General features: G+C 40.1%; 1 protein-coding gene across 2 annotated transcripts; it reads left to right on the top strand.

The window, feature by feature from the left end:
- The first annotated feature begins 76,100 nt into the window (after positions 1 to 76,100).
- Positions 76,101 to 141,517, top strand: EEA1 (early endosome antigen 1). 2 transcript variants are annotated; one of them, XM_065742679.1, is made up of 30 exons: positions 76,101 to 76,190; positions 81,668 to 81,760; positions 84,620 to 84,742; positions 94,262 to 94,389; positions 98,388 to 98,442; positions 98,560 to 98,625; positions 99,487 to 99,526; positions 100,345 to 100,452; positions 100,535 to 100,656; positions 102,198 to 102,353; positions 107,283 to 107,399; positions 111,451 to 111,789; positions 117,091 to 117,240; positions 118,196 to 118,315; positions 119,318 to 119,521; positions 120,079 to 120,279; positions 121,510 to 121,623; positions 122,626 to 122,781; positions 124,519 to 124,658; positions 125,247 to 125,577; positions 126,713 to 126,814; positions 128,044 to 128,238; positions 129,033 to 129,215; positions 134,280 to 134,465; positions 134,890 to 135,021; positions 136,772 to 136,957; positions 137,246 to 137,484; positions 139,355 to 139,475; positions 139,778 to 139,876; positions 140,932 to 141,517. In XM_065742679.1, the coding sequence occupies exons 1-30, from the start codon at positions 76,167 to 76,169 to the stop codon at positions 141,052 to 141,054; spliced, it is 4,353 nt and encodes a 1,450-aa protein (XP_065598751.1). In that variant the 5' UTR covers positions 76,101 to 76,166; the 3' UTR covers positions 141,055 to 141,517. The 2 variants fall into 2 exon arrangements, with proteins under 2 accessions (XP_065598751.1, XP_065598752.1); XM_065742680.1 differs by lacking the exon at positions 84,620 to 84,742 and having other exon boundaries at positions 76,102 to 76,190.
- Positions 141,518 to 144,179: the final 2,662 nt, after the last annotated feature.

Genomic DNA, 144,179 nt, shown 5'->3' with positions numbered 1-144,179 from the left:
TAAAGGTCTTCATTACACTGACAGCTGAGACTTTGTTACTTGCTTCTGGGCCATCTTTTCACATCTGCTGATGAACTGTTAAGAAAAAAAAAAAAAGGTCAGGAAGGGAAGAATTCAATTCTGCCTGCAGAAGTCACATCTCAATTTTTTTTTTTTTTTCATCATATGGAAAAGGTCAGAGGACTACAAGTGGTGGTGTTTTGTTTTTGTTTTTTTTTTCTTTCAATGGAGCTAGGAGGCATTTCTGAAAATAGGAAATGTAATACAAATCGTAAATGTAAATCAGATGAAGATCCTGATCTTGTTTATCTTGCGGATGGAACCAGAAATTTACAAACCTTTATACACTGTTGAAAATGGGTTTAAGACAACCTGTTGTCTGCCTATGATTTGAACAGCTGTTTGTAGGAAAGTTTTCCACATAGGTCACCGCAGGAAAAAAAAGTAAGGTGTTGACAGCCTGACAGATGAGTTTGGCTGGCATCACACCCATCTGGTCGCACGACTAACACTTTCATGTACAGTAAATATTGTGCCTGTTCAGACTGCCTGTAATAAAGTAGTACATCTTCTAAAGTTATAAACTAAAACCAAGGATCACCTGAGATCTGGAAGAGCCCGCCATTCTTACCCTACATCTCTACTGATAGGAAGCGTAGTGAAAGTTCAAATGAAATTTCTAAAAAGTTCTCCATGTGAAGGGTTGCAGCTGTTAATGCATGGAAAGAATCATGCTGCTGTATGCACGGAACTAAGAGATAAGCAGATGTCCCATTGTTGTGCAGAATTTCCCTGTAATATGTAAGTTGCACTTTGCTAAGATGTCACTCAGATAAGGTCACACAATTTAATGTTTCAATCAGTTGACATTAGCTGGTGTCTAAAATGCCAGGAAATCTCACCCTTTTGCTTTTTGCATGAAAGTTAACATTACTGAAATATAAATTTAAAAAACAAACAAACTTCAAGCCATACTTCATGTGAAGGAAAAGGCTGTTTTTTTCTCTCTAGATATCTCCCAGATGATATAGACCTATCTGTTTCTACTTAACCTTTCCTTGATAGTTCCTTTGAAATGAGAAATGGGTTACCATCCCAGTCCAGGTGATGCTTCATCTGCTGGCCAATCTCAGTTTGTTAGTGTATGGAACTGAAAATATGTGTTTTAAACCATGCTGCTACACTGCTCAGTGGCCACGTGCAAGTCATTTAACTTCCCACAGGCACCTATGCATACTATGGTTTGTGCTGCCAGCTTGCTGGTTTAACCTTAGACTGGAAGGGAATTTGGAAAAGCTTTACTCTGATCTTTCCTGACAATAACTTACGGAATAAACACAACTGAGTTTGTTAACTTTTCCATTCTCTTGTTGTCATATTTATGAAGTGACTGCTATATTCAGCATTAACGTACTGTTACAAAGTACTGTGGGGTGTCTGCAAGGAGGATATGCTGCTGCACAGTGCTTTCTCACTGTGGGCTGGGTAACTCAAGCATGACCGACATCGTTCTGGCAGATACAAAAGCAGTACAAGAGCACTTCTTCCTCTTCTGTTCCTTTAATATATAGGATAGAAGTCTTCATTATCCTGAATCTTTTTAAATGATGAATTATCTATCTTTATTTATACGTGAAATATATGCAACAAGTCTTTGGGAGTCATGTTTCTTTTGATATCTGTATTTTAAATAAGAAATTGACAGGAATTATAGGAACTTCTGTAATAGAAATTTTGTCATGCTTTAATTATGTGGCTTTGGCAAGCCTAATTTTATTTTTCTTCTTCCTTGCTTAACTTTCTCCTTTTGAGGTTTTTCTGGGAATCCCTTCTGAACTCTTGCTCAGTGGATCCTGCAGTATTTTTTACTTCTTTTGGATACTGAAAAGATCTGTACTGTGCTGTCGATCTCACCATCAGCTGCCTGGCTACTGTGTTAGCTACTTAACTAGTTAATAAGGAGTGTTGTGGTAGGGGACACAGTAAGGAGAGCGTATTTGCCTACTGGAGTTTCTAAGCTATTCGTACAGTCATTAAAGTTTTATTCTGGTCACAGCTGCATGAAAAGGAGCAGGAGAGATGTTAACACTATGTGTGTAACAATGCTTTGTTTCAGTGCCCTACTTATAGACCTACACAATTTGCAAATAACAGCAGAAGTCCAACATTTCTGCACAAACTGTCTTGAAAATGATGATGTAGAAAGTGTGCCATTAAGTACAGATCTTTAATTACGAACCCTTCTTTCTGCAGTATGCTGTGTCTCAGTGAATGGGATAGACACAAAACCCTGGCTTTGCTTTAGCTTTTGGTGATTAACAACTAGAATTGCTTAAATATGACTAAGTCATTCTTGAGTCATCTGTGCCCCACCGGATTTTTTTCTGACCTGACAAACTGCTCAAATGAAGCTGATGCTGTTTGCTGCGTACAGACAAAGCCCAAGGTTCAACCCAAGGTTGCTAAGTCTTGCATGCAGTGGAACTAAGTGTAAACTTCAGTCAACAAGGAATGTGATGGGCTTCAAGCAAATGAGGCATGTTGCTGTACTTGCCTTAATAATGTGCGTCCCTCTAAACTTCACAAAAGCCTGTCAAATGTGAATTGAGAGTGGCTCATCAGGGCAGCTGATGTTTTCACTGTCCTCTAATTCGCAATAAACTGCACTTGTAGGCTCCTCACCTTGCCTCCCTGCTTGATACATATGTTTTATCCCTCATGGTGTGGTTTTAAGTAGTATCCAAAGTTCTCTTCCTTGGTGACTCTGACTGTGGCTCATAGGTTTAATCTTCCCAGTTGTACTGAAGGAACAGTTCAGCAAGGGTGATGGTCAGGGCAACAACCTTAGTAAAAGAGCAGACACATAGAGCCAAAATTCAGTGGATATTGTCTTAATTATTTATTGCAACTTTTTTTTTATTTTAAATCAAATCTTCCTTTTACTGAGAGAAGAAAATGTGATATAGGAAAGAGTACTCTCTATATAGGAAAGAATACTCTCTATAGAGTGATATGCATTAGACATATAGGATGTTCAGGGAGTAGGAGACACCTTAGAGTCTTCTGTCTACCAAAGACCTGCAGTACTATTGTAACTTAAGTTGAATCTACTTTTGAATTAATTTCCAAATGAAAAAACTGCAGTGGAAGTGTTGGTATGCTATAAACCAGGAGGATAGGAGTATAATATAAACTTGATGTAGAGCTAAAGATATGGGTAAAGTTCCATGAATACATGTCCTGTAATAGAGGTCAGCTATTTTATGCATACTGAGTAATACTAACCGATCCTAAAACATGAGGAAACATCCAATTTAGACAATTTATCCCCTAAGATGTCGTCACTTGTCAGGTCAGATCCATTTGATAAAGTTACAAGAACAGATCTATTTTTACCCAGCTCTGTTCAAATATCATTCACTAGGTCTGCTAGTACTTTGGTCCAAAGCCTGAATGAACAGGTGTAAGAACATTAGCTCACCAAATATGAACTCATATATTTTATATATTATACATGCTCACGCTTTTATTTATAAAATGAAATCACTGTCCTTGGCATTTTACTTGCACAGTTTCTATTTTGTCTCTTGAAATCTGAAATAAGAGTATTTTTTGCCTAACAAACGTACACAGAGATTAAAGAAAGCTGTTATATTCTCTGCAGTGTACCTTTTCAAGAGAAAGTAGAGCAAAAGCTGAATTAATTTTTGTGTTTTTAAGGACACTGTAGGATTTCATGTGCTTATTTACTTTTTGACAAAGTTTTGGGAGAGAAATGTTTAAAACATTATCGCCGTGCAGTCTGTAAAGATCTCTTCACTCCATTTATAGGCTTTGTTTAATGAAAGTCTGTGAATACTTGGAGTTTCATGTACAAGTCTGTATGTGTATCTTATTTTTTCCTCATGGTTTGGGGTTCCTGGGGCCAATTAACTGGAAGTTCCTGGTAAGATACAAAGAAATAACTTGCAGACAAAACCAAAAAGAAAACGTGATATTGGAAACGTCAGACTATGTAACTTCCAGGTGTACTAAATTCAAATACATGTCTTTAAATGTCTCCTTTTAAACTTTTTTTTTTTAATGGTTTGATTGCATAGTGTTAGTACAACTTTGGAAGAAGTAATAAGCCTGTTGCTGTCTAGTTTTCCTGAGGCAGTGAAACATTTGTGGTCTAAAACTTGGTACGCTTTCTCTGCTTGTGTTTGGAGGTGGCTCTTAGCTACTGTAAAGGTAGAAGTGGAAATTTTAGCAAACGTTCTTAGCAAACTCTGTGTTCTTCAAGCTAATTGTTTCCTTTATTTAACCAGGCCAATATTTTTTTGCTGAAGCAAAGTCAAAATTATTGGAGGTAATGGGTATTTACTCAAGCCAATCCTACAAATGAAAGTACTATACCTGTATATAAATAAGATTCCATGGGAGGTGGATAGTGCTGCGTGTTAAGGCTTCACAGCATTTTTTCCATGATATTCCTGTAACATCATGAGCCTTTAGTACCTTCTCTTTATTTTCTGTAATAATTTAGGACTGGAGTTGATATTTCAAAGTACTCTAGGTTCAGTATTGCAGATACTCGAAGTAAAGCTCCCACATAAATCAAATGGAAGATGATGCTTCAGCTCTGCTACGAATTAGAACTGATAAACTCAAGCACTGCTTTGGGATATGTGAAATGTATAGGTCAGAACAGCTTTTCATTGTAACAACGAGTAAACGTAGAGACAAAGCTGCTTCAGTAAAGCAGTAGCAAATACAGAATTAGCTGTTATCATGCACTGATGACCCTGCAGTATGCACTGGAAGGAATTTGATCATTTATCTAGAAGGTACTTCCTCAGCAGTTGTTTTCCAGTCACTGAACTTTTGGGTGTGGATTTACCCTATTGATGTGTTTTTATAGGAGATGTTGCATTACGTTTGTAAATGATGAACACCTGTATCCTTAGCAGGGCTGGGTGCTGCTTTACAGCCCTTCCCATCCTGATCTGTGATCATTGCTGTTCTTGCTGGTTCGTGTGGGTTGAGAACGACCTCTCCCCTGAAAAAGACTATTAATGAATATCACACTTTAGATAAGTTAACAGGTAAACCTGTGTTCAGTGGAGGACAATGATATTTCTTTAGCTATTATTTTACTTATTTGCATTTTCATTAGCAGTTTTACTCCATCGTTGTTTTATCAGCAGATTGTAGGAATGAATGGAGACTTAGGATGTCTTAGAGTCCTTCTGCCTGGTTGCAAAGAATGTCTGCTATCAGTGCGGTGGTGGAAAATAATAGGAAACCTTGTACCAAACTTCAATAATGTGTAATAAAATGGACTAGCTCATTATATTGGAGATACAGACCACTCTACCCCGTAACAGAGAACAACTGCAGAACAGGTGAGGAAAGAAATGGCGTGACTGCAGGAGCAGCAGAGTATCTGTCATAACCACATTGCTTTGAGGCAGCAGTGCTGTGCTTCCAGACAGCGCAGCCAGAGCTGTATGATAAGGGAAGGCGTGGGCCTTCCCTGGCCCGGTAAGTGGCCAAGTCTATGTCATGTTCTCAAAACCTACCTGCCGCACCTCCAGGTACATGTGAAATGAGTCACGTCACTGCAGGCTACATGTCCTGTTTCACTGCTGATCCCTTAGTCACAGCATGGCGTGTCCTGTGGCCAGAGGCTGTGCATCTGCACCAGTGTATGTGTGGTGGGAGGGCCTGCTTCAGGCTGGAGGGATGAACATTGCAAGGCAGTAGAAGAGCTGTGAGGTCCTACAAAGAAAAGCCTGCCCTCTGGAAGGTGCTGCAATGAGGCTGTGGGCTGGCTGGAGTGCAGGGCCTGCTGTGTTCAGCTCATGAGCTCACCCCTGAGCTGCAAAGCTGACTCACTGCTAGGATTTCATCCATTAGTGTAATTAAAAAGTAAAAAGAAATGAAGCAAAACTAATGAACCTTCTTTAATAATCTCAGCATGTGTCCCTAGAACAGAAACAGCGGGATCATTTCATTTTGTAATAATTAGACTTTAATTCATTGAAGTTTCAGATGTAACTAGGTTTGAGAATCCAAGTCTGATCAAATTCCAAATTCCAAGGCAGAGGTCACAGCCTGTTATCAAACACGCAGAGTCTCAACATTTTTTTTCTCATGTTAGGAGTGCAAACAGATGTTGTGAGGGAGTAACAAGTATGAGATATTTTGTAAGCAGGAGCCTGGAAGGGCAATACCTGTGTTTGTGCCTTCTGAGGAAGGAGGGCAGGACAGAAGCCCGGGTTATCCTGAAATGGGGACTGTGAGCAGGAAAAGTATATATGTTTCTTCCCTTGATTCTTTCTCTCCTACTATTCTTTCCTCAGTCCTGTGGTTGGATATTTAAACAGCCTGATTTTCACTAAACTAATCCTGAAATCTGACTTCGTTGTAATGCAACATATAGAAATACCTGAAAAGCATTGGGGATTTGTGCTGGTGTGTAGGTGCTTGGCTCTCTCAGTTTTATTGTTTTGGGAAAGAATATATAGGGATCTAGGAAAAGCACAGTTATTATGGTGTAGTATGAAAGCTCACCATAAGACAAGTTCAGTCTATAGACTATCACCCAGAGTCAGGCATGAGATAGGAACGAGTGCCTGCCCAGTGTCCCTGGAATGGGATTTCTGAGAGGGGGGGTCTGTGACATGCAGCTGCTCTGTTGTTTTTTTCCCTCCTGCTCCTGGCTGTATGGTGCCACTTCTTCCCTCGTGGATTCTGGTGTTTAGTTGGCTCTATGCTGATTCAACTCACTTGAAAGTAGATCAGTTTTCTGCCATTGCTGTGAGATGAATTGGTTCACTGAGGGCAGAACAAGGTGGGAAGCAGAGCACGTGCCTGAGAGTGGTGTGAAAAAGAGCTGGGACAACATTTTTGGTTGCCATAAGATTTTAGATACACTTAGATTGCCTTGCTTTGGGAATTTCCCTAAAAACATGGTTCTTTGAGAACTACCCGAATTAGTGCAAATCTTTTAAATTCCATTTATATGGGTGAAGAACGGGATGTGAGTTGAACAGGGTTATTTTGCCTGACCTGTGTACAGCTGAGCAGGCAGGTGGGAATGGGAACCTCAGCCGGAATTTGCAGAGGTGAAGGCAGGAACCTTTTAACCAGCGCGTGGATTTTGATCAGAGCCCAAACTTTTGTAGACAAAGGTGATGTAATATTCCCAAGAGCTGGAAATTACCTCACCTTAAATAGTCCTCTGAGTTTGACTCACAGAGAAAATGACTTGAGGTGAAATATATTTTGAAAACTTCAGGAGGAAGGTTTATACTTTTTATTTAAGAATCATAAATGTAAAACTTACTTTTGGCACTCCACAAAATCAATTGACTTCCATAATGTTGTAGTGGTGGTGTAGAAGATTGCCTCTGGACAGTTGTTCAGTAGAAGTAAGCACAAGCAATAGAGACAGAAGATTACAGATTCCTTTCCTAAAAGGCCCTTTTAATAAGAACTTGATAGGCGTTGCTTTGTGATGGTTTCGAGGTTCTGCTGTTGTAAAAGGTGAGGGATCCTTGTGTCAACTGAACCTGGGGACAGAGAGCTGCCCAGTAGGCTGGCTGTTCAGAGCTTGCTCTTGGTACAGTGCACGGTGGTAGCTTGTCCTGGCAGGTAGGTTGTGTCCGGTAAGGGTGCTGCTCCCTAACTCTTCTGGAAGACAGCCATCAGTGACTAATGCTGGCCATGAAGTGGCAAAACAGTCTGCCATTCATCTCAAGATGGGGGATGATAAGTGATTTCTGTCCATTTAAAGTAGCAAGTAAGCATGGTAAACAGTGAAGTAGATGAACATTATCAGTAATCCTCTCTCGCGCTGGTATATTTCTTCATCCTTTTCTGCCAGTGTGGAAAGCAGGGCTGATGAACGCAGTCAGTGCTAAGACGATAGCCTCTGCCATGGAACATTTTAAAGGAAAGCAATGGAGCTGGCTGCAGCACTGACAAATTCACTTGGCAGAAATTTCTTTCACTCTGGACATAATCACTAACCTCCCTCTGCGTCTTTGGGATGGGAAGAAGTACCCAGAACAAAGGGATTAGAAACAGGTGGAACAACTGTTATGTTAGGAATTGGAAATCCTGTTTTTAAAGCGGTTTAGGAAGAGGAATCCAACTTTTTTCAAGTTCATTGCACATGCAAGGTTGCAATGTTATGTACAGCTGATGCACATAAGCCTTTCCCAAATACTACAGACATTAACAACAGCTCTCCAATAACTGTAAGATGATACAAGTTTAGCAAGAATGTCAAGCATTTGTGGGAGTAGATAGTTTGAAAACACAGCAGCTTTGCCTGGCCAGGTGGCTAAGTTTGCTTGATTGTGTTGACAGGAGGATAAAGCAGTTCATACAATGCACTGCATAGTTTCTTCCAGTTACCAGACGAGACTGGTTGGTACTGGCTCAACCAGCTAGGCTGTTATTGCAGCTTTCCTCTTGCTACCTTTTATCTTAATGCATCCCATTTTTCCTTTCTTTACAAATTTCCAGGAATGGCTCTGTTAAAGAGCACCTTTCTATCTCTTGCTGTGCTCTGAAATACTGTGGTCTTGCAACAAGAAGCTACTGCATTATGGTGCAAACTCTAGCATCCATCACTAAAATCATAACAGTGGAACAGCAAGAACCTAGGAGCAGGAACAGAACATGTTGGTGAAGCATAGAAGAGTTGTCGGGCAGGATGTGGATGCTCAAGGGAGCTCAAAGGCAAAGAGAGGGGCTGCTTGACAAGGAAGATTCCTGTCTGTACCTCCTTTAAGGCTCAGCTGTTGCGCACACAGAAATCTGCTCAGTTTGTTCCCTTATTGAAGGTGTCTAGGAAAGCAGTAGAGGTGCTGAGCCACTATCTGAAGTGCTCGCTGATGTGATCACGTTATGCACTTTAATTGCTTTTGGAGGGCAAAACCTCCAAAATATTGCCAATTGGCAGAGAGATTGAGTGGTGAGATGAGCTGGAGCAATGATGACCAGTGTACCAAAATGTGGAGCAAGTTACCTGTGGAAGCTGAAGGTAGAAGTATTCACCCTGCCACAAATGAACTGGAAAAGATAGAGGTTTACAGCAGAAAAAAATATGAGGAATCCAAGGGGTAGTGGCTGCTGAAGTGAGTCCTGAGTTCCAAATAGGTCACTTTTTTCTGGACCGTGTCTTCTACACTGTGGTGACCAAGTTTAGTGGGCAATAAAGTATTGAAACTACAACTTCTTTTTGACCTCTGATAATCTCAGTATTTTCTCTGTATCAGAAGGATTTGTGTGAAGTGTCTAGCAGTGTGTTTGATAACCAGTATCTTCCTTCATCTGCTCTAGATTCTTAATGATGAAGGTGATGATCCTTTGGTGATGTGTCAGCTTTCCTTGGCACATTGCTGATTGATGCCACTGATCCGGGCTTTCTGCTCTAGTGAGTTGATTGGGCTGGACTCCTGTCTCTTGGATTTTTGGTGGTGTTTTGGTTTTTTTTTTTTAATTGGTTTTGAAATCAGTTCAGTTAAAGAGCTGCAGAAAGTGTCTGCAGATCAGTCCTTATGGAGTCTGGGTTTTTAGAGTACAGTGGGCAGCTCCTGAGCCCACGTAGTGATGTTCGGAGAGGAATCAAGCTTGTTCTTCTGTCCTGGGATGATGAAGAAGGGGAACATGTTTGAGTGGAGGGGGCTGTGAGAGGAAAGGGGACAAAATAACAGTTTAGGTAGTATCTGTTGACTTCAAATTGTTGGAAACAACTTGTGCATGTGGCGCAGGCATATGATCTGGTCTGTGACTGCAAAGGCAGTGACTACTTGTGCATATCAACTCGGTGTGATCTTCTGTGGAGTTAATAGCAGTAAATGATCAACTTTGATTTTCCAGCTTGTCTGGAGGTTAAATTTCTTTAAATCCCTTCAGTGGAGGGAAGGCAAGCGTACAGTTGGGCTGCGTGCTGTGACCTGTAACAGGATCTCACTGGAATATGCTAGCAGTGGTGGCCTTCAGGAAGGAAGGCAGATATTTATTGGTATGAGAGGAGTGCAAGGTGGAGTAAAGGGAAGTTTAAAAATTAACAGAAATAAGACCTTTCAGCTATGACTGTTGGTAAAAAAATGAAAAAAGCAGACACGCCATAAACCAGATAAAAAGCACATGGAGAGTAGTGAGACTGGAGCATCCTGAAGTCTGAACAAATAAGTTTGCATACATTTGCATATATTGCAATACCTTTGTACTAATAAGAAAAATGAGGGATGTGTAACACAGCAGTTGCTCAGCCTGGTGGGTGCATGGAGGGAGCTCTCACATGGAAATCTCTGAGTGTGGCCGGGCAGGTGAGGCAGCAGTTGAATACAGAGAAAAAGCTATTTCCTGGCAGCATCATCGGATAGGATTCCAGTGGGGTTATGCTGCAGCTTAGGTGGGAGTGCAGTTGTGACTAACACAAATAGTCCGACCCCCAACAAAACAACATGAGACATAAAATGAGTGTAGGCTGGCATGCAGTGGCTGTAAGAATAGTTTCCTAGGGCATCTGTCCCAGAGTGTAGCATCTAGGTCTTGAAAGAGTGTATAGCTGTGTTAGGGCCTTGTTCTTACCTCTTCTGTTCCCTCCTCCATCATTTTCAAGAATCATGGTCTGTCAAGTGTTTTTTTTTTTAAACAATGAAACAGAAAACTGAAGGAGTGATTTGTCATAGAGAGGAACAAGGCATGCTGCAGGCATTGCTTTGATAAAGCTGACCTTTCAAATTTCCAGTTCAGTGTGTTACTCCCAGAGGTCTAGAGACGCAGGAAGAGCCTGATCTGTGTGGCCTGTGAATATAGGTTATTGGTGCCCTGCCTGTGGGTCCCTCAGTTCTGGGGCACAACTTGGCTTGTCAATGCGATGAGAGGCCAGAAAACCCTACACGTTGTAGTGCTGTTTTCCAAACCCTTTGTTCTTGGCAGTGCTGGATCATTTTTGTTAATTGAAGAACTAAGGACGTGTCCTACTACTTCTTATGTATGGGGACAAGAGTGAAAAAAACTCCAGGAATACTAGGAATACAGTATACAAGTAGCACAGATTTCCTACAACAGGGTAGCCAAATATAGCTAGGATCCAACCAGCCCTCTCAGATTATTCAGTCTTGATGGGAAATCATCAGATCTTCCTTAATCAGGGCTGATAGGAGCCAGTGGAGTGGAGTCAGAGGGCTGTCAATATTAGATCACCGTTAGGAAAATCAGGTTATAATCAGAAGCAGATACAAAAGGCAGCAAGGCTTGGGGGCTCTTGCAGATAGTGTTGATAGTTTGTGAGACAAGGACTAGCTATACACTGTTGTTGCTAAACTGATGAAAAAGGTTGGCTGCGTCAGACTTTCAGTCAGTGCAGCTCCCGATTTTCAGCCAGGCTGGCCTGACACAGCTGCTGTATTGCATTTGCTGTGCAGGGAAGCTCTTAGACCATATGTCTCAAAAATCTCATGCTGTCCTGCATGCAGCTATACTCCTGCAGCAACTTTCTGGGCTCCTGATCTGGAGGTTTACTCCAAAGAGAAGTCGGCAACACAGTTTCTCTGTGCAGCTGAGCGCATGTCTTTAGGTTCTCTTGAGTTTCTTTCTTGGTGTGAGGCCCAGCTTTTGTACTGAAAATGGATTCTGATAAATGGGGAGTAAGATCAATACTTAAGAATCTGGCGATGTGGGTAGGGTGGCACCCAGCAGTGCCAGCTTCCTCCTGCTCCTTGGCCCCATGCAAGATGTCCATGTGAGCGTTACCTGCTTGCTAACTGTGTTAGCCATGTGGGAGCAGCAGATGGAAAAGCCCATGAAATGTGTGCCTCACAGCCAAGGATGGGTGTGCTCCTTGTTCAGTAAGCACTCCTATCCTATAAGGCAATCCCTGATGCAGCTGGTCATCTTTTCTCCTATGATGTCAGTGCCTTGTGTTCCCTCCTCTGCACCAGCAGTCTCCTCTGCTCCTCCAGCAGCCATGCTGTGTGTTTTCCATTGTCTTCTCTCTGTACATTTTCCCTTCTGTTCTCCCAGCCTGCAGTGCAGCTAGGCTGGCTCTTCAAGGATGAGCAAAGCTTGCAAAGCTGAGCTAGTGAGACAGGGTGAGACAGAGATGGAATTAGGGATGGAAGGTGTTAATGACTCCTTTGAAACATACTGGGCACTCATAGAATATAGAAGTGTACGGGAAAAAAAACCCACAAAAGCTCAGGCCCATAGATGTAGCCTCAGTTTTCTTGCTTTCTTTTCAAATTTTCATCCAGTTAGGGTGATACGTTCCTCAGAAATGTGAAGATTAATCAGAAATGATGTCCAAAAACTACTGCTTCTTATTCATACAGAGAACTGCTGTTGAGTGGAGTACTAGGTCATGCTTTCCTTGGCAAAGGAAGTTTTGCATTTTTCTCTGTGGCTGGCAGATGCTCTTTACTTGCATTCTGATCTTAAAGTAAAGCTGTCTTCTTTCCATCTTGCACAAAACTGCTATTATTAAAAGCTTGGAAGCAGAGTGGATCTGATACAATATGAAAAGCTGTGTGAAAACTTGTTTTTCTGGATAGGGAAGCTCAGGTGCAGACAAGCTCAGTTCTAAAGGTTACTGTGAATTTACGATTTTGAGTCTTCTGCTTTGCCTTTCAGCTCCTACTACTGTTTTGCAATGTCAGTAACACTGGCGTGATGTGTTTGATTGTTTAGAGCAAGGTATTTCCATTTCAAACAGAAATATTTACCAAAGTTGAGTTGTTTGGACTGTTCATACCTCCTGCACAGGTTGATGTAATATTAGTATGATTACTACTTTATAGGGAGTTTGTGTTCTAATACACAGACTTTTTCAGGGTGCTTTTTAGTCCTGGCTACAGCTTTTTTTTCAGGACCTCTTAAATAAAGAGGTTTTATGCAGCTAAGTACACCAGAAGGAATCAGTGTTTTCAATGAAAAAGAGACATTATCCAAACTAATGATATCAGAAGCTAGGAGAAATAAGGTTGAGGTATCTATGTAAAAGAATTTGTCATGTAAATCAGAACTACTTAATATATATACACAGATTGGATCCATAGATAGAACATGTATTTCAGTCGACCTAAATGCTGACAAAAATAGTCATCTGGATGAAGTTTCTTGTGCAGTATGCATGCTTAATTTCAAATAGTTTTAATCTATTTAATTTTATTTCTGGAAGAGAACTTTCATATAGTGCTTGCACTACTGCTTCCAGTAGCATCTGGTAGGTATGAAAGATGTCTTCAAGTTCACATAAATTAGAGATAAGAAGGAACAGTTAATTATTTCTGACAAAAGTGTGTCCTATAATATGTTTTCTAGTACTCCAGGACAGAATTTCTACGGTTGGTAATACTATGTATTTAGCAAAAGCTCCTTGTGGATTAATTTCTTCTCAAAATTTGGTTTTCTTGTTATTTTAAATCATAGGATCATAGAATGGTTTGGGTTGGAAGGGGCGTATAAGATCACCAAGTTCCAACCCCCCTGCTATAGGCAGGGACACCTCCCTCCAGACCAGACTGCTCAAAGCCCTATCCAGCCTGGCTTTGAATGCTTCCAGGGAGGGGTTTGATTGTCATATGTAATATTTGGATTCTCAGAACTGTCTCACAGGGACTAGATGAGTTTTCAGTTCTCCAAGTATACAATGGTAGTGTGATGTCTGGGCTCTGGCACCACTGCAACAGAGGAACATTATTCAGAATTATTCAGAATATGTTTGGAGTATATTTAGGCCAGCTTGGGTGTCAATTCATGCTGTAATTTAAATTCTACAAAAGGGTTATTTTGCAGGGTATGGAAGCCAGATGTCTAAATTCCATTGAGTTTCAGAAAAAGTTGTGAACATAACTTCCCTTTGTGTTTTTTGACAAAAGCAAGTGTGGAGTTCATGTAGTTTTGCTTTCTTCCCCCCTTGCTCATACAGTCTCTTTCTGGTGTTAATCAGAACTATTGTTCTCATCTGGGCTGGTCCCATGGAGTGGCAAGTTGTTAATCAAACACTGCATGCCATCTGCTTGAAACCATGTACAGTATGCTAGGGTAACCAAGGATAAGGGCTCTGAAGTCTGCCCCGGTTTCCTGTTATCCTCTCTATTTTGTGAAATTACAGCTTCCCAAGCTTGTTTAAATAAACAGAATTCAAAAAGAAAGATACTTGTTTTGATGGCTAGGTGTTGGGGTGTATGTACCAGCACTTGTTTTCCTCTCCCTGGGCATGATGAAACAGTACTTCATAGCCACCTTATTTTGCTTGGCCATGCTCTTTAGTTTCCCATTTTCCCTTACATGGATAAAAAACAATATAAAAGAATATAAGCCAGATAGTATTTGGGAGCTCCTCATTTAAAACAGGACTGCACTGGCACACAGATTTGCCCCATACAGTTGAAAATAGGAATTACAACTACTGGAGCTATTTTGACATAATGTACTACAGGAAATAATTCTTGGGCTGAATTTTCCTTGAGGTGCCACAACTCTTTTGAGATTCCTTTTCTTTCCAACGTTTGTTTTATTCCTGTTGCTTATGCTGAACCAGTCTTCAGTTCAACTCAAGAGACAGTGATATCAGCATGTGTGAGGAACAAGTGAACAGCCGTAGGAGGAACAGGGCCTTCCTCAGGTGGCTTAATGACGGCTTGATGTGTAGTATGGCTGTGAGGTCAAGGCTGCAGTACCCATATCGGTGTGGCACTGTCAGGCTTTCTTACTGATTTGGTACTTCAGCTGTTCCTCTGTGTGTTCCATTAGCATCACTGCCAACTGCTCCCACTCCCCATTCTTGTTGTTGCACTGCTCTTTCCATTGTGCTGTCAGGCCCACTGGGGCAACTGTATGCCTAAACTGGGAATGGATCCATTTGTAAATAAGCATTTATTTTGCCTGGTTGTTTTACAAGCCAGGTTGAATCAGCTGAGGTGGATCACCTCTCTGATCAGACTAATGGCATGGCTGTTCAAGCAGCTTGGTTGGCAGAGCAGAGAGAGAGGTAAGATGGAGTTGTTCAAACCAGCTGGAACAGCACTGCTGCCAGAGCTGAAACCCATCTGTTATTGCTCAGCCATGAAGTGCTTGGACCAACAACTTCCCTTGCTGCCCTTTTGCCTAAATCATTCAGTCTTCCATAACACCGAATGAGGAAAAGACCCTTATTTATGTTAGTAAGAGTACCATCATTTCATCTACTCCTCCAAAGATCCTTGAGGACTTTTTACAGTCCCCTTCAATGAACAGTCAAGTCATGCCTAAGAGATTCAAGCCAAATTCCTGAATTTGCTGTTAACAAGAGAATCCAGTCACAGGGATGGAGCAGGGTTGTAGGCAGAGGAGCTATTAGATGACAAGGATGATTCTATGTGGATACAGGATCTGGATTTTGTGGCAAGTGATAACATGCTGAATGTTCATATCCCCTGTTATTCTTTTTCTCGTTTTCACAGTAGGCAGAACTGAAGTCACTTCAATAATAGGTTTTTGACACTGGAGAATATTTAAAGTTGCAGTCTTGCTTTCTCTCTGACTCATAGTCATCATTTGAATTGAAGAAGGTGTCAGATTGAGATTATATTCCAACAGAAGAAATCTGTTTAATCATGCAGCTCTGTGGTAAGATGTTTAGAGATGTGATCTTTATTCAAAACTTAAGAAATTGAATTATACTAAGAGGAAATAATAAAGGATGCATTTCAATAGTTTACAATAAATAAAATATTACAAAATGATCATACAATGTACTTGACATAAAAAATCCTGTTTTTTTTTTTGTACATGTACATTTTTAGACAAATTTGTTTGATTGACTAAGAAAAAATATCTCTACTTAGATCTTTCTTCAGTTTGTATTTGTGTGTTGAATTATCCCCCTGTGTAGCACTTTGAACTTATAATTACTGAATTAGGCATTACCTATCTTGTTTTGCAAGGACATTTTGTGTTTTGTTTGTTTCTAGTTTGAGGCTTGCAGCTTGTTTTCATTAGAAAGGTATCTCCACTACCTTGTCAGCCAAGACAGGAATGAAAATACAGGATAAGACCAATACATCTAAGTCTAACACAAGGCTATCTAATGCACTCTTATAGTGCTGTAAGGAAGCTTTGAAAATGATTATTTGAATACATTTTTTAACTTATTTTGCACCCATTGTATGAAATCTGTAACTAGATTTTCCCACATTTTATCATGGGAACGTTGTGTGAGACAGTATCAAAAGTCTTGAAAAAGAAAGCGACAGCTGTATCATCTCTGTTGTATTTCCTATAGTTGCAAGGTAGTTTTCCTTCTAGCCATCCAAAAAAATGGACACTCTGTGCTTGTTCTTCAGTCCAGTGGCTATTTATTGAAAATAGAAGTATTGACATAAGCAGGTTTTGCTAGAATGAACAAAATGTAAGTATTTGTTCAAAGGCATGTCCTTATTTGCTTAAAATTTTAGGAACAGGCCAATTTGTTCAGTAAATAAAATTCACTTGTGACCTTCTGTACAACCTCGCCATGCCCTCAGAGCTGGTGGTGCTGCAAAATATAGATCTCTCGTGCAATTAAATACTTAGAGGTTTCTGAGAAGATAATATTGGTTATTTCTTGCCAAACTGGAAGGAAGTAGCATCTTTAATGAATGTGTCTGGATTATAGGATGTAACCAGACACGTCTAAGTAATTACAAATTCCCTGTTTTGGAGGCATCTTGGAAGAGCTCCGGATAAAGATTTTGTTTTCAGCAGCTACCAGAATTGCATTTTTCCTGTTGCTTTGTTTTTGAATTTTAGTTTGTGGAAGTAGTTAGTTGGTGTTTCTAACTGTCACGTAGCTATGTGAGGAGTTTTCTGTATATGCAACTTTAAATCAAATTTGCAGCCCTGTTGTGTGAACTCATTATATTCTGCAATACAGATCAAGCCATACAAAATCAATAATATTTTATTCAGTAATGTGAGATGTGTCTGTGGCTTCCCTATGAGTAAGCTGATCTTTTTTTTAGCTTAGTGGAAGCAGTAAATGACATGGTGGAAAACCATCCACTAGAAACATGCAAAGTCCCTTCACAGTGACCGGCTGTGTCAGTTCCTACCTCAGCACAGATAGTCTGACTTGGCCACCTTATTTCCTTCTATTTTATTTTTCCAAACACTTCAGACCCTTATAGTAGGAAGTTCATAGTTGGTTCTTCTTAACTTCACATCTTTGTGGTCTGAGAGACATTTAAAACATTTTCATTTGTATGTTTAAGACATTAGACTCACATATCTCTCTTCCAGTAAAAGCTCTTTGCTGGCAAGCCCTGACTTGGTACTGCAGCAGTACAGCATTGTGGAATTGCTGTTACAAAGCCCAGGAAGCTCTGTTTCACTGGACAGTTTTGATTTCTACAAAGCTTGTTTGGCAGTAAAATTAGAGGTTGTTTCAGGCTTTTGCTGTGTTGGTAAAGCACACTGATATATCTGCAGCAACATTTCCTTAGACCAAGGTTATTTTTCAGAAATATGGTCAACTTGAATGATCAAGTTGATCAAAAAATAATCCGAAAAAATGGTAAAAGTCTCAAAAGCACAGTCTGTGATGAAAGACTGAGAAGACTGGATTTGTTCAGTTTGAAGAAGCTGAAGGGAGGTATGATAACAGTCTTCAAATACATGAAAGGTCACTGCAAATAGGAAGGGGTGAAGCCTTTGCTTGTATCGTACTTCTTGGCTTTTGAACCCAGCTCAGCAACATTACCAGATCTAAGGTTTGTGTTATTATTAGTACAAGTCATGAAGCTGTGAAGTCATTGGTATTGTTGTCAGTCCCCAAGCCTGCGGAGCAGTTGTTTTTTGCTGGTTGAAACTGAAATCTCATCTGCAAGCCATTGCTTCTAAGTGAGTGGCTTCAGGAACTGGTAGGTGCTACCTGGTAGGTCTCTGAAGGCAGGTTCTACTCTTGCCCTCTATCTTTTCCTCTCACCACTCTCCACTTGCTCTGTCTTGGGAAACAGCTAGCATTGGTTGCATTTGAGGTTTTTAATTTCCTGGTTAGTTGTCCACTAGAATTTGGGCTGTTTTGTCACAAAAAATGGGTTAACTTTTAATGAAAACAGAGGCGAAAGCAGTGTAGGAAAGTACTGTGGCAGTGCCTGAAAGGAATAGGTGTATGGTAGCTGACAGCTACCAGTTTGTGCTAGAACTCAGTTGATGTCTTTCTGCCTGGAGAGATTGCAAAACTTCCAATGCTTTAAACAGCTAATCAGTAGTAATCTTTTCTTTATTGCTAAAATAGTGACACAACAGAGGGGGACTGATAACCTCTACTCTTGTGCACAAATGGAGAAAATCTCCCTCTTGGGTGGCGCACACTCGTATTTATTTTTTTCCCCAGGTTCCTGGAGGCAGAGGTGCTGCCTCTCCTGAGGCCTTTTGGTCCTCATTCACCATGCCCCGGCAGTTCTTGTTCTGGTGAAAAATTTTGGGAGAGCGGGCTAACTGTAGAGTCCCATAGGACTTATGTGCTAGCTCCCTGTTTGCTGTTGTAACTTTTCACTAACTCTGAGGTCTCCCAAAGCTCAGTAGCAATAATATGGTCAGAGCTAGCAGAACTGATATATTTTTTTTTAACCTCAATATTTTGAAAACAATGTTTTGAGCCCTGAGAGAGCTTGAGCAAATTTTGTTATTCTTCCCAGTGTTATTTTCCAAAGAACACCATCAGCTTGCTCATATATTTCACTCAGTTGGACTGCAGATTGATCAGTCATTTGGTAGGTGTCTGGAAGTATCCTCTGGTTTTGGATCAGCAGGGTTTAGGACAGGAGAAACATACCATTATTAGATATAATTACAGAAACAAGCAGCATGCTTTTATTTAAATTCCAGATCATCCATTACAGTGGAAGAATAAGTTGCAGTTATACTGTATATTGTATATACTATATACTATACTATATATTATATACTATACTATATATTATACTATATATTGTAAATACAATTGGCTATTTTTGATGTTTGGACATCCATTGTAGGATCAGGTATGCTTTCACAGTGAGCTTAAGACCATGTTGCTGTTGAAAATAGTGGTCATGCCATGAAGGTATATGGATGAGCCTTCCTTTGGATCATCCAGTTGTTACAAATGAGCCCCGGTCACACAAGAAGGATGTCTGATGTGAGGACAGAGCAGGGAGGGAGGGCAGGGCTGTGTGAGGCACAGTGAGGCATGGTGAGGTTGCTGGCTGTGAAACCTCAGACTCACAGCCTGGCTTAAGTCAGGCAGCAGGCTCAATACCAGCACTGAGTGCTTTGCCCACTTCCCTGGTCTGAAATGGCAGTGCTGTTGTCTCATTTGCCCAACACATTGAGATCTGTTTCTTTCATAAGATCACGAGAACTTGTCCCCCTCATAATTTAAAATTCCCATTACCTAGGCTAGATCAGCGAATGGCTTTTCTGTCCCCTCTTTTCTTTTGGACTGACTTCTCTGTCAGCCATGAAGAATGACACTGTTTTTCAGCATTGCTTCCACTTTGCTTTTGCTAATTCTCTGTGCTTTGAGATGCCAGGTTGATAGAAGAGCTCTCCTGAATAGTCTTTTCTATCAGCATACTAGGAAAATTTCTATCAGCTTTTCTATCAGCATACTAGGAAAATTTTCCCTCTTTCTGAATTATATATAGAGAGATTGTAGCATCTAATAAAGGCAAGAGTAGTGGATCATCCTCTCTGGCTTCATGCCAATTCTGTCTCCTTATAGACATTTTTATAGCTGACTTGTCTCGATTAGCTGATCATCTTTGCTGACAGGAGTCAAATAAATTACAAATGACTCTGAGAGATAAGAGTCCATACATGTCTATTGTCAGAGTGGAAGATCACATTAAGAAATCACCAAATTAACTGGAGTAAATGTGAAAGGTGTTTTATTTATTTGTGGGTTGCTACTTCTATCCATTGTGTTCTTGCTGTGTACACAGCTACAGCAAACTGGTGGCTGTATGGCGATTGCTACGAAGGACAGCTTTAGGACTCACAGGACTTTAATTCAGTGGCCATATAAACTGTCTACTACGCTACCTTCCAGTGAAGCCACTCCCATGGTTCCCTGTTCCTAGGCACTGGCACATGCCCTCACATGTGTACATGTGGGGTACAGTAAGTGGGGGATGCATCCCTCAAGAATTAACTTGAGCAAAACAAATGCAAAATCTATTTTTCAGCTGGGCAAGTTCCCTAATACTGTCCAGTGTAATACTGTGAAAAACAATTTTCTCTGATAAAAGGAAATGGAGACATGGGATGGGAAAAAGCAGGTGAACCTATGGTGTAAGGGACATCTTCTCTGGAAGGTAGCTAATGTTAAAATAAAGTGTTTGTTGAACACAAAGTAAGGCATTTGATAGCAGGGCTCTTTAAGCACTTTCTGGGCACCAGCACCATCTTCCAGACGGTTTATTCTGGTTCTTAAGCAGTCTCCCAGTCTGCTGTTTGTGGAGATAGGGAGTGATCCATCTGGAAGAAAAAGCAGGGTTTATGTTATGCAGTCAGTCTAAAACCTGTTTGCTCCAGGACCTTGCAAACATGCACTCTCATGAAGCAGAGAACAGGATCAAACTGCTAGTGGAGAAATTTTTTAAGCTGGCATTGGCAAGACAGATCAGCAAACTAAGGTAGAAATATATTTTCTCACATGGGAAGGTTATTATCAATGGAAACACTCCATGTTTGTTTTTTGTTTTGTTTTGTTTTCTTTTTAACAATCAACTTAAAACTGTATCTTGAAATAATTCATTGTTTTGAGTATGAAAGCTAAGGCATTCATTTACATATACTGAGAGTCTGTTTCACAACTCAAATTTTTAGTCACTGGGCTTCACTTTACTTTCTTTAATTTTCTTTTATAGCTGCTGTGTTTCTTCCGACTCTCTTTACTGAGGCATATGTGAGTCTTCTATTTTTTTCCACATTGTTTCATGCACTGAAACACGACCTATTGTGTTCTGGGAGTATTTTTAAATATTTCATCCATGGACTGGAATGATTGAATTCTGTTAATCTTATGAGAGAAAAAAATAAAGAGTGAGAAAAAAGGCTATGACTTGGAAGCAAGGTTTTTGCTCTAATATTTTTTTCCTTTCACGTATAAAATTATATTTGCTAGAGATGGACTTACCATCCTACAATGAAGAGAACAGACTGAAGTGGAGATCAGTTCTCAGTACTTACATATTTTTTTTAAGTGAATGAGCTATCTTTGTTTTTTTAGGAGGCATGATGCTTTGTAAAGACTTGACATATAATCTTTTGTCTTGCAGTGCTAGAAGAGTAAGTAAAGCTGAGAATTCCTGGTCCCCAACTGTTGATTTAAACTTCTCCATCTTCAGGTATATTTCTGGGCTCTGTACTGGAGTTATCTTGCTTACCTGTCAGTGCACTTGCTTAAAATGACATACCTTGAATAGTTGGAACATGGGGGATGTTTATATACCAGTGGGATACATGTGCATGGATCAGTGTGCTTACACTTGCTACTCACAAAATAATTTTTCTTTTGACATCTTGTGTGATGGATACATTTACACAAACAACACAATTCTGGTCAGCTGAGCAGTTTCCTGTAATGGCACAGAAGCCAAAATTGTCACAGTTTAATGAGGATCTATCCTGTAACACACTTACCTATCATGAGACCTATTGTACAAAATAGATATTTGGTGTAATTGTATACCAGCATGAGCTGCACACAGCTGGTGTCACACTGAAGTCATCCATTATTTTCAGAAGGTTTTTCTTGTCTGGTCTCCCTCGCCTCTCAAAAATAGGTTTATATTAATAACTTTATGGTAGGCATTTTATGTTGAAATATGTTCTTACTATATTGGGATTTTAGTCTATCCAATAAACGTCCACTGGGGTAAACAATAGAACACAGCACTCACTAAATTTAGAGGGGAGATTCTTAGTCTTAAGTTATTTGCCAAACCCTCATTCATTTTGGCAGTGTCAGCTGGCTTTTAAGTATTAAATGAATTGCTGAGTATGTCTAAAGAAGAGGCTGTCAAATGGTTGTTATTTGAATTTGATAGCTTCATCAAGAAAAAGATTCCAGCACAAATGAAAGAAGTCTTTCTTCTTTGTCAGTCTCCATAATTGAAACTGAAGCAGCAACAAATTACATCTTTCCACTGGTGGGAGCCATTCATGTGGATAAGTATTTGTTATGCTACGGCGCTCTCTCTGCTACTGATGGTTTTCCATGCTCACTTACTCAGACTTTGTGTGCTGCTGATTTTAATTCCTTATGGAAGTACAGTGGCATAAGGAGTCACATGTGCTGGTGTGGTAAGAAATCCAATGAATGGACTGTGACAAAGTTTTACTTTTATAGGAACCAGAAAAGCTATGGAATTAGCAATTGATTGCCTCACTTTTCAATTAGTGTGAACACTGACAGAAATATCACTACTGTGCATCTCTGTCTTGCTAATGAGGGAAGACTTAGCTACTGGGAGGGATTCAAGCATCGTGTGTTTCCTCGTTATGTGCTAATTCTGTTTTTAACCTGGGTTTTACCCTTCTACATGGAATGCATTGTTGCACCTAAACTAACTGACAGAGCCACACATGAAAGCACTGTTACAAGCAACCTTGGGGTAGCTTTCTATCAGCTGTTAGTACCAGGTGGATCCAGTGAGTGTACTCCCAGGAAGGGATAATCAGTCTTTTAACACCTTCCCAGAGAAGTCTTACAACACTCATGGATGACTTACCTGTGCTGATTCTCTCTTTGCATCGTTGGCAAAAAATGGGAGACATAAAAGCTTTGCTTAGCATCTGTTATCTCAACCTGCCAATAATCTCTTCGTTTTCATTCTTCCCTACATTTTAAGCATCCATCAGAAACTCAGAAGTCTTCATACCAGTTACTTGGTTGCAGGAACACATCAGATGCCCAGTGCTGGTCTGAGCTGCAGAGAGCAAAAGGAGAAGAAAGATGCAGGCAACTGTCTTTATTCCTATTTGAGGTGGCAGTTTGAAATGTAAGGAGTATTCATCAACTTGAAAGCACGCCTTGCTCATTTCCTCCTTTCTTCTTCCTTCATTCTGATTCTGCTGTTCAGTGGTTTTATTTCAGGTACAAGGTGTCAGATAAAGCAAGTAGTTGTTAACTGCTTGTTATTGGGTTGGTTTTCCATATGACCACAGCTGGGTCCATAGGTTGGTAGAGTGACTCAGAGTTTTAAGTACTACTCTCTTCTGTTTATTTCTGGGATCCCTTTTTCATTTGTGCACTTCAAATATCTGGTAAATGGAGACAAAATAGTGGAGAGTAGCACTTCTCAGCAAGTGAATTACTTGTGGTTTATTTTTTTTAAATGAAAGCATTTATAGACAGACTTAAAACATTGTGTCTTCCTCTTGATCAAATCTAAACTGCTGTGTAATTGCACACTGTCCCTACCTGTTCAAATATCTTGCTTATTTAGACAACATGTAGATAGTTCTAATCTCATAGCAGCCTATTGCAAAGCTGATATTAATTTCTTTGTATAGTCGAATAAGAGAGCATTTTTCACCTGCTAAGACTTCTAGGCAGTATTCTCGTGTAAGATAAATGTCTGCTTCTGTCCTTACCAGTCACTGAATTAGTTGAGCTCTTTCGGCATAAGACAGATAAACATTTCCACAATACCAATGGAAGGTGTTACCTCTTACACTTCTTTCTTCTACTGTAATCTGTAAGAGGTCTTACAATATAGCGTAACAGTTGTAATGGTCTCCATTATGTGAAAAAGCTAGTTTTTTCATTTCTATCTCTTCCTCCTTCTATTCTTCCTCCCACCATGAGCTGCACAGCTCTCGCTTGGCACTTGTCTTGGTCTTGGCCAGTTCAGTTCACTGAGCTCACAAAAAACTGTTGCAGCTCAAGAAAGTGGATATTCTGAGTATTTAGTGAGTCAGATCAGCTTGGTTGTGCTGCCAAGGCATGCAAGGTATGGAGCAGTAAGACACAGAAAGGAATGGTGGAGGTGGCAGCCTACCCCTTTTAGCAGCATGCTGTTAGATCAAGCCAGCTGCAGTGTGAAACCTTACCTGCAAGAGACACCATGCTGAAAGTCTGCTGAAGTCTGGAAAAGGCACAGCATAACTGCCACTGGTCTCTTCCATATTCTAGTAAGAAACTGGCCTACTCACCTCCTTTTGCTCAATAACTGTTCTGAATAAGTTAAAATTATCTCCCATTTTCTTTCCTGGAGATAAGTCCCTCTAAGGAAAATTCTCAGTAGAATGTGCAAACAAGAGCCAGTGGATCTCAAAAAGAACAAAAGTGGGACTAATGTGTCTTCTAATCCCTAGGAGTGGGTTCTTTCTTTTCTTCTATTATATTTCTTCTACACTGACCAAATTAGGGCAGCTACTGTTTTTAGCATCGAAGATGTTAAGTGCACATGGAAAAGCAGTGTTTATTTTGGTAAGAAGCACATAAGATTCGTATCTACATACAAAGAAACAACACCAGTTCACCCTACTGAAGCTCAAATATGCCCCTACATCCTACTTTCCTGGCCCTCCTTGAGTGTTGGAGAAATTGTATTCCTTGTTATCAGCTATGTTGCCTGCTGTGGCTACATACATCCTCAGGTTGGGCATAAAAGTATGCTGCCACTGGGAGTGAGATGTTACTGTAGCAAGATTGGTTAACACACATGGGTAAGCTCTGATTAGTTATCTCTGTGAAAATATTATATGGTTTTTGCTTTGTGCTTCACACATTGTGCAGCAGGTATGTTGTTTCTCTGCCTGACAAGTGATGCTAGGATGATGATTCCATCAGTATTTGCATGGTACTCTCAGTGCAGTTGCTGCATCTTGAACTGACAGTGAGCCACTGAAGAGATGTATATGGGCACAATCATCTTTCCATACAGCGGTAACTCCTCCAAACAGCAACTGGATAAAGTGGTATGTTATTGAAGGTGTTTGTACTGTCTCTGCCACACTGCAGATATCCTTGCCATTTCTGTGAATAAACAGACTTCAGAATATTTCTGGATCAAAACAGAATGTGCTCATCTAACAGTTAAAATAAACTGCCTTTTATTGTCTTGTACAGCACAAGTCATCTATCAGCGTGATGCCCTTGGTAAATATTGTTTTAGGTTCATTTTAACTATTGGCATTTCTCCTCTGGTAAATTCTCAGCAGACAAGGATTAGGATGTGGTACTTAGCTGAAGCTGTCCTGCTGACAGATTGCAGTGACCTTGCTGTGACTTCTGTTCTGATCTCACTGGCACTGCTGGAATTTGACACACTAGAACATGAGATACTGGCTCCATTATGCTACTAATTGGTATCCAGAGCATTGTGTTCCTGACTCCTTCACCATCTGATGTAGGTGGCAGATAGTTCGAATTTATCTTTGTCATGTGAGTTAGGAGGCTTAAGTCTCCTAAGTCAACCGGTTGATGCCTTTATCCTTGCATGTGACTGTCTTTATCATATGCAGGTATATAGGTTGACACAAGCATGATTGGTCACCTTGTCTTCTTACCGTTGGATGTACTTCTGGAATTGAAGGAATTGAACATTGATAGAAGACTCTAAATTTTCATATGCAGCATTAGAGAGAAATCTGCAAATATTTTATTTTTCAAACACAGAGTTATATCTTTCTTTTCTGCAAGGATGTGTAATCTTTGGAATGTGCAGACTGGCATTAATTTTTGTCTAGTGGTAGTCTGAAAGGTAACAGTAAGAAAATTAATGTTTTTAAAGTATTTCAAAGTTTGCTCTGTATGGCAGTATTTGTCTCTATAATGATTTCTTTTGGTTTAACAATCACAGCTAGACAAACAAACAACATGAACCAGAACCATGTGGGGTTTAGTCTTATAGCACTTTTCCACTGACAAAAACAGAAGACAGTACTTCTCCAAAGTCCACTTTTGTCAGTCCTACATGTTGGAATTTCATAGTGTTAATTTAATCATTAGGAAAGTTTATTACCCTGAAGAATCTGACTTGCAAATGCCTTGATATCAAGAAGGAACAAATCTGATCCGAAGGGTGCACAGGGAGTAGAAGTAAGCAGCAAACTTCCGGACACAATTAACAGAAAAATAACACGTGGATTTATAACTATAGCTTTGCTAGCTGAAAGTAATATAGTCATTTATTTCTGGCACCAGTTAGACACTGATGGCTACATCTACAGAGGGACTTCAGCACTATCAGAATGGTGCTTACCTGCTAGAGTCCTGACTGCCAGAGTGGAATTTACAGCCTGTTGCTTGGCCGCAGGCTCTGGTGCAATACATGGAAAGGTGCACAAAGGTGTCTCAGATCAAGATGCAAAGCAGTCTGCAGCTACCTAAAGCATAAAACATGAAGAAGGGAATTGCACAATGTGAACCCAAGTTCTTCCTCCTTCACAGGAGTGTGCCTAGACCAGATGAGAATCTGTGTCCTCTTTGTAGGTGCATGAGTTCCCTCTAAAAAGGGAGTCAATAGCCACTAGTGTCTAGAAGTCAGAACACAGATTGTGAGTAACTGGAGACAACTCCCTATGTGAGAAACTTTTTTCTCATCCTTGATTCAAGCACTGTTGCTCTGTTTCCCACTAATCCTCCCTCAGCGCTCTGTCACTCCATCTAAGAGTACCGTGTGGACACAAAAATTTCAAAATCTTAGAAACAGGGTCAGGGTAACTGATAGGAAAACTTGCAGGGCAAACCACAGAGCAATTGTAAACATAGATAGGAATGCAACTGACGTTGCAACTGTGCAACATTTCTCCTTTCCCTGAACAAGGAAGGCAAGCTACAGAAGAAAACTTTTCTGATAAATTAACAAGTTGAATTAATGACTCATAAACTGATCTAATGAGTCTGTTACGGAATGGAGCTCAAGCAGGAATGTTCAAAAAGAGTTTAATGCACAGGACATGTTCAGGGCACAAGCTCTTTCTTTTATAACTTTCATCTCCCTGATTATTTTTCAGTGACCTACAAACACAGACAAGCAGTGAACTCTTCCCAGTTTTTGAGTACAGATGGGCACAGTTAAAGTCGGATATATTTCTTCAATAAAGTCGTGAAAAAGATAGGCTGGTAAAAGTCATCTCTTTTTCTTAAACCTAGTCAAAGGACATAAATTGAAGACAGAAGATCCCCTGGCAAATGTTATCATCTGCTGAGTATAGCTGTTACAGTTCAGTGCATTTTTGTAAGTTGAATTTAAGCTTTAGACAACTATGATGAATAGTGATAGACTAACGCCTGGTAATTTTGGAACATAACAAAGGACTTTATATGCAGTTTACTTATTTGTTTTTCGTAGATCATATTATGGTTGAAAAGTATATTGGTTGTTAAGCTGATTTCCTTGAAGGAACACCTAGTTGCTTACCAAATTTTTGTTATTGTAACCTAAGCTTACTTAGATTTTTATGGTCCTTTTTCCCTTTGTGTTCAAGCTGCTCCTGACTATCTCCTGATTTCTTCTCACAATTTCCTTGACATTTCTCCTATCATCATAATTATTTGTAATTTAGAGAAAAGCTGTTCTTTTACATGAGGCAGAATCTTGATCAAAAGACTGTCCTCATTACAAACGGGAGATGTTCTTTATGAGGCAACACAACAAGCACTGTTTAGTAGGTCAGCAAGGGGGCCACATTCAAACCTATCAAGACATCGCAAAATGGCCTGATTTTTTTCTTCGTGGTTAAACTTTTTTTTTTTTTTTTTTCTCAAGAAGTCAGACCTCCTAGAGTTAGGACCTCAGGCTGTCGTTCCACAGTATGTGGCCTTTGGTGGTACACTCATTCCTTCCACTCCACAGCACAGAACTATCCCCTCACTCAGCCAACACAGAAGTAATAAAGCAGATCAAGGAACTAATCCCTCTTAAAAAATGACTTTTGTTTTTAATTGGTATTGGCTCCTTGGTGGAAATCGCAGCAGGGCCTCAGAAGTCATGGTGCATGGGTGGTGTGTCATGGGGCAGCTGTGAAGGCTCTGCTTGGTCAGTGGGAGGGAAAGGTGATGCACTGGGATGGCATGTTCCTGCCAAAAATTTGTTACTGTGGAACAGATTTCTGTGGTGTCAGATTTCCCATCTTGCCTAAAAAGAGCAGAACCATTTTCCTGCCTTGGTTGTGTCTCCTTGGCCTCACTTGAAAAAAAGAGTCCTGATCCCTGCACTACTATTTAACCAATGCTTTTTTTTTCTTTTTTGGTAAGGCCTCTTTGAGAGCTTTCTGGGTTCACCTCGTGAACACAGAATACAGATTGTTTTATTCCACTATTGAGTGCTTAGGTCTTGAAAGCACACTGGTTATTTTCTACTTCCTACCTTCAGTTGTTGCTGAAGTAGTCATTTTTATTGAATTGCTGAAGCATTGCATGGCCAAAGGTTGGGGAAGCTATAAAACTACAGGTAGCTAAAAATTCTCCAACATAAATGCATGTTTGAGGAATGATAACCTATCATCAATAGCTTTGCAAGCAGAATGACATACTCTGTTAATCATTGTGAATTGTCTACTCTGAAGAGTTCAGATATTGTCACTAAGGAGTGGTCCAGTCCACCTCTTGTTAGGGTGATGAAATTGCCCTACTTCAGAGGGCTGAGGCCAACCCTCAAGGTACAACCAGTCAGCCTGCATTGCTGGGGTGTGGGCCCTTCCCTGCACCCTTGCAATGAAAGCAAACCAAAGGTAGTGCTTGTACAAAAGCAGAAGTTGCTCCACCACGTGGCAGTTTCTACCAAATCGTACCCCCATAATACAGGGGAAGACCTTCTGTGGAGCATGAATTCCCCCAGCTCTTGGTGCAGAGACCAGATAGCAGGGCACTTCCAGGTCAGCCTCCTCTGCAGACTTGAACCAGGTGATGGATGGACACAGGACCACATTTCTGTTGAACACAGTCTTGTGTGGATACTGGCATTGACTCTTTTTACAGGCTTTATGGCAACTATGCAAAAATGAGCATAAAAACTTCAAGTGTAAAATTAATCCATAAAATATGTTTTATTGCATTTGAGCGGAGTGAATTTGTACTGGTTGAATGCCTGATGTCCAATGGCACCTTTGGATCCATTCTCTGTTAGCTTTGAGGAGAATTTACCATACCGTTGAAGATTAGTAGACCAGAAAGGGTGGACTGGGTAAATTCAGGGCAAGGAGTACTGAGGGCAGTTCTCCGGTAGGTGGAAAGGAGTTATTTTTGGAGTTGATAATGAAGAAGCTTAATTAAAACTATGCTGTGAGAGAAGCTAGAGAATAAGGGATCTCTCTAGATTAAGAAAAGCAGCTGCAAGAAAGCCTCATATGAATGAAAAAAAAATCAGAAAGTGGGTTTGTCTTTATTAAGAGTGAAGAGAGCTATTCACTGGTGTTGAGTAGATCTGTCCCAGAGTGACCCCTTTAAGGCATCCTGCTTAAAACATCCCACTTCACCACTGTTGTCAGGTTGGGCAATGTAGCTTGTGCTGCTAGTGGAAAGATGTGTACACCAGTGTGTACAAACACAGGCAAGACCACACCACTGCTTGAGAAACTTGATATCTAAGAGTCTAGACAGGCGCGATCTATACTTTGAAGGTTCAAATTTGAAGCATTACTAACAAAAAGCATTTAATTATCATCTTGGAGCCTGGCTCTCACCCAGCACTGCCTGGTATCAACAGCTATCTTTTGTCAGCCGTTCCCTGCTCTCTAAAAATAGACAGAGATAAAGGCCATATAAGCTGAGGGCATAACAAGACAAGACTTTTTTTTTTTTTTTTTCCAGCGAAAAAATCAGCAGATATGGGGACCTTTTCTTGCAGCTCTGAGTCTGAACAGTAATGCTGTAGTCAGAGGGACTCCAGACAGGGCTAAGGGTTGATTACAGCAATGACAGTGGCAAAGGTGCAGCTTAAACTGCAGACAGAGGAGTGGAGAGTGAGGCGTGTTACCTGTTCAGGAAAACATTAAACATTTACTCATGGCCTAGAGATTCACAGATATATCTATCTGGAAAAGGAAGATGAATTAAAAAATAAAGTCAGGAGTAACTGTAAGTAGATTGTGAATCACACGAAGCAACTCAGCCTGCCTGGAAAATGTTGCAACCCCCCACTAAAGTGACTGAAGACTTGCCTGCCCCTCCTGCTTGACAGGTGAATACTCTGGGGAGCCCTGATTTGGCCAGCTTCTTTTCTGGGTAAGCAAGAAGCAAGTCCGCTGAGAAACTCTCATTCTTACTGCTCTGTTTGTATCCTTGAGAAGGTATCCACGGCAACAGAGGCTGCTGGAATTGAGTTGGCCATGACATTTTGACAGAAGTTTTCCACTAGAAAATGTTGTTTTAATGAAAAAGTGTTAGGGGGAATGATCCAGTGTTGACACTACTTTGGTCTGAAAAAATAAAATAGGGGAAATCTGAAAGATATATTGAAGAGTTTTTGTCCTCCTTAAGCCCACTTGCCTTTCCTCCTGGGACCTTTCACACGAGGGAACAAGACTACCATCTCTCCCTTTTTGGGAATAGTGGTTAAATTCTCAGTTAATCTCATCTTTTTGCATCTTTATTGTTGATGCTCTTCTGAAAAGGCTCTAAACAAAACAGGACATGGGAGAAGCTGTAAATCCTCAAACATCTGAAGTATTGCTTTTTTGGAAACTATTTTAGGAAAGAAAAACGCTGAAATAAAGGCAAAATAGAGCATTGGAAAAGTGTACTATAATTACTTGCCCATTCTGTTTTGAGTGGTTGACTTTAAACTATATGGCCTAAAATCTCAGTTTTAAACTCAAGTTTTTTTGTTTTTTTTTTTTTTTTTGCTTTGCTCTGCATGACTTATCTTCATCTCTGCTCTCTAATCCTAGGCATGAATTGCTGGATGTAATGATGACCAGATATGTATAATTGCTTATCATATCCGGTCGCCAGCTTTGCTCATTTCACTGAAAAAAGGTCTAGGGACCTGCAGGAGGCAACCTAGTGATTTGTTTCTTTTCCCAGTAATAGCCTTTCTTCTTATGAAGCCAATGGAGAAAATAGTATGGGTAACAAATGTTTCCATAGAGGCAGCTTTTGCAGTTCTGCCTTGTGACTCCTTCCGGGCTCATTTGGCATTTAGGAATCCAAATAAAAAATGAAACCATTAATTCTTTGCAGTCAGAAAAGAGAGGGAAATACAGAACTATCTTCCTCAATATCTTCAGCAAAGTAGTTATTTTTAAAGGAGTCCCCACGGATTTTTGAAAATGGATTTGGCACTTGAGGTGATTAGTCAAATTTCCTGATCATTCCAGTCTCTCAACTGCCTGCTGTCACGAGCTACCATTTATATCTGTACCATCTCTCCCCACAGTGCTTAATTTCCCACATTGCAATAGCCTTTCCCTGTGGCTTGCCTCATCCTCCACACCTGCCTGATCTCTGGGAGAATTATTTTTTCTGTGATTTCCCAGGTACGGATGGAAGGTAGCTGTGCCACGCAGTACCAGGCAATCCTTGTATCCCAGGCTACTGCCAGTCAAGCTGACTCTGGGTTCACAAGTCTTATGTGGTATGACAGGGGCAGATCATTGCTGGAAACATTGACAGATGATCTTCTGGAGCACCAGGTTGTTCTGCAAGCATGTTCCAGTGTAGCCAGCCACCACAGGCATCCTCATGCTGAAAGATGCTGGCAGCACCACAGCTATGTCCAAGTGATACACACAACCAGTTCCAGCCCACTGTCTTTATCCTGGAGAGGACTGGGAGCAAATTTCTGACAGCTGTCAGACACCCAGATACTTTGTCCTGCACTTGCCTGTTGGCCAACCCAGAGTCACGAACTGCCAAGGACCAGCACTGTCCTCTTTCCAGGAGCCAGCCATCACCAACCATGCACGCTAGCATAGCGTGGCATCATTTTATGTAAATTTGCCATTCAAGAGTGTGCAAATTCATCGAGGATGATTGTGCTACATACAAAATGCTGGAGTTGGCAACAGGATTTGCCATTTCAGGAGAACATTAGATATCTAATCGGAGCAGCTAAGATGAACAAAAGGATGGAAGTGAGTAGAGAGACAAACAACCCAAGGTTGTGTGGCATGTTGTTAGCACAGCTAGTAACATCCTAATTAGCTTCCTAACTAAGGCCATTTTCCTATCACTTAATCCACAGACTCTCTCCTGCTTTATGTTCCAGAGGGCTTGCGTCGGCTTGGGATATGTTTTTTCCTGGAAAACATCATCTCTACTTACCTCAAACTACGTCACACCATAGGGTTTGCATTTTCTGTGTCCACTCAGCATGTTGACTCTGGTGTTAAAACTGGCAAAGGGGCAAATGATATGCTCTTTGTCAAGACTGACTGATGGAAAAAGGAGCAAAGCCAGCAGCAAATACCAGCTCTGATAGGAGGCTGACGCAAAAGGGGCTGAGGAACCATATAGAACTGCTGCCCTGCTTATATAACCTGGAGTATTTTTTGTAAATGCTCAAACTGACGTGCATTGAGTTTTGGCATGTGTTTGTCAGTGCCCTTGTTTTATAGCCTTGCTGAAGACTCATTGACAGATGGCACTCAAGAGAATGCTTTTTATAGGTGCCAGTGTCCAACTCAGATACAGTTTCTGAAAGCAAAAGGTGTTTGGGGGCGGAGGGATTTGAAGTACTGCCAAAGCATTTTGTGGAAGGTGCTTTAGTGGTACTTCATGCTCTGCAAAAACGGAAGGTATGTGGGAGATGACTGAGGAACATCGACTCTCATGGATGTTGAGTCACCATATTCTATTAGAAACAAACAGCATTTATGAAATGGAAGAATAAGAAAAAAAGATTCTAAAGGACGTAACCTTTATCCCAGGGGCCTTGCCTATCTGACCTTATATGCTGGGGAATGATTTCTTGTTATAACCTGACCTAGTTATTGACTGGAGACTAAATGTGTTACAAGTGAATTCAGATGTTGGCTGCCTAGTAGTTCATGGCACCTTTCTTTTTGGTGCCAAGGTGCACTGAGGCTCCCTGGGGGGTCTGGGGCTGACAGTGATCCCAGTGCAGGCTGTGCCATCACTGATGGGTGCTGTCCCATTGGGGCTGAGCATACTGGGCAGAGCTGGGTGCTGGGAACAGGTTCCATCAACAGCCTATGGTATAATGGCCCAAGTCCAGAATTCATCCAGGTGTTCATCCAGCAGGAAAAGGAGGCAGAACCAGAGGCATGACTGGAGATGAAGCTGCAGAGTGGATCTGAGTCCATATGGAGGCAGGGCCAAGCTTTGCTGATGAGGGGGATGATGGCTGAGCTGAAATGGTGGCCTTTGCCATGGGCAAAGCATAGGCAGAGGCCACAGGTGAAGTTCATCAGGACCAGTAGCATCTGTAATGTCTGTTGGTGCACTCATGGTACTGATGCTTTGTCAGAAAAAGGTGTGTTTATACTACAGCGGGCTTCATATGCAATAGCTACACAGTTTTTCCAGATGGAGGAAACAGAGGTGATTTTGGTTGTAGAGAAAATGAAGAGTACTTTGTATCTACTTATGGCTTTGCAGTTAGGTAGATAAAAATACATTGTTCATTTGTTATTATGTTTTCTTAAAACCCTTTACTCATTGGAAGCATCTGGATCTTAGTGTAGCTCCTCTTCTTAGCTCTGGGGCTGAAGGACTGGCAGGCTCAGACTCCTTCCCGCAGTTTTGGGAGGTCGGACATGGCAGTTGAGCCATGATTTCCAGTGTTCTAGCTGCTGTGTGTTCTGCCTAGGAGAGATTCGGGCTCCTGTTTAGGTATTTGGTAACAAGGTAGCTGGCAGGCTGTAAACATACATTGTCAAGGGGCTTATTAACCACAGGCACTTTGCTCTTCACATGTGCTAGGGAGTTATACCTATCCCTGAATTAACATATATCCATGAAGTACCTTTTGTGGAAGTCTGTGACAGAGACAAATTTGGAATCCATTTATTCATGGAAGTGATCAGCTGCAGAATGGTTCTTTCTCTTCTGGAAGCTATAAATCTGCTTTACCACACACCTCACAACTTCTGGAGAAAAAGAAAAAGGCTGAAGAGCCAGAAGTCTTCCCTGGAAGACGTCTCTAAAACGGTTCTTGTGTGCAATGAATGAGGCACAGGATTACATTGTAGAGCAAATATATTGTACACTGGGGGAGATGAAGTAAGATAATACAAGCATCTGTGCCATTTCCTAGTTCTTTTGTGCAGCATCTTATGTTTTTTGGGGTTTTTGTTTGTTTGTTTGTTTATTTGTTTTTCTGTGATGGCTTTATTCTGTGCCATGTCACAATGCTTAGAAAAGCAAGTAGAAAACATTTCACGGTAAGAGGTCTAGTTCATATGATTTTTAGACACTATGAAGCAATTTTACCAACATGGCAATGATATTGATGCCTGTGTAAGTGATTTGAAGCCTTTAGATTAACTGGACAAACTCACATCCTTCCTGAGAGGTGTTTGTCTGTCTCCTGCTTACTGTGGTAGAAGGGTGAGATGTCTTTTTTGAAGGGGAATACATCCTAGTAGACTTAGATACTTATGCCCTTTGTAAACCTTTCTTTCCTATTCACCCTTTTTCACTCTCGCCCATTTGTCTTAGTTCCAAAATTCAATCCTTAAGATTCCTGACCCAGCCTTCCTTCCTCCCTATCTCCTTTTCTCTTGTGTATATGAGAAAAGTCTCTTCTCTTACACCAGGATGCTCCCTGTTTAGCTTCAACTTGCTTCCCCAAACATTGGGACATAAAGTTTTTCAAAGGAAAAATTAATCTACATTTTCTAACACTAGTGAAATGTGAGCAAAGTTGGCTTTTCTTTATATTCAGTCTTAGACATTGTTGCACCATTTTAATTTATACTTTCTTAAAGCAGATGTGCAGCTTGAAAATTTAAGCTAAAGTGATGCAGATCTGACAAAATAATCAGAACTAAAAAAAACACCATAGAACAGGAATTGTCAGGCAGTGCTAATTAAAGGTGTGGCTAGCAGCTGTAACAACCAACAGTCATTTTTCCTGTCTCCCTGTTTTGCAATTTAATGCTCTTACACTCTGTTGCCTAATTTTAGTGCAAATGCACATTAGCAATTTGCAACCAGGTAATGCTTGTAACCATCTGGAACAGAGATTATCTTAAAATGGGAAGTAGAGGAAACACTTTTCCATGTGGTTGTGACACTGCTTGTTCCTGACCTCTGTAATGACTGGCATTTAGGGAAAGCATTCATTAGAGGGAGGAGAGGAAGGAAAAGCAGGGGGGAGAGGGTGGATCAGGACAGTGTGTCAGAGTATCAGAGCCAGCAGTCAGTAGGTGCTCACACAGAAGTAGGATGAGTGAGAAGCAGGGTCATTGATGAGATAAAGTCAATGTCAGAGAGTGCAGAGAATGTGGAAAGCATAGGAAGGGAGGAGAATCCAAAAGATGACTTTGAAGAAACAAGAATGACAAGAATGGGCAAGAGAAAATAAATGAGAGCTATGATCTGAGAATAATAAAAACCACCAATATACATGGTGTACCAGTCCTGTTCAGAGAATGAACTATCTATCCCAGAAACTATGATGAGGAAAATCAGCTGCTACTTTTGAAATGTATTATCCTCTCTGACTAAATATCAAGCTGAGAAAGTCTACCCACAAATTTTTGGACTGTAATCAAGGCCAGGTGGGATGGGACCCTGGTCAGCCGGACCTGGTGGGTGGCAGCCCTGCCAATGGCAGGAGTTGGAATTGGATGATCTTTGAGGTCCCTTCCAAACCATTCTATGATTCTAAGATTTAGAAGTAAATCCACTTCCAGATACTATAACAATAGGTTGTATTACATCTGAATGGAGTGAACAACATTATACAAAAAATTGTGTGATGAATGTGTTGTGTGACTGTCACTTTCAAAACACTATCATAGTCTGTCATAGGAGTAAAGCAAGGCAACAGCGTGGATTGGAGTGGTTTGAGGACAGCAAAGCAGAGGGGAGGAGAGAGGAAAGGAACAGAAAGGGAAGGAAAAACTGAAAAAAAAGGGGACAGTTGTATTCATTTCAGGAGCTATGTTGAATTTTGTAGATAATATTTTGAGTTCAGAAAATCACTAAATATATAAAAAGCAGCAGTGTTACTTAAAGATGTTCATATTCCCAGCAGCAGAAGAAAAGAACTTAGGCAGTACTATGTGGGAACCTACCTGGAGTCTTAGGCTCTGGTGGCCTTTGACAGTCTTAAGCTGCCTCCAAAATAGTAGTATTATATGTATAACAGTTAAGAACAGAAGTTTGTATCTCTCCTATCATTAGTAGATGATATATTTAATCATAGTACAGAATTAAGTATTGTAGCATTGCTTTTGAAATATGTCAGAAAGGAATGCCATGCAGATAGTTCCAAATGATAGAAGTCTTGGAAAAGAGCAATATGCAATTGGCTTTGCCGTAGTTGAGAGCCTCACAAGAGCCTCACACTGGTTAAGGTGTAATTCTTCTCTTGTGATATTAAACTGTGTTTAATACCCTACTTGCTCACAGGACTGTCTTTTAGTCCCAGAAAAACAATTTAAATCAACTTTTATGATTCTGGAAAAAACCTGCTATTTAGGTTGGCTGAGCAAATTGAGATATTTTTGAACTGGCTTCCATAACTTTCTGTAAGATAACAGTTGGCTTTTAGCACATAAAGCTGAGTAATTAGGCAATCATTACTGAAGTCAGAACTATATGGCTGAAAGATGTTATTTAATTAACATTCCCCCCACATTTGGAACTATCATGAGACAGTAAATAATTCTGAGTCTTCCTGAAAAAATCCTTCAAATATCTGAATATCTTTCAAGTCCATTATATAGCAACAGAGGTACTGCTAGCATTATATTAGCAAATTTGTAGAGCTGACTTTGCCAGTCCTTTTTGGATTTTCTTGGGAACTTTTCATCTCAGGCATCTCAGGCATTTCCAGCTCTAAGCCTTACTGATGATTTAGCTCCCACAGTCTGTTGGTAGCTTTCATCTCAATGGATTCACTGAAATGAATTAAGTGTCATTTTGAAGAGATGGGCCTTCTGTTCCTAGAATATTTTATTTTTGTGGAGTTTTGGACAGATTGTCTGGAGTTGTTGACCTTTTTTCCTACTTCTGACTATTATATAAGGAACCTTAACTGCTTCTTTTACAGATGAAGATGATAATGTAAGGCATTTCTCAGCAAGCAAAGCCAGTGCCTTTTCTGTGGAGCATTCCTCTGATTTAACAAGAACAAAGGTGCTTTGTGGCATAATTACCACTTTATCTTTCATGTCTTGAAAATGCGATCAGTATTTTTGGTTGTTATCTAGCCAGTTTTAGAAATTGCGTCTTAGAATTGTATTTTCTAAATGCTTAAGGAAGCTTAGTTTAAGATAGTGCAGATCTGAAAAATAAGTTGGTATGGTCAACTCAAGTGATTTTCAAAATAAGTGGGACTGTGTACGTCATGGTTCCTCCTGCTGCAGTTTTGTTGCTACTCCAGACATCAAATCTGTTGTCTTGGAGCCACTGTCATACCATTGTTTCTATTGGTTGATCTTGAGATTAGATAGAATAACAGATTTTTGCCTTTCGATTATATTTGCTCAGCCATATGTTGCAAGAGTGTTTTCTCTAATTTCAGATATCCAGATTTGTGAGTTTGTCTTGGTCTCTTTCTTAGTCATTTTGAATCTTTAAAATTATTTGACTGCTTTCAAACCAAATCAGAACTCACTCTCTTTTAGATACTTAACATTTAAACATCCAAATCTAAACTAGCCTTCCTGGGCTTTCTTTGCAGTCAAAAGAGAGAGTTTGCCCTCTGGGGAGTAAGGAATATGACCTTAGGTATGTGCTAGGGCAAGATGGCTTTGTCATGGGGAGGTACTCATTTATATTCACTGATTATATACGCAGCCAAGAATGACCACTTTGGCATATGGGTTTTAAACTCCTGGATTAGAATGGGTGAATTCTGCCCTTCCCATTACAAACACCTTTTTATTCTTTTGTGGTGATGTAAGTATCTTGGTGCTTCTTGCACTTGTTATTTTTCAGTAAAAAAAATACAGAATGCATGGAAGTCACAAGTCTTGACTAAATTTGATAAATGTATGGGAACTGTGTATCCGTGTGACTGAAGTACTGCATCATTCATTTCAGGCTAATGAAAGCATGAAAAATCATTGAGCTAGGATGAAAAGAAAGAATGAGCATATTTCACAAAGTTATGTGCTAAGAAAAATAGTTAAGTTATGGTGGATAAAGTATCTCAGAAATGTGAATAAAATGAACTATTTGGTTTCTGGAGCAGGCAGTGGAACAGGGAGTATGGTATGACAAACAACAGAAGCTGAACTGTTTCCTGCTGGGAATGTGGGATTTTTCTTTTTTTACTCAGCTACTTATTCATTGCTCTTAACACTTTAAAAATGCAATTTCTGCTTTGTGCTTTTATGAGCCATGCATAACTCAGGGAGACATAGGAGTAGGGAGGTGAAACACTTGCAGGTCCTTGAGGCAAACATTCAGCTCACTCAGTGGTCATCACAGCCTTTGTGGAGGAGCCTGGAGTTGGGAGAGGGAAGGGATAACAGCCTGTAGCAGGCTTCTCACCACACTGAAAACAATTTCTGTTTAATAACCTAAGTTCATCAGTTTTTGTCTCCTGAACATTCCTGACAAGTGAAAGAAAAGTCAAGGGGCAGCTACTGGCTCACTAGCTTTGAGAAAGGTGGAAGTGCCAAAGGACTGTTGACTACCTGGTCAGTTTGTGCTTCTGTGGAGATTGCTCGCTGAGTTGGAGTAGTGGAAAAAGAAGCACTAGCAGGTCATTGGTCCAGGAAGATAGGTGGGAGCTGGACCTAGATGGAAGAGTTTAGAGATGATCATCCCGTGGTAGAAGTGGGAATGAAAAGGCTTTGTGAGAGAAGGAGGAGGGATAAAGGTCTCCTGGTAGAAAAACAGTAGGAATACAACAAGAGGCCTAGATGCAGGAGCTACCTCTTCACAAAGTAGCCCCTTCTCAGTCTAAGAAAGGACCTAGGCCTTCCTGCAGTGGTATTCCTTACCTAAGGAATAGGTAACATTGCTTGCTGGTTCTTCATGGGGAAAAACGACTTGAAAGTGTTGAGAATACCACAGAAATGTATGTCTTGTAGGCTGAAAAAGTGGATAAGTACAGACCGTGGCCAGAGAAGTGACATGTCTCCATGTCACCAAACCTGAGGAAGCTGTACTTCTGTTAACTTGTGTGAAACAGCACCAATGCAGCTGTGGTAGGGGTTTCACTGCAGGCTGGGAGATCCAGCCTGCTCTGGGCCTTAGGGAGACTCTCCCAATAACAGGAGGGATGGCTCTGATCACATCCTATTAGTCACTGCACTGGTGCCATAAGTAAACTTTTAGAGGACCAGCCCAGTAGATAGGCAGAGGACTCTGACTATAAGCTTACTTTTTTTTTTTGTCTACATCACCCTCTCCTCTTCGCTAATCAAGGAAACTATCTACACCCTATATCTTTACAGTACTTGGGTAAAATGCTAGAAGACATTCTGATAAGGTGCAGTCAAAGATCCCAGTGAAAATATGTGATAATTTAGAGGAAATGAAGAAAAGAATCTGGAACTAGGGAACTGACACAGGCAAGGACTGTGCCTTTTCTTTGGTTTCTGTTATGTGCAAGTTACATCTGTTAGCTTAGATATTGTGGATTGAGGCCATGTAAATGCTTTCTTTCAAATGATAAATTATTCATGATTAGGATTTGGAAAGTCCTGGGTGTGGTATGTTCTTCCTTCCCCAGTGGCAGTGGCTGGCTACAAGCACTTTGAAATACCAGAAAGATTTTTTTGCACTGGACATTTTTTTTCAGAGCAGTGTACTTCTGAGCAGCCCAAATCCCAGTGGGATACAGTTATACTTAAATGGGAATGCTTATACTGGCATACCTTATTCTGGTCTGAGAAGAAAAATAAGCTCTCCTTCTTTGAAGCTTTTTGATGCTGTATATGAGGTCCATCTTCCCAAATTTAGGCACTTACAAGTAAGTCAAGTATCCTGGGGTTCCTTTTAGTCCATGGAAGAAATAGCACCTTCAGTACATATATATAAAATATCTGAGACAAATCAGAGAAAACACCCTAGAGACTCTCTCTCCATTGACTGTACAGGGTTCTTAACACCAGTCACATTTAGATGTGTAGCTTTCAAAAGATTAAAACTGACTGCAATAAATCCAACCATGTGTATCCACAATGGAATTTGACTCATTGCAGCCACACTGGTACAAATCATGAAATCTTTCAATTGAGTTGTATGGGGTATATTCTTTTCCCCCTAATGTAAACCAAAGCCCACACCTAAAGCCAAGAAAGAGCTTTCATGCACTGTGGGTAGGAACTTTGCTATACTGCAGGAGCAGTGGGCAGAATACTTATGTCGTTAAGCTTACTAACTGTGTGGTAGACATTACTGTGGTAAGTACCTGGTTGCTTTTTAGTGCACATCCAAAACACATCAGATGACATGTTTTGAACTAGTGGTATAGAATTAGGAGGTGCTGAGATAAATGCTGCTAATAATTAAGCTTGCCAAACATGTTCCTTTATAAAAACAGAAATGTGTTTCTTTCCAGTCTAAGTACTTTTTATTACTTACTTGAATGAAAATATTTCTTTTTGCAGAATACAGAATGTAGACAAAAAAGCACAGACTTTCCAAAGGAACCTCTTATCACCTTCCCTCCTTAAATAACTAAAGAGTTTACAACAATGTTAATTGTAAATTAACTGTCTCTGGCTTTCAGAAAAGCCTAGGTTTGGTACTGGGGAAGTATGTCTATTCCCTGTGTGTGGGAGGATCTTAAAGTAAGCTCTTAGTAGTGCTCTTGGGATTTCTGCCTTCACTTGGTGGAAAAAGGGTAGCTTGGAACAAGTGGATTTTGCCCATGGCGCAGGCAGTGCAGAGAGCACTGGAGCTGTGTGTTGAGGTGAGAGGCTGAGAGGAAGAGTCATGCTGGCTGAGAGGAAGAGTCCTGCACAGTGAGTGGAGAATGCCCTGTGTGGTTCTCATCTGGGCTTCTGAGTGCCTGTGCCGTGTAAAAGAGGGCCTAAGTGAGCGAGCCCTTCACCTTTAATAGTAATGATTACAAATGCTATTTAAGATACATATCTTAAAGATATTCTCAGAATTTCTGCCTTATCAGCAGTCTAAAATTTTAAAATGAGATTCACAACTTAGTTGATGAAAGCTGACATTATTCCTAAAATAGCAATATTTACATGCTTATGTATATCCTTTACATCCTCTGACTCTTAACCCAGCTTATACATGGTTCCTTGCATAGCTCAGGATGAACATTATTTGTGCCTGGACTCTGTTCCTAGGTCTCAGCATATGGCTAGGTTACTGTGGCTTGAGAAGATGCTGTCCATCTTTACTATCTGTTAGTAATTATCCAGGTATGCACAGTTAGCCCTCTGCAGATGTGAAATGATGTGACATTTGCTTAAGCCTCTTTGAAAGATTTTTAAGTGGTTCTTGTTACCCCATATTAGGGATGGTGTGAAAGCATGCCCATGGACAGCTGGTGTGTTAATCTGACAGGCTGAGTCTAGTCTTGTTTTTCCATTTATTTTCAGTTTTGTTGAGAGACTTAAATGGGACCAACATTGTGATGTCCTCCCATGATGCCTACATACATTGTCCTCCTGTAGGAAATAGAGTTTATGGGGAAAAGAGATTAAAACAAAATCTTGTACATCTATTTTCCTTTCAAACTGAAATGTCAGCAAATGACAAAACCATGTTCTGTGCCTTGATATGCCACAGATCAAGACAAGACATGCCATGTACACATACGTCTGCAAAATGCTACTGGTTCCCACGGCTCAGACACAGCTTGAAAGAGTGCTCTGAGCAGACTGCTGAAGTAGCACCAGGGCCAAGAGTAGCATATGTATCTGGGTTGAATACAAATGATCAAGGACTGGGGAAATAAAAATAATTTAACAGTGAGTGTGTTGTATTAGCAGACGCTGCTTCAGTTCCTTTCCTTTATCCACTTGGATCAAGCTATCTGAAAGTGCTTCATGTCTTCTGTTGAATCACATGAGGAGAAAAGATGAAAAGAAGATAAGTGCTCGGCTCTTGCTCGCTGGGTTTATGTTCAGCTGACTGTGATTTGATGCAGAACTCTTTTAGTGTATACAGGCTCTTAAATGGTGGAAGCCATGCTAAAGGCTAGGCGTACTTATTCTTTTTCCAATGTGATGTGTAACTGTACAAGTTTACTGACAGTTACCATGTGGGCAGGATTTGTAACAAATATTTAGTTTTTACTTTTCAGGATCAGAAAGACTTAAGGAACAAAAGATTTCTCATGAAGCAAAGTAAGAACTGGGACAATGTGAAGCATGTCCTGGTGTTTTGAAATTAAAATATGAAGTGCTATCGACCTAGACTTGTGGAGAGCACTACAGAAGTATGTTGTGTAGTGTCCATGGAGTAAGACTTGCCTTGCAAGGCAGGCAACAATTGACTAAAACCCACACCAACCCACATTAGCTAGTTCCTGTTTGGAAATACTGGATACTGGTTTTCATAGCTCTTTGTGAAGCACATGTTATGATAATTGTAAGGTGCTATGATACTTCTTCTTATTAGGTAAATCTTGTGCATGTGGGTGAGGTATTATTTTTCCATGAGTATGTTTATATGAATTGCAGCCAGTGCCTCTACCTAGAGAGCTATGTCAATGTAATGCAAGGTTATGTAAGTTTTGTTTAGGTCCTTATATGCTGCGCGTCACAGGACCTGAATGACTTCCAGGAGTGAAGTGATGGGATTGTTATCTGCTGCACGTGATTTTCTCTCTCCCCTTCTTTCCAAAGGTGATTTTTGTGCTCTTTTTGTTTTCATTGTCTTTTAAAGTAATTATTACGTTGTCTGCATGCTGTTCTGTCTGTATTTACGTGACTCACAGACAGAGTGGAAGATACTGAGCTTTGTGCTGGGGATAATTCCAGTGGGATCTCTTCCAAGTCTTTAAGATGTCCTACTGAGAAAGCTCTTTTTTATGCACAGCTTTTCTTGTGAGGTGGATAATCCCACTATGCCTGAACAGTGAAACTGCTGTCTATTTAAATTGTACTGCTTCTCTCTGTAGATGACCATGTCTGGGGTCCCAAACTTCTGAGTGCCCTAGGAGTAAGGATGCAACACTCAAAATAATTGGATTAAGATTAAGCACAGGTAGTAGACCTGCAGCCAGCCAGGTGAAGATATGTAGTACATGCTTGTAGTGCTCATTCTCTACTCTGCAGAGGCAGGGAGAAGAACAGAGGACTCAGGTTACAATGCTCCCAGGAGGACCACACAGTGGGTAGGAGTGCTGCCCTGGGATGTTTGTTCCTGCTGTCCTTCATCACTTCTAGCTTTTCTAGTCTGGAGTCTAACACTAGTTCTTCAAATCTGGGTTTTAAAGCAGAATCATATTATACAAGTGATTACTTGAGTAGCACAAGTCCTTTTGACCAAGTATTGCTGCTGTGTCTTTTTGTCCTTGGGGTTTTTCCCCAACAAGGTATTATTTTTGAACTGAAATGGTATGCATGTTTCTTAAGAGCTGAGCTGTCTCAGAAAACATTTTGATCAAATTCCAGTGCAGTTTTTCTAAATGTGGTTCTTTTGCCTTTTGTTAGCTAATTCCTGATGCTGTTTATCTAAAACACTACCTGCTGTCAAGGGCAATTCTGGCAATTTGAAATGTCTCTGTGTCCATGAAGCAGCCATAGCTGTTAGGTTTAATTTCTGCAAAATTACCAAGTGTATGTAATTCAAAACTCATTCTTCTTCCCTACCCTCCTACCACCACCAGTCATCTCTTTTCATCTGTGAAAGCAGTAATGGAATTAGGTTGCTAAGAACCTGGAAGGTTTGCTTTCTCTGTACCAAATTTAACATAATATATGCAAGAAGCAGGACAGTTTTTCTGGTTTTCTGCCATATCATATAACTCCAGGGCCTGTTTTCTTCATGATTAATAACATCAACTACTTATTTCAATTCATTTGGAGAAGAGGGGAAAAATGGGGGGTATAAGCTTGGGAGGTATAACAATACAGAATTACTGTTCTGTAGTAAATATTTTAAAATTGCAAGTGTCTGGAACATGGGACTAATAGTCAAGAAGACACATAAGGTTTATATACGCAGTGGATGCCCAAGAAGTCTGATTCAAAGTGAATCAGAGTAGTTTTCATGATATTGATCTATACTTTGTATTTGGATTAAGAAAAGGAAGGAAGAGAAACTGAATTATTTGAGAGTATATGTGGACCATAATGTAATAACAGTTCCTGAGTATTGGGTTGGGTTTTTTTTAATTTTTTATTTATTTTTTTATTCAGGAGATCCTTAAATATCACTGATTGATGGAGCAGTGTCAACAGAAGATTTGGACCTTAGCTGCCACAGAGCTGCATGCATGGTGTTACCATCACATCCAGTGAATGTGCTGGAGCTTTCCTACTAAAGTTTTAATTTCCTGCTAGTGCAGACTGATTTTATTTTTAACATTTTTGAGACATAGATGTTTAGCCACTACTGAGAACCAGCAGCTGAAAGGATCTGTGAGGATAAATGTAACTATTTGCCACAGAAAACCTGCATAGCTCTTTTCACTCCTTTTGGCAAGTTTCCATGAACACATTTAAGTTCTAGAGAGCCCTGGAGTAGTCCTTATTGCTGTATTTGACCAATGCATTGTATGGACAGCTCTCCGTGTGTAAGCGATGAGAGCTTTCCTGTGCAGGCAGAACAGAAGGTCAGCAGTCTGATGCTGGCTTAAAAATCACAAGATGGATAAGTTAGAGGTCAGCATTTTAAAATTGAACTTCATAACTTGTGATATTGTAATTGTTTTCTGATCAGATATGCTTGTCATTATCAACTATATTTTCCCCTTTTGTTCTTCTCTCCTTCCCCTTTCGTGTCCCTAATATCTATTGTCAGCCAACTTTGACTGTAATGGTAAAACTGCTTTTTGCAGAATTTTGTTAGAACGGAATGTTGGCTCTTGGAGTATTTCTGAACAGCTCATAATGAAGAGATTAAGTATTGAATTCAGTGAGGCAGTTCCAGGCAGGTTTTTACATTATTTGAATAGACCCAAAGACTGCTTACTTGGCTTCTCTGGAACAAAAGAAATTTCAGAATTTTCTGGGACTGTCACTGAATGTTACATCTGTTGTCGAAGTCTATGGGAGTCGCTTCTGCCTTTGGAAATCTTCAGAGCTCACATAGACAAACACCTCACAAAAAGATATGTTGCATACTTGGCAGTGGAGAGATGCTACAGCTCCATGACAGAGCCACTCTTTGAAAAGGGACTCGCCATGTGTTCCCCAGAGACGCATCTCAGTAAAAGAAAATACAAAGAAAACAAGAACATATCAAGAACAGTGGTCAGTGTATTTCAAAGGCAACAAGCTATGCCAAGAAAAACATTGTAGTCATGGTTCCAGCTTAAAACAACATCTGAGAAGCATATTGAAAAGCTTTCTACTTCAGTTTCAGTTGACGGCCAGTGTGAGTTTTCAGGCTTAAAGTACTTATCTGGATGCATTATAGAAAATACTGAATTAAGAAAAACCATTCCTAATACTGGACTACTTTTGTTATCTAGTCTGGTTGAAAAATTGGGTGTTCTTCAAGAGAGAACAGGAACAATGACCTAAAAAATAGCTTTTAAAAAGAATTATTTTTATTTTTTGGAAAAGAGGAATCTAAATTGGAGAAGCAAGTCGATTACATTTATATGCAATACTGGATAATGTATTATCCATTTGGAAACAGTTGAAAACCTAAAGAAGAAATTAATTTTCCTTGCCATAGTAGCAGCTAAGTGGAAAGCTAGTGATGAGAACCCTTATTTTAGGAATAACAGTCTTAGCTGCAGAGTCTTTTTAACAACATTACACATCAGATTCTACTGGCTACATACTGTATGAAATCTGTTCTGCTAAATATCGCTTCTTTGAGAAATTATTAGCAGAATAAGCATGACACAGAATTGATAAAAAATAAAATAAATGTTCTTTCGGAATGCTTTTCTATGGGTAATCAGGGAAAACAGTATGAACTTGAAAGGAATGAGCGAAGGGGATGGTAGTAAAGCTATGTGGTTTAGGTGACTTCTAGCAAAAGGTGTCATCTAGCTAATTTGGACAGGAATTAACTACAAACCAGCTGAACTGGTGCTCAGAAGTGAATATAAAGGCTTGTGTATCTGATCAATCCTGTGTCACCATCTGTCCCTGCTGAAGAGACCATTGCAATCCTTAGCAGCTCTGCATGGTTGCCTGCTTAGGCCATAGGTCATTACCTGAGCATCTGTTTTGTTTTGTTGGACTTCAGTATTCCCACCAGTGACAGGGAGTACAGAACTCTGGAAAGAGAACTTGTATAAACTGAGGAATAACCTAACCAAGCTGTATAACAGGATGGGAAGGAGGGATGCTGCACTTCTATTGCTTCTATACATCACGCTGCCCACTGGACATTTTTCTCTTTGGCTGCACATTTAGTTTCTTTAGTTGTCTCTGTGTGATAATTCAAGCTAGAAAACTGGACATTATTCTATGTAATTGATTCCATATATTTATAAAAATGAGAAGTGTATGTTCCTGGGTTATACATGGTGACATGAGATGTGCTGGTAGACGTGGGTTAGAGCAGTGCATTCAGCCCTGGTGGAACAGAAAGCCTATCAGGCTCCAGGCTGTCCAGCTTCAATGGAACAAAACTTTAGCTGCCCTGCCTGCAGCAGGGTTTTGCAATGTGCTAGATAAAACAAAACCAAAGGGGGGGGCAGTAAATGAAATTTCTATTTTTAGTTCCATAACCAAATGAAAACTTTCTGAAGAATAACGAACTAAACTAATTTCTGGAAATTATTCCGTACTTCAAAATGATTCTGCCTATTTACTTCCTTTTTTCTGAAGTTTCTTAAGCTGCCTGAAGGGAGGCAATGAAAGCCCTTGCTCCTGTCGGCAGCTGTGTTAGGGAAGATGGAAGTATTCTTTAAAGACCAGTCTCATCCTCCCTCTCATTTTACTAGGCTGCTTTCTGTGTTGGGTTTTAATGAGTCATATTGACCTTCAAAAAACAAAACAAAAAAGACAGGCTAATTTCAAAACCTGCCATTTCAGAAATAATCTGTTAATACTTTCTGATGGGAGATGGAGGAAGGAAGGCACATTTGCTCAGCATTAGATACTTTAGATATACGTTCGTGAGCATTGTAAACAGCCTTGTTGTTGAACCCTGCGGTCTCAGCCTCCAGGTAAGCCAGCTGAGCTTCTTCTGTAGGTAGCAAGGCCCCCCACAAGGCAACTGAGAACACGTGAGTTAAGAGAATCCCTGTCAGCTGCCAAAGGGACCTCTTGCATCTCTGGATCTTCTGGATATCAGGAGACTTGCTTTCATGGGAAGTGGCTAAAATTGGGTGATGCTAATTTTCCTTCATGCATAAATTTTTAAGGAACTAATAAAGTGCCTCAAGTCTTCAATGAAATATCATGGAAGCACTTAATTTCTGTTGGTTTCATTTCCGAAGAATATTTTTATTTCTTTCATTCTCACAAACTATCCTTATCTAGTTTTCAAATCTCATTCCTTGCACTTCTAACTTATAATCACCAAAGCATTACTTCAAGGTTTGGCCTTATCATAGGAGAATCAGAGATGATATACAGTGAGAAATAGCGCTTACTAAATTTAAACATCAAGGCAAATTGTTATCTACATGCAAGACAGCTTTATTTTTATGATCATTTATTCATTGTACTTCTGGTGTACCAGGAGCTGTGCAGCACACACTGCTAGGTATGCTCTGTGCCCTTTGAATATTGATGTTTTGGAATTCTCCTGAGAATGAAAGGCGGATTGATCTACTCTTGTAGCTTGACAAGCAATATTCTTATTTAGAATGAGGAAACAAAATGCAATCACCATTCTTTCAGAGCATCTGGAAAAAATGTTTATAGCAGATATGAACAGTTGCAATTCTCATCCTCTTTTAATCACACTGGATAGGCATACTTACAAAATTTATTATCTGATTGCCTTCTTCATATAATGTAATTCACCATCACAGATGGCGGTAAGTGCTGCAGGAAAACTGCTATGAAAGGTATAGTATACGTAATTCTTTGAGGTGTTGCATTTTTCTGTTTAATAAACCTGGTTCATTGCTTTAAACAACTATATCCAGCCACAAATAGCATAATGTGTCAGCCCAGAGGGGCCTGGTAACGGAGCAATTAGGACACCCAGCCTTAGAGAATGGTGAGCACGAGTTCTACTTCATATTTGTTCTGACAGTTCTTCCCAAGGGATCCTGCTTTAAGTGAAGGCTTAGTCATTCCAGCTGGCAGGTGGACAGTGTGCAGAGGTGATGCTAGCAGCCCATCCATACTGTTTTCTGCAGAAGTCAGCATGCCTGAAGCACTCCTACCCAGGACACCTCCTGAGACTCAGGCAGATGGTGGATGTGTTTGGCAGATGCATATTACTGCCCTCTTATGGACAGAGCCAACATCAGGAACAACAGATCATCAGTCCCCTACAGCAGGGTACGTGGTGTACTTGGCACCTACAAAGCCTCTGTGGCACAAGTAGTGACAACCTTATCTTTCACAGTGTTAAGATTATTGAGGGCATCAGTAACCAAATAATCTCTTTGTCATGTTTTGCTGCACAGACTTAAATCTTTTTCTTGCTGAAGATGACTACCTGATGCCCCCTTATTCAAAAAGACAGACTGTGCACGCAACTTCTTATAAGAGCAAAATGGATTAGGAAAAGGGCACTATTTGCAAGCAAACTGAATGACAATATCAGATCAGGTGGGTTAGCGTGGCACAGCCAACCAAAACCCAGACTTCACAACTTGGTAAGAGAGAGATTTCAACTTTCAGTCTGCTGTTCACAAAAATATAGGAGTAAGTAAGGTAGGAGTGTTCTGCTTAAAGAACTTACTGAGAGTTCTCTAATTATCCACTTGTAAAATCTTCTAGTAGCATGGTACAACGGCAGAAAACAGCTCATATAACAACCTGAAAATAAAGTATCACACTGGAGCTGAAAGCTTCTGAATTATGGCATATTTATTGCATTTTATATTAGCATCAAATATGACATAATTTTTTGTTGGCTGTGCTTTGCTCAATGAATGTAGTTTCTTCCACTTGCAGAGTGCATGCAAACAGACTGTGCTTTCCTTGTGTGTATTCTGTAAGTATGTTTGCAGTATGGAATACTTGGTATCCACAATACAAGCTGTGCTATTTAGCTGTGATTAGTTACTTAAGTCATTTGTTATTATTTCCATTACCTAACTGGAGGAAAGGAATTTATAATTAGCCTGGTGAGCTTGGCTTGCTGAATAAGGCAGTAGTTTGTGGGATGAGATTTAGCAGTGAAGTAGAATTAGGACATTTTTCCTTTTCTTAATTACATAGATCTTGTTCATAGAATCAATCCCAGAAAATTAAGTTACTCTTAAAACTTTAGGAAAGGGAACATATTAATTTTTAATGTTGTGTTCTATTAAAAAAGGAAATGCGGCTATGTTCTTAATACTCACTGTGAGCAGTGTTGTCAGTAGAGTTTGATTTATGAAGGTCTATAAGTCTGGTTTGGTTTATGTGGGTCTGTACACACCTAAGATGTGACTATTATGTACTTAGATATCTTTGGTCTATGGGCTATGGCTCTCCTAACCACCCATAATTTGAGCCATAAATCAGTGATACAGCTGTAGGTTGAGGCTAACCATTTGCTACAGGTTTCTAGTTAAAACTCTTCCTTGCTGTTCTGTGCTACCTTTATGGAACTGCTGAAACATATTATGAATTTTGACTATTAGGAGCCAGGAGTTTATTACTTCTTCCACATTTGGTAGGACTGGAAGCCTTTCTAGGGATATATTTAATGTATAAGTTAGGGTAGCAATAAGAGTCAGGTCTAATTGGAGACCTCACCTTCAGCTGAGTCTGTATAGGAAAATTATACTTCCTTAAGGTGTATTATTCTTAAGAACAGGTTGTTCAGTGTCAGTCTTACAGTTTTAAATATAAGCTCAAGCTTCAGTATTGGGTTGATTTTAATAAGCAGTCTCTGGCACCTCAAGTTTTAGTTCAGTCTATATTTGGCTTTCAATTTAAGTTTTGAACTCTGGCCAACAAAACTGAGAGGCTGAGATTAGACTCAGAAGTGACAGAGAAGTGCATCCTGCCTCTCACTGGTCTATGATGAGCACAAGGGTTTAAGCAGGGCTTGCAGAGCAGTCTTGACCTCTGTTGGGCTCATACAGAAATGCTGTGTTAGATGTCAGGATGAGTTATCTTCAGAGGGTGCTCATCACACTTCATGGTCTACTCTGAAAAAGTAGTCCAACTGGGCTCTGAGCTCAGATGTCTGCACTAAATACCTACTGCTAGATGGGATGAATCAGGTCTGTTTTTGCACATTGGCAATAGTGCTAATCAAGTAAGATCAGTTGCATAAATGTTCAGCACATCAGTTGCAATCTAGTGCTGCTGTGGAATTTACTCAGAATATTTTGATCTGAGGTTGCTGTCCTCATCAGTTATTCTGAATAAAAAGTTGAGTCTTTTTGACAAATGTGGAAATACTGTAAAAGTAAGGAAGCTGGATCCAAAGTAGGTGAGTTCATTCTAGCTTTGTTCAGGCTTGATCTAGTTCTGAAGCAAGCGCTTCTCCACAAGATGCTGGGTGGAGACACCCTTGGTTCTGTAGCTCAGCCAGTCTGGCTATTTCAGTTGGAAAATTCTATTTCTTTTATGTTTCTGTTCAGGTCAGCTTTATGCTAGCTTCTCCTTTCAAACAGATGCGCAGATTCACCTGGCTCCTGTGAGTTTTCCCTGAGTTCAGTTGCTGTGAAAAGAAACAATAAGCAATGCCTGTTGCGCCTTTCATCTTTATCTGCAGACTCTGCTAAGTCAGCCACCTTCTCCTTGTACTGAAGAGGAAACTGTAGTTGTAAAAAGGCTTGGCCGGGGGCTGTATCTTGCTTCTCTGAGGGTTGGGCTCTGTGCAATTTTCATTAATCTGAAGCTCTGGCTTCAACAGGCATTTTTCCTCCCTCCTTCCCTCCTTCTTCCTCCTTTTCTTTCCTCTACTTGGCTGCTTGTCCTTGTCTGGCTCCCCCCTCTCCCCCATCCCCATGCTAGCTCAGTTGTGAGCAGAAATGCTGAATAAATTGGACTAGGGAACTGTTACAGCTATAAAAAGATCATTGTATTGGAGGTCTGGATTATATTTCAGCTGAATCACTTCCTTAGGAGACTACACAAATGTTTGCGCTGGGAAGGCGGTGCAAGAAGCAGGATTGGATGTGAAGTAGGAATGGCTTCAGCTGGCAAAAATATGATTGCCAAAACCTCAGTCCCAGGAAAGTGCTCTCAGACTGAGGGTGAGTGAGATTGAGATCTCAGATTGAGATCAAGTGACCTGGATAGATTGCTGGCAGTGGACCTACTTTGAGCAGGGAATTGGACTCAGCAACCTGCAGAGAAACCCTTCCAACCTGTATTATTCTGTGGTTCAATGATTCAAACTTAAATCCTGTTTCAGACATCCTTTGGCTTTGTAAATTTTGCACTTCCATCCTTTAAATGCATCCATCATGCTGTTCTTCAAGAGCACAAACACAAAGCTAAGATCAATACCATTCAGTGGTATTGATTCAGAGGTAGAGGCCTTCTGACCGTTTGGTTTGCTGAACATAGTAAAAGCCAGATCCCAAGCACCCCTGTTTTCCTTAGTAAGAGGAGCACAGTTGTGACTATTCTTTATTCTTATTTGCTCTACCTTAAATAAGAATCACAAATGTGGTGCTAAGTGAATACTGTTGTGTTTTGATTTGTTACAGCTTAATTGTAAACGATGCAAAAGCTGAAAAAGTTTTGTCTAGGCAGAAGCACTAGACAACCCCCTGGCTGTTCTGTCATCCAACTCTGGCAACTGTGCTTCTTGAGCCTGTTCCTGTATGGCAAGTGGCAAAGCAGGCAGTACTTTTGGTGGTGCAGGACTATCCCTGGACGCCATTGATTGTTTCTCAGGATCAGGGCCACTGTATGCTGGTAGTAGATAGCATAGCTTTGTTGAATATATACCTCTATTTCCCTTTTTAAAATGAATAGATAAATAAATAAATAGTATGCATGGAAATGTATGTGGGAGATATAATTATAAACTTCTTCAGTGGTTTAAGTGAGAAGCAACTCTAACTATGCAAAGGCAACTGGAATGAATCATTTCCAAGATGTCATGTATCCAAGCGGGTATTTATAAGAAATGGTGTAAGCCAATACAGATCTACTTGTTTGACATCTAGAACACTGATGGATTCAATGGAGAGGAATAAATACCCTGTAATACATGACTCATTCCACTGTAAGATGGACATACAGATTAATTCAGATGAGTTGTACTCCAAAAGTGCCTCTCCCTTGCATTGAAAATGTTATCTAGATAGCTAGCTCAGTTTTGCTTGTTTACTTTATAGACACCTGAAGTTTTTGTGAGATGAATATCACCCCTGGTTTCCTGCAGGCCTTTACATGGGGAAGTGTGAGCCTCATCCTGTTACCAACATGAATGTGTTTAGGCCTACTTGGACTTGATCTGTACTGAAGGCAGGGGTTTGTGGTGAGGAAAGAAAGACAGAAGCATAGTGACATGCGGAGCCATGCTGGAAGGCATCAGCTGAGCAGGGTCCTCGTGAAGGATGCCATAACTTGGGGAACATATGACCACGGTGACACACAAGGGACTGCTCATAGCTGGTGCTGTCCAGACAGAGGGTCTGTGAGTCCCTGAAAGGCAAAAAGAAGCCCCACAGTAACATGGTCTGGGAGAGAGATGCTCCCAAGTCTTCTTACAGCAGCTCTGCCTGCACTTCTTGCCTGCCAGCAAGTACTCCCTATGATACAGAGTGACACATAAGTTGCATTGCTTAGAAGCCGACAACAAATTATTATCTGCAGCATGTGAGGTATATTTTAGAGGAACTGTGTTTCAGGGAAGTGTTGTGGAGGGCCAGGACCCTATTGGCAGCTCAGGGATGTAGACTGAACAGGAATTCCCTGGAAGCAGACTTGATCCCAGCTGAGATCTCCAGCCAGTTGGCTCCCTTCTCCCTGCCAGCACAGCTGTTCACATTACCACGTGAGAGACTGAACTAGGAAACTGATGCCACAGAGGTATAACGTGTTTTTTGCTGTGTTGTTTGGTGCTTTAAGCAGCTCTGCTGCCAGATGTCCATGGTGAGGTTCAAACACCAACCCTTGCTCAGAACTTATTCTTCAAGGCTCAGCACAGCCTATTGCCATGAACAGCTCTTGCACTGCTTAAAAGGAATGTCAGAAATTTGTAAACATTAGTTATGCAAATGACATGCTCAGTGAATAGGAGATACCAGGAGATACCAGGTCAGTCAGGTACCTTGCATTTGCCCTGCCATTAGCTTTCTGCTTGTGTCCTGTCAAGTCATTCCTGCTGGCTACCCTTTGGCTGGCCCTCAGAGAAGATTGAGCCTTTCACCTTTGAGTCCAGTGAGCTGGGTGACAGTCACAGCACTTTTGCTTGTCATCAGTGACCTCCTTGAGAGACTGAAATCAATCCTGAAGGAGAACTTGCTCTTTTAAGGGAAGTCAGTGAGCTTTTGCTATTTACTGGTTGGCATATGTATTGGTTATTTGAACCAGAGAAGGCAAAATCCCTTGGACCTGTTGCCCAGGACTTTATGAGTTTATTTGGGAATGGCTGACAGCTTGCTATCCCCAGCTCTCTGCCTCATCCTGGACATGCAGTGTGCCTCTGAGTCAGCTGCTGCATCACCTTGTTTTACATCATGGTTGCATTCTGTGATATAAGAGAGATGATTCATGTTGATTCCCAGCAGCTCCAATGATCATGCAGTTCGGGCAGGGGATCTTTCACCTTTTATTCCATCTAAGGAATGGACATCTTCACTTGCATCCCTTAGCCAAGTTTGAATATGAGAAGATTCACTGTTCTGCAGAACATTGCTGGCAATCTTTTGTGCTCTCTTCTTCCATTGGCTTTCTGAGGTCTGCAATTGCAGGAACTTGGGCTTGGGCTGTGCTGCCAGCCTGTTCAAGTCTGCAGGTAGACTGTCCTCTTTATTTCTTGTTGGCTCACTGAGACCCATCCTTGTGGATTTTCCTTTATCTGCCTCTCTTTTCCCCATGTTTAAAAGGCTCCTAACCTTTTCCTGTCCCTTTTAACCGCTCTCACAAAAGTTTAAGAGCGCTATGACAAAACAACTTAAAAACACTACAAAATGTTCCTTCATTTTCTGCACAGCAGCTGTGGACAGAATGCCATGTTATTAAGTACTGCAGTGAAAAATCTCGCCCTTTGTGTGCAGGAGGCTTCCTTACTGCTGAGAAATCCACTTTCATCCATGCTGGCGTCCCACTCAGGGCACAGCTACAGCAAGTGGTTCTCAGCCTTAACACATTACCCCTTCCTCTGCTTTTCATTCCTATTCCTGCTTCGTCTCCCAGCTCTGACTCTGCAACCGTGTAAGAAGGGGGGATGTCTAGAGAATCTGCTCAGAGAGGCCTAAGAGGATGGTGGGGCAGGGTGAAAAGAATGGCAAGAAAGGTGGAAGACATTCACTTTGTGGGTTCAGGAAAGTGCTGTTGGAATGGAGACTGAGGTAAGAGGAAGATTCACTGTGCATCAGATCAGGGAAGGACTCACTGAAGGGACAGGTCTTATCTTTTGTTAGATATAGCTACAAAAGCTCAGATTTACTTCTAAGCACACCAACTTTCCAGTTGAACTGGAGGAAAAATTCAAAGGCAGCTTTTCCTCAAGGGTATGTTGAGTTCAAGCCTTCCTTATGTAGTCTCTGCTCAGAAATGGGTTTGACATCCTCGTTAGTTCCTAGAGTTCAAACCAGTTTAGCATCTTAAAAAACTTGCATTTTTGTTATGTAGCCAAACCCTATTCTACTTTCTCCAAAATTAGCAGAGCTTCTGGAATAGTAGAGCTGACCAGGATCAGTCCCTTCCTGTTGTCTTCATGCACAGTTTCCTCTGATGTTTACTGGATAAACTTCCTCAAGCTAAATATGTCCAGCAGTGTATGTGTTAGGGCTCTGTCCCAAGACTTGCCGTGGTACAGGCACTGTGTGAAGGAAGTCTCACAGCATATGATAACATACTACCTTCATGTTTCTAGTTTACTGAAGGGTAATATGGGATATGATTTCAGGGCAGACTGCTGATTTGCATCCTCTTCAGGAAATTGTAATGTTCACTTAGACACTATCCTTAGTCTGAATACATTAACTCACTGCCGAAAAGATAGCCACAATTTAAGTTAATTGTACAGTTGCTGGGAACAATGAAAGGAGAAAATGTTTCTCACTGTAGCCAGTCCTCCCACTCATGGGATCCACTGGTCTCATATCCTTGCTGTCTCACACCACAAACCAGTGGGGACAAGACAGTATTTCTGGCTTTTGTTTGAATTGGAGGAGGCAAGAGAAGGACATTTTCTGTATTCTGTACAACTTTATTCAGCAGTATTGTTGTATTCCACCACCATTTTCAAGTGTTTCTCAAAAGGATCACCAAACCTATTGTGAGAAATATCTGTGGTTTATTTTGCTTTATTTTGAAGAATGAAAATGAGATAAAAAGGAGTGAAATTGGGGGATTCATGTCAGGATTTTCTGGCTTTAGGTTTTGGCTTAGTTTATTAGAATCTGTTAAATGGAAAGGTGAGCTGTTTGCAAAAGGCTGTTTGGCAAAATGCAATCTAGTGGTAATGTATCCGGGCATTTCCCTCCAATTTCCAATGCATTTTCCTCCAATTTACAATGCTGTGGGACAGGTAACCAGGTGGCATTATGCCACATTAGTCCTCAAATCTGGAGAGTGAGATAGGGTGAAATGCGCTGCTTACCTCTGAAGTGCTAGCAATTGATTGCAAGGGATCCCTGAGCTTGTCACTGATAGGAGGAAGCTCTTACTCAGATGTGAGGACACTGCCTTGGAGATTATGGTCTTGGCCTTAAATCCAGGCAGGAATTAGATATCACTGTGCATAGAATTTTCCCCAGGCATTTAGGAGAGGCTGGGAACTTTCAGTAGCTCTGTGCCTGTTCCCTCCCCTGAGAATGAGTTTCTCCATGCTTCTGGGGGTACAAATGCTGGCGAAAGCCAATGCCAAAATGTGGCAACACATTAAGGTCAGCGAAGCTTAAAACAGGAGGCTGTTCCCTCTTTCTTGCAGTCAGTCATTCTTCTTCTTCCAGAAAAGCTCCTAGCAGTTGCAACACAAGCATTTGTGTGACCTTGTGGCATACTATATTGGAAAAATGGTATTTTTTTTTTTTTTGTTTCCCAGGGGCTGTTTTTCAGCTGGATCAGTTTTCTGATCTGGTTCACCATGTGGCCACGCAAATATTTATGATGGCACAATACAACAGATTATCTGGGAGAAGATGTGAGAGTGGGAGAAAACAGGGACCGCTTCATTGGAAATATTACACACTTGAAAGAAAACCAAATTGTGGCTTAAGGAAGAAAGGATTAGTAGTGGGATGACACATAGGAGAAGAGAGTTGAAGGATATGCATAATTCCCCAGAAACAAAAACATGGCTTAAAATGCCAGTGACAGGAGGTGAGGATCAGCCAGCACAGCCATTTCCAAATGCAATCTGCAGGTAGGGAGATATTCAGTATTTCATCCATTCTGGAATTTCACTTGGAGGGAGCTGGGAAGCAGAAGATGGAGGTGGTGGGCCAAAACAGCTGCAAAAGCAGTGGGTGTGGATGGAGGTGACCCCTACGCTTCCTAATGAGCTACAAGATCTGAAGTGAGATCCTACGAGAGAATATAACCTACTGGGCTGCTTGGAGTTGCCTTCTGGGCCCTTCATGCTGCAGTGGCACAGCATCTGGCCAGACCCTCACAGCAAGATGACGTGCAGCTTTCTGCCCTGCCTGTTGTCGTTCTGCACCATGCCTTCTGTCACTGGGCACTTGGGCTTGTCTGGGCTTAGGACGGGTGCCCTGTCATTATCTGTCCATACTCTCCAAAACAGACTTGGCTGTGACTTTGGATGTCCTCTGGCAATTGCTTCAATATGTCTGGGTTTTATGCCAAAGCATCCTATTTCCCATGCATTCAGCTGGATGGGAGAGAAATAGGGAACTTTTGTTTTCTTCTTTTTGAGGCTCTACTATGTTTTATAAAATGCTTTGAAGATATTTCCCAGTCCAAAAGAAAGCTCAAAGCACACTTCACCATTATTAAGCAAATGCCTTTCCTGAGTCTATTCAAAGGACCACAGTAATGTGTGTGCTGAAAGGCCTTGCTGGACAGAACAGATAAAATGCTGAGCTGCATCTCTGCTGCAGTCTCAAGCACCAGTGGATACTTACTCTTTTTTTTCCAGTACCCACGGTTCCACTCATACACATCAACCTGGTTTTCAACCTGTTAGCTCAGCCATCCAGCCATAGGGAATAAAGGGTTCAGCAAAAGTGTCCTGTCAGAACATTCAGGTAATGTGAGCAGCATCGAGCTCCATAGCACTGCAGGTTGATGGGTGTCTCTGGCCCAGAAGACCGATGTTTGTATATTTTCATATTGTTGTGGGCTGTTCATGCCATTACATTGTAATCTTCTTACATACTACTGAGATAAGTTTTCCCTGTTTACATCTTTTTACAGCCGTCTGCCCCACTGATGTGTATAGTCTCTCAGTTATACATGAGGCAAGGTGAGGGCTCAGTGTCACAGTAGGATGGACTGTGTGCAAATACTCTCAATCTGGACTAAATACCATATCTGATTTAGTAGAGCAGTTTCTGTGTGCATGTTCCCAGGGACACATGAATCTGTTCCTTTTGGAAACGAAGCTCTGAATATCCAAATGAGTTCTCGTTTTCCACTAGCACTTATTTCAGAAAGTACTGTTTCAGTCAGTATCTCCCTATCTTTTTAGTGAATGATGTTATTATACCTCCACTTCTTGAGAGTCTTGCATGATCTGTAGTGAGATCAAAGACGTCAAGTACTCTCTGATCTTCATTAAAAGGAAGAGGCAACAGGGAGTGGGCTGGCTCATGCAGTGGAAAGATCTTTGAAAAATCTTGGTCTCTTCAGGTTTCAATAACAATACAGTCATAGAATGACTTAGGTTGGAAGGGACCCCAGAGATCATCTAATTCCTACCCTTTGCTGTGGGCAGGGCTGCCACCCACCAGCTGAGGCTGCCCAGGGCCCCATCCAACCCGACCTTGAGCACAGCCAGGGGTGGGATACCCACAGCTCCTCTGGGCAGCCTGTGTCACTGCCTCACCAGTGGAGCAATGACCCTAGTGTGGCTAGAGGACACAGGATAAGGGGCAGAACAGTGCTGGAATCAGATGGTTTGGCTGTTTATTTCCTTTGCTATTGGGGAAGGGCCTTTCTAGAGCATTAGAAATCCTGTGTTGCCCCTGCGCTGAGAAGGATGGCAGGAAACCTGATGGGAAGGAGCAGCCTTGGGAGCAAGTTTGCTGCTCAGTCTGCTGCAAGCTGAAGGGCAGCACTGCTGGGCTTAAAAAGCAGTGGATGAATAGGAGGCAAAAATATACCTGTCCCCAGGAGGGGATGTCCAGTGCCCTGCTCTGGGCAGGGAGGTAGGATGGGCTCAGGCTGCAGGGCCCTACCCTGCTTGCCCATGGGAGCCCCATCCCAAGGCTGTCTAAGGGCCTTTTCCAGACTGTGCTCAGAGACGTAAATACATCTGAGCTGACTAAAAATATTCCTATCTATTATTTAATATCTCTTCATCTTTCACCTTGCTGCTGGGCTGCTTTGTAAAACTTTAACAATAAGCTCATTTGATTGAAGTGCAGATAAGGAGTCAGCTCCTCAGTGCAGATTTTTGCTGGAGAATGGTTTGTGAAACCCATTGGGTCTGTCTGCTAGCTTCAAGGCCTACAGACACTGCCATACTGCCAGGAGAGGATCCTTTGTTTCCTCAGAAGTTTCAAGTACATAATATAAGACAAACATGCTATTCAGCCTTTATTTAAAAATACATTTTTGCAAAAACACTGAGCTAGACTCCAATGCCCAGGAATAGCAAATGAGCTTTTCACTCATCTGGAGCAATGTTCTAAACAAAGTATTTTCATGACAATGTGTGGGGTTTTTTGTTGGTTGTTTTTTTTTTTTTTCAATTGAATTATTCTGTTTCATCAGTGTTGGAGTGTTTGGTGAATGATTCTGACAATATTTTGTTGAGGAGTTCATAACAGCCATGTGTTCGAGGCTGAGAGATGAGGAAGAATAGGGGAGCTACCTGATGTGAGAGTGCTGGAACAACTCTCCCCTCTGCCATCACAGTTTGGATATTATAATACAGTTCTGGTTTTGAAAATATGCAGTTTCTTTTTTTTCTTTTTTTGCAGAAAAAGGCAGCACACTTTTCAACACAACTGTGAAGAGGAATTGCCATTCTCTAGTCTTGCTCAGCATAAATTTGTGCTTCATGAGAACTTCTGTCTCACGAAGGTGCTTGTTCAGGAGTGTCAGTGGAAGCCCAACTCCAGTCCATGGTGGTATTTATGGTCAATCCTACACACATTAGGAGATTTCACCACAAAGTATCTGACTGGTTGCCCTAGTGTAGGTAGGCGAATCTTGGGCACCTTCTGCTGCTTTTGCCACTGATTGTCGTGGCATCTTCTCCACTCATGCTTGAGAATTGCTTTTGCAAGAGATACTCCCCCAGATCTAATGTGTAAACAGGACTAAAAAGTAAATCATTTGTATCATCTATACTCTCAGTATCTCCTTGAATCCTGAACCTAGAGGAAACGATGTTTAAAAGCACTGATAAAAAAAAGAAAATCTTATTAACTAAAAATTAAGTAAAAATCTTATTAAGCCTCTTTGGCCTTATCTATAGTGAGAAAAAATAGCACTAATTTTGCAGAAAATAGTTGTGTTTAACAACATGGTGATTTGTCACAGATTTCTGCCCTTGCCCATTCCAAGGACAAAATGAAGTTTAACACTGAGATAGTTAGAAAGCGTTTTACCTCATACATTTTAACACTGCATTTTCCCAGTGTAGCACTGGGCTTAGGTATTCTAATTTTATCTTCAGTAATTGGTTCCTAATTTTATTGTTGTGGCTGTTGCTCCCTGAGGGCGTTTGGAAATGAGATTCAGCATTAAAAAAAAACCCTTGGCTGAAACAGACTTTGAAGAATGAAATCAATGAAAGGAGTATTCCTAACTATAAGACCTGGGTATAGATACATAAATAATAGTTAAAATTTGTTTAGTGCTGAGTTTTCCAGCCCTGTTGCATTTAACCATTTTCTTTTCTGTCCTGAAGATATTCTGCACAGATCTGCAAAACCCTATTTGGAAAGGCTGATGGATGGCATTTTTTCAACCAAAGTGTTTTTCAGATGTGGTACAGTGCACAGGAAACCTTTTGAAATAGAAGAGGACTGTGGCAGCCAGCACAGCATTGTGGTGTTATGACCAAGAAGCCGTTTTGAAGAAAGGGAGACATTTCTTCTGATAGAGAAATAGGTGATACATATCCATCATTTCTGTGGGAAAGCTGGTGGCCCCAGGTGGGAGGAGGTATGTCTGTGGGATTCTGGGTTTTCTGCAGGGATAGACAGATGCCCCCTTCCCCAGGTGCCTTTCTCCACATCAGCAGAGAAGATCAACAAAGATGGGGATTGCATCTGCAGACCTCTCCATTCCCATGTCTGTAGATTACTCAAATAGGATAATGTGTTTAAAAAAGGATTATCTTGCAGAGTCTTGTTTGCCAAATATCAGCCCGGAGTGAGTTTTTACAGCTGAGTTACAGTGACCTGAGAGCAGTGCTTATGACAGAAATTCTGCCAACTACTTGATACCAGAGGCACGCTGGTCGCTTAGTCACTGGAAGACTTTGTTGTCAGAATCACTTTTTCTTTTGCAAATGGGAATATGTGTGGTGAATAGTGCTTGGTGCCTCTAAGCACAGAGGCTCCACGCTGGTTAGTGGTTAGCCAGCCCCACAGGCACTGCCTGCAAGCATCCCCACGCAGCAGCGCTGCCAGGAACAACAGCGGCTGACGCTTGCACAGCACTTTTCCTCTTTGGGCTGATCACGGGACGCACTGCACATGTGCTGTGGGTGCTGCAGAGCTGCCACTGCGGCTCTCTGACAGCCCAGGACAGGAGGGGTCATTGTGGTAGAGCGGGACTTGTGCTGCCCACCACTCCTGCATGCGCCCTCTAGTAGGGGACACAGCACAGCCCTCCACAAGCACTCATTGCTTACCGGGGCTCCCTACCACACTGCATGCCTGGAGATCAGACTCCTTTATCCTGTAGACAGGAATATCTTTATTGGATAGTTTTAATTCACCTGGTATGGAACTATGGTTCCCTCGACTCTTTTTACTACTCTTCATTTCACTGGTGCAGAGAGTGGGAATTTCTTCCTTTGAGGTGAATAGTTTTTGATCCTGATCTTTTGGGGGTAAAGAATACCAAATACACAAAATTATATCATGTTTCTGCAGTGGAGTTGTTAAGCCCCACTCACTCCTGTGCCCTTGTGCCAAAATGAGGTACCCCCACGGCAGGGTGCTTTGCCCCGGTGGAACTGCAGAACAACCTTTCCGTGGATATGCCCTTGGGATACTGAGAAGTAGAAGCCTTGTGTGTTAGTATGGGCAAAAGCTACCTGAAATTTAGATTAAAAGGAAAGTGTATTTGCTGAGCCACTCCAAGTAACACAGCAGCTCCTACAGTAACATAGTTGTTGTCACTGGCCAGCTTTGAGCAGCTCATAGGCATGTAAAAGAACATGAGAAATGACATTGTAATCCAAGACCTCTGTGCTTCAGGTTATGTGATACATTGCTTACTTTCGGTTAAGCTCAGTATGAAGGAAATTGCTGCCAGTTGTGTTTCATTAGTGCACTGAGAAAAAGGACTACATTTACGTTTTCCAGAAAGTTGCTGAATCACATCACCGGGCAGAATATACTCCTCAAATCATCTCTCTCCAATTACGCAAGGAAAAGTGAAACAAGCAGCAAACCTGTATCAAAAGATGAAACGTTATAGGGGTTAGTTAAAGAAAAGGAATGCTATCTTTTTATCTCAAACTGCTGTGCCTGGGAACTGAAGGGCAGAGAATGTTCCTTTTCCCTGTTACTGCTGCATGACCTGCGCTTAACTGTATGTATTGCAGTCTTAAAGCCTGCTCCTGCTCCCCAGGAGACAAATGCTAAAGCATTCATAGACCTCAGTGCGTGGGGGAGAGAGCTCTCAGTATAATTTCATGTATAAATATTGTATGCTCTGTGCCTATCCTTAAGTTTTTACAGAAGTGGAAGTTAGCTGGTGCACACTCTGGTGGCCAGTCCTTCCACAAAGAGAACCCACAGGGATGACACAGTATATGACACTTGCGGACTTGCCACGCGTTATGCACCGTTTTCTCCTTTGCACACTTGTTATTTTTAAGACGTGTAAGAATATGCTTCTCAGTTAAGCTCCTTCCAAGAGTCTTTACTCCCAAACCTACACCTTTCAGTTGCCAGTCTTTTGATTTTAAGGACTGAAAATGGGTTTGTTTGGCTAGGCACTTTGCCTAGGCTGGGCCTTCTGGGCTGAACCAGTAGCTACCAACTTTCTCGATCTATAATAAACATATACATGGGTTAAAGATTTATTTATTTATTTATTTAAAATGTTGTGTGTATGTCCATGTAAATTAGAATGAATGTAATGTTTGGTCTGTTGAAATTCAGGCCTATAGCCTCTAATCACAGTATCACAGTAGCTGTGATATTTTTGTGTATTCTGTCTTCTGAATGCAATTGATTCTGCTTAATACTGCTTCTCTAGTGTTGTCTGTGATGTACAGTTGTGCACTTCCCAGTTATTCTGTTTGTTCAGCAGGCAGCCCGGAGCTGTCCTCACTGTGTTCTTCTCTTACTTCTAGCCAGTACTGTATTGCTTTGGCTGTAGGTGTCAGAAGATGAAATTCTGCTAAAGTTTAAGAGAGGAAGCTGAAATGTAAGGACATGCCAGCGACTACAGAAGATCGAGCAATTCTTGACTCCTTGCAGGGCTCAGGTGTGAACTTAAAAACAGGACAAGGAGGAAATGAAGGGAGATGTGGAGTTGAAGCCCCCTTGCCCATGTCCTGTGCAGGTGGGTGCTGCTACTGCCCCCCTTCCTTGCAGGGTAACCTGATCAGGCTCTGGGACTGCTTCCTAAGACATGATCGTCCTCGCCTTTGGCTGTCCTTCCCTCGAGGCTGTTGCTTAGCTGAAAACCCATCACTCAGGAAAAGCAGGCGGCCTGCTCCCTCTATAGGCTTTTCTAGTTGTTGCTCTCATGAACTGGCTGCCCAGGGGATCAGAGCTGCTTGCGGGGTTTGAAAGCTGACTAAAACTCTTATGTGTGGTGCATTTTGCATATCTTTTAAATTTAGATGATTTTTTTTCACGTTTCTATGTGTAAATGTGTATATGGGCATGGATTCGTGTTTGTCTATTTATATATGTTGCCTAATGACTATATACATTGCTAACTCTTCTGCAGAAGGCACATCTATGGAGCAATTTCTACTGTTCAGTCTTGGTGGGGTTTTTTTGAGCCAATGCATTATCCTTTCTGTTGGTGAGCTATCTGTTTGATAACGGAGTAATGATAACACTTTTTCAATTGCATTCTGCCTTTATTAAGGGAAGAGGGACAGCCTGAACCACAGCACACTTCCTCACCAGCACCTGCTCTCCTGACTGCACCAGCACTGCAGCTCCTGATGCCATTCTGATAACAAAAGCAGTCTGGATTCAGAGCATCTTCTTTGTTGCTTGGATCAGCCCAGGGAGCTGCCATACAGCCTGGCCCAAACACCATCTGTGGAGCTTCATGGGGGGAAGCAGGGTGGGAGGCAGGAATCCCCAGGCTGCTGCTTCAGCTGGGTGCCCCCTGCTGCAAGCACAGCCCCCTGCCTGCTGCCAGCGTGGGCAGCAGAGGGGATTCCCCTGCAGTGCCTGAAACAGCACAGTAGGGAAAGATTTAACACATCTGTGGGTTATATATTAACAGTGAGAGATGACCTTCCACTGAGTGGCAGTAACCATCTTAGTGGAGCACTGATGAAGAAGAGGCACTTTTTCTGTTATGCAGAGCCCAGGTTTTTTGCTGCCAAACAATTCCCATGCAACGATACCGTTATCAATTGCTCCTTACTTTTTAAAATGTGAATAAATTGTTCTGAAGTTTTCGGTACTAAATAAACAGCTGTTTGTTGTGGGAAACAGAAAGCTGTCACCAGAATGTTGAGGGCATTTTCAAGGAAGCATCGAGAGAGTAACACACAAGCTTTGCTTGCAGAGAAAAACCTGAGCAGTCATTCAGTGCTGTACTCATCTTCTCTTCGCCAGGTCTGACCTTGTTCTATGTTCAGCGCCATCAGAGATCTGTGCCAGTAGGAGTTATGTACTCTTGTCACCTATGACACAAATGAATTGCTTTAACTTAAGCTTAAAAGCAAAGCCCCGCCAGGATGGGGGTGGTTAAACACTTTATTTGTCTTTGGAGCTTCTGGTGAAGGCTGAAGCATAGTAGTGGAAGAAAAATTAAGGTAAGTTACGTAACATCTCACACATGAAATTTATAATGGTCTTTCTATGTGGGATAAGTTGCTTTTCAATGGTTGCATGAATAGATCTACTGAGGATGATTTTATCTAGAGTCCATTGTGCACTGTGCATAAATTCAGAAGATAAGGGTGAGACTTTCACAGAAGAGCTTTCTTTCACTCAATATATTTTGCTATTTAATTAAAAGAAATCCTGGCTATGTTTCAATTCAATTATTTGGTATCAGGAGTCATTTCTGACCTTCAAATGCACACCAAAAAATCTTGAATTTAAACCAAAATATCATCTTTTTGATTTATTATTTTTCTTTTTCCGAAGAGCTTCTTGTTTGAGTAATGAGATATTTGCATTAAATTGGATGTTTGGAATTGTATTGTATGGAATTTGTGTAGCCAAGGCTTTAAGTGCCCTTACATAATTAATATGAAACAAAATCCCTGTGGTGTCTCTCTGTCAGGAACTCAGCTGGACGGGCACCTGCTGAGGTTCTTTTCCACTCCACCAATATAGGAAGCACACTCTCTGTGCTCAGCAAGGTGACAAAAGCATAAGATTCAGGTAGCGAAAGGCTGGTAATAAATATCAACCAGTGCAAGAGACTGAAGGTAGACCAAGATCAAGGCAGGGTAACAGCTATAGTGTGGCTGGGGAGAGAAGTGCTAACATATAGGGAAATTAAGGCTGATGTGAAGCTTGTCTGCCCCTTCGAGTTGCTACCACTGAAGGCTAGATCTCCTTTCATCCTCCCCAGATTGCTTCCAGGAAAAGAGAGGCATGAGTGGTAGAGAAGATGAATCATTTTGCATAAATAGCTGGTGCTGTGGCAGCCAAGGAGGAGAAGGGTAAAAGGCAAAGGGGGAGCAAGGATGAGGTCAGAAGGAGGGATAAGTGAAAGCCAGGGATGAATGATGTGGAGTATCTATGAAATTGGTGGAGTCCAGAATGTAAGTGTGCTTAAGGATAGTGTGAGGGTTGTGTTTGGATGCAAGGGCGTTGTATGTATCCTTGCAGGTCAGATAGTGAAGCTGATGCCAGAAGCCTGTCACATACATCAGTCATGGAACTGCTGCCAGTTTTCTGAGTACAGCATGTCCAAGTGATCATTACATGAGACTGCAATTAGAGGCAGGCAAAACGAGCTGCTTTTAAAGTCATGTGTGAAAAGGGGGAAGAGATCATATATGACAATTTTGATCAGTTTAAAAAATAATAATAATAATAATAAAACCTTTGTACTTTGCCATAAATTAAACTTGTGTTGTGACAAGGAGACAGCGGCATCAATTTCTCCTTGCTAGAACTGTGTGCGGGCTTTGTCAACACCATTTCTCCTCAAAGAACATGAAGAAATTCCAGCATTACCTCTCAGATGGTTATGCCATCGTGCTCCTCTATTGCACCACAGTGTGTCGCAAAGAGTGCCTTACACCGCGGAGCTGCACGCTCTGGGAAAGGAAAGGCTTGGGAGTGGCAGATTCTTTACTGCACACATGACATCACCTCAAAAAAGGAGATCATGCTTAGCGTGCTCAAGGCGACGGAAAGGTGAGAAGAGTTCTTGTGAGTTTAACTTCAGCAACAGTGTGGCTCAGATAAGAAGAAATCCATTATTACTGTTGTCCTCTTTGCCAGTTCTACCTATAACTGTTTTCTTTCAGAAGAGGCAATAGCACTGACATCAGAAGGAGCAGATGTCCCGTGCAGCATCAGCCAGTGGAGCTGTGCGGATGGTGCGGGGCTGCACGCAGGCGCCTGTGGCTGTGAGGCAGAGGAGGGAGCTGCAGCTGCGGCCAGCAGCCAGCTCTGGTGTCAGACTGTGCGAAGTGGGAATCAATGGCACTGCTGCAGACTGAATTCGCATTTATTTCTCGCTTAAAGGGAAAAAGCGCAGCAGGTGTGGGGACGGGACAAAAGTAGCTAGTATTTCCTCTCTTTCTACATGCTAATCAGCCACACTAATGGGACACTGGCTAATCCCTCTGGCTTCTGAATTGAAAGAAGAAGACGCTCCTCTTCCAAGTAACTAATGAATCATCCCTTTTAGTGCATAGCATGCATGAGTGCATTGTTAAAAGCAGTCTTAATCATTCACTGAGAAAAATGATATCAATCATTTCTCCCTTTTAGAGATGTTGTTAACTGTGAGCCTCAGGAACTCTGACTCACTCCTGTGTGCTTTGGCAAGCCCAGAACAACTATGCTAGTGATTTTTAGCTAGTGATTGGAGCCTCCTGAGTCTTATCCCTCGTGTCTTCCTAAAATGGCTATAATTGAGAAAAACTGTTGATTTCTTGGTTTGGTACCTTTCTAGCAATCTCTGGTCAGGTAGATTTAGACTTTACACTGAAGTTCAAAAAAGAGAAGGATTTTTGGTAGGCAACTGACTCCTGGCAGAGGACAGGGCCAAACAGTTCCTGAGCTGGAGGAACCCTGCCCTCCATTTAGCCCTCAGCACTTTGTCCTGCTTTACAAGCATCGGATTGTCCATGGGACAGTGGAGTGAGGAGAAAGAAGTAATACAAGTTACATTTGAAAGTGTTTGACAGCTTCCTGAAAAGAGGCTGGATGTGTCTGATGAGAGAAATGCATTCTCTTGGTGATGTCTAGGAACTGCCAGTGGCAGAGCAAACAAAACGATCAGATAAAAAGTTTTCAACCTGATGGGAAAAAAACATTATCTGCTGTTCTTTCCAATATAGTCGGGTGCACTGGTAGAAACACTTGTGTATTCATCCCACAAAAAGTAGTCTGAAAGATTGTTACTGTTGACAAATGATCAAGCTTTCAATTGTTGGGGAATGTAAGAATTAAGATTGCCCCCAACATCTTAAATCAGCCCTTCTGTGTCTGTAGATGCATTACAGACATAAGAGTATTATGAATTATCTTATTGCATCCATGTTATTTCTTGGATCAGACTCTCAGCTTGTCAATAGCTCCACAGATGCAAAAGAAGGTCTGGGGCCTCCGTGAAGGAGATGTAAGGGCAGTTCTGACTGTCAGTGACTGAAAGTATACTTCTTGTTCCCAATACTTTATGCTATTTCTCCAAATTGCTAAGGACAGTGATGATGAGCAGGGAGAAATATATCCAGATGAATGGCGTGCACAGACATTCTTTAAAAGGTCACTATCATGTGAAGTGCCCTTGGGGCTGTGCTGGTGGAGGTGGAGGGGTGAGGAAGGCCCAGGGATCTGGTGCTTTGGCAGGGGCTCCAGGGACACATTTTCTCAGTATATGATTGAGGTGATCGTGGTTTTCTTTCAGCATCTTTGTGTGGCATTGGATGATTGAATTTAAGTTTATTGGGCTGCCTTTGCTACAAGAGGTATTTATATCAGCTGCAGGTCTGAGAAATATTCTTTATATATGGAAAGAAATGGGATTTATTTATTGACAGTCTCACCTCCCTGAGTGTCGCTTGATAGACTTGGTTGCTGCATAGAGGAGTGCTGTCATGGGGGGCAGCCCCCTGGATCTGCCTTCTGGCAGCTCAGCTCTCAGGCAGATTTCCCAGTGGTATCACAAGGAAAGAAATGACAGAGGGGGGCTTTTCTGGGGATGCCTCTGGAGCAGAGCACAGAAGCCCAGATGCCTGCCTTAGTGGCTGTGGGCTGCCAGAGGCATTGCCAGGGCTGACTGCCCTGTGGGTGCAGAGGTAGCACTGTCACCCTCTGCACCAAAGGATCAGCAAGGAATACCAAACAGTAACTGTACAAAATTCTAGTCTCTACATAGATTTCTCTCAGTAGAAAATAACCTGATCCTTGGTGAATAAAGTGGACCAACCAGCTTCAGTCATCTTTAAATGTTCTCATGATGCAGTGATAGTTACAGTAGGCAGCACTTGTTCTTTATAAGTAGGGTAGTAGACTTCAGGAAACCAACTAATAACAATCTGCAATTTGATGTTTGAATTCCTGACTGCAGCTTTGGTTTCAAATGTCTGTAGTACTCCTAAAATATATTTCTGGTCCTGATGTTTATTCAGAGTCATAGTTTCTGCTCGTATCGAAGAATACCTTTTAATATTTGCTTTTTGTTACATTCACAAAAATAGTAGTTAAACGTAATTGTGTACTTTATAAACCCAAGACTCTTGGATGACTTCAGTAAATTGCTTAATACAACTAATTGCCCACCACTTCACAAATTCCTTTTCTGTTGGAAAGCCTTGTAAAAGCCCAGGGAGACTTGAGATAGCTTCCCATCTGGTATGCCAGCATTCAAAACATGTGATCCTAACTTGGCAAATTTGAGCTTTTTCCTCCTTTCCCCATTATGTATCTATAGGCAGGCACAGGTCTCCTTGGAAGACCTTAGAAGTGGGCCCTGGCACCAGTGAGTTGACCAGAGAAGCTCTGCTCAGTCATGATTAATGTGTAATGTTTTTTCTTTTTCTTTTATATGTGCTGTAGTATTGACTTTAAGGCCTTGTGGAGGGCAGTAGTAAAACCCCTGTCCGTGAGGATGCCAGCAGTCCAGCCTTAAACATCTGACACTTACTAGAAGATTTATTTTGAGTGTTTTGAAATGAAACACTGAATGCCTGCTCATTGCTTCTTATGCCTTGGACTGGGCTATAAAACGCGTCCTGGCCCAGCTGGCAGAAGACATTATGTTGCTGTTCAGCCAGCAAATGGTGTAGCAGGAGATGACCCTCACCTTTTTCCTAAAGACAAATGACATTTGAAACCTCTATTTTTTGCATTATACTTTCACACTGTCAGGGTTTGTGATTATAGTAGACATGATAAAAATGAAAGATTTTTCTGTAAATAAGAATTGTCCCAGAAATCTCAAACTGAAATTTCTACCCCCCAAAAAAATAGCTTCATTATTCCTTATGGGGAATTTCTTTATTCAATCTGGAAGTGTGATATAAATAAAGTATTCCAACTCCAAACAGTACATCTTCTCGCTCCTCCAAAGCACTTGGTAAAACTCACCAAGAGGTTTTGGCACACTGCACATATTCTAGCCAAGTTTTTGAACTACCACTGAGACATTTTGCAAGTTGGATCCTTTTCATTGATTTTCTAATTTTTTTTTCTAATCTTTAATCTTAAAAACATCTTTTTCTTGCTTATTTTATTCATAAACTTTTTGAGGTGGAGACTGGCTGAGCTATAGACTTCTACAATATATAACATCCAGTTGAAGAAGTCATTTTGGTATCATTACAATGCCAAGCAGTAACAGAAAGTGAACACTTACTTTCTGAATATATCTCTGGCATTCCTGCAAGTGCTCTCAGGAATCACCTCTTCCTCTTGCACTGCTCTTGCTATTACAGCTACTTAACAACCTCCCAAGCAAGGACAGGTATGGAGGCCCGGCTGTGGTTCCATGGGTTGGTAAATCTGGCTTCATGGTACTTTATAGCAAATCAGAAAAATAAACAGCATGAATAGGAAAAAATACAAGTCTGGTGCAAACTCATCACACCTAATGAAATCGTTTTAATGTTCTTTTTAAGCTGTAACTTCTTATTCTGTCCAGCTTTATTACGGACAAGGTATGTATATTTTTTTGCCTGCAATCAATCTGTAGTCAATGGAAAGTATGAACTGCTGTAACATTGTATCCCACACTCTTGTCAGTTCAGAAGAAACAGCAGTACAATGGTACACACATTTGATGCAGATTAAAATTGTATTGGCAGCTGACTCAGTAGTGCCTGTAGCTGGCATTAGTGAAAGGGAAGCCTCAGCTGTTGAAGGATTGATTCTTGAGAATGATGGAGCATTTTGTCATCCCGCAGGAAATGCATTTCCCTTTATCTTCACTGATTCCCAGCTTGTCCTAGGCTTTGGTGAACACTTTATTTTTCATTTGTAGGTTAGGTTTTTTTTTTGTTTACAAACTTTATGTAATATTCTATGAAATTACAAATCTTACTTGCTCTGTACCAGGAAAAGCAGATCAAGAATGAAATGTCCATTTCATTATTCTTTTACAGCAAATGTTTTAACTTTTAAAAAATATTTAACTGAGAGAGATTTTTAATCCTCCTTTGCTTATTCCCATCGTTCATCTTCACTTCCACATCATTACTGCAGTTGCCACACAGACAGGTTTGGCTTGTATGTCGGGAAAATCAAGGGTTGGTCAGCAGGGCTTTCAGCACTGTAATACTGTAGAGATTCCACAGCATTTTGGATCTTATATGTTGCAAATTTCTCACACCAAAGTATTTCTCCCACCAAAAGACAAACATGGAAGATACTGAGGTTGAATTTCTAAGAAGAGATGACATTAAGCGCTGTGTGATTACTCTAAGCCTGCAGGAGTATTTGTTTACTGTTTCAAAAAAGCCTGGTAACCTCCCTTTGGAGTTAAAATTTGCCCTCTTTATTTAGCAGCCTCTACTCTGACAATTTCAAAATATTTCACTGAATTGCTGATGCAATGCATGAACCCAGTGACTTCCAACAAAGCCAACACTTACTGCATCCACTTACTTAGAAAGCCGTGAACAAATAGTGCATTAATTTGCAGAGAAAGAGGAGTGCTGTATGGACCTTCATATAAGTAGAAAGATCTTGCTATTACATTTGCTTAGCTTCATGTTTGAAATCAACCACAAACCTTCAGCTTACTTTTTTTTGCAATTATTCAGGAATGTGACCGCAACAATGCACATAAGCATTATCACAATGTTTATACATCATATTGAAAATCCATCTTTTTGTTTCAGCTGTAATTAGAAGAGACTGAGTAAGATTTATTTAACTAAGTTAAGTTAACTCACCAGAGGTTTTATAAGTAGTAGATTTATTTAAATAGTAGTGACATCCCCTACAATCTATGTGACTGAGGATTGCCCCCATTAGTTCAGTTGGGACTTTAAGTCTTTGAAATGGCCTCAAATGTGCCCAAAATAATGGAGAGAAGAAGTTTTTGTCTGAGACCCAAAGAAAGAGAAATTACATATATATACACACATACATGCATACATATATATATATATATATATATATATATATATATATATATATATATATAAAAGCACATAACTAAAGTGAGCAGATAAGTAACCTCAAAGAATATGTTCTTCAAAATATTCCTGTTTTATTTGGCAGTGGAATTCCACCAATCCCTGCTTTTTTTTCCTGTTTACTCATTTTCAGTGCCACTTGAAAGTGCCCAGGAAATGCACCAGCACCTCCTTGAAGTAACATGACTGGTGGTATCACTACAGCTCTATGGGGTGGAATTTGAAAGTCTTTGTTTTGTGGCATGCTTTCAACTTGATGCAGAATAATTTCTTAGCTGAGGCATTTGGCAGGGAGCACTGAATGACTCAGCAGCAGATCTTCTCCATCTCAGATTCTGGTTATATTAATATCAGGTTTACTTTTTACATGAACTCACACATATTTCTCACTTAAGCCAACAAAGCTACGTGGCATACTCCACTCTGTCTTGGGGAATGGGAAAAGAAATTAACTACTGCAGCATTTTGTTTTGTATAGAGGTTATTCTATTATTTATGACTTTGAGTTAACTGGGGTGTGCTGTGCAAATCCAACAGATTCAAGCTCAGAAATATTTTAAATAACATATTCTTTGAGGTTACTTATTTATTGGTTAAGTGCTTTTATATAAATATAAATATATATATATATAATTTCACTTTCTTTGATTCTCAGACAAAAACTTTTCTCCATTTGTTTGAGGTCATTTGAAGGACTTAAAGTTCCAGTTGAACACCAGGTACAGATCATGAGTTTAAACTCTCTCATATGGTATTAGTGCTAGCAGTGCAATCTTTATTAGCATGCCCACTTGTTACTCATGCAAACAACTGCATGGTCTTGAAGGAGGCTCTCTGTAGCACAGGACCTGGCCTGTAGCTTTCACCTCTTCATTACAGACATCAGTATATCACAGAATCACAGAATGGCCTGGGTTGGAAGGATCCTTGAGGATCATGTATCTCCAACCCCTCTGCCACAGGCAGGGTCACCAACCTCCCCATTTAATACTAGACCAGGTTGCCCAAGACCCCATCCAATCTGGCCTTGAACACCGCCAGAGACAGGGCATCCACACTTCCAGGGAAGGCCTGGCTCTAAAGCAGCTAAGGAACTGCACTCAGCCTGCTGCAAGCAGGCCAACTTCTTCAGTACCTGAAGTTCAGAACTGAAGAGCTGTTATTTTTCACTGGTGTGAGAAGGGAATGGGTCAGAAAGGGTCAATGAACAGCTCAAACACAGACTATAACCACCTCATAGGTACGGCCTAGCTCCTTGATGAGGCACAGGTGACATCCTGTGACTTTCAACTCCCCACCCCGTAACTGACTAGGTAGAGGTAAAAGATCCACATTTACACTACTGCAAAGATTAGCAAGCCAAGCTGATGTACAGGAGCTCCTGTGCAGTTCTGGACTGACCACAGTGCAAACGTCTCACGTGCAGTGACTTTTCACCTTTATGTGTCACTGTTCAAATTACTTTTTCTTGAAGTACTGTGAGGCTTACTGATGTCTTAGCCCAGCTGTCTAACACTCATTTCTCCATATCACGAGTTTCACCAAGAACTTCTCTTAACTGTTTTCTGCCATTGGCCTCTTCAAGGTTGTTGGCACCACCTGCAAGAATGATGAGTTTTAACTGTAGTTTCTCAGCAGAATGAAGAACATGTAAATTCAAACTCTGCATATTTTGTTTGTGGATATTTGTAGTGAGAGACTACAGTATCAGTAGCTGAGAAGTTCTTCCAGGTGTTTTTTCCTTTTTAAATCTCCAGTAGTTCATCCACGACCTTCTTAAATGGCAGTTCTCAGTAGGTGTTTTGATGATTTGATTTAGGGAAGTACAAACTCCTATTTTTTATGAAATACATGCTCCTGAACAATTTGGGGGAATCTGCAAATTCCTGATGCATGCTTTCTCATGTTTTCAGTGATGTTATAACCTATAATGTATTGATTATCTATGAACTACAGTTCTGCATTTACTTAGTCTTTGAAGACAGATGGTTGGCAAGTTTTTAATACACTTAATTTTTAATTTTATTATTTGCCTGTTCAGTGATTTTTCCTGTATATTCTTAACATATTACTTTTACCTGCTAGCCATTACGGTTTTCAACATACAAATCCTTTAAACCATCTGTTCTGTGTGTTCAATTCATAGAGTTCAACCCAGGAGAACCTCAGAAAAAAGATGTGGGTAAATTTGAAAGACATTTGCCAAAAATAAATGAAGAACATAAAGTGACAGCCGTAAATGTACAACGTACAGAGAGCTAGGAAGAAAAAAAACCAAACAACCCAAAACACAGATACTTTCTAATGCCCTTTGTAAATAAGAAACCTAAAAGTAACATTTTGGAAAAAATGGGATACTTCTGTAGTACAGCACAGCATGTGCTGTGAAGTGATGGTAATTCCTTACACTCCTCAGTGACAGCAGATTACATGGGCATAGCTTTCTGTGAGCCACAGATCAGGAACCATGGCTTTTATTGGCTTTTATGTGCATAGCCATGAGGGAAAAAAAAAAGGCATTGCTCTGTTGGAAGGCCTGGGAGGTGCTGCTGCAAGCTGGGCCATTCTGAATATTGCTTATTCAGTCTGAAGATTGATTCTGATTGTCTACTGAAATGCATGCCTGCTGATTTATGCAGCTAACTGTATGTGAGAGGTTGCTGTAGTTCAGACTGAGCCGGTGACTTACGATCAAAGGATGAAGCACTTGCTTTCCAGCTGGAATGCCCAAAAAAGTCTCTGCCGTGATTTTAGTCCAGGTCTGTCAGCAATAGGCTCCATACAAAGGTGCCAACCCCCTCACAAATTTACAAAGTTGGATGAAATGCAAATTTGCAACTCCCATGCCTGAGGCCATACACCTATTGAAACAGCATGTGATTTCAGTATTTGTGCTGCACCTATGAACTCGCAGGCATTAGCATAGACGTAATAATTAAAAGCAAGGAATTCTACTCGAAATGAGACTGATGAAATCTTTTTTTCCTACGTGTCTGCCCCAAGGGTGAATTCTTATGTGCATTCTTGGTATTTAGCAAAGGCGATCACACTGCAGTCTTTTCTTTATGGAGGAATTCTAAAGGTTTCTCTCTCTCCCTGGTCACCTATTTTAAACCTGTAGGAGCCCAGTACCTCTGATCCTTGACAGGCACTGTCATGTTTGATGGAAATTGGCCAAGGGGTCCAGAAGTCACTGAGGGAACAATGGGGGACAGAGAGACAGGTGCATAAATCCACAGAAACATCCACAGAAATGCAGCATGGTGCATTTCCTTACAGGACTGACATCCTCCTCTGATGCAAGACTTTCCACCAGGATCCTCGTCACTCTGAGAATGCAGAAACTGCAAACTTAGGAGATTACAAAACATATTGCAAAATACCTCAAGAATAACCCTCTTCCCGTTGTTAATCCAAAGCAGAAAATTCAAACACAGACCTAACACCGCCACATAGTACAGCGTATTTTAAAGTTGCTTCATACTGTGGACACAAAAATGGAAATGATCAGATGGACATGACCAAAGAAGTCACCCCTCAGCGGCTGAAGCCATGACCCTACACATGCGTGCCCCAGTGGAGGAATAGCCACATGAAACACTAGGGTCTGGAGCTGGGGGAACTCAGATAGGACACTTCACGTTGCCGTGCCTCATGTCTTGGCTGCTGCAGCTGAGTCCTTCTTGTCACGTTCTCCTAACTCATGGCAAATTGTGGATTTTAGTGTGCTTAGAAACATCAGCTTCTGAGTGGGAATGTTTTCAATCACTGTAGCACGACTGGTACCTAACGCCTGCTATGCCCAGCACGGTAAATCATCAAACAGGTCTACTATTTAATCACGACCCTCTGCCTTGCCTTCAGTAAGTCAAAGCTGAAGCTTTAGAACCCAGCAGGAAATGGCAGCGTGTTCAGTTATGAGTGCTCGAGCGCTCGAGCTGGCGGCTCTCCTGCCCAAAGCCTCATAGGGCAGACCCCTTCTGGACGGACCCCTTCTGGACAGACCTGCTCGTTTCAGGGGCGGGCTACTTTGTGTTTGACAGCACGCGTGTGTGAGCACAATATCCTCTTGATATTTTAACGCGAGCCGAAGCGGCTACGCCACAGCGTAGCCCTTCCAGCCCCCGGCTCCAAAGCAGCAATAAGGAACGAATTTCATTTCCCGCCGGCAACCCTCCCTTCCCCCACGCCCCGCCGGCAGCGGAGTCTCGGCGGGGCGGGCGCTGCCCGGCGCGGCGCGGTCCCGCCCCGGCGGCCGCCCCGCCTCCCGTCCGCCGCGGCTGTCACGGGGCGAGCGGGCCGCGCCGGGCTCCTGCGGGGCGGGGGCGGCGCTGCGCGGGGCCCCGCGGTTTCCTCTCGGCGTGGCCGCGACCGCCCGGCGGCACTCGGCCCCGCCACCATGCTGCGGCGGATCCTGCAGCGGGTAAGGCGGCTCTGCCGTGCGCTGCGGCGGGGCGGCTCCCCCGCTTCATGGTGCCGGCCGGGCTCGGCGGCGGGGCGGGAGTAGGCCGCAGGGTGGGCCCGGCTGGGGGCGGCGAGCGGGCAGAGCTGGGGGCCGCGCCCTCCCCGGGGGCGGAGGGGTCCTCTCCCGCTGGGTGGAAAGCCGGGCTGCGGCATCTGCCCGCGGCCGGGTGGGCCGGGCCCGCCGTAGGTGGTACGCCCCTAGCTTCGCGCTTCCGAGGGGCGGCCGGCTCGGCTCTGACGGGGTGGCAGGAGAGCTGCGAGAGGGGAGACCTCGGCGCTGCCCTCGTTGAGCGTGGCCGGCGTTTAGCTGTGTGCTGGCTGCTCTGAGAAGGAGCAGGCCTTCAAGGAGTGCTGAGGTGGAGTGCCAAACAGTCTGGGGGAGGTTTTCCCCTACGAGTGAGGAATCTGAGGTCGGAAGGAAGTTTTCTCGCATTGCGAACAACCACCTTCACTGCCAAAAAGTAGCTGTTCCTTGCTGGTTCTCAGTATTACAGTAGTACAGCAGAGCTCGTTGCTAGCTAAAGTGCTTGGAAGGAAATAGGGAAATGGCCAAACTTGTATGTGCATTTTAAGTGATGCAGGTAGCGACTTTTAAGAAGTTCTCCTTGAAAAGAGCCTCGTGCCCTGTTGGTAGAAGCAGTGATGGTGTGCGTAGCCTCGTTTGTATCTTTTGACCTACACCTTGCCATTGGCGAAGCATGGCAGTGACTTCTCATGTGCCTTGGTACTCAGGGTGAGCAAAGAACCAAACCAAACACGGTTTCTCGTTCGTATGTTTGGTTTGTCATTTTCTAATAGGCAACAGGTGAACTGCACTACATGGCAGTTACTGTGGTCCTGGGGGCTGGCTCCAGGGGGGGAAGGAGAAAGGCATTAGCTACAAAGATGCTGATTGTAGTTCTAGCCTCTTGAAGTTCTGGTTCCTGAAGTTGTAAAACATCCGATATTTCTTTTTATACCCTTCCTGTTTCTGATGACCCTTATATTTCCTTCACAGCTGTAATTTTTGCTTTTAAAAGAATACTCTCACTAACTTGGCATGGCGTAATTTAAAAATAGCCGGAACATCACTTGGTGTTTGAAGTTGGTATTTCCACGCTGTCTTGAACTGGGACCTCCTTTTGGGTCCTTTCCTTGCAAGCTGTTCCTAAATTTTACTTATGTTTTCAATGCAACGTCTCAAAGATCCATCTGTTCCATAAGTTTTCACTTAATGGGTTTGTGGAAACAAAAAAAATATCATTCAGGCTCTTGCCACTTCTCAGTTTCACGAATCAGTCATCATGTTGGCCTGGAGAAAAGACTGTCTGTGCCAAAGGAGGTCTGTGTTACCATCAGTCTTGAAGGCCCTTTGGTTTCAGGTGCACACATGGGCATTGCAGCTGGAGTGGTACAGCTGCTGTTCCTGCTGCTCCATCCTCAGGAAGAGAGATATTTACTTGTCTGGGATGTGCTGCATCTCGTGCCATACCTATAATTTCCTTCCTTACGCCTATGACTACAGGGTTAGCTAGGCAGTGTGCTCGCTCGGGTGCTTGTGCAGAACTGGTGGCAGGCAGAGAGGAAAGGCTTCATGCCCAGTGAGCACCACGTCCTTTCACTTAATGGAAACGTAAAATCTGTCATGCTTCTAAAGAAGTAAACAGTACCACAGCTCTGTATCACAGCATGCTCTGTTTCTGGCATTCCTGTTAATTACTGCTAAGTGACAGCCTTGTCAGGTGTGCTCAATTAGATTTACAGTTTTTACAGAGTTGAAAGTTTTGTATGGAGGCCTTGATAAGGTGTTGTCTATGAAATGTTGGCTTCAAGTGCGAACGTAACAAACTGCAATACAGAACTTGTTCTTTTCTCAAGAAAATCCTGAAGAGAGAGTTTTATTAGAGTGTACTGCAAGGATAGACAGAGTGAAACAGAAGGATGGAAAAGGTGCTGAAGGTTATTTAATGACAAGGGCTGTGCCTGGCTTATTTTCCTGTTCTTGTGCCTCGCTTTTTGGTTCAGGACCTTAATATGTTTGGGGAGTAGTGCCTTATGTCATATTTCAGCCTACGCTGGGAGGACTGTATAAACCCATACTAGTTAAGACATTCTCAAGGCTTAAAGTCTTTTTCAAAGATCTAATTTATTCTGAATTTCAAACTGCTGAAAAGAGTACCACAAGTGAATGGAGCGTCGGTATAGACAGATAAATGACTGCAGAAGCGACGTGGTAGTGATCCATATTTATACCATGTCATTTTAATGCATTAGCTCAACTCATTCATTACATAATTTTCTATTCCTTTTCAGAAAACAAGCTGCAGTCGTCGTGCTTTCTGTTGTTAATGATGTTTTCTTTATATTAGCTTGAAGTTTTGAGAAAACACAGCCAACAGCATTACACAGTTTAGCATAATTTTATAGTTGCTCTAAGTAGAAATGTATGCTTCTTGGCTTAACAAACAACTATAATACAGGCAATTAGGAAACAAATACCTTGGTTGAGAAACTTAATTTTTCATCGGCTCCATGTGTAGCTTTAGAGTCAAATATTAGTTATGGTAGACTACAAATACAGAATCCTGTGTGAAGAACAACTCTTCCTGTGTGATTCATGTGTCATTCCTCTGCTCCCCCTTATCGCCCAGGGCTTTATTCAGTCAAGAATAATAAAGGTAACTGAAAACAAAGAGCATCGCTCTGAACCTTCCCTGAGTTCACCAAGTGAGCCCATTTGTTATGCTGCTCAGGGGGTTGTAATTTATTTTTTAATGGAATGTGGCACAGCAGTGGTGTGGGAGCCTCGCTTATATTTAAGTGAATATACACTTGATCATGGGATGGTCAGTAGAAGAAAAAGATGTCCCAGTGTTTCAGTCCTCCCGTTCTTTGTCTGGTGAGGAATGTTTAAATTACAGAAGAAATGACAGTTGCATTGCTGTTCTTAGTCTCCCTAACATCTTCCCAAATGCATATTCAGTTCTTCCTGATTGTATCACTTTGCAAATGGACCGTAGGGTGTTTCTCCTGATTTGGGTGGGTACTTCATGACCTTTCTCCTTCCCACCCTTCTTCCTCTTGTATGCTGCGGTCCAGAAGATGCCACCTGTTTGTACTTCCTGAATCTATCTTGAATTACGCTTTCCGTTTTGAAGGAAATACGTTGTTTTTTGAATCCTTAAATGGATTTTAGCAGGTGCTGTTGGATAATTTCTTTGTTGCGTGTTGCACATAGGAAGTCGTGCCATGTGGTGCCTTATGGAGTGATTATAGCATGTCTGAAGTGTTTCGTAAAGCAAGTTACTTCAGTCGGCCACATTGTAATAATACTGTGCTTTACTGTAGCAGCTTTCATCCTCAGGGTTGTAATGAGCTCCAACTTGTAGTGCTAAACCAGCGTAAGTTAACATTTAGATCTCATTGTGAAACAAGTCTGTCACGTGATAGCTGATTAACAATATGAGATGTTATAATGTAAAGTGAAGAAATGTTCTTCTGTCTTAGCAGCTGTGAAAGTTTCTTGGATTTGAGAAGTGGTGGTTCATTCTCTGTACAGCTGTTAGGTATGGCTGAAGTGGAGGTGTGCTCTGCCCATTTCTGTAGGCTGCCTGGCCATCTGCTGCTGTCACTGCCTGGGCTGTCAGCTCCTGTTTGGTTTCTCCCTTAGAATCATCAAAGAGTCCTTAGAGTTGGAAGGGACCTCTTGAGGGCCATCTAGTCCAACTCCCCTGCAGTGAACAGGGACACCACAGATAGATCACGTTGCCAGGGCCTTATCCAGCCTTGAAGTCTCCAGGGACGGGGCATCCACCGCAGGGGTGGGGCATCAACCATTCTGCTTTCCCAGACTAGGTGGCTGAAGGTTCTTTGGTTTTTGCAACTGAAAAGTGGAGCCAAAGGCATCTGCTTGCTGTAAACAGTTATTGAAGAAGTGTGTATCTGTTAAAGCTGACACTTTCTCCATTTTTCTCCACTTCAGATCATCCTGTTTCTACTTGTGAAGGTAGGCATTGGGACAGATAGGGGTTTAGTTTTTCAGCCTTCTTGGAACAGAAGATCCTTCCTAGCTAGTTGTCATACAAATTCTTCTTATAATCCTTAGATTTCTAAAGCTTTTTGGACAATTCCTATCAATAAAATTGCTTCTTATGTCTAGACATTTCAGCTTCATTGTGAGAGAAAGCTTCAGTGTCTTACTTCATGTTCTTTTGCATAGATATGTGTATATACATCATAGAATCACCAAGGTTGGAAAGGACCTATAAGATCATCCAGTCCAACCACTCACCTGTCACATTTGAATTCTTTGTTCTTGCACAAATCAGGCTCACAAATGCAACCCAGCCTCCTGCTGATGACCCAGAAAAGGCTGGAATGGGGAGAGATGTTCCCATCTTATGCTTGTTGTCTCCAGCTCCCGAAAGCTTGCTTCTGACACTCATACTCACTTGCCCTTGGTTCATCAGCAGAGATGTTAAAAAATCTTCATTTGTTTGGGACTGAGTCCTTAATCAGTAAATTTGACCTTTTAATTACACTTTTTTTTCTTTTAATAAATTGCAAGACTGTAATCTATATGAGAGTTTGAAATAGAGCACTCTTTACCAAACACAGCAGGGAAGAGTGCTTCATGTTTTAAGTGTGGAGAAGCCTGTATGTTGTAGGAATGTTATAAATCACATTGATTTTTCTGAAAAGAAAGGATCTGTTGAAGAAAATTCCAAGGCAAACTTTTGGAGATACGAAGATTTAAAACTATTCACTTATTTCTGCCCCCCATCTATAAATTTCCATCTATATGTTTAAATTTCTGTCTTTAATCCTCCCGTATTAGATCAGAAATCCCTGTGCGATGCTGTGAGTATTTCTGGCTGGGCTGAGGGCAGTGTTACTTCATCCCACTTTCAGTTATCCTCACGGAATTAGATAATGAACTTCTATTCTTTGTAGAAACTAGGATTGCATCTCAGTATGGAGATAATTTATTTGCTGGTGCTTGCTTTGAGAATGGTAACTCTTCTGCCACTGGTCAGAAGATGAGTAAAAGAAGCAGCACCACAGCTGAAAACATTTAGTTTGTAATTTCTGATGTTTTCCTCTTGGATGGAGAGAGCTTATTTAACAGTACAGCGAGTGATATGAGGGCAGACTTGAGTTTAAGTCTTTGTTTTGTGTTGAGCATTCATTAGAGGAAGCTGTTTAAAATCCTGGCCTTTGCATTTGGTGTCTGCTTGTAGTTTGATACTTCGAGTGCTTTGAGAGTCTTGGATAAAAGCTTTGTCAAGTGCTGCACTGAAAATGCCCTAATTAGTCTGTGAGCTTGTTCGTTTCGTCACACTCGTGGAGGCAAAAGACTTGCGTGTTTTGGCAGAGCGGCCTTCGGGAAGGTTACATACCGTGCTCTATTAAATGCAGGCTGCAGACATTCAGTTTGCCCCTCCCTTTCTCTTTCAGACTCCGGGCAGAGTTGGGTCTCAGGGCTCTGATTCCGATTCATCTGCCGCTCCAGGAAATGCCGTGGACGTGAACAATGAAGGCTCCTCTGAGGTACTGTGTGCTGATTCATGGGACTGGAGTTGTGAGCCTCGTGTCTTCTTGTCTCTGACCCACTAGAGCTGTTGGGCGTTCCTTTGGGTGCCGCTCCTAAATAGCAGCTGCTCTATGTAAATAGTCCAGAGCGGCGTTGTCTAAAAATAGGTTCTTATTTAAATAAAAAAGTGAGAATAGACCATGTTTACTTGACTGCTGATTGTTTATCTAAATGATCACAAGCAATCCTTCCTGTTATCGTAGACGTGAGTGATTAAAACGAAAAGCAATAAGGTACAAGCTTAACACTTCTCACTTACAAATGTTTAATGAGTTCTGAAAAACAAGGCTTAACATTTTATCTCCACCTGTACTTCCTTTTCACCTTGCATGTGTTAGATATAACGTATTTTGGGAACCTCCTCCACGTGAAATATCAAATGTGTTGGGTTTTGTTTGGTCTGTGTACGTGAAGCTGCTGCTTTTAAGTCCTGTCATTCTTTCTAATGTGCTGTATGCTACGCTTAGCCAGCAAAATTAGGTGTTATTCTCACTTCTATCCTATGTTACAATGTCTTTGGATTTACAGTGTTGTCAAATATTAACTTTTAAAAACGCACGCTGACTTCACTGGCTGTTGAAGCTATTTTGTGCTAATGTAGCCTGATTACCTAGCTTGTGAATGTTTCAAGCTTAGCATACAAGTGCAGTGCAAGGTTAATTACTCCTATTACAGCATTAAAGGGAGCAAAGTGCCCTTTCTTACGCTGAATGAAGTGTATGATGAGTCAAAAGCTCTTACACCTGTTATGATAAGTGATAGGACAACTTCTCACTGTGCTGTTCAAAATTCTAATTGCCTTCCATCTGTGCATCTGCTTAGTTCTCAAGGCTGTATTACAGTCATATTGATCAGGCATCGCTTAATTTATTGCTGTATGTTATACATGTTGTGCATTTGTGAGTTTTGTATGCATGTTTACACTGTCCCTGAGGCAAATAAATATTCTTAAAAAGCAGGCTAAAATCTTGTCACTTTTTTAGTTAACCACAGCATAAAAATAAGCAATGAGACGATTTCTTCTTTCCAAAGTTTGGCTAAAATGGAACAATTCCATTGTCATGATTGTAATATCACTGGTGGGTGTCATGAGGTTCCTTGATACTAATGTAGTGTTGTTTGTTGACATAAGCAGTGCTTTCAAAGTGCTGGTGTGCCTGCACTACTGCACCCTTAGTTCTTGCTGCCCTGCTGAAACTCAAGCCGGGCCATTGACTGTGTCACTTCTGGATGGTGCTGTACAACATGTATAACATAAAAGTATCAGTAATTCCACTGTCAGCTGGATTGCTTACAGGTAGGGTGTTCTCTTCAGCATGTGACTTCAAAATCTGGTCGAATCTGAGTTCTGAAGCTGATGATGGTTTGTTTGTTGCTCTCTGAGATTCATGCATTACCTTGTGCAGCTCGAGCCTTTCTCTTAGTTGTACTTTTCCTGTGCAGCTGGCCTGAGATGTTTGCTTTGTGAGAACTTTCAGAAAAACCACCATAGTCAGGCTTTGCAAAATGTTTGCTCTCCTTTATGTAGTTATGGTCCCACCTGGTTCTCCAGTGTTGCATGAAAGCAAAAAAAGTCTAGTTGACTTGTTTTCATTCCAGTTTCATAGCTAGATCTTCTAATTTGTATTGCTGTGAGATTTGAATAAATAATTACTGAATCTGTGTGGATTCTCATGTTTCCCTCTTCCTTCAAACTGGGTTGAAATCTATCCTGAGTTTTGAAAATGGTAATATAAAACAAAAGGAATGAGGGAGACTGATTAAATGAAAACTATTGGTTGCTCACCTAGAGAGGTAGGCCTGTTTTTGTTCCTCCTGGGGCTGTGCCAGCACTACAGACCACACATGGGCCTGTAATTAACTCTGGGTTTATCTTTTGTCCACTATGCACTCTGACAGAGTGAAAGTTTGAGCTTGTCCTGCTTTTGTACCTTAGATCCCAGTGCAACTCCATATGCTGCATAGGTTTGCTGGATATTCCACGTTTGCAGCGTGTCCACCTTCGAGTTACACTTTTGTTAGTGTCATGTGGCTGCATTGGTCAAACAGAACACACTCTAGCCCCGTTTTGCAGGTTGCACTTACAGGTACAGGCACCTTGCTGGGGACCCGCAGCATGCTGTGCTATGCCCTGCTTTTTCCAGGGGTAGAGCATGTCTACGGCTGCTGTTCTTTAGAAACTAATTTAACTTTTGGCTTTGGTAAATGCCTGGTGAGCACGCTTTATCTCTCTCTCCCCATGCCTCTTTTTTTTTTTTCCTTTTTTCCTTTTTTAATTCTGCCAAAAAGGTGCTTCTCTTTTCCTAAGTGAGAATGCCAGCTGGGTGTGCAGTTGCACTTGTGCCTGTGCCTCTCATTCTACTGTAAATTTGCTTACTGATTTACAGAAGTATTTCTGCAGTCTCTGTGACCATCTTTGTCTCTTTCTGTCCTGGATCTGAAAATGCTGGTGGGAAACTGCCTGGTGGATCTGATGCGATGCCTTATAATGGTCCATTCATGACTTGCTATGCAGCACATTCCTCTGTCACATGAAAGGGGTCCCAAGAGTGTCTGGAAAGGACTTAACTAGTATGCAATGTGGTCCTAGCTTTTAACATGTGGTTTAGATTTATTTTTACATTCTTAACTGATCCTTTTTGTCTTCTTCATGATATTGATATGTGGTTTGCAAAAATTAAATGTCCAAAAGAAAACAGCTGCAGACTTTGCTTTTAGTGATTCTAAGAACTTTCAGCATAAGAATTTGAACGCTATTTGATTCCAAAATCTGTTTGTTTTTATTAGTTTCTTAAAGACAAATATACATTTCACAGGGCTTCATCTGTCCACTCTGTATGAAAGTGTGTGTAACTCCTACTGATCTGTCTGAACATTACCAGAGTGAACACATGGGGACAGAAGGAAGACAGGAGCTTCGTGACCTTCCAGCTGTTACTGTGGGTCTTGTTTATTTTGTTTAAATAGCTTTGGTGATAGACTGTTTTAAATGATCATGCATCTTTTCCTGTGGCTTGGATATCAGCTGTGTTTGTTTTGATTCCTCTTTAAAAAAAGATAGTTGATCTCTTTGCAAGATTAAAAAGCATACGTTCTGCAGAGGAATTAATTTATGCATAGCTCTCCAGTTTGCAGTTAAGTTTCACATGAAACATTCTCAGTATTAGGAGGCTTCCATTCACTCATGTATTCTTACTGAACAGCTTTTACTTGCTTTTATTGTAAGCTGAGCTTACATTATTTGGTGTATTCTTCTTCAGACTCAGATTCCTCATAAATACAGTATTAGATCTGGTTTAAGATTTTTTTAGCTAACGATTTAAAGTAGGTTTCTAGAGGGAAGCCGATACATCTTGTAAAGGATGGACCTGAAGATAAAAATGTCAAACATAATGTAAAACCTTTTTTCTTGAACATTTTAGACCTTTATAGGTCGGGGGAAAAAAGCCACGCACACAGAGTGAAAAGAAAAAACAACAGGAAGAAAAATCTGCAACATTTTATATTGTATATTCCTGACTAAATGTGAAGGCTGTTTCAGTTAGTAGGTTTTAAGTAGTAGTAGTGCACTTCTAAGTTATTCCAGTTGTGTAGAATGTAAAATAACAGCCTTCAGCTGATTTGTTTTGCTTTTTTTTCCCCCCTCCAAGAACTTTCAGATTTGACTTTTATGATTAGGTAGCTTCCTGTGCACTAAGTGATCTTGAATGGAGATAAGACTCTTGTCTTGTTGATGTTACTTCTGAGTTTTGAAATCTGTTTAAATAAACAGTAGCTGTATGAAGGAGAAGAAGGATCTGGGGATGCTGGTCAATGGCCAACTGAATGTGAGCCAGCAGTGTGCCCAGGTGGCCAAGAAGGCCAATGGCATCCTGGCTTGCATCAGAAATAGTGCAGTCAGCAGGAGTGATGAGGTGATTGTCCCTCTGTACTCTGCACTGGTGAGGCACACTCAAACACTGTGTTCACTTTTGGGCCCCTCGATACACAAAAGACGTGGAGACCATGGAGCATGTCCAGAGAAAGGCAACACAGCTGTGAAGGGTCTGGAGCACAAGTCTGGTGGGGAGTGGCTGAGGGACATAGAGGTGTTTAGTTCTGAGAAGAGGAGGCTCACGAAGACATTAGCACTGTCTGAAATGACCTGAAATGAGGTTATAGCGAAGTGGGAGATGGCCTGGATTGAAAAGGACCTCAGAGATCATCTACTTTCAACTCTCCTGCCATGGGCAGGGTGGCCAACCACTAGACCGGGCTGCCCAGAGCCACATCCCAGCCTGGCCTTGAATGCCTCAGGGATGGGGCATTCACAACCCCTCTGGGCAACCTGTGCCAGTGTGTCACCACCCTCTGAGTGAAAAATTCCCTCCTAGTATGTAACCTAAATCTCCTGTCTTAGCTCAAAACCATACAAAAGTCTTCTCAGATAGAGTGGTGATGCTCTGGAACAGGTTGCCCAGGGCAGTGGTGGGGTCACTGTTCCTGGAGGTGTTCCAGAGCTGTATGGAGGTGGAACTGAACAGCCTAGTAGTGTTGACAGTTGGACTTGGTAATCTTAGAGGTCTTTTTCCAACTGTTACAATTCTATGATTAGAAGAAATGAGAAACAAAGAGGCTAATACAGATGGAATTTTTTATAAGTTATATCTGTTAAATTGATGTTCACAGAAGCATTGGCAGAGTGGGGCGTCTGCTCATCACTGTCAGTGCTAGTAAGTAAAGTTTATAATATTTGACTACTGAGAAGCTGGTGGTCTGCATTTGTTGATGGGAAGTGATGGTTTATAGTTATAATAATCACATCTTGATTCTCAAACAGCAACACCTGTCACCCTTCACTGTGTCTTCCCCATTCCTGGGGTAGTGTTATAAGAAGGGTATAGTATGCCATCAGTGCCATCGTCTGTCAGTGTCATCTTTTGTAGCAGACATATAAAACACTGCTGACTTTTGCTTACTTAGACTGGTATATGGAGTTCTGTGATTTGCTGATACTACTATGAAAAATTCAAATACAGTTTCCAGCAAACAGTGGTGAAAAAGCTCCTGAATTCAGGGATTTTTTCTTATTATTTTTGTTGCCAGTGCATTATCCTCAAATGTGCAGGAAAAAAAAAGCATTGCAAAGTCAGTGTTTGGTCTCAAGCTGTGTGATCCAAAAGAATGTTTCTTCAGTGACAAAAGCACTGGTACCTTGCTTTTAAGTTTGCCTATTGCTTTCTTCCCTAGCCTCTCTTTTGCTGATATGTGCTCCCTGCTGATCAAAATTTAAGTGACTCAGGTCATTTATTGCTTTGTTCTCCTTGCCTTTTCTTCCCTCTGTTGCCTACATGAGGAGGGTTAGTGCCATTCTTCAGACAAGGTGTCCCCTCCCAGAACTTCTTATGGCCTGCTGCAGGAAAGAAGCACTCAACTGGAGATCTACTTGTGGTCTTTCTCTTAAAGTAGCTCTCCTTGTGGGCCTTCTTTTCCAAACTAGGGATTACACTGTATGGTAAGTGGTTAAAATAACAGTGAAGTATTTTTCTCGATGCCTCAAGTACTGAAGAAACCTTACCTTTAAAGTTGAAGGTGTACTCAGCTGCAGGAGCAGGCACTATAATGTTGGCAAGTGTCTTTCTCAATGTATAGCCAACTTGGCTGAACAAATTCCTTGCAGATGTTGAGTGCATCACCATGTTCCCAGTTGGGAACATTGTTCCCCAACGTTAACATACAGTGTTGTCACTAACAAAATCTGTGTGATTTGTTCGTTTTTTTTGTTTGTTTGTTTGTTTTCCCCACTAAAGGAATGATACATTTCTAAACTCCATTTCTATGCTGTCTCTTTTGGACACTGATGATGTTTAAGCAGTAAGTCAGAGGGGCATAATTTCACACTTCCCGGTTTCTCCAGAGGCATTTTGAAAACCACTTTGTGGTTCTCCCACAGTGTTCAGAATATAGTGGCCATTAATGTCTATTGTTTTAACTGCAGTGTGGCTAAACCTGAGGCAATATTTAACAGTTCATTTGGGTTATTTTTGTGACTTTGCAGATACTTAGTAAGTACACATTTCTTTTGTGTACTTCTCCCCATATGTGTCGTCTTTGGCTGCTGTTTCATTTGCTTCTCCAATGACGTTACATTTTACTCTTTGGTGCTACTTGCTTGCTTTGCTCCAGCACAAAAATCATTGGCTGAGCTACATTAGAATATTAATTTTCTGCAGCGTCTGAACAATGCTGAGAGAATGAAGAATCAGAGGTACTCATCTGATTTGACTTGGCTGCGTGATGCCACTTTCTTCTAAGAAGCAGAGAATCAACTGCATTAGAATTTCTAATTTGTGACAAAATTGCAGTCTTGTAGGTTGTGACAGGACTGTAGTCTTACTCATCAATAGTAATAGAAACAGAAGAGAACCAGACTAGAAATTATGTTGGTTCTGTTCTTGTCAGGAAGAGTACAGCTTCTTTCCTGGAAGACATTGTCTGCAATATGTTACGAAGTAAACTGCAGCAAGGTACCCCTTTCCTTTTTGATCAGAAAGTTAAATATTTGCTTTAAAGTTTAGATGAATGGTTCACATTATCAGAAATAAGGATGTCATCTCAGGAAGCTCTTGTCATCTCATTGTGTATGTATACTCAGATTAGAGTGTTTTTTTCTGGTAGAAACATGGAAAAAAAATGTCAGTGGTATTCTCCTTTAAAGAATATATCAAGCGAATGACCTTATTTACTCTTTCACATCAAGTATCCCATATATATGTATACTTCAGTCAATATGTAAGACTTTTGAAATAGATTACAGGTGAGATCTTGCCCTTGCTTTTGAGGTAGGCAGTGGAATCTGCTTCTGAGAACTTCCTGGGGATTTACTTAATTGCTTCAGTGTGTGTTCAGGAAACAAAACCTAGAAATGACACGGTACAGCATTCAGGTCTGCAATGTCAGACCATTTTTGTTCTCTGACCCCAAGTGTATACACGTCCTAATCTGTCCGATGAAGTGTTCAGCCTTTTAATCACCCTGTAACTGAAGGATATCTGAGTTTTAGTTTAGAGTTGCTGTTTGAATGCTGGTGAAACCATGTATCTGGAAAGGTTGTGAAGGTTCAGCTTCAGTTCAGCTTGCCGTATCGAAACACTTGTGAAAAGGTTAACGAACTTACCTCTGAGTTCTGAGATATTTCCAGTCATGACCTATGTTTGAAAGTATTACAGCTTTGGACTTGAATCCTAGCTATCACTTTTTGTTCGTGTGATTCACTGTAAACAGACTGTAAACTTGAGTACTGGCACAGTATATCTGGAAGGTCAGAGATGAAACCAAGAAACTCAAATATATGTAAACTAAGAACCTGATCATATAAATGGCAACACTGGATTGGATACTGCTGTCCAATAGTATGTATACGGTAAACTGTTTTCTCACTCTTTCTGTGTGGTAGAAGTGGCTCTTGTACAGTGCTTCATTTTTTGTTGCTTATTTTTTGCTTAAATATTTTCTGAGAAGGGTGTTTATGGAACAAAATTGGCTTCTCAGTGGAAAATAGCGAAGTTCCTTGGTTCTTCAAGCTTGGCTCATGATGTAATTGCTGGGATAAAAATGAAGATGTTGCAGAAGTTCTGCTTGTATTAGCAAATAGAGCTCCATGCTCGCTCTTCCTATGGTTACAATATGGTTCTCTACTACAGACTGTAGAGCAGCAGTAAGTAGAACAGCAATTTGTTCATTTCTGTGCAGTATTAAAATAAGGTTGGAGAACAGAATAGGCAGTCATCCCATTTTTAAACAAAATGCTGAGGAAGCTGGGTAGTTATGTCTGTGACTTCCAAAGTCACCCAGGGTTCCTTCTCTCTTGTATTCCAACTCTATAAGCAAATCTGTGTAAGCTGTTTTGCCCATGGGACTGTCTCTGAAGAAGAGATGGCCTCTTTAAACCAGCTAGCTCCAGTTTTTAATTTGTGAAAAAGAAGCCTAAAGTAATCTGCATTTCACTCATTAATTACGTAAGACAGGATTTCATATTAGCTTTACGAAGACTATTTCAGTAAAGCTCTGGAAAATAGAACAGTTGGTAAGTGCTTAGGTTTAGATTTAAGGCATATGTATGCAGATGCTCCAAGCTCCACTTTTTAGCAGTGGAGTCTGGGGAGCTCATTTGCTGACCCTACTTACATGACATGTTTGTTAAGTCAGCCGCTGAGTTGCTTGCTCCATTAACTGTATTGAATAGTTCTCCACTGACAATGACTGGTGAGTTGGACACCAACATGAAGATTTAAAAAAAAATAACGTTTAAAGCTGCATGCTGAAGCCTTCTGCTTGTTGAAGAAATTCATTTGAATATCTTTAATTTTCTTTGCCTAGAGAATAGGGAAATTATTTCTTCTGTAAAGGTGTTGTCATGACACGCAACTTGATGTTCACATCAGGTTTGTGCAGTACAACAAGGAAAAACATTTAAAAGAAAGGTAACGTTCTGGTAAATCTGAAGTTGTCATTATATTTTTACTTCCCTCCTTCATCAGTCTTAGAGTAATAGGAGGAGAAGCCAGGGAAGCAGAACCCATTTGGTCCTATACGTGTATTTCTCTATTTGTGAACTCTTTTGAATCACTTCAAAGATGAATGATGACTAAGAGCCCTCTGTGGCAGGCTGGAGTCAGTCTGGTAGCACACAGTGTGCTGAGTTGTGCCCCAGCTCTTGCTAGGGAGTGTTTCTGGGTGGGAGGCCAAGGTTCTTTGAACACTTAATAGCCCTGTAAATTATACTGGTCCAGTAAAAAGAAATGTGGTAGCTCTTGTTGCACAAGTTTGCTTCCAGGGTTGCTTTTAGTATCCTGGCATGCTTCCCAAAAGGTACTGTATTAATGATTTGTAAGAATATTAATGTTACCCGAAAGGAATCATTTACCTCATATTCCTTTTAGGAGAGGAAGCATTGGGAAGCCTAACTTAATCAGGTCTGAAAGTAAATCTTAACTATTAGAAGGTTTGTAGCCATTTTTCCCCATTACAGGGTTTGCTCATAAGTCTTGACAATGGAAAATGAAGGTGCATCTGGTGCTTCCAAGGATCGTTGGCAACATTTGTCATTTGAACTCAAACTGAGGCAGGGTACCATCCTATTCAGCTTCTACCCAGCACTGTCTGCTCTGAATGAAACTCATCTGTTTTGAAGTCTGCACTGAGGAAGAGCTCACCTGCAGAGAGCAGTGTGGAGGTGCTGGGTGATGAAGCAGAAAATTGGAGTTTCAAATTCCTGTCCCGTTCTCCTCGGCGTACCTTGACCAGAGTGTCAGACACTGTTATGAGCTATAAATTATGTGCTGGTTCCCAGTGGACTGTTTGTGTATGTGTACGTGTCTGCTATTTTGGTTTGGGCTTCTCTTTTTTAATATTCCTGCTCTGTCTTGCTTTGGAAGGTCAGTGGTGATCTTAAAAGCACCTTATTGATAAGAATTCATGCATGTGGTGGTTGTCTTCTTATTTAATTGCCATTTCCTGATGGAAATATCTCTGTATATAAAAACCAATCCATCCTTTAACTTTACGGGGTCTCTTTTCTCCTTAAATAAAGCAGAAGATTTTGCTCAATTAGAAATTTCCGCTGAGAAATTACAAGTTTCAGTGCAGTGCTGCAGGGGTCATAGGTGACATCTTTGCTGTTATGAGATGAAGATTATTAAATGCCTTTCACTTCTCTGTGGTTGTGCTGCACTTTATGCAAAGTAACTTGTAGATGTGTTTTCAAATGAAATTGACCAAATGTCTCTTGGTAAAGACAGCCTTTTGGAAGGTGTAATTGTGTGTGTTATATATGATAACTTTCTTCCTTGAATACGAGAGCAGTGCTTGCTTGTTCTCTAGAAGACACTGTTAGTTAAGGATGCCAAGTGTAGTTTTACTGGAATGGAGATCTCCCTGCCCTTCTCTCCTTATTGAAGGGAACATTATATCTTGTTGTAACTGTAACATCTCCTGATTATCCAGAGTGTTAGCCTGATACAGGACCATTAATCTTGCACTTGATATAATCCCTGGAAAAAAAAATTCTTGCACGATTTAAGTGGGGGCCATTAGTTTTCCTTCTCTTCCCCCCTTCTCGTGTGTTCATCTTTGAATTAACACAGTATACATTTGCACAGTTTCAAAGAGCATCTCAAGACAATGCTGAGAAATGCTTTTTCCTTAAAATGCAACTATTAAAAATAAATAAATTAAGAGATGAGAGAGACCCGCCACCCTGAACATGATTATTCCCTGGGGTTAATAGCTGCAGGACAGCTGTATGCTTCTGTATGTTACCGGATGGGGCCTATGGAGATCCTGCTGGTTCTGTCCCCTTACTGTAAGGAGACCTGGATTATTATTCAGCTGTTAGCTCTGACTTCAGCAGCATTGTCACTCTATGAGAAGTAATCTGGGCCTGGGTATGCACACTTTGGAGCTGCTGTAGGAGCCAGTGTTCTTGCCTACCTCATGTCTGCAAGCAGCGGGAAGTATTGTTTTCTGCAACAGAAATGCCCTTTGCAGAAGGGTAACATCTTACTCAGAGCTTGTGATTCAGACGTGTAGCAAATCCTGTTGGCGATGGGGTGCCTGTGGGAGCTGTAACCCAGTGCTGACTCTGACAGTGCCAGGTTCTTCAGGGTGAGGCCAGCCTCTACTCCCTCATCCTTACCACTGCTGCAGTCAGTTCTGCCTGACTTTCTGGGGCATATCGGGCTGGCTTTGTCTGATGGTGAGACGGGTGATTGATTGCTGTTGCCTTGGGCTAATTGTGAATGTAACCTATTTTTTCCACTTCTCCAGGGCCCCTCTTGCTATGGAATAAAACCCAAATACTCACCAAAGGGGAAAAAAAAAAAAAAAAGACACACAAGCATAGAAAAAGACTGCTCTTTAAATGGGAAGAAATGAAGGGCAGTAGGAAGGAGGGGACCAAGCAATTTTCTACAGTTGTTCTTTCCAGATGCTCTTAACTTGTGCAGTGAGGAATGTCTGCTTTTCTCTGTGGGCTGCAGACCTTCCCATCATGGGGAAACTGAGCAGCAGGCTGGTAATCACTTGGCAATATTTCATCTAGAGAGGGCTTCTGTTGCAGGGGTGCCGAATGAGTCTGTCTGCTTTCAGCTGCTAGTTAAAATACACTCCATGCTTTCTGACAGCTTCTATGGTTTGCTGCCACTGCTATTTGCCAGGAATTGTCTGGAATTTCCCTTTGGTTCTTTCACTGCATTCAGATAAATGTTATTGAGAACTTAGCAGTTCATTCGTCTTTCCGTACCCATGTAGTTATGTACACTTGTGTATGAGTTACTTATTTAATCTGGAACGAAACCACACAGACCAATTCTGGAAATAGTAAATGGTTGTCAAAGGGAAATGCCTGCTGCCTATTGATGGAGTATGCTGTTGTTGTTTTTTTTTTTTTTAACAAAGTTATACTAAAATAAGTCTTCTATATATGTGCTGGATTTTATAAGCTACTGTATTTAATTATTAATTTCTTAAAACATTAAATAAGAGTTAGAAAGTTCTTGTTTGGTGCTTTGGAGCGTCAGCTGTGTTTGGGTTCCTGAACTTGACAGTTCTTTTGGATTGAATCCATGCAAATATTTGGTTATTTAAGTCTAAGCAACCCAGCATGAGGTTCTCTTTACACAGTCTGGCATCATAAGGAGCCTTTAATGTGAGACTAAATTGTTTACTTTCACTCTAAAATTTCTTTGTCTTGCCACTGTAGTGTGTTGTCCATAGCGTAAATGAGAATTAGGCTGGCAGTAGGCATGATAACAAGGGAGTGAAGAAACGTATCTGAGTGTAGCCTGTGGAAGCAGATTGCTAAGTAGAATGAGATGGATGGTACTTCTGATAAGTGGCAGTTTGGACACTCCGCGGATGTTCAGAGGTGCAGTTTTCACTGGCTGCTTGCTAGTGGGTGGAATGACTGTATTGCTTTGCTAAGTTTTTGCCCTGGTAAGCTTGCAGTAAGTGTTCTGGATAGAAAGAGGATGACTTCTTTAGGCTGTAGAGATGTGGTTTCTTTGAGATGGTATTTCTGTGAATTGCATTTATTTATTGTATGCAAGGTAAAAAATGTTTCTTAATCTCCTGGCCCTTACTAAAATCAGTAGCCTAAATGTGGTACTTACAATGCAGCCCTTCTAAATTACCATTTTTTCTAAATAAGTACATTGTTACTACTCTGTGATGCTACTGGGAAAAAAAAGAAAACAAAACAAAAAAACCCAAACCTGAATAATATGAACTTTACAGACATTTTCTAAATTTCTAACCACTAGAGCTGTTACCAGATAAAGAAATTCTTAGTATGACTCTTCAAGGAAGTATCTGCTGCCTTTTAGATATACAAACATCATTTAGATTGAGATGGAAAAAAGTCAGATTTTACTTCTCATATCCTTTTTTTTTTCTTCTTCCCTCTCTCCTTTTTATAATAGGGATTTATCTGTCCTCTGTGTATGAAGTCTCATGGATCAGCTGAAGAGCTGTTCAAGCACTATGAAGCAGTTCATAATTCTGGCATTGATTCAACTCGTGGAGGGGAAGGTCATCTGTCACCAGAAAGGTGGAACACTACTCATTTGTGCTTGTGCTTTTGTGTCAGTGTTGAGCTGCTTCTAATTACACTGAAGGGTGTATTAATTTGAACACTTAATTATGTAGTGAAGTATTTAAATGTTCATATCCCGTTCGTATCCAACTACAATTAAAAAGCAGCTTGAAGCTTACATTTACTGATAGTGATATGACAGTAAATGGAAGTCAGTTGTTTATGTTTATATTGTTAATTCAGTCAACATTTTCTCATGCTTCTGAGAATGTATGGTAACAAACTGGAATGATTTTTAGAAGTGTGGTGGTAAAATATTGGATCATTCTTATTTGCAGCATAGAGCTGAAATTTCATCTTTTGAGCATGGGGAGGATAAGATAGAGGAGAGACATGATTTTGTCTCTTGTTGGTTAGGGTGCCTGCTACATAATTATAACATCAGATCTTGTCTGAATAGACTCCCTTATCACCTAGTTATTTGCAAATCTGAGAAGTCTCTGGGTCTGTGTCACTGTATCACCTTGGTGTGTTCCAGAAACTCCATCCTCATTTGCGGAAATTTTCTCTAATTTATTTTAACTCTTTGATCAAAAGCATTTTGTTAAGTATGTTCTTGTGAAACACTTCAGGTTCTTTTATTTCTGAGACCAGCAGCATGTAGCAGGATGAAACAAACTTACTCTCAGTAGAACAGTTGAGAGTAATCTCTCTGTGTTTGAGTAGCACCTCATGATGGTTTGGGGAACTTTTTCTTGTGGATGAAGTTTACACAGGAGTCCTTTTGCTACCTGCTGGTTCTTTTTCCAATTAGTGTTTATTTTGGACAGTTGAAAATGACAGTCTGTGTTGCTGTTTGATCACCTCTCCCTCAAACTCCATTTTGTTTTTTACACAATAGTGTCACAGTGAGCAGATGACTGCAGCCTCATTCAACAGACAAAGGTGCACACTGCATAACCCTGCTGGTGTTCACTTGGTAATGGAGCTGCTTCTGCTGCTGCAGGAAGTAAACTACTCAGATGTTTGTGACTGGAAGATAAATGGCCTCAGTACTTACATTTACATAAATACATTAAATTTATCACTCACTTATGTTGATACTTCAGTGAGAAATGTTTGTGGAGGGTACCGTTATTTTGGTTATTATCCAAATGAAGATATTTATTTCCCTGGTGCTGTGCAGACTGAGCCAGAAAGAGCCAACATTATCAGAGGTCTTGTCTGTATGGATGGATGGGCCTTTCCTTACATGTGCTTTTCTTTTCCAGATGCTGGAGGTTTATGGCTGAATATAAGTTAGTGAGCAAAGCAAATTGCTATTGCTTTCTAAAGCAACGCAATTACTGTTTCTTTATTTTGAGCACACTGCAACCTAACTGTTTGAGTAGATTTTTATTTATTTTTTATTTTTTTCCCTCCAATGGTGCTATTTTTATGATCACTTTTATTCTGTGTTCTCCTGTTGTATGAGGGATCAACAAGAAGCTGTGAGATACAGAAGATAGTTTGAAAGAAGGGGAATTGTATAGCCAGGGGAGAACTAAAAAAACCGAAGTTCAGGCTTATATATGAGAAAATAATACTGTACTAGCAGGGATATATTGGGTTTCCTATGTACACGTTTCCTCAAGACTTCTCTGTCTAATTTAAACCTTTTTAGAGCAATGTAACTTAAACTCAAAACGATAACCTGTATTAGAACAATAGCATCCACATGGGGGAATTATTGGTCACAGCTATATTGTGTATGTAGTTTATGAAATATTTATTTTCATGCCTGCAAGTTTCCAATGTCAACCAGATGTCAGATGGTGCAATTTAATTTTTTTTCTGCCTCTTGACAGTTTAAGGACAAGTGTTTTTGTTCTCTCTCCTGTAATAGAATAAGTGGACAAGGTCAGGGAGTTGGATGGAGCGAGGGGAGGCTGATGAGAGCTGTTGTGTAACACCTAAACTATTTCTTCCTGTTAGTGTGATGTTTTGCAAATGGTTCTCAGTTGCATGCTTGCTTGAAAAAACTCTCATTCAACGTAAACACATGTTTTCAATACTCAGAATACTGCATTAAATTAATACTCTGACTTGTAGCAGGGGTGGAGTTTGCATGTGATCCACTCAACCAAGATTGGACGGAGAATTTCCTAATTTAGTCAGCAGGGTGGGCTAGGTATGATGAATTACTTTTCTCCTCAGCCCCACTGCTAATAAAGTGCCATTACTAGTGCCAAGAATAAATTGTGCAACTCTCCCCAGTGCAGTTTAGCTGGGCCACTGGTACTCAGTGCCTGGATGGAGGCACCAGCAATGAGGAATAGAGAGGCGCATGTGGAAAGTGTGGCGGATACTGGCTGGATGGTGAGGCTCAGGGGATGTGCTGAGAGCAATGTGGAATTTTAATAGCACCAGGAGAAAAGGAGACTGGGGGGAGGGTTTGGGTGGCAGTAAGAAAGAAAACATTTACACTTCTAGAGTGATTCATTACACTTTTTTTTCTAATAATTCTCTGCTGGACAGGTAAGCCACGTTTAGGTTTTGTCTTATAACTGTTAGGCATAATGATGTTAGTGAATCTTGAAATAACTACAGTATAGGAGTACTTCCTTATTTTCACCATCTCTTCCCCTTTTTCTTCCCCTCAATTACAAGTTATTTTTATGCAGCTCAGAAGTGTACAATCTAGAGCATAATAAATGTTTTAGTACTGCAGATCTGGTGTGTGTTCAGCCCTAGCTTCAGTATTGTTAACTGTGTTTCACCTGCCTGAGATTCCATTTATAATCTCAGGTGTGAATGTTGACTGATTTACTTGATACTCGAGAGAAAGCTCAAACAATATATGGGTTTTGAGTAGCAGTTACACCCATCTCATTGAAGTTTTATTTGGGAACCTCCAATTTATCTCACACTGGCCAAATAATGTGTAAATAGCAGATCTTCTGCAAAAATTATCCTTCCAACGTGGCACATTTATTTGTCCATTAAAGTCGGTCAGGCTTGGAATTCTTCATCGGTCCAACTGCGCGTGTTACACTCGATTCTTGATGACCCTGTGGTTAATGTGAAATGAAGGCTAAATTTTATCTATTGTGGTTTGGCTAAGGAATAGCTTGCTTTGTTTTGTTTTTCTTCTAAGTATGAGACAGTTTTGAAGAACATCTGTGGAGGAGGGGATAATGCAGCTCAGGAGCGATAAAATTGTATAGTGTAAAACACGAGAGAATATGTTGGTATTGACACCCACACGTACATATTCCGTGTGCCTCTGTGCAAGCAGTAGGAAAGGATATGTTTGTGTTTGGAGTGGCTGTTTCTCAGTGATGTAACATTATCCTTGTCTGTATAGTTATACAATTTTGTAAGGAGACCTGAGATGTAGAAGAGTGCGGTTAGCAACGATTTTAGCCTTGGATTTTGTGTTCTTGCATGGCTCGAGGCTTGAGTATGAAATTCAAGAATTTAAAATCCCAAGGCTTCAAACCATTCATTGAGTGCATCTGTGGGGCGTACTGAATTGCTGCATGGATAAAAAATTATGTAACTGCCTATTTCAAAAGGAGTAAAATCACACCCTGTCTCTTAGCAGTGTTCCTCTCATGTGATATGGGAAGTGAAGGATAATAGACCTAGCCCTTCCATAAAAAGATGTATGAAATATTAAACATACCAATGTCCAGCTTTGCAATTTGACTTGTGGTCAAGCTGATGAACTGAATTAGATTTGCAGTTTATTTTCACGAGGCTTTTTACATATCTATTTCTTTACTTATACTGTTAAATGTTTTTAGCATTTTTCAGGTGATGTGCAAAGTGAACTAATAAGAATCTATAAAAGGACTTTCTTCCAATTTTCAAAGAATTGAAGATAACTATGTTTGTATAAATCATATTTATGGAATATTTGTCTATTTATGTCTTCCAGTTATTTAAATATACTTATTAACTTCTGTGTAATTGACAAAATATAACCACTGCATATTCATTTTCTTCACTCTGTGGATATATTTATTCAGAGATGAAGTATCACTGCTCCGGCAAGAAGTACAAGACTTGCAAGCTTCGCTGAAGGTTGGAAATACATTTTACTTGCATGTGGTTTATTATTTCAAATTGCAAAACATTCTGCTATCTTAAGTGACCAAATTTACAGTTCTCTTTTTCCCCATTTCTTTATTTACCTTCTAGGAGGAGAGATGGTATTCAGAAGAGCTGAAGAAAGAACTAGAGAAATTGCAGGGGCAGCGGCAGCAAGTAATTGCTTTAAAATACTTGAAGCAGGTTTATCATCAGCATTGACATTGAAGATTAATACCTTTTTTGTAAGGCACGTGGCCTGATTTAGTTAGTTCCGTGACTTGAATATTGACATGTTCTTGAAAACAAAGCTAGTTGTCTCTCCACAGTGTAACTGTATAAATCTGAAGAAAAAATGCTAGAGTAGGTAATGGTAGTGCTTACTACAGGTTCAGTTCAGATTTTTCTGTTGAGCTTATTTGGAACTCAGTTTGAATGTGATGTTTCACCTGTTATGAGAGGGTAATGAGGCGTCAGTTGGAAAAAACATCAAACAAAACCCCCCAAATCCTCAAAAAAGCCAACAAACAACAACAACAACAAAAAATGAGGGGAAGAGAGCAGTAGTGTGACTTTACAGTAAAGATGTGAATAATATTTCACAATCCATACAAACCAATCAAGCTATTTAAGGCAAATTATAATATATTATACCCTAAGGAGGCACTTATTTTGTTACTATATACTGGATTGTTATAAACATTGGAAATTACATTCTGACAGAATGTAAATATTTCAGATGTATTTAGTAATGTCTGTGTTTTAGGTCATATTTCAATATTGAGGAAAAGGAAGGGGAGGGGTTTCTTACTGGAGTCTTGCAGGTCTGGAAGTTAGATAGTGTAGCAATAAAGAAATGGAAAATTGTCTTGGTCTTTTCCAGTCTTGTAGATACAACTATTGGAAATTTGTACTACTATTTAGTATGTGAGCAAATAAGTCTTTATTTCTGCCTTTTCCAAAAGTGGGATGAACTTTTGAAATAGCAGTTTTAATTCCTTCTGTCTAATATCGCATTTGTCCTTCTGTTTTCTTAAGGATTCTAAGTCTGATGGATTGACAACGTCTACATCTACAGGTGGCTAACCTTTTATTGCATTGAATTTTGCACTGTTTTGGGAACTCTGTGATTTTGGCTGGGGTAGTTTTTAGACTAATGAAAATGCACTTTTATAAACTAAAGACCTAGCATGCTGTGAGAGCACGATTACTGAAAAAGAAAAGTTCATTGCAAATGCTTTAGGACAGCTTACAGAAGCTTAGGGTCAGTAATTTGTAGAAGTGAGATAGGAGTTCTCACTGTAAAAGCAGTACTCGTTAATAGTTTTGAGCATTCTTTTAATCACTTCATATATTCAAGCATTTAATTCAAGTCTTTGGCTGAGGAAGACTGTGGTTATTGACATTCAAACTGTAATGTTTGTCATTGCTTGTTTTAGTCACTGCTCTTTTGTATTAATCGCTAGCAAGGAAGCCTGTGAATTTTGTTGCTTTTGTTTTCCAGGCCAATAATTTTTACTTGATGTTTCATTTTCTCTATGCACTCGAAATAAGATTTTCCTTGTGCGTCCAAAAAGTATCTGATGGTGATTAAAGAACTTTTAATCACAGGTCAGGGTTTGGAATTCAGTGGAAAGTTAACAATGATCTCAAGGGCTGTTAGTGACTGGTGAAAACCAATACATTCTTATTCCTGTGCAGTGCTCTGCTAGTGACAGGTTCCAGTATCGTGCTTGTAGATACTTAAGTGAAGTTGCTCACTTTACTAAGTTAATTGGATTAGCTAAGTGAGCTTAGATTAATTTTTATCTAATGTGGTTTGCTATTGATATAAGTAACTGTATAACCTTATCCTAGCTATTCCAGGAAGTAATACTGTTCTTTTTATGGAAATAGAATCATTAGAACGACAACTAGAAGAGATCCAAGTAGAAAATTTTAATATTAAGCAAATGAAAGACTTATTTGAGCAAAAAGCAGCACAGCTGTCCACTGAAATTGTAGGTGAGTATACTAACGTGTGGTCTGTGTATCTGCTTATGCAACTTGTAGAAGTGATTATTTATTCAACTTCCTTCTTAATTAGATCTTAAAGCAAAATATGATGAAGAAATCAGCCTTCGGGAAGGTGCGGAACAGAAAATGACAAATCTAACACAGGAACTGCTGAAGGAAAGAACTACCATAGAAGACTTAAAGACAGAGCTGGTATTCTTATCACACTATAAGTTTTTTTTTTCTAAGCCAAGCGAGCATATACCACCCGTTTTTTACAACACGGTTTTAAAGTAGCCTAACTGATGATATTGGAGGTATCTGAAGTTTAGAATGCCACTGTTCCTGCTTGTTTTCACCAATCTGAATTTTCAGTATTTTTCCAGTGAATATTAGCTTGTGTATTAAAATTGACTGTATGTTATTTTGTAATCCACTCGTTTGATACCCCACTTGAGGAATTTTGCAGTGTATTACAGCTGTAGATGTGTTACGCAGTCAGTCCTGCACTTGGTGAATGCCACTGCTGACTTCACGTGCTGTCTTCAGATCACCTGTTTTCCATGAGCTGTTACACTATGCCTGTCCCTGGACAGCTGTGTTCATAAGGAGTGCTCGGGGTGATGTTTTGTGGCATGGTGGCTACAAGGCTGGCAGCTGTCATCACCGTGCCTATGTTAATGTTTACAGACTTGTTCTTGGCTGATGATACTGATGTGTGTGTATTCCAGGATTTTGGCTCGTGGTGACTTGGCTTCAGGGAGCAATCTCAGTGACTCAGCAGCCATGCTGCTTCCAGAGCAGTTGCTAAAGGGCTTCCTGTCTTCTTGTTTGTTCTCTACTGCACACGCTCTGGATGACAGCAGGGTGGCATTTATTTACCTTCTTCCCTATAGTCAGCTTCTGGCAAATACTCGCGAGTTCCTCTTGGCCCTGACCAGACACTGGACCTGTCCATTTCTCTGCCTGTTTAGTTGTTTTCTTGTCCTCTTTTCTCCTTTTACACTTCTACCTTTTTTTTCCAGTACTTTTTCTCTACCTTCTGGCACTTACTTTTCTTTATTCAGTCCCCAATATTGCCTTCCCCCTTCCTTTCCTTCATAGCTTTTCCCTTGGAAGGATTTCTTAGCACTTCAGATGTAATTTCTGATTTTACCTGTATGTCTAATGTGAAGTGTGTTTGACAGTTCCTGAAAAACATCTCCTTGAGTTGCCCGTTTTTCATCTGTTCTGATGTTTTCAGAGACAGTATTGTTTTAAAAGTCTGTAGTGGATTCTTAAATGCGTCTGTCATGAGGCAGGCTTGTGTGCATTACAGAAGTAAAAACAGTAATCTGCTCCATAGAGTGGTGGAAATTAATATAACCTACTTCTCACAGAATTATAACTTCAGATAAATTTATTGTGCAGATTCCTTGTCAGATCAGTGTTTTCTCCTAAGGAAGGTTTTCCTTAGCTATCTTCCTACACGAAAATTATAGGAATTTAATCTTTAAGACCTTACTCATTTTTTGTCAGATTTGGTTGAAATTGTTCAACTAGTTCAGTGCTTAGTAGGCAGAAACTGGCATCAGACATTAAAACACATTTCCTTTAGGAATTATGCATACTTTCATTCTGTTGTTGTTCCAGGTGTAGTACTGTCTATCTCACATTGTCTGTAACTTAGTTTGAAAGATTTTTAGAGGTGAAATGAACGCTGGAAGTATATCAATGAACATAATGTAGCTCAGTCCTACTTTTCTACTTTTCAGCTGCAAAGGCCCGGTGTGGAAGATGTAGCCGTTCTTAAAAAGGAACTGGTCCAAGTTCAGACACTGATGGACAAAATGACTTTGGAACGTGAGAAAGAATCTGAAAAGCTGAAAGATGAGTGCAAGCACTTGCAGGCAGAGCAGGCAAACTCAGAGGTAATAGTCATACACCATAAGATGTGTGTATTAACATTGCTTTTTTGTGTTTTGTGGGTTTTTTTTCATTTGATAACTGGAAATATAATTCATCACAATGAAAAAGCTTCTTTTTTAGAAGGATCACTTCTAACATGACTGAGAGACATATCTGTTCATTACAGTAAATTGCATAATTCTGTCAATATTGACGCTTGGAAAAGTCCCCAGGTTTTCTGTTGCAAAACCTTTTCTTGGCATGAATAGTTACTACAGAACTAAAGACCTTCTGGTAGAGCTGTGCTATTCCTGCTTAGAGAGAGAAGTAGAGCAGTGCTTGTGTGAATCAGGTAATTGTTTCTCTTTTAGAGCTAAATGTGGATAAAAACATTTGCTAAACAAAATGATGATTTTAGTTTAGTATTAGAGTCAATGTGTTGGAAAAGAGATAGTATAAAGTATATAAGAAAACATTACCAAGTAGATAATTTGAATATTCTTTTAAGATCTATTTAATCCTTAAGCTTACTGAAGATTTTAAAATCTCACTGGATGTTGTTGTCTGTTTTTCATTTTTCTTCATCTAGTTTTTACTGTTAGGAGCCTTTCTACAGCTGTTATTTAGCGTGGGTGCGTTTCATGTGTAAGATAAACTCTTTCCCCTTTCCTGCCCGAACCTGCTACACAATAGCCTCTAAATGTTGCTTGTTATTTACTAGACCAGAAGTTGACTGGTTGCCAGGTGTCACCTTGGCTTTCGGTCAGTGTGTCAGTATGTCACTTGTAGTCTGTTTCAGGCATCAGCACTCTAGTTTTTCTCCCTTTGCTGCTGCAATCTGAAGTAGAAAATAACCTCTTGTACTGAAGTTAATTACTATTTTTAACTTTTTTCTCTATATTTTCCTGATTTTAAACTTTTTAATTCATCCCATCTGTAATTGGAAACTCACTGTTTGCTCGAGTTGTGGAACATGTGGTTTTCTTCTCAGAATTACTTTCTGAAGGCATTCCTATGTTTTGACTGAATCAGCGCAAGAAGTCTAAAATTGCTGATGGGAGATTTGAAAGCATTTGCCCACTTTTGTTGTTCTTGTATATACAGCTGATGATAACTGTGTTTAAGGATGCAAAACTAACAAGTTCTCCCACAGCAGATGTGGGATGTTGCTTTTGTTTCCTCTGGTTTTCCACTGCTGTACTTTCCACTCCCATGAAGGCTAAAGAAAAAGCAATGCAGCAGCTCTAACTTGTATCTTTTGGGTGGAACCTTACTCCTCAGATTGTCCTGTTGTGGAACCATCTCAGATCTCTTCTAACTAAAGCATACTTGATGTTTTATGCCATAATAGCAAGGGAAATCTCTGACAGAGATGTTGTCAGGAAATCCTAATAAAAATACACCATCTCCAAGAAGGTTGTCTAACACAATTTTATTCTACTGGGGAATCAGTGAATCTGTGCCTGCAGAAGAATTCTCTTTCTGGGTGTTATTACACCTTACTAGTGTGTTGGCTGGTTTGGTTTTACTAAGAAACACTGTGACCTGTGTTCAGAACCTTTTTTGTCTCCCTTTTCTGTTGTCCAGCACCACTGCAAATATGGGGGAAACGTGTTCCCTAGTGACATTGGTTCCATGCAGAACACCCTTGTTTACAGGAGGGAATGCCTAAAGTTCCTATAGAACTTCTTGTATTATCCATCCTGTTGATATTTCTGAATGTGAAGAAATCCTGACATCTTGTTATCGTGGGCTTCCACGTGCCCTAGATTTCAGAACTGCATTTTTATCTTCTGTTTCTTAATTTACACCATAGAGCTTTAGGGAAGCTTTGCCCTCATTATTCTAAACTCCTTAGGGCTTTCCCTCCTGCCTTCTCCTGAAATCTCCAACAGATATGTGGAGCCCCAGGAATTGTACAAGACCACAATTTTGTACTAAACATGAATCTACCATTGTTTTCAAGTTGAAATTATTCATGCCAGGAGCTTCATCTGACAAGAAAAAAGGAATATCACAGTTGAAGTCATGAATATGATGTGGTTATGCAGCAACTTACATGGCCACATAACTGTAATTTGGTTTTAACTGTGAGGTCCCACAACTATACTGCAGAGTTTAAATTTTGTTTCAAAGCACTGTCTTTGTAGTCTCTGTGGTTTTGGATGTTGTATTTAGTTTTTATGTGACGATAAAATGACATAGTGATGTAGGCATAACAAGGATCTACAGTCAGGAAGCACAGCAACATGAATTGCTTCTCTTCACCCAAGTTAGGTATGCTTAAGCTTAGACATAACTAAACATTTCAAAATTTCCCCTTAAAAAGTGCAGCTTTTAACAGGAAAAAAAAAAAAAATGATGATGGTTTTTCATTCGTGGTGGAAGTAATGGCAGCTTAGGGGAGAAGGCTGCACAATACTCCCAGCTGCTCCCAGAACAATCTAAGAAATCGTAGATGTATGGAAAATTTATAAACTGCAGTGTCATTACTACACAGGCATCTGATATTATTATATTGTCAGTATGTAGATTGAACCAGAGAAGACTGAGTTGCTACATGGGAAAATGCTGTGAGCATTGGCAGCCTAGTTCTTCTGAGAAACTTTAGATTTCTCTGCTTAATTCAACATATAACAGCAATACTCTAAGACATAGGTAGAAAGACATAGTCAGTATTAAAGTTTTCCTCTTGCTGTAAGGTGATAGTAGGTTAAGCTTAAAATTATTTGAAGTCATTGTGGTGAAAACTTCTTTAAAAAAAAGAAACGTCAAAACAAAAGCATAATTGTGAAAAGTATTAGCCATAAGAAGACAAGAAATTGAAGTTTTGACCTGTTAAAATTAGTACAGTTCTGGACATAAAAGTTTGTTCATGTTTCATCTCAGCCTTACACTTTTAAGACGTAAGTGATTCTTAGGCCATTACACTTTGGTGGCCATGGCAACATATAATAATGTTGATTTCCAAAGCGAAGCTGCTTTAAAATGGCTTAGATTTATGACCTGGGTGAAGAGATTTATGATTCTTAACTCTCTGTGAGTGTCTTTAAATGTTTCGGGAGAAGGAAAACATGCGAATAATGGTGCAGCTCTGCAGTTGTCCCCTGAGTGTGTTCATTGTCTTTTCCTTTAGTTGAGTATTATGCTTTATTTCAGATTTGCAGTTGAAACTATGACAGCCAATTATGTCAGATGGATCTTTATTTTGAGAAACTCATTCCATGCTTGGTTTTTCACTATAGGGAACTCTATGTAGTGAACAAACGATGAAAACAGCTGCACTGCTGTAGAGCTAAGCATTTCTGCAGATTGGGATTTCTTTCAGAATCTGATAAATGTTCCTATAGGTTATTACGTTGGGGTATTAAGCTCTAGCCTAGATTAGTAGATTAAATTATGTATGAATTTGATAAAGCCAGGTCCATCTGTGTTTCTGTGTTTTTTTTTATTTCATTTTCTTCTTCTTTTTTTTTTTTTTTAAACTAAGTATAGGCAGTATAATTAGCACTATTTGACAACAAATTTGAGGAAGTGTGTTTACTAACAGCTTTTGTCACTGCTTATTTCTATCTTTCATCCATCCCCTTTATTTTCTTCTGCTTTCTAATGGAGACACTTAAATGTGAGGTAATTTTTTTTGAAAGCTTGAATTGCTACATTAGATTTCTGTTGTATTAAGAGTTGTTAAACAGATGCTTTCCTGTTTGATTAGTTTCATTAATTGTTCAGACTTATCAACCAAACAGTACCAGGAATGAATCACACATTTCTATTTTAAGAATGAAGTTTAGGTCTGATCTTCGTTTTGTGACTGAGAGAATTGCATATAAATTTTGGATCTAGTTTGAGTGGTTGCAGTAATAACCTTAGCAAGCTCTGGATATCTTCTGCACCAGCTGAAATATGTTCTTATGAAAACAGATGGAGAAGAATCTTCTTTGAAAAGATTCTTATGAAATATTGTAGTCAAAGTGAGTGCATTCATACAGAGCATTATGTTTTCTGTGTTACAGATATGAAAGGAAACTCTCTTTTGTGTTTGTCAAAAAGAAGCAGAGCATTAACAGCAAGTAAAAGTCCCAGAAGTACCTGCCCTTCTGAGTAGCATGCTACAAATATCTTTTATTCAGATAACTCAGTATACATTAACCTTCTATTAAAAACAATTACCTGTGCTGTCCAGCTTAAGGATCAGTTTCTACATTTTTCAATTATAGGTGGAGAGATCAGACTGTAGAAGTTTTTTTATTTTACGTTCTACAATTTTCTATGAAGATATGAGGTCTGCAGGAGGAATGGTCACAGAGTAACTAGAATATGTGATATTGTTTCTCATTAACTCCAGCACTGTGTGCTTTAGGGAGTCACTGTTACCTATCCAAAGTGCTTTTCTTGTTTGCTTTCATTACCTGTATACGTGTAGTCCTTAATTTGTTCTGTTGTGTACCAGTCCTGTTTGATGGGTTAGCATTTGTTACGCTGATTATACTCACCTGCAGGATCAATGTGTTTGAAAGTCACACGCCCAGTTTGCATCAAATTCCAGGCTTAGAATTTGTAGTGTCTTTCCTAGTACATTATTCTAGTGCACATAATCCCAATGACTTGGAGGTGGAGAGGGCTTTGCATCAAGAACTGTGATAGTGATTATTGGATAATCTGCTGTGATTTTTCATCACTCGTGGGCTCAGACTGGCATTTTCTATTGGGAAAATTTTTGTCTTGAGTTAATCTTACCTGGAAAATTTTACTCATTGATATTTTTGTAGCTGGTAGTACTCTGAGATGAGTTTGTGGGTAGGTTTTGTTGGTGGTGGGTTTTTTTTTTTTTGTTTTGTTTTTTTTTAAGGCATATAAAGATGGTTTTTATTTTGCTACCAGACACGCTGCTTTTGTTTGAGTTATGCAAAATTTTGTTTTCATTGTGGATTTTCTGTCCATCTGTCTAGGCTACCATTAATGAGTTAAAAGCTGAACTTGCCAAAGGACCTCAGGAGGTAGCTGTGTATGTTCAGGAGCTGCAACAACTTCAAAGTTCAGTCAAGGAGCTAGAACAGAAAAACCAGGTGAGAATGCTGTTATTTCCTACATTTGTCAGTTGACGTTAGAATGGTAACGTTGCCTTGCTGAGTGCTGCAGACTGTTACAAAACACTTCTTTGTGTTGTAGAAGTTGAGAATTCCTTTCCCCTTTTTGCTTGACTTGAGGAATTTTGTAATGTACAAGTGAAGAGTATTTTTAAATGATATTGGTGCATTTCAGTTTAATTCCTAACGGTTGTTACAGTTGCAGGTTTCTAATAGCTGCAGTTTAAAGATATGAGTATTAACAGATTTGCCATCTCACTCATTGACAGATTAAAGCAATACCCATCAAAATATTATGATATTTCACAGAAATAATAATTCAGAAGATGAACTCTATTTATTTGTCTTCCAATTCCTTACTTTTAAATTGTATGAGTGTCATATCTTCTGACCTTTTATCAGAATAATAAACAATAGAAAACTGAATTAAATTCCATAAGCTCCTCAGCAGATAAGTATTTATTGAGAGCTTTAATTAAAGCTTTCTGAACTTGATGCATTTTGTATTTGTAAGAAATGAAAGGAGACAAGGAAAAAGATGCACACTGGTTATTGTGTGTACGTATACATAACACTGCTTTATTGTGAACATTACATATGTATTCAGCAGCAATCTGGTCAGTCTTGGGGGTGAGAAAAGAAAGGACAATGACCAAACAATGCATACTTAATGGCATTTACGAAGATATAACAGGGTGCAGTTAAAATTTGATAGGATGATTCTTGGTTTGTTTTATAAAATAATTGCAGGACTGAGGTGGTGAGAATTGTCATGCTGCTCTTTTCCACAGACAAGTAACACTTAATCAAGCTTTTGGCAAAATTATTGCTATAGAGCATGGAGAACTTGTCTGAATATGTTGCTGTTCAGTTAACAACATGAAATGAAATAGATTGATAAATAAGATACTCATATTTAAAGAGAGAGTCCGCTGCTATGTCAGGTTAATGCCAAACACCAATTAATGGATAAGACCAGAAATGGCAGTGAGCTACTTCTTCCAGTTTCAGTGACTAAAAGCAGTTTACAGCCATCTTTGTGCAGCTTATTACATGCTAGCCAAGGAATCCTGGCATTGGAGGACTTGGACTTTGAGTTGGAAAATGTAAGGCTGGTTTCCCAAATAAGAGAAATTGCTCCCCTTTCAAACAGGATGTTCTTCCTTGAAGAAGCAGTCACGGAGGCAGGATATGCTATTAATGCTGGACACATACCTGGCATTTTGCTGTATACATCCTTTTGTAATTTGTTGCAATGCAGGAAGATATTTCAGGACTTCGACACAGAGTTTTCAAGATCACGTACCACTTCAAGCAAGCAAGCAGGCTGTTTCTTTTATTTTCAGAAGCTAGACTGAGAAGAGCAGATGACAAATACATGAGATCAGTTTTCTGAGACCAATAGGAACTGACTTCCCTTCACTTATAAAACTGTAATCATGTGGCTTGGCTTCCTTTGCACAGCCAGGCGTTACTTTAGAGGCCCAAAATGGCCTGTGGCCCAGAGGAGACTTATCAAAAGCAGCATATTGTATACCTAGAAGTATAGGACTTGCTGTAATTCCAAACCCATTAAATGTGGATTCTTTTGTTTTTCTTTTAGGAAAGTTGTGATGCGTTATCTACATGAAAAAATGTTTGGTTTCCAACCTTCTACTGATGTAACTGTTCTGAAATTCAGTTACCACAATGTTTATTCTGTAATGCCTATCCACTATGACTGCACACATAAATATAAGGTTATTTTTGCATGTATCCATGGAATAGCATGAAAAAAAGGGATCAGGGTTGTGTTTCAGCTTGTGTCTTTTGCGGTATGAAGGCTCAGGGCTTTGTAGTATGCTGGAAATCAAGCCTTGAAGAGGCAGCTGACATGTGGCCATATATCCCTTTATGTACGTGGGATGCAGCTGCGATACAGATTCAAACAGGAAATGCTACTGGGTCCACTGATATAACCTGAGTGACAACACATACTTTAACAGCTCTGTGGTCTCAAGTTTTCTTGTGAACTTCAGTCACACACAAAGGTAACTCAGCAGCTTGAGTACGTGTCAGTGTCTGTGACTTTGTCAGCTCTGCATGACTGCAGAAGGTGTTCATCTTTCAGAGGCAGAGGCTCTGGGCTGTAGCCTGCTAACATAACCTTGCAGATTTGAGCGTGAATGTTCCCTGTTATATTGCTCAACCTACCAGGGAGGAAAGGAGCAGCACAGAATTCAGTGTCATCATCTTGAACCACGTGTAATTGCTGCTCTTGGCTGTCCTTTGAATAACTTGTACTGAGAAGGTGAAGTAGCTCACGTATCACATATCTACATGTGATATGAGGATCTAGTTATGAAGTACTAATAATGCGGGTTGCTTATTCCTACCTTCAGCAGATGAAAAAGTTACTGTGGTGTGTTGGTATTTCAGTACCACCATTTAGTATAAACGTTAGTAATCCTGGTTGGCCATTTTTCTTTAGTGAGAAGTGCACTGCAACTTTATTTCAGATTCAGAGCTGTAGGAGCTTTGTCACTGACTACATCAGGGTAAAGACAACACATGACTTAATTGCATTCTTTAAGTGCTCTATTTCTTCTCATTTCATGTTTAGATGACCCTATATAGAAGCTTGTGCATGCATGTAAAAGTATCAGGTTGTTCTGCTTTTCAAGAAACATTTCAAAATATAATACCGGAGGGCTAAAATACAATGACCAAACTTTAGTCTTAAGACAGAATTTTTGGCTGAGTGGTATACTTTAGTAAGTATGCTTTTTTTAAATGGACACTTAAGTGTGTTCAATGTATTTGTTCTCAGCTGGATTAGTAGAATACTAGAGTTGGCATTGTCAAGATAGTTTGTTTTCTAACCTCTTTTTTTAAAAGGATTCTTCTGTTCATCACTGGTGTAAAATGAAAGTGCGAGTATATGGTTTACAGTGACCAAAATAGTTATCTGTTGAAAACTGTAAAGAACAAATGATCAATTCAACTTACTTGAATAATACTACAGCTTTTTCTTCTGGCAAAAGTGATTTCATCCCAGACTACTGTGTGGAAATGCACTTTTAAGATGTCCAGCATAGCCAGAATTATAGCTCGCACTGTCTTTTCTTGGAATAGTCTTTCAAGGAAAAAAAAAGTTGCAGAGCTGTCTGAGATTTTCACAAATCAGAGTGACCTCAGTGTCATCCTGTTTTTCAAGCTGATTTCTTAGAGATGTTCTTTTTTTTCCTGTGTTTTAATTTAAAGGGTCACTAGAGAATACAGTAGTCACTGAAACTACAAGAAGAACAAGCTTTTTGAAAGGTATTCATAGTAATGCTTTAGTGAGATATTGCAGTGTCTTACTGATATCTAAATAATGCTTCCTGGAACGTTTCAAGAAGAGAACAAATTACCCAAGCTGGATGGTGACTAGGGCCTCTCTATATCTGTATTTCTTTGCTTCAGAAAATGCCAGTGGAGAAAATGAAATGGTTCTCGTGACTTCTTTGTCATGCTTGGAGATGTTTGAAATTGTTAATGCTGCAGCTAAGCTTGAGGAGAAAAAACCTAAACGTTCTCAAAGTGTATCTTGTCGATTAAGATGCTTAATTTCTCTCAGAATATAGTTTTGGTTGAGTTATGAAAATTGGTTAAAAATTATGTAATAGCTGAAAATTAAGTATAAATAACTTTTTAATCTGTCCGTGTGTGTGTCATTGTGTGTTTTCCTCAAGCAAAGGCAATTGTAAGAACCTGGAATTTGAACTTTCAGGGAAAGCCAATTATTTTTCAGGATATGCGAACAGATTTTGTACGGTGTTCTCACTAACAGGAAGTGGATTTGTGTGAGACTATGAAAATAGCATTTCCAAGTATAACTGTGTGCCAGAATTAACTTTTGTAATGTGTAGTAGAGTCCACCATTTCCGTTAATAATGCTACTGTGTAAGTTCATTATTGTTCTGCATCAGCACTTGGGAGACATTTGAATATTGCATTGAACACATGTAAGCAGAATTGCAACTGAATTGCAGTATAACTCTCTTTGTAGAGTCTGACTGAGAAGCTGCTGAAGAAGGAGCAGGAGTACAGCCTGCTAGAAGAAAAACACAATGAGATATCTGTGAGTAAAAAGAATGTTCAGGCAAGCTTTCACCAGAAGGATCTGGACTGCCAACAGCTTCAGGCAAAGCTGTCTGCATCAGAAGCCTCGATACAGAGATTACAGGCAGAGCTGGGTGAGAAGGGAGAAGCAGGCCAGAAGCTTAAAGAAGAATTGTCTGAAGTAGAGACAAAGTACCAGCATCTGAAGGCAGAATGTAAACAACTCCAGCAGCAGAGAGAGGAAAAAGAACAGCATGGCTTACAGCTCCAGAGTGAGCTCAGTCAGGTAAGGATCCTTAAGTCTCTTAGACAGTTCCTGTTGGGTGCATTCCTTAAATCAGCCTGTTAGGTTTTATTTTACTGTGCTTTTACTTGTTCAAGAGGAGTACTCAAGTAGATAACTGGTGTTTGAATAAATCCCTTCTTCCCTGTAGCGAAGTGAAAAAATGAAAGAGCAATAAGGTGTGTTAAGAGTGGTGAAAGTCTTTGTGGTTTTTTTTGTAGCTGTATCTGAATCCTTTTGATTGGCCTGAACTCTCATTAGAGGCAAATGAACACATTTGTAACCCCAGTGGCACAATCAAACTCAGTGAGATCTACTATTCCAACTAGCTTTCTGTATTTTTTTCTGAGAATACTGATGTAACATCTATCTACCTATGGTATAATTCCTGCTTTTCTGATAGGGAAATTGGTCTTACTGTCTTATACAAATAGCTTTCAGTTTTGAAGATAAAAGTTATATGAGCCCACCTAAGGTTTCACAGAATCATAGAACTGTAGGAAGGAACCTCTGGAGATCATCGAGTCCAACCCCCTGCCAAAGCAGCTCCCTAGCCCAGGTTGCACAGGTAGGCATCCATGTGGGTCTTGATCATCTCCAGAGAAGGAGACTCCACCAGCTCTCTGTGCAGCTGTGCCAGTGCTCCATCACTGCACTGGGAAGAAGTTTCCACGCACATTTGTGTGGAACTTCCTACGCTTCAGTTTGTGGCCATTTCCCCTCATCCTGTCACCACACACTGCAGAGAAGAGTTCAGCCTTTTCCCTTTGCCTTCTACTCCTTGGATACATATAGATGTGGATCAGAACCCCTCTGAGTCTTCCTTTTTCAGGGCTGAACAGACCCAGGTTGCTCAACCTTTCCTCATTAAGAGAGGTGCTCCATGCCCTATATCATCTTTGTGGCACTTTGCTGGATTCTTAAGAGTTTGTAGATCATTTCCTGTGTAACGAGAGTTTATATGATGGCTTTATTTATTTATTTATTGATATGTGAATAAATAAGGCTTTAGCTGATCTAAAAGAAATTTCTTGTCTGTTTGTTACATGGACATCCTCCAGCTTATCCCTTCTGGTGGTTTTTTTTGGTGATGCAAAAAGCAAAAATTCATGGAAATAAAGAAAGTGTTGTCAGATGAGAAATGCAACCAAGGATATTGTTTTTCCTTGGAAAATGTAGTAATGGACAAATACTAAGAAGTTAGTTAAGTTATTTATTCTGGTTCAGCAAGGTATCTGAATCTATAGAAGTTGAGGCTTTGAAAAAACAATGTAAGTCAAGTAGAGTATCAGGGGAAGTAAGATTACTACAAGAAGTGAAAATACTCCATGGGAACTCTGAGAAAAGCAAAAGTCCTCTTTTTTGCAGTGGAACTGAGCAATGCTTGATTTGTTTCAAAATTGAGAGGTGAATGCAGTAAGCAATACATAGTGTGACAAGGATAATATGATGTCTTAATGTTGCTTCCCTTGCATCTCTCCACAAAGACCATCCCTTTATGTCTATAGCCATGAAAACACCCAGAGCATAGTGGTTCCAGCATCTGAGTATTCTGTTGTGTACGATGAATTGTGGAAGCAAGACTTCCCTACAGCACTGAGCATGCAGCCATTCAAGACTGGCTTAACTTTGTCTTATCTTGTGTCTTTGGAGAGCAATATATTAGACCAGATAAATATTTGTATATCAGGAGTAATGTCCAGTCCTAAAATGGAAAAATACATATGTTGATTTTAGGATGATGCACTTGATCTTAATGTTTTCTCAACTTTCAACCCTTTTTCAAAGTCAGAAAGAGATTAAGTTGCAAGCCGTGCATGCAGTTTATTTTGGAAGATCAGTGACTTGGCAAAACTTTGTTTATGTATTTATTACATCCCCAAAATGTCTTTCCTACTGCAGTGAGTCTGTTTTGAAGAGTGAAGGGAGAGATATGTTAGTCACCTGCTTAGGAATCCTTGTTTAGTAAAACTGCCTCAATCTATCTAGGCAACACATATGCAAGCTTCAGAAGCAATGCCAAGAGCTAGAGCTGAAATCTGGGTTCAGATTGTAAGGACATTTGGGAGGCAGTTTGGAGGTAGGCAGCTGGAGAAGGATCATGAATGATGCATGGCTGAAGGAGTTGCTGTGAAAGGAAATACAGGCCCTCACACATTCTCTAGGAATGTTTCTGAGAAGAAAATGAGTCTAACTGAGAAAACCTAAACATGCTGTTGCTTCTCAGGGTGGATTTTAGAATTGTGTGGCAATAGAATAGCTGGGAAAAAAAGTCATTCACACATGCTATCAAATTAGGGGTGAAATCAAGAAAAAATTTCTTCTCCTCTTTCCCTCCCTCTAAACAAGATTTCAGTAACTATTCTCCTGAAGAAACTAAACTTCTCTAATTTATTAACATAATACTTTGTTGGAGTTAACCTTTTTTCACTTGTAGTCCAGTAGCTTATGTTGACGCAGCGTAATACTGCTTATGAAGACTGATACAGGGATGTTTAGTCAAACCACATTTTCAAAGAGAGTCCTCAAAATTCACACAGATGTAATCCTGGCAGTGATGTATTTCTGCGAAGTGCTGACCTGCTTGACTGCTGTTATAGCCAATAGCTGGGATTCTCTAAATATTAACAGTTTTTCTACTACAGTCTTCATTGAGCAATTGGCATTTTTGTAAACTTACTGTTGTGAGTAATAGAATGAAGCTTGTGTAATATCTTCAAGCAAAGCAGACCTGTGTTTTGCTTCTGCCCTGTATTTATTTCTGAAAAGATGCAGTACTTTTTCAGTTGCATGTGCCTCTCTCTGAGCTCTGGTTAAGTTTGTATATTTTAGACTTTGAGTGAAGTGATCTTCACAGTGATGATGGTATTGGTTCCAGCCAGTGCTGAAATGGAAATAGGAAAGCAAGAACTACTTCAGTCATGGAGAAATTATAATTTCTAATACATACTTTAACTCTTGTTGAGGAAAATATGAATCTTTTCAAGATTGTATCATTTAAGGTCCAGATAGTTCTTTATGGCTAAATCTGATTTTTATATTCTGTAATACAATTTAATGCCAGATTTTATGTTCTGTTTACTTAAAGTCCTTCAAAAATATTATTATTCATGAGGATCTGAAGTTAATTAAGCATGTAATGTGGTTTACTTTTGAACATATGTTTTTTGTTAAACTAAACTAGAATACCCTATAGCATAGCTGTTTTTGCTTAAGTGTTTCACAATAAAAAAAGTGCCAAGACTTTACCATGAATTCTGCAGTGATTTCATTTGCACCTTTTCTTCAGTAGATTTTTTTCCTTGTCTCTTCTTCATATTTTCAGTGAGGAAATATTAATTATTCAGTGATTCTCACAGGAAAAGGCAAATTTTCTTGATTGTTGATATGGTCTTTCCGTGCTCTTCTTTCCTCATTTTCTACCTCTCTTAACAGTGCAGTCCCACTTAAACAGTCAGCATCTCAGCCACACACTTAACAGCTTTTCACTTGTGACGTTGAGATGTTGTGTAGAGGAAACATGGTTTAGTGAGAACTGTTGTTGACGAGTGGATGGTTGGACTGGATGATCTTGTAGGTCCTTTCCAACCTTGGTGATTCTATGATTCTGTGATTTGGAATGTTTGTGGTGGTGGACATATAAACAATTGATTTGGCATTGTTTCTTAAGAAAATGAAGCATTTGATTCCCTGTCTCTATCCCTTGTAACTTTCATGCTGTTTGATAACTTCAGAAGGTCCAAAGGTCTTCAGAGTTGGGTTCTTCAGCATTACACTTTTGGAGAAGCAAACAGCTGGGTGAAGGAGACTTAGTGTGTGTTCATCACCCCTTCTGTGTCTGGGGGGTAAGATTTAATGTTAAAGAGCCCTGTTCCTTATTTCTGTCCTTCTAGGTAGCCAGACAGTGTGCATGAATGGCCAGCCAGGCGACAAGTGGCAGCTTGCAGTGAACAACAAGGTCGTGCTCCCTGTTGCCTGGGTATTAGTAAGAGTTCATGAAAGGCAGCAAAAGAGACTTAAGGAGCTGGGCTTGTTAAGCCTGGAGAGGACTCATGGGAGACCTCATTGAAGCCTTCCAGTACTTAAAGGGAGTTTATAATCCGGAGGGAAACCAACTTTTTATGTAAGTAGATAGCAATAGGGCAAGGGGAAATGGTTTGAAACTAAAAGGGGAGAGATTTAGATTAGATGTCAGGGAAATTTTTCACTGAGAGAGTGGTGAGGTCCTGGAACAGCCTGCCTAGAGAAGTGAGGATGCCCCATCACTAGAGGTGTTCACGGCCTGACTGGCTGGGGACCTGGGCAGCCTCATCTAGTGCCTGATTTAGTGGTTGGCAACCCTGCCCATTGCAGGGAGTTGGAACTCGATGATCTTTGTTGTCCTGTCTTATGATTCTGTGATACCAGAGGACCTAAACTTTCAAGGTGAATGATGTGAATATCTTGGATGTAAATTAGTAAGAAACCAAGCATCATTAATCCTGATACCTGTAAAAATGTTTTGCTGCGCTGCAGTGACTGGATCACTCCCAGTTTTTGCATCAAGTTGAATTTTGTTTGTGTATGGATAAATTTGTTAATGTAGAAGTAAGTAGGAGATAACTCAGAACTACTGGAGGTGAACTGAAAGGAAGTTGATTTTACAGAGCAAGCTTTTCTAATAGTGAATTGTGCAGTACTGCTTTTGATGCCCCCAAAATTTCCAGTTCCAATGGAAATCTATGTCTGGCTGGAAGAGCATGTCCCTTACTTAGACTCTGCAGCTGGGAGGTGTTGAAATACAAACCAGCAAAACTACTGTTTTTACAGTATACTAGAGTGAAGATTCATGCATGTCTTCTCAGCACAGAATGAATGCCTATACCAAAGTAACAACTCCTAGTTAGTAGTCAAGAGATGCAGAACAGTGTATTGTTGAAGCCAGTGCAGCAGGTAAAGGTGCAGTGTTCAGACACTGAGTCTGTGTGGCTGAGACATAAGGTGAGATTGCTGTTCTACACAATAGTTTTTATATCTTTGTTTTTCTGTTAGAACTTTGTAACAGATACATCTCTAGATAAATGAGGATGTTTCTAGGTCCCTTTTACCTACTACTTTGAATATTTACTTATCCTCATGCAGTTGATGCTGTTCTTAGACGAGACTTCTGTCTGCATTATATGATGTGCATGAATTCAGGAGTTGATAAAGTCGTTTTATTTCAAGTAATAAAATCTTGGTCAAACGTGGCACAAATTGAGTCTAAATTGGCTAAAGAGTGACTGAAGAAATGGATAACTATTTTTCTATTTTTTGTTTTTGCAGTTGCATAGTAAACTTCTGGAAGCAGAGCGCCAGCTAGGGGAAGCACATGGACGGCTTAAGGAACAGAGGCAGCTCTCTAGTGAAAAGCTGATGGACAAAGAGCAGCAGGTGGCTGATCTGCAGTTGAAGCTTTCTCGTGCTGAAGAACAGGTAGGAACATTTTCTGCAGACTTTAATTTATACTGTTGCTGATAATAGCTTGTATATACTCATGTTATGTTGCAGTTTATATTTTTTTTTCTTGTGGGAATGTCGTTTGACTGATACTGTTGAAGTCTTACATCAAAATTGTCAAAATCTGCCTAAATACCACTTACATTATAGATTTTGTAAGTCTAAATGCACATTTCATGCATGTATGTTCATGATACTTTGGAGATAAAAGAAAGATCTGCCTTTTACGTTGATGTTCTTTGTATAAGAATTGTATAAAAGATGTAGGTGCAACTGAGCACATATAGCTAATGTTGTGTGCATGGATATTGTGGGAAAAAACTCTCCATGAAAAAAATATGACCATGACAGAGCAGCTAATTGATAGTTAATGTAAATTTTATGTGGTAGTTGTGTAGAAATTGCTTGCTTTTATTAATTTTCAATTATATTAATGAGTGTCTTGTATGTGCTGCTGGTTTTCTGCTACCTCTATGGGGATTGGCCAAATATCTGAGTGGTATGTTGCCAGAATTTGTAAAGCTACTAGTATAAACGAGGAGAGACTACTAAACTGAAGTTGCTACTAAAACTGCTAATAATAATAATGTTGTTTTACAGGTACCTGCATTATCAGTCGTGTTACATCTTAACAAGTGTTGGAAAAAAAGAAAACATACTAAAATCTTTTTTTCTCTCTTGCATTTTTGAGAACTAAAATACATATGTGTGATAGTTACATAGTTTTCACTTATGATTCAGGATCTCACCCATTAATAAGAAAATGCTTTGGTTAGATTTTTGTTCTTTAACTTAGCATCACGCTCTTCTATTTTTATATCAGTTTTCATATATTCTTGTTTAGAGTAGACTTTGCAGGCACTTGAATAAACAATGAATGCTGTTGAAATACTGAATGGTGCTTCCTCATTAGTGTTTTTTTTTCTTCCAGCTAAAGGAAAAAGTTGCAAATTCCACAGAATTGCAACATCAGTTAGATAAGGCAAAACAACAGCACCAAGAACAGCAGACGCTTCAACAAAACACAACATCAAAACTGCGGGAAGCTCAGGTAACCGACTTACATAGCTTCACCTGAGAATGTATTTCAGGATTTCATTATTTTCAGTGTGTTTTCCCTGTAGAAGTGGCTTATGGGACTTCAAAATAGTTTGAATAGCTTAATGTGTAAATCACAAATAGAATATGCAGAGGATGTTTAATAAATTGATCTAACTTTTTCTGCATTAGGAGTAACTTCCAACGTTGCTATAGTTAAGGAAGCTGTTCAACAGGGCCAAGTCATTTTGGTCCCAGCAACCCCAGGCGACCCCTGCAGGCTTGGAGAGGAGTAGCTGGAAAGCTGTCTGACGGAAAGGGACCTTGATGTACTGATGGACAGTTGGCTGAATATGAGCCAGCAGTGTACCCAGGTGGCCAAGAAGGCCAATGGCATCCTGGCCTGTATCAGGAATGGTGTGGTGAGCAGGACTAGGGAATAAATCCTCCCTCTGTACTAGGCACTGGTGAGACCCCACCTTGAGAACTGTGTTCAGTTTTGTGCACCTCCGTACAGAAAGGACATTGAGGTGCTGGAGCAGATCCAAAGAAGGGCAGCAAGGCTGGTGGAGGACTTGGAGAATAATATGCCTTATGAGGAGCAACTGAAGGAACTGGGGCCATTTAGTCTGGGGAAATGGAGACTGAGGGGAGACCTTATTGCTCTCTTCAAATACCTGAAAGGTGATTGCAGTGAGAGTGAGATTGGTCTCTTTTCACTGGTGACAGATGACAGAATAAGGGGAAATGACTTCAAGTTGTGCCAGGATTAATTTAGGTTAGATACTGGGAAAAAGTTCTTTACAGAAAGGGTTGTTAAGCACTGGAATAGGCTCCCCAGGGAAGTGGTTGTCACCATCTTTGAATGTGTTTAAAATCTGTCTGGATCTGATGCTCAGGGACATGATTTAGCAGTGGGTTGTTAGTTAGGGTAGTATGCTTTGTTTGCAGTTGGACTTGATCTTGAAGATCTTTTCCAAGCTGAGCAATTCTGTGATTCTGTGCAATTTTCTAGAATGATTTGGAACAAGTACTGCGACAAATTGGAGATAAGGACCAAAAAATTCAAAATCTTGAGGCCTTGCTTCAAAAGAGCAAGGAAAATATCTCTCTGCTCGAAAAAGAAAGGGAGGATTTGTACGCAAAAATTCAAGCTGGTGAAGGAGAAACTGCAGTTCTTAACCAGCTACAAGAGAAAAATCATGCACTGCAAATACAGGTAAGAATTCAGAAAACTGTTTCTCTTCTCTTTCTCGTTATTCTATCTTATTTCCTTTATTCCTGTCTCATTAAATATGACATTGGTCTTTTCTATACTTTGCTGTTTCTTTGATACTATAAAGTTCTTACTTAAATTTCACAGGACATATGTGTTTTGGTGACTTACTTGTTATCAGCAAAAAGGAAAGAATTTCTAGATGTTTCCTATGTACATATGCTAACAATATACTATCAAAAATGTTTGCATATATGTGTTCGTTTCTTATTTAGAAAAGAGGTTTATTTCCTGTTTTCAGTACCAAAATTCAGACTAGCCTGCATTTGTTGCTTCTTCAGTTATTGATTTTGTTATAATAAGGCTAAATTGATGAGTCTCTTTTGTTTCCATTTTTAACTGCTATCCTATTGAAACTGTGATGTTGTACAATATAGCTTTATTGTCACAGTTGAAGTTGGAACTCTGGATCTGTGATAAGATGCCCTTGAATGCCAAAGTTTTACAACTTTTTTTGTCATCCTATTCCAGCCTTTATTTACTTCCTTTTTTCACTGCAGGTAACTCAGCTGACAGAGAAGCTGAAGAATCAGTCAGAAAGTCATAAACAAGCCCAAGAGAATTTGCATGAGCAAGTGCAGGAGCAGAAGGCACATCTGAGAGCTGCTCAAGACCGTGTGCTCTCTCTGGAAGCCAGTATCACTGAGTTGAGCAGCCAGCTAAATGAAAGTAAAGAGAAAGTATCACAACTTGATGTGCAGGTAATGGAACTCTATGCTGTCTGGCAATGATAAATTCTATTTGTGATTTCTGTATTCTCTCTGTGTACAAAGCAATTTGGGAAGAATAGTATGTTTCTACCTACAGACAAAGGAAGATAAACTTGGAGACAAAGGCAGATAAACTTGGAGAAAGCGTAGTGGAGTTATGATAGGAATAATAGTAAGGTTGATTTTTGTTTGTTTATTGGGTAGGTAATTTTTGGTGGTGGTAGTGGTAATTCATAATCAAGTTGGGAAAATCTGTCGTCAAGCATCTTTTGTTATATTTGCAATAGTTGATCATACACAGTACTGCATTTATTACTCGTGGGTTCTGTGCACCAGAGTGAAAGTCTATCAAGTCATTAAAGATGTTGCTGTTGCCTAGAAATTTCTTGTACTTGTGGCTGTTGTCTAAAACAGAACATGAGTTGCAGTCTGCCTTGTTATCAATCTGATCGAACTAAACAAGGCAATTCCCCCACTGTAATCTCAGTGTGGACTTTCCTACGCATAAGTTCTGCTTAAGCTAAAACCAGCTAATTGTGTTCAGCTATCAAAAGAGCAACACCTCCATCAGAAATTTGGCAGATATTGTTTTCTTAAATTAATACACTTGGAATACTTAGTACTGTTGTTGTTTGATTAATATACTATGTTAAGTAGTGCTTATCAGATTCTGAGCAGGTCTAGTAACTTCTGCAGAGATGTTTTTGCTGGACTTTGCAGCAATATCTGGACCCTGAGTATTGTCTCTGTGTGCTAACACCATTCATAGCTGCCATATAAATGTGTGTGGCTGGATCTTTTGGTAGGAGTGAGGAGTTGCTCCCTGAAGTGCCATTAGTAATGGTGAAATACAGCTTACATGTGGCGCTGTATTTTATTTATTTTTTAATTCTTTTTGCCTCTAAAACTTTTAGAGGACCTCAAATATGCATTTAGTCTGAAGTTATTGAGGTATGCATGTGTGTGAATACATTGTCTATTCCTTTTTTTTTTTAGCTTCTGTGTAAAAATATTTTCTTAGAGAAGAATATGAGTAGGACTGTTCTTTTAATTTTGTTTTTAGCTTAAAGAAGGAATTAACTGTGATTAACATGTTGATTTTTTTCTTCTTCTAAAACTTGAAAAAATTTCCCTTTCCCCCTTTTTTCACATTAGTACATGAAAACTGCTAATGAAGTTACTAATAATAGATATTTTAGTGAAGAACAACTTGTCTTTCAGGTAAAAGCAAAAACTGAATTGCTGCTTTCAGCAGAAGCATCAAAAGCTGCTCAAAGAGCAGACCTTCAGAATCATCTGGACACCGCCCAGCATGCTCTGCAAGACAAACAACAGGTTATGAGCAACACACAGACATAAAGTTCCTATGTTACCTAAAAATGTACTTGCAAACCTGAGAATAGTCTGATTACAAACCAAATAAATATGTGACTACGCATTTGGAAATAATCATGTAGGATATTTTAGCCATATGATGTGTTTTCTGTTCGTTTTGCTGTAATCTGGACCATATGGGCATTTTGCAGCATAAAGAACTTGGAAATCCAGTCCTCCTCACTGTATGTTTGGCCATGGTTTGTGGTCTAAGCTATGGGATCTGGGTACAACTCTGACTTGCATGCTATGAAAAAGAAAAGTTTATAGAGTATCCTGGGTTCAAATGGAAACTGTGGGCTTGTATTGTCATCTTAGGAGAAACATTCAGCAGTTCCTAAGGACACCAGTTTTTAGGTGGTAATGTAATTAGTGCTATAAAAGACCACCTCTTTTTGCGACTGTTAATTAAACATAGCTAACTAATAATTAAACAAATCAGCTTGCCTGGGGAGCTTGGATGTAACTGTCATCTTAGTGGTTGCAAGGCAAACATGTTTGTGTCTCCCGTGGAAATTATGTTGTTTTGTGTTGAATCAATGATCTGAAATGCTCTTTGGTGTTTGGAGAGCTTACTGTTCCCATACTGCAGGCTTTCCTCTTTGCTTCATTCCTGGAAGATGTCAAGTTTTCTCTAAGGTTCTGCAGTGTTACTTATAATTACTGCTGTATTAAGTCCACGATCTTGAATATTTATGATGTACAGTTCCTCATCTCTTTGTAACTTTAAACACATATTTTCAGATCTAGCTCACAGCCTGTACTGTTTGTGAGGGACGTATTTAACAAAGAGAATTTGTGTTTTTCCCTCTCAATTTCCTGCCTCTCAGAATAAAAAGGAAACATCATTTTCCTTTTTAATTTCAACATGGTATATTACTAAAAGCATGTACTCATAGGACATTAGTCATTTCTAGTAGCTGTTTAGAAGCTAATAAACCTTTTATTTTTATTTTACCTCAGGAGTTAAATAAGGTCAGTGTTCAGTTGGACCAGGTTACAGCTAAGCTGAATGACAAGCAGGAATACTGTGCTCAGCTGGAAGCCAATCTCAAAGACTACAAAGAGCAATGTCTTTATTTAGAACAGAAAACTGAAGAACTAGAGGGACAGCTTAAGGTTTGTATTCAACACAGTGTCTGAGCTTATTGAAACTGATGTTCACCACTGTTTGGTAATATCTGATAAAAGATGTGCTCAAATTACAGGGAAGGATTTATATGAAGTATGACGTCAGTAGGTTTTCTTTCTCACCAGTGTTTACTGATATACCCTTTAATCATGTTCTCTTCTTCTGGCATCACATGCCAAGGTCCTTTATATTGCCACTTTCCTTTAGTGTGCTTCTACCAACCTCTGTGCCTGGAAGGTGCTGTGAGAGGGAGCATGACTGCTTCCTGAAATTAGTCTTCAAGTTTTATACACATTGCAAGTGGTGCCAGGGAATATGTGTTATATTGGTTGGCCCAAGTTAATACCACCTTTCTGGTTTAATTTACTTCTGAAGACTTTCAGTACACTTTTATGAAGGCTTTGATTTTAAGCATGATTTTTATATATGAGATATATATAATTTAATATATTTTATATATTTTTTTTCTGCTAGTTTGATCTTGTGTTTTGCATTCCATTCCTGGACTTAGCTTTTTTCTTACATTGCCCTTTATTAGGTTTAGACATTTCCCTATGCTAACATTTTAAATTATTGATATGAGTTACTCCTAATTATGAATTACTCCTAATACTTCATTGTTTTAAAATTTGAGGCTTACATTTTAATGTTTTTTTCTTGTTAAGCATTCTTGATAGTCAAAATTGCAGTGTGTGAAACTATATAATAGAGAGATCTTAGGAGCAGTGCAGAATTTTTCTGCAATGTTGTTTGTCTGTTTTGAAGGAGATCAGCAGTCTAGAGGGTGCTTTTTCTGGCCTGTGTGCTTTTCTACCTGCTTTCATTTGTGTTTTTATTTTTAATTCTTTTGCCAAAGTTTTGAAAGTAACCAACAGACTCAAATGCTTAGCAGGAATACACTGTTTACTTGCATAAGATTTTATGAGGTCCCTGGTAGCTGAAGTGTGAAACTGAGCAGAGTTGTTGATGCTGTCAACAGGAGTGCAATTGTGTGTAAAAGTCTTCATATCATCACCATTCTTTTTGTTATTCCAGTTGAATGTGTGGTATTTAAAAGGAGAAAAAACACACCACAAACAACAGAAATCCTCAGGAATTTTCTCAGAGGAACTTGATGATTTTCTATTATGACCACTGCATAAAAGCAGAAGTGCCTACAAAACAGCCAGTGTGTTGAAGAGTCTAAGCAGCTCTGATCACTGTATTCTTTATATTCCATGTAAATAAAGAAATACCTTCTAAAAGCAAAACAAAATAAGCCCTCTTTTAGACGAGCACAGGATTTCTTTATAGCTGTAGTTCATGTCTTTGTTGTTGTAAAGAATGTCGGCGTTTGGAGCGTGTAAATCTGTAGTCATTTGAAACTGCTAGTAGCTGAGAACATAGCCCCAAAGCCAATCACTGTATATGGCTTTTTAAAGATTTCTGAGTTTTATTTATTTCTTTGCAGTAAAATGACTGCGTGCATTTAATTTAAAAGTGGTTTCAGAATGTTTTACCAAAGTAGTTTGCTTCTAGAGGAGCAAAAGAATTGCAGGAGCTAAATAATGAAGGGCAAGCGGCCAACTAATGAAAGAGATGGATAGTGTGAGAGAATTGTCACTGCTTTCTATAGTAAGGACTTTTTCCAGTAAATACTGCTGAATGACTTCTGCTTTTTGTTGTTATGTTTATTTTATTGGCTTTGTTCTGATGGCTCTAACTTCTCTGTTTTTCTATCTCAGAAACTTGAGGCTGACGTTCTTGATGCTAAAGCAAGCAAGGAGCAAGCTCTTCAGGAGTTGCAGCAGCAGCGACAGCAATCCACTGAACTAGACCTCCGAATAGCAGAACTCAGTAAACAACTTGAAGCAGAAAGAGAAGCGTATGCATTCCCTGTGTTACAGTACTTTTTGAAGTCGGACATAAAATAGCATGGTTTAGAGTACACTTGAAATTTTGTTCTTCTCTCCTGCAATTTCATAAAATCATAGATAAAAGTGATGTATTCCTTCTGCTAGGAGAACTGAGTTAGGTCCCAGTAGTTTTCTTGCACTTATCTGCCATGCAGGCTCCATCTGCCAAATCATCTCAAGTGAATCACTGGCTGCTGTGATTCAGTGCATTTCAGTTTATTCGCTGTGCTTGTCAGTTAAATATCTGAACAGTCTGAAGCACGAAGATCCATCTCAGAGTATCTATAGCTTTGTATCTTTCAAAGATAAATGTGTGGCTTTTGCATAAGAAGCAAAGGAGTAGTTCCTGTACACGATATTTGAGGAAGGAAAAATCCATCTCAAAATAGTGTTTAGAGTTGCCGATGTGTCTTTATTGGAGAGATTCAAAAAAGCATTCTTTGAATTAGTTCTATAGGCAATATACTTAAATAGAGATGTTCAATGATACAGCAGAACCTGTGAAGAGCAACCTTAAGAAATCTTTCTTTTTTCTCTGTTCTGTTTCATATTTGCAGTATGTCCAGCTCTAAATTGGATTTACAGAAGAAATCTGAGGCCCTTGAACAAGCAAAACAGCACATTTCAAAGCAAGAGGAGGAAAATGCCAGCCTCAAACATAATCTTGAGAAATCAAGTCAAGATACAAGTAAACAACTCAAGGAATTAGACTGTAAAGTGCAGGCAGCAACATCAGAGCTGCAACAGGTGAAATCAGAGAAGGATGCTTTGTTAAAGGATCTTACAGCTACCAAAGAGAAACTCTCAAAAAGTTCTGAAAACTTCAAAAAAAGGAAGGAAGAATTAGAAAAAGAAATAGAAAAAGGAAAAGCAGCTGTAGCTGAAATGGTTAGTAGTTTTGTTCATTTTGCATTAAGTTTGAAATATTAACTGTCTGATATTAAGACAGGTTTCTGTCTGAAAATAGTGTATATATGATGAGCCTGCATGGAAATGTATTAGTGCCACTGTATTGAAGAAATATGGACAGAGGTCATTTTAATATCCTTTCCATGTCCTTTCATATAGAATCTTCCTGTGCACTTGCCTGAACATCCTGGAAAGCTGTGTACTGCAGCCAGAATAGCACCCTCTGTTTTCTTGGGAGATGCTTAACTTAAGGGTATATAAGAGCACTAGCATTATTTCAGTTTCAGAGGGGTCTCATACATGGCAGTATAGTAACAAATACTTCTCCCAAGCCAGTGTACTATGGTAATAAGAATCAGCCCTGACTAGCCTTAAAATACACCTTCTTCCCCGTTTTGCTTTGTTGGTAATAAAACTGATGACTATATCAATAAATATTCAAATATCTTGCATGTCACAATTTCCCAGAACCCATGTGTAGCTACTTTTATTCTACTCTGTAAAAAAAATAAATACGCTCCTAGTTAAAAATAACACTTTTTCCTTTCTTCCTTCACCTTTTTTACATAAGCTTTTTTGCTTGCTTAAGTTACTGCTGTTTAATTTTTTGTTTTTCCTAAAAGCTTGAAGGATTTTCTCCCGAGTTTAGACTTCTTAGGTACTGCTTCTAATCACTGGGAATCTCATCGCTGACTTGGTGCATAGAATGTAGTTGTTTGTGTGATAATCTTGCAAATATATTTACTCATGAGTTTTCAAGAAATTTTGAATCCTGAGGAGAGCAATACGCCCAGTGCTTGCCCTAAGAAGAAGGCTGCCAACAGCAGCTTCAACCAAAGAGACTATTTCTAATCATAAAATCTTTCTGGCACAGGACTCCTTAAAGTATGTGATATCAACTGTGTTCAGCTTTGATTTATCACTGTTAATGACTGGGATTTTTAACTGAAGATGTTCACAGCTGAGGAGGAAAGCATTCTTACTGAAAAAAAAAAAAAAGAAACAAAAAAAATTGACCACTAACATATCCTACAAAAACTCTTGTAGCTAAAAATGCCTGGCATTTGGTCTTAAAAGCTCACAGAAATATTTGCTTGTCTCTTCTGTTTTATAGGAAAAATCTTATCAAGAAGTAAAACAGCAGCTCCAGGTTCAGACAGAGTCTGTAGCTAAAGAGAGGAATGAATTGAAAAACTCACTGGAAAAAAAGGAGGGGGTGAGCTGTCCACATCACTTATTTAGTTTGAAAAATCAGGAAAAGAGTAATAACATGTTGAAAAGATTGATTTTCAGTTTCTCATGCTGGGATTGTCAAGGGAAAAACTAGTTTTCAAATTGTAACCTTTCTGTGACTCTAAAAAAAGGTAATACTAAAAATTTCCTAGATGTATTTTAAAATGCAGGTTCTGGTCTTAATTATCTGTGCTCTGCATACCATTTTAGCCTTGGAGTTTCTTCATTAGTGAAACAGTTATTTTTTGATTACTCTATCCTCATTTTCTTTCACTTACAGTCTGTGAACAATGACATTGTTTATCTAATATCCTTAGATCTGTTTGCAACTCAGGCCTCGCTGAGTTGCCTAATCCATGTGTTCTCTGTGTGGTTGACAGGAAATTTTCATATATTCTTGGAGGTTTATTTGCTTTTGCAAACTTTTATAATTGTCTTTGTCAACATATGGACCAAGTTAACTTTAAAAAAAAAAAAAATATTTTTCCAAATTTCTTTACCTAAACTGCCTTCTTAAAGGAGCCAGAAAAGCATAATGAGCACTGGACATGTTTTGAAGTGTGGTGGATTCTTTCTGCTTGAAAGAGGGTTTGTGGATGTGCAGGGGTAATGCTTTCAGAGAGACCTTTCTTCTCTGACTGCTGCTGCTACTCCGTCTTCTCTCTTGCTCTGGCAGATAATGCTGTGCTGCTCTGTGGCGAGTGCACAAGGATGAGATTTGTGGTATAGGTATCCTTAAAATCTAAACCTGATTGTCAGTGTTCTTTAGTATCCAGCTCTGAAGAAGGAGCTAGTAGTGACACTATGGAATCATCTGGTTCTGTATGCAAGAAGTATTGCATCCTTGGAAACTGCTACAGATAATCTGCAGATTATTCTAAAATCATGAGGACAAATATACTGGATCACAGAAAATATATTGCCCGGTACAGAGCAAAACAGCAGATGCATACAGGAATGTAGAAGAGGGCTTTGTAACCTTTCAGGTTACAACCAGGGGACACTCCCCAGCTTGTAGCAGTCGTTTGGAGGATGAGCCAGAGACCGTTATCTTCAGCTTTCATAGCTTTGACTAGTTTTTCATTTGTGAGTTTGTCTGTTTATTTTTTGAACTACATAATTTCTCATACACACAGTTTGATAAGCAGTTACATGTATAAATAATGATTAAAATTAAAATTATGTACAGTTATTTAATATTTTTGAATATAGATTTCTAAGCAATTGTCAATAGAACTTGACTCAACACGAGCACAAGTACTGGAAATTCAGGGTCTTCTGAAAGAGAAAGAAAACAGTGAGCAGCATCTTCAGGGAAAGCTGAGAGAGGTAAAGGAATCTTTTGAGCAGAAGAAAAAACATAGCGAAACGCTGCAAGCTGAATTAAAAACTGCCCTTTTAGAAAAGGTAAGGCTGGCCTCTCATACTCCTTTAAGAAAATTAATATACATTTATCTGATAATGCTGCAACTTTTATGCCTACGTCTTTGTGATAAACAGTGATTTACTGTCGACTTGTTTGGAAAAAGTAAGGTCAGGATGTGGAATCAAGGTCTTCGACAGTCAATGCTGAAATATACAGATTCTGTAGGAGCTGAGTTTCAATACGTTGGTAAAAAAGGCTAGATTGAGTATTTTTATGTTGCTTTGGGTAGGTGCTATGAAGCAAGAGCTGCTCTTTTCCTGTAAAGCAGTAGAAAGTTTTGTGAGAGCAGTTTAGACCAACTCTGCAGTGTTTTGGAATGTCTGTGGCAGTTTTAAACTAACTCTTTTATTATACCGAAGGAATTTATCTGAGTGACAGTATGAAACTCATAAACCATAGTGGAAGGAGTTCAAATGTCTTGTAGCATGAGAGAATGTTCTGTTGCATGCCATGCACTGTTAAATGTTGCTCCAGCTTTGGCTGCCCTGTGTTACATGTTCAAACTTGTGCTTTAGTCAGACTATAGAAACTGTAGGACTTAAAATATTACTCAGGTTTTAAATGTTAGGTCTTATTATGCTTAACTTAATCTTCCGACTTGAATTAAGTGTTGTTGTTAAATTAGTTACAGACTATTTAAAACTGTAAATATTAGATTACTGTTACTATTGCTGTTTCATAAATGAAAAAAAAATCTAGTAGAAATGTGGTTTATTGAAATGGTTAACATTACTGTCTGTAACTTTAACTGGCACTTCCTATGCTTATGTTTCAGGCAGAACTGGAGAATAAACTGCAACAGCAGACTATTTTGTCAGCTCAGGAGCTTAAAGCAGAGAAAGGAAAACTAGCAGACCTACAGAAGACCCATGAAAAAAATAAGGAAAACATGGAAAAGTTGCAACTGGACCTTTATGGGAAAGAGTCTGAGCTGTTGGCAACCAGGCAAGACCTTAAGGTACTTAGAGGCATTTTAATGTTATGTGTGACTTAGATCTGTGAATATCCTCTCTGAAGACAAAGAAACAGTGTGAGATCTGTATGTCGTAAGAAAAGAAGTCCCTTTTTATATAAAGAATTTAGTGATACTCAATCCCTTCTCATGGGCTAGAGAACACATTGAAACTTATTTCAAGCCAAGTGTGTTTGCTTGTTTGAGCTACGCTTCCATTTGTGCAATGGCAGTGTGAGCTGTAGAAGCAAAGTGAAAGGTGATTTGTTTTTTGTATTGTTTTAAGGTTATTTTGTTGTTCTTGTAGCTTTCAGACGATTTAAATAGTATAGCTAATGAGGGCAAAGCTGCTGACAGAACATGAGTAACTGCCACCTTCTAGATAATATAACTAGAATTTTAGTTTTTGTTTTGTTCCTGTATCTTTGCCTCTTCTTCTTCCTGGCTGATCATAGACTTTCAGAGATGTCAAACTAATAGAAACAGTAGGCTCAGGGACTTGCCTTGAATGCCAACATCTAAATGTAGTCCTTCAAGTTTTTGCTATTCTGAAGCAGAATTTACCTTATTTGGCATTAGGGTATATAATGCCTTCAGGAAGATCTTGTTGGGAATTGAGTCAATAAGAAAAGATGGTTTTTTGTTCTTTTTTCTTGATCCTCCCTCCTTCGTGTCAGCGATAAACCAGTTAGTCTAAGACCATACTGTGCTTCAGAGATGTATGGCTTTGGCTCCTTTCACTTGCAAAGCTGAGTGGGATTCATTGCCTGCTATTGGCACTGTAGGTTTAGGCTTTTCTGAAGTTCTTGGAGAGCAGTTCTTCTGCAGAGCTGGCCATCTCATCCATTTTAGATGTTGGCTTCTGTTTGCTCTCGACAACTGCTTAACTTGAATAGCTCCTTTCCACCTCTCCTGGTGCAGGCGTTTCATTCCCATCCTTGAAATATTAAAGGCCTCGGAGCCATTTCGGATAGTGACATGTGAGCTGTGGATACCTAGACAAATTCCAGGTTTTGGGTTACTTTAACAAAAATAGCTCCTTTATGCACCAGTCAATGAATCATTCACCCTAATCATTCTTCTCTGTGGCATTAGAATACCTGCCATGTTTTCCTGCAAGTTAGAGAAGCTTTATTTTCAGTGTTCCTTGTGTGAATCGTCATGCAAAGATATAGAGAGCTTTGGCCTGCTTATGACATAGGTGATTTAAACAGACTTAGGGTTAGTGACTGTGGCACTCGAGCTTCCTTTCTGAGTTAGTTTCCCACTGTATAGAGACATCTGGTAGTGCAGTGACCCATAAACATGTCAAATGTGCTCAATAAATCTTTTTGGTATAATTTAATTTAAATACTGTTTATTGCAAAAATAGGTCTGAATAGGTGTTATTAAGCCAGCTTGATGACCTCTAGTTCTGGCAGATACAAAGTAGGACAGTAGGTGTCACACGTGCTTACCTGAATCGAGATGGTGGTTAGAGATGGAACATCTGTGCAAAAAGGTAAAATAAGGTGACAGGATCAGATGACTGGTGATGCTTGTAGTATATATATAAGGTGACTAGCAACAGGAAAGTAAGGTTGTTAATATGAGCAGTCAGGTAACTTGATGCATCATGTAAATATCTGTGTAGCCTAGAGAGCCTCAGGAAGGTTGGTGTCCTCAGCACTGAGGTGATGTATCACTCTGGGGGCTGTTTGCTTGCTTATTTATGTATTTATGCATAATAATTAGGGCTAGTGTGGTCTTCTTGGCACTGCTTTTTGTTGTTTTTTTTTTCTGTAAAATTTAGAAGACGGAAAAGGATGAGGGGAATGTATGATTAACTGTGGCTGTGCAGTTTCATTGCAATGTTAAATGAAAGTACTAGTGATAACTTGTCTTAAAAGACAGCAAAGGAAAAAGTGTTCAGGAGTGTTATTTTTCAGAGCTGAGTCTATAAATATCAATCAAGTCAGAAGAACCATATGACAGAATTTCTTGGTCTGGTTCCTCGTCAGTTATTTGTAATTCATTTAGCCTTAGAGGATTTGCTTAGTTAAGGTGGGTGATTTGAGCCGGAGCTAAGAACTGGGAAGAAGTTAGTTTGGGAAGAAAGCTGGTACAAGGCCTGCAATTCAGAATGGAGTTGGTGTTATTAGTAGGCTGTAGCTGAAGCTTTTAAAACTTGTATACGATGTGACTTGTGTGGGATTTTTGGTAGAGTTATGAGTTCCTTGCACAGCTGTGTTTAGTCAGTATGGTTTGAAGTCTAATGTTGCCTCCCCCAGGCATGGCTCGATTGTTCTGGAAGATGCTAGCAATGCTAGGTTTGCTTTAGTTTAAAAAAACCTAGAAGGCAAAGCTTAAATATTCAGAATTTGTGTAACACCATGCTGTTATTCAGGCCAGAATTCTTGGGTGTGAGGATAGGTCATTGAAGGCTGCAGAGCGCGCAGGTTGGCGTGAGCTGGGTTCCTGGGAGGGGATAGCAGGAGCTGGCTGTACACAGAGCACCATCTGCTGGCTCGTGGCTGGCATGTCACTGCAGGCTGGTGGCTGAGAGAGCTGTCAGGCTGCCCTGCGGCAGGAGGAAGGGAACACTCATGTGAAGCTTTTGCAGCTGGGGATGCAGCACTGCAGGAGAGCACAGCTCTCGTACAGCTGTCCTAGCTGGAGTGCTATCAGCACAGGTTGAGGAATTAAACATCCCTTTAAAACTGCAGTTACTGGTTGACTAACAAAAAATAGTTTATGTAGTTTTAGCCAGATGCAAACTTTAGAGCTGTTACTCGCAGAGGAAAAGTGAGAAATGTAGGAAATCCTAAAGTGAGAGCAAAGTTATAATGTGGATGCTGTGTGCTGCAAATTTAGTTTAGTTTAAAAAAGGCACCTTTGATAGCAGTGAATAAACGTGTGTTTGTCTGAACAAAGAAATTGGGCATGATTCGAGTGCTTGTAAAAACTATAGTTCTGTATATATTACAATTTATACATTATATATATATAAAACTTGGATTCTATTTTTTTTTCTGGAAAAAAAATATTCTCTATATTTCTGGAAAAAAAAACTCCTATTTACAGGAGCTAATGAAAATGCAGAACTAGTACTTGCTTCATTTTGAGTTAGTGCAAACGTACTTCGTATGTGTTCTGCTCTCCTGAACTCTGCCAAATCTTCCTCAGTGTTGGCATTAGTGCATTTTGTAGTTGATCCTGGTTTCCTCTGTGTTCTCAAAAGAATGTTTCTTTGCCTCCAACATTGGCATTGCTGTCTGTGTATCTTCAGTGGATGTTTTGGGAGAGTATATCTACTGCCAAACCTCAGGTCTGTAAATTGGGAGACTACACTGCCTACAGTCAGCCTAATCCCACTGCCAAAAACATGAAGCTACATTAGGTGAAGAGCTGTGAGCAATTTCACGCCCCTTCTTTGGATGGGGAGTGAGGAGAGGGGCACACAGACTAAACTGGCTCCTACATGCACCTCCTTTGTATGCAGTGAATCCAGGTCATGAGACACAGCTGCTTCTTGCAGTGCAGCAGTCTAAGTTGTACAAGATGAGGCTGAGATGACTTCTTAGTTATACCAGCCAAACTAACGTATGATTTTATTTACAATAATAAGTAAAGATTGCCTTCTTTTGTTCTGTATGTTTTCCTTGCATTTTGTTTTCTCTGTCATACTAAAAAGTGATCTCATGACTGAGGTTATCTTGCTGGGAGCACACCTATTGTTTTCTGGAAGCAATGCCAAAACTGAGTAATGAAGGTAATAGCATCGGATGTTGTGAGTGGTGATTTTATATTAAAGATGTGAATTCCTTGGCAGACCGAAAGAATCAGGATGAACTACAGTCCTGATAAGAGGCTCAGCCAGGAGCAAGGATAACTGGAATAGATATCCAGATTTCCACTTGTTTCCAGAGGGTGCTGTGAGGGATTTTTGAGCAATGCAAAAAGATAAACAGAAGATGGATTTGCTAGTGAAGTTATATTAAATGGCTTCCCAGTTAAGATCCCTAGAGTTACCATTAATCACAGCACAATTAAAAGTCACGTGCTGTATGGGAGCTTTAGTATGCCCGGGTGTGCTCGAAATTCAGACTCCCTTACATAACAAATTACAGAGTTACAGAAACTTTTATGTATAATACCATGCAGAGTAGGCTGAATGCTGGCAGTCTTCCATCACTAAGCCTGATTTTTCTAGCAAAGTGCTTCAGATACTACAAATAAGGGTTAGGAAAGATCAGAAATCAATTTGTATTTAAACGAAGATGGGAGCTGCTAAAGCAGATGTATAATTAAGTCAAAGTTGTTTAAGTTCAGTGTTTTTTAAAGGGAATAATAAGTACAAGAGATCTAATTAGGATTTAAGTAAGAAGGGTATCAGCAAAAGTAGTATTTAAATCCTTAGGGGTTCACTAATGGCAATAAATGGCTCACTAATAGGAATAAGAAATAAGCCAATGAAATTACAGTCTATAATAGATTTTGAATGGAAGTTTAAACTTTGTATTTGAAATGCTGATGTAGCTGATGCAATTACATGTTTTGTCCCAATATTAGCATTTTTGTAGGTTGTACATTACACTTCAGGGTTTTAAAAAAATTTCTTGACTGTGCTAGTGGTAGTTTCCTTAAGGCACTGGAAAAAAAGAATACCGAATGACTTCTGAGAAGTTCACACTGTGGCTTTGGTGCTGCTTAAATAACAGCTATATAGAGTTACAGTGCAGTTGATTTAGCCTGAGAGTAAACTCTGTGTAAGCAAAGTCAAACTCATTTTCTTTCCATCGAACGGTCATCTTTCCTTCCTTGTACTTCTGTATGTTTTTGTGTTTTGTCTGTGGAAGGGTGCAAACTAGAGTATGTGTGATTGTACTGTTGATGGAAATGTTTCTGGGTAGTCTCTTTTTACTAGGGGTAAACTTGTGACCTACGAGTTCCTGTAGCTGTACTTTGTCAACCTTTGAAGTGAACCACTGCATGGTAGGTGACAATTTTTCCCAGTGGAAAATGATGAGTGTCAGGTATCTGAAGGTCTTGTACTTGCCAGATAATTTGCAGAGCTGTCTTTGTAATTAGTCCACAGAAGAAAAACTGGCTCTTGCTCAAGAAGAAGTAGTTTCCAGCAGAAATCGTATTGCTACCAATAATCAGCAGATTCAGGAACTGAAGAAAGCAAAATCTGCACTGGAACAGGATGCATCAAAGAAGGAACAGCAGCTGGGTGAGAAGACCAAAATGTTACAGGATCTTCAGAACGAGAGGGTAAATGTCTCTGTCTTTTGAAGTCTTCACACAGATAGTCAGAGACTCCCCCTGCCCTCTCCTCTCCATTAATTCCTGCTGGATTTCTAAACGGGTTATTTTGGGGGCAGAGTGCTATTGTACAGCATAGCAACAGCTATTTTACTGAATATGGTGCAAAGACTGCTAACAGTTGAAGTGAATTTGCTCTAAAATAGGCTGTTAATTTGATATAAGTGGCTAGACATGCAGAAAACATTATTAGTTTTAAATCTAAGACTGTAAATATACTGCTAATTGTGGATGGAGATGTAGTTATGTGGCAATTGTTTTTCTACTTAGAGCTTTTGCAACCAATTGGTTTGAGTCCTAGACTTTTTTTAAGTGAATTTGGAAATTGCTTTTCTGGTGCCTTTTTAATACTTCTATTAAATTTCTCTTCAAGATTTTGAAAGAAAAAGATTTGGCTAATGAAAAATGTAAAACAACAGAGCTCCAGGAAATAAGGAATAGACTTGAAAAAGAAAGTGCCAAGCTGAACGAAGAGCTTAGAATCTGCAAGCAAGAATTTGAGAAGGTATATTGAGACAAACTGAGTCTTCATGTGGTTGGTTATCTGATAAGAAATATGTGCCTACTCAGTAGATGTAATCTGGAATGGCTTTGCAGAGATGGTAAGATTACAGGTAAGGGAACCAAAGCATGCATTTCATTGAGGTTCCTGAGCAATGCTGACTTGATTAGTGATAATCCAGGAGCACCGGTGCCCACTGTTCTTAGCCAGGTGGACACAAAACTTGTGTTCATTTCAGGGCTCTTTTTCCAGTGTACTGCAGATTCATTGTGGATACCCTTGCTTGACTGTGCTGAAGTGTAGAAAAGAAAAGATGTTCCAGAGCATCATGAATATTTAGTTTTTCCAGATATTCTAGGCACATCTAGTGCTTCTCAAGTATGTGTGGTAGTGCTTCCAGCTCCCTTCATGTGATGTGGTTTTTACTTTTTTTTTTTTTTTTGGAGAAAAAACAATGTCAGAAGCCTCTAAAGACTAACTCTTTTCTGAGATCATGACAGTCAGATGAGCTGTTCAAAGGGTAAAAACCTGGAGACATCAAATAAATAAATTTTATTCTTGAGTAAAGCAAATGACTTCTTGCTACATTCTATGTATTTCATTTTTTTAGTTTCCTGAAAGGCTATTGTGTACTTTCCACGTGATACTGTAAGTAATTATATTTACATCTGTTAAACACACAGCATTTAAATTGCTGCACCAGTTGAGGGACTCTGCCTGTATACTAATAAAAAGGAAGTAACACGGTATCTTAAGTTAAATTTCAGATGTTCTTTGGTTCTCCAGTGTTTAAGAGTGGATTGATTTAGTTTAGATAGAAATCAGTAATTTGTTACTGTCAAGCAGTCTATGCCAAGCAGTTTCTTGGTTTTGGAGAATGCTTGTTATAATTATCATCACTTCATGAAATCCGTTTTAAAAGAGAAAACTTAGAATAATATATACAGACTGTGTACACCAATGGCAGCTCCAGGTTTATCACTTGATACTGGGAGTCAGACTAAAGTAGAAATTGTTCATTACTCTGTTTTCCATCTCTTGCCAGGGAGTGTATAGATGCACTTTTTATAGGATATCCACTTGTTCTCAGGTTATATTCGCTTTGATTTGCTATTAACTTCCAATGGAAATTTTGATTTATCTCCATAATAAGGCTGGCAACCCCTATTAAGCTATTAGTACTTGCATGTTTGGCTGTGTCATTTTAAGGAAAAGGATTCCTATAAATTCAACTATGTATTCTACTTCAAGATTTATTTTTTTTTTTGATACAGAGAAACAAACTAATGTTTAGAACCAAACGTATCATTATACTTGTTTAAAATGTAGTAGATAAACATTTGAGATAAAGGCAAACTAGCCTTTTTCCATCAATGCTGGATTTTTACTTTGTCATTTTTAGTTTTTGAAGCTGATTAGTGCAACCAAAGAACAGTGTGAACTAAATTTTACAACTGACTAGAAAATGACAGTGGGCATTTCTTTTCAATGAATTTTAGAAAATAATCCAACACAGCTTGTGCTTTCTTAGTAGAAAAAATAATACATTATATTCGTTTAAAATAATTGAACGTTGTTAACATATGTATAGGTTTAAAATCTTTGACTATGAAAATCACTGACACTTCGTGCTGTAAAACCATCCATTCTTCCAGTGATAAACTCTTACTGGAAAACAAGTCAGTGCTTTTGAATTTAAGTCAACAGTGCTTCCAGTGTTGCCACTCTAACTTTGGTTTCTTGATCCTAACAGGAGGTGGCAAATCTCAAGGATGCAAAACAACTACTGATTCAACAGAAATTAGAGCTTCAAGGCAAGATAGATAATATGAATTTAGCTCTGGAACAGGAGAAGAAAAACCAACAAGCTGTCAAAGATCAGCTGAAAAAGAAAGAAGAGGAACTGAAGAAAGAATGTGCTGAAATTGAAGCCAAACTGGTTAGTGTGTAGGACTGTAAGACTGTTTTGTGAACGTGCCTTTAGATTCTTTTGGAGCAGAGAGGAAGCAGTGAGTTGTAACATTAATTTTTAAATGACAAGATCAGAAATCTTTGAGGTGTTTAATACTGTGGGAAAATTCAGCAGGAGACAATCTTTTTTAATAAGTTTCATTGGATAAAAGTAATGATTCCAGTATAGTAAAGATCCTTTGCCTTAATTAAATGTAAGGAATATTGAAAGAATACTTGGAAGATAGTTTTTTATTCTTTTGTGTGGCTTATTCAGCACTCAGAGGTGAAAGAGAAAGAAGATGAAAACCGGAAGCATGAGGAGAAGGAGACCAAGCTCACCATGCAGGTCACAGCTCTGAATGAAAACCTGGCTACCATGAAGAAAGAGTGGCAAAGCAGTCAGAGACGAGTTAGTGAACTGGAGAAACAGACAGACGACTTACGTGGGGACATTGCTGTCTTGGAAGCAACAGTGCAGAATAATCAGGATGAGAGAAGAGCGTTGCTGGAGAGGTAAGGAGGGGTCATGAGGATGCAGACGTAATTTAGGGAATGGTTGGCCTTGCAGCAAGGCTTCTTTCAGTTGACTCAGGATTCCACATTTAAATCCATGTTTGCAGCTAGTACCTGGGCTGTTGGCTGTGGTTTTCGAGAGTGAAGCCTTCTCCTGTCCCTGCCAAAGCACAGCGAGTGTTGCGAAAAACAACTTTGTTTTGACTGGGTACTGTGTTGTAGGAAATCAGACAGGCTTATCCAGACCCTTATGTCACCAGAATACGATATTTGTGCCTGTGCTTAAAGATTTGTGCCAATCTCAGAGCACCTTCTAAATCTATTGGACACTCATCTCATCTGTTGCATGACCCTCACAGGGGCTGGCAGAAGGGGCCTCTCTTAACTAAGAAACCTCCATCACTCTGAGTCTCCTCTGTCGTGAATGAATCAGAATAAATGTGCTAGTAATCTTGAAAGCTAGATCCGGCTCCTTAGTACCTCCTTTACCATAGAATTTGGTTACAGATTTCTAGATGTATCTGCTGCTCATGTTGGAAGACTGAATATAATTGGCTTAGGCAGACTTTCTAGGATTAACACAAGTCATTGTCTTCCTCCCAAAAACCTAAAGTCTTCCTTTCTCCATTTTTTTAATGTCTATAGTGTATTTGTTAAGAATTATGTGAGCAGAGTTGCTTTCCTTCAGACAGCGGGAGGACTGCAAGGCAGCAGGAGTTATCTGAAAGCAGAGATAACAAGGCTTACAGCATCTGCAAGACTGGAAACTTTCTCCATCTATGTCCGAAGGTGTTTAGCGAAGGCGGAATGGAAAACTTTTCTCTCTCCTGTCAAGTTTTTGATTGATTTTTGGATATTAGGCTTTGGGGAAAGAATGGGATCAGTTCAAATGAGATTGTTTTTGTTTGGCAGTTCATAGTATGCTGAACTCATCCAGTAACCCTTTTATGCCTTAGTAGAAAGACACATTTTAAAATCTAGATTTCAAGTTAGCTGCATATCAGCTTTTGCGAAATGGCCTCACTAAAATATAAGGTTACTTTTCTTCTCTGTTTTCTGAGCTGATCTGCTACAGATGCTTTGTGAGAACATCCTGTAGCATGGTGATACTCATTGGAGGATACTGATTAATAGACTGCATTCAGTACTGTCCCTGGTGTTTGGAATAGCCCCAGGTATCAATAAGCCCCAGATAACTTGGAGCAGTGCCAGCTAATCTTAAACTGATCGTTATAACAGAATGTTTTTTCAGCCAAGGCATTCAAGAACTTTTCACAGCAAGTATATTTTCAGCTGGATTTTATGAGGCTAACTATTCTTCTCATAGAATCATAGAATAGCCTGGGTTGAAAAGGACCTCAAAGATCATGTAGTTTCAACCCTCCTGACAAGGGCAGGGTCGCCAGCCACTAGACCAGGCTGCCCAGAGCCACATCCAGCCTGGCCTTGAGCACATCCAGGGATGGGGCATCCACAACCTCTCTGGGCAACCTGTGCCAGTGCATTACCACCCTCTGAGTGAAAAACTTCCTCCTACTTCCTCCTAACATCCAACATAAATCTCCCTGTCTTAGTTTAAAACCATTCCCCCTTGTCCTATCACTATCAACCCGTGTAAACAGTCGTTCCCCCTCCTGTTGATACATTCCCTTCAAGTATTGCAAGGCCACTATTAAGTGTTCCTGGAGCCTTGTCTTCTGTAAGCTAAACAAGCCCAGTTCCCTCAACCTTTCCTCACAGGAGTATTCCAGCCCTCTGATAATTTTTGTGGCCCTCCTCTGGGCCCATCTCTGTCATGACAGCCTGCTTACAGGAGGCAGAGTACTTAGTCTTATATGCTTTGAACTGACTATACAATTTTTATCCTTAGGTGTATAAAAAGTGAGGGAGAAATTGAAAAGCTTCAATCCAAACTTGTAGAAATGAAGAAAAAACTGGACAACACTACTGCTGCAATGCAGGAACTAGGCCGAGAAAACCAGTCATTACAGGTACAACTTGATTTGAAGCAATTAAACCTGCTGATTCTGTCTGTGGGGCTTGTGAGAAATGAAGTTTGCATCACATTCATGGTGGGTTACCTTTCCACAGTGACTAAGGTGTTCCTGTGGTGCACAAAGACAGTATTTCTATGGGTTAACTTTGCTTAAAATTTTCTTTCTGAAAAAATATGAGCTCTCAGTGTTACAGCAGAACTGGTGTTTTTGCTGCATAGTATGCGCAGTGGAATTGAGCAAATTAGTACAAATTAGGTATGCATTTTGATTTGTATTATTTTTGTAAATTTAAATAGATCAAACACACCCAAGCTCTCAACAGGAAATGGGCAGAAGACAATGAGGTACAGAATTGTATGGCCTGTGGAAAAGGCTTTTCAGTGACAGTGAGAAGGGTAGGTGTGTTTTCCTGTGTTTCTGTGGGGGTTTTCTTTTTTTTTTCTGTTGCTTTCAAGCTATTTTACATGCAGAGCACTTTGGAAAATGGCTTTAAAAGTGCTGTGGTATTTGAGACATCTCAGAATATATGTACTGCTTATGGTTCCTTAAATGTTAAAAGTAATGTTTGTGGGGCTTACTGTATTCATGCTTTTTCTACTATTGTAACGACAACAATTTATAAATAGCATTGAAGATTTCAGTCCTCAAACAGGCAAAATGATACTGCTATGAGAGTAGTTACAGTAAACTTTCTTATAACCAATCTGGACTGGATGAACAACTGAAAATGAAAGGTGAATTTGTTGAAACTGGATATATGTGAAAATACGAGACATCAACGTGGTCTGGAGCTTTGTGATTGCATCTTTGTAAGCACTAGCTAGACACAGAGCAGGAGAAACAACTGGCTATGCTTCAGGTCTGTAAAACTGCCATAGTCAGGTAAGATGTTAGCACCCCTTTGTTGGCGGGGTGTACCCTTCATCCAGAGATTGTAGTTACTGTCCCTCCATAAAGTTACTTGGAAGTGCAGTCGGTAAGGGGTGTTCATGAGGTTCATTTTGTAGTGCTTCCAGATTTCTTTTTAGGTAGTTCTCCCTGCCCTATGTTATTTGTTGTCATGTCCTTTGGGTAGTCTTTGAACAAAGGCTGCTGGATTGTTTTATTCAAGGGTACTCCCCATGTGAAAGCAGATAGGAAGAACATGTTTTATGCAACCAGAAAAAGTTAGTAGAAATTAATAAGGAGAAGTAGTTACAACCGGTTCAGTTCTGAAAATGGCATAGGCAGCATTCAGTGAAGCAGCACTTCTAATGATTTTGCTCCTGTATCCTTCAGGAAGGATTTATCCATGCTCTACATATGAGCTCAGGGTGCTATGTAACTACTATTTGAAAATTCAGACTTCAGAGACATGCGAGAGTTGAATTGGCATGATAATGATCTCCATTAAAGATCTATGCCCATAGCTCTGTAATTAATGCTCACTTTTTTTTTTCCTCTTTCACAGCATCACTGTAGACAGTGTGGAAATATCTTTTGTGCTGAGTGCTCAGCAAAGAATGCCTTAACTCCTTCTTCTAAGAAGCCTGTCCGGGTCTGTGATACTTGCTTTAATGACTTGCAAGGATAACTGGTGTGAGCAACAAAGAAATGTTACACTAAAATGTATTATTTCTGTTGATGCACTTCATTCAGCACTCAGACTACTACTCAGTTTGGACAATGATTGTAACACTTGGCAAAATTTAGTATATTTTAAAATGTTTATTGATACCAAGTAAAACTATTGTATTTTTTGTGAGATATGGGCTCAGATCACCCAAGCTTATTGCTGTCTATCCTGGAAAGAGCTTCTATGTCTAGATTAGAATATCCAGTTATTTGTAAATAAAGTTTAAACAGAGGAGTAACAATGTATTTTTTTATCTTTTTTTTTTCCGAGAGAAAATGTGTTTATGTGATATTGCAGTTTATTCTTGTTTCCTTCAGTGGAAAAGGAGGATGCAAAAACCTGTGAGGATGTCGTGTATCAAAAGTTGCTGTAATAGCATAACTCATTGTTGCATTTGATTGTGTATCTGATGCATTTATAACCCCCTGTGGTTTTGTTTCTTTCTCTCTTCTCTGGTTTTTGGACTTTTCTCTTTAAAGTTCGAACTCCACAATGAGGTTTAAATAGGTGGACTCAACTCTCAGGATTTTTTTTGCCCACTTAGAACTTGTAGTATCAGCACCTGAGTTCTTATCCAACTACAGGACTTGATTACTGGAATATCTTTATTTATGCTGTACTGCATAGTTTGTGTGTGCACGTGTGTGTGTATGTGTGAACAAAAGATGAGACCAAGTTTAGCGGGCATTGTAGGAACATTACACGAAGCTCTCCCACATGGACTGATTTAACTTCTACATGTTTGATGAATTGATTTTCATGTCCCAGAAACCCTTTACGTGCAGGTTTTAAAAAACAGTGAAGATAGTAGTAGCCTGTTGCCCATTTGTCATCATGCCCATGCTCTGGAAGCTCCAAGAAGTCCCTGTGGTTCTGAGGCATGTCCTGAAATTCTGCACTGGGAATCCTGCTAAGAAAAACTCTCTTCAGAGGGTGCTGCAGTCAAGCTGAACTTTTCTCCTGTTGCTTCCTTCAGCTCTTGGTGGAAGAAGCTGAACACTCGGTACTCCTAACAAACTTCACTTTCCCATTGTTTCATCTGTCCCCTGTTGCTGAGGTTCTTAAACTGTATGCTAGTTCTATGATTTAGTCTGCTTGGAATGGTGTTGTGAATCTCCTGGTGCTGGCTTAGCTGTAAGCCAAACAGCTCTAAATAAGCATGTCAGTATATACAGTTTTAGGTCATAGATTCATGGACTCGCTCGGGTTGAAAGGGGCCCTTAAAGATCAACTATTCCAACCTCCCTGCAATGGACACTATATCAGGTTGCTCTGAACAGGTCCACTAATGGGGCAGCCACAGTTTCTCTGGGCAGTCTCTTCTGGTGTCTTACCACCCTGTATTTGTTCAGATATTACTTCTCTGTACGAACAATGGAGGTGTCCTGATGCATTCATGTAAATTCCAAATCTTTTCCTTGTGTTTTTATTTACACTCGTGTGGTTTTTTTTCTGCCTGTCTAACTTTCTCTCTCTTTGAAATGAGTATCTGGTGTTTGGCCTCAAAACTTTTACTATTATTTCTTCTGAGCTAAGGTTACCTCTTCTGATGCTAGGGCTACTTTGTCTTAAATACTCTGATAAATTCCTTACAACCCAAACCATTCTCTGTCTTAAAAAGTTGTGCTGGCTGCTCAGAGTTAAGGAATGTGTCCTCAGTTCCTTTGCTCCTTGCCTTCCAAGGGAAAGAAACAAATTCTGTTACAGTGATTACAGGAGAGTTAGCCATCTTTAGGCAGGTTTGCTTTCTTTTCTCTACTGACAGCTCTATATAGGAATGAAGAGGAGACTTGTGTAAAATGTCCAGTCCTGACTCTCAAATGAAAAGACTTCTTAATCCCTCTTCCCCAGTAGTGATCTGTCTTTCGTATTCTTAACTGCCTCGTTCTAAATTTGCATCCTCAAGCATTTTTTCCCAACAAATTTTCTTAAAATTGAATTCTTATTTCCCAAAAGCCAGCTGAAGTGTTGAACTAGTTCTCCCAACTATAGAATGAAAGCATGATAACTGAAATACTTAGCAACTTCTCCAGTTTGAACTTGAGAATTGCTTGCTTGAAAGAAACAGTTACTGTGATGACTCCTTATGAAAAGATCTTCTGGACTTGCTGTATCTCCTTGTTGCAGCTGCTCAGAATAGGAATTCTTTGAATAGAAAGTAAGTGCAGAACTCTGCCTCTGGGCATTTCTTCTATTTATTTATTAACCAAGGGTATCCAGAAGGTTTGCTTTCAAACCTTTCTTTGTCTGACAAGTGACTTCAGAAATCTGGCAAAGGTGAAGATATTGGAGTCTTGCTCCAGCCTAGCTCTGGTTGTGAAACACATGGAGCCTGGTGCTGCTTTCAGGGCAAAGGACAACCACACTGAGCAGAAGGGATTTTAAGAATGACGAGGGAAGCCTCCCACAGCTGCAGGAAGGACAGAATGTATGTGGTAGATGAAGATGGAAATCTCTCAGGGGAGCTTGGGAATTGGTTAAAAGACTCTCTTGTGTTTGGATGTTTTAGTTTTGAATGGGAATGTTTAAAACCTGAGGAGGTGGCTGTACTGTGAGAGGAAACATTAGAAGTTCTGGTAGAGTTGTTCTTGATTAGACCTTTTGTGATGCTTATGTGTAAAGATGAGCAAAGTCACCTCACTCAGCTGGCTGCTGACTCCGTGTGTTTAGTTGGCCAAAGCGTAACTCTTGATGCGGCGCTCCCCATCTTCAGGGTGAAACCAGCTCTGTTTCTGAAGGTTGCTTTTTCATGACTTGACTTTTTGAGGGGACAAAAATGTTTTTCAAATACATACTTGCAGGAAAAAAAAAAAGAATTGTTAAAATCAGGAGGAGCAGTGCTGGGGTAGAAGCTTTCGTGCTTGAGGATTTAGTCTACAGCAAAGTTGGGAGTTCTACAGCTTTTCATTGGAGTACAGTAGTGACTTCGTTGCTAAATCTTATGCTCCTACACTTTTCCTTAGGATTCTTAGTGCAGATCTGTAATCCGTGATGAGTTGATGGACCATATAATGCTGTCAGCCTGGTTTTCAGATTGGAACCTGTGCTGAAGCTTGGAAAAATGACCTTGGAGGATTACTATT

This window comes from Cyrtonyx montezumae, unplaced genomic scaffold, assembly GCF_038088225.1.
Source record: "Cyrtonyx montezumae isolate F1298 unplaced genomic scaffold, pur_monq_1.0 scaffold_3, whole genome shotgun sequence".
Lineage (NCBI taxonomy): Eukaryota > Metazoa > Chordata > Aves > Galliformes > Odontophoridae > Cyrtonyx > Cyrtonyx montezumae.
The sequence above is the reverse complement of the archived record's forward strand: the minus strand, read 5'-3'. Positions and strand labels throughout refer to the sequence as shown.

Bases quoted from the DNA above. Each gene is read 5' to 3' on its own strand.
- EEA1 (XM_065742679.1), top strand. From the start codon at position 76,167: ATGCTGCGGCGGATCCTGCAGCGG. The intron at 121,624-122,625 runs GTTATGAGCAAC...ATTTTACCTCAG, and splicing joins CTCTGCAAGACAAACAACAG to GAGTTAAATAAGGTCAGTGT. The intron at 139,877-140,931 runs GTAGGTGTGTTT...CCTCTTTCACAG, and splicing joins TTTCAGTGACAGTGAGAAGG to CATCACTGTAGACAGTGTGG.